This window comes from Calonectris borealis, chromosome 7 (genome assembly GCF_964195595.1).
Source record: "Calonectris borealis chromosome 7, bCalBor7.hap1.2, whole genome shotgun sequence".
Lineage (NCBI taxonomy): Eukaryota > Metazoa > Chordata > Aves > Procellariiformes > Procellariidae > Calonectris > Calonectris borealis.
In genome coordinates, this window is record NC_134318.1 from 37,936,691 (window position 1) to 38,073,565 (window position 136,875).

Here is a 136,875-nt window from a genome sequence, read left to right on the forward strand (position 1 = left end):
AAACCAAACATTACTATAATTTTACTATAGTCTTACAACTTTCAAAGGACTTTGAGTATGGCTAACAGATCAGCATTTTGCCCAAATATGTTTTCACGTGTATTTAAACAGAAAGTGATCTTTGATATACATTCTATAGATGGGCAAACCTAGCCTCATATGATGTGACATTATAGGCAACAATAGAAAATAAGACTAGATGCCACACTGCAAACTGTATTCTGGCCAGAAAACACACGGCATTTTAATCCATGAGAATACACGCATAAAAATCGTAAGTGTTCAGAGTATCATAGGTTCACTACATAAAACCATGTTTCAAACTTCATGAACGTTCATCTTAGTGTTCACGATGGGTTGGCAACACAGCTTTAAAAGTTTTCCTTCCAAATCAGCCAATGCCAAAATGCACACAGAGTATCATGAACCTAGAGGGACTCAAGTATGTTTTTAAAATCTAAATATTTTAGCTCCTATGTTTTCACAGTTCAAACACAAAGAAATCAGTGGCAGGCTCACTGCTAGAATACACTAGCGTGTGGTTAAGCCTGCTGCTTTTGGAGAAAGCAACATGATTTGACGTTGTTAAGATCCGGGTTTTTTTTTCAGTTCAAAGCCAAGAGTCACTTTTTAGTTATACTAACCTTAAACCAGAAAGCCATTTTTAGTTTCAAACCAAGTTTTGTAAGTCTTAGCTAAATGCATCTACTATCTGAAGATTCACAAATACCAAAGAGCAGATAACAAAACACGTTTTTAATCTTTTAATAAGATACACAAAAAGAAAATATAAACATACCCTTGTAAGGTACACAGCATAAAACAGCTTTGAAGAGAATTCTGGTAGAAAACTATATTCTATTTCAGGCTTGCCTAAATAAATCAGGGGAATTTGTCCAGCACCCTTCACTTTGAACTCGGAGAAAGCTCTGACTCACTCCTTTGTAATACTTCATAGTATAAGGAGGTTCACAGGGTCAACTTTTATCCCTAATCTTGTGGAACATTCCTCAATACCTCCAACTCCAGCAGCTTTAGGCATGCCAAATACAGACTGCAAAACTCTAGCAGTGACATTTAAACATGCAGAAACTGAATTACAGGCTAAGTAATTCCAGTAGCGTTCCTACCTTCTATTAGTTATACCTAAACCTCTTCATAAATTGCACTGAGAAAAAAACAAGACCCAGTGTTTCAAAGCTTGCAATTTAAGTGGCTGAATTTTTTTAAAACAAAGTTTTATGTTCTTCTTTGTATCTGACAGTGAAGAAGTAAAATTGTTTCATTAGGTTAGTAGTAAATGCATATTCAAGTTTGGTAAAAACCTTACGGCTAAACTAATCTCACTTCTCGAGTTTCTTCAACTTTGTTCTATACAGAAGAAAGAATTAAGGTGAAGGAATTTTACTTTCCTTTTACACTTCCTTTTTTTACAACTGCAAAAAACAGGCAAATTATGTCATTTTTTCCTACCCTCCAGGACACCCGCAGGATTTAAAAACAGCTTTCAGAAAATAAAGTAGCACCATGAATTAAAACTTGAGATGAAAAAACATGGTCTTCAATAACCAATTTCACAGCAATAAAAAACTTGACTTGGTAAGACAATATTCACGTATTCAACTAGAAATGAATTAAGAAATCATCATCAAAACCTTAAAAGCATTCTAAGCCCCTCTGGACTATAGGTAATTAGGACTGATGGGGGGGCGCAGTAAAGAAATCTCAGTTTTTGTGAATTATGTCCAGTCTGGTACGAACTGAAGATACAAAAAAAAAAAGGGTACTTAACACATGCTTTCAACGTCCATCTGTAAATATTAAAACATGCATAGAGTACAGAAATCAAAGATTTTTGCAATGCAAGGGAACATTGAAAATGATACCCAAGGTCAGCATGTATTGCTGCTAAGAACCAGATGCAAATGCAACGAACTGGCTCCTTGTGCATGAAAAGCAAGTACAACTCCATTGACTAGAAACATACAGAACTGAAGTGAGAAACACAGCAAAATAGCATACGAAAAATGAGAAATATATAGCCTTAACAATAACTGAATCACAACCCACAATTTAAGTAACCATATGTATTTTCTACAATGAAAATAGTTATGAAGGAATGCCTGTTTCCACAGTCTCAGTAAACTAAGATTTGGACATACTTGGGTACTTCTAATGAGACTGCATCTTGCCTTCCTTTTATTTAGAAGTCATACAGAAACAGAATAGTCTCCGGCAATACCTTCCAGTAAGATTTTGCTGTAGAAGCATTTCAATGAAACGTCAGTTTTCTAACCTATGCAGCTTGTCAGACACTTGTCGCTAGATGCTATGACCTTGTCAAATGTATTTAAAGCATAGTATCACATACCTTGCCAAATTTCCATGTATACATCTTGGAGGACAGGTTCTGTATTGTTTCTTAAAAGGCCATAAAGCAAAGGGATGCTGGAAGGAATGCTCTCAGAAGTCAACGTGAACACAGCATCACCTTGTATGCTGGCCTTGAATCTTCTTCAAAATGCAACATATATTCAGCAATATATGCTGGTCCTCTGACCTCACATATTGACCATTTCAAAACATATTAGCAATACATATGAACAGCTATTACACTTCTAGAACAAGGTCTTATTATATGCATACTGCAAGTTTATAGTCATTTGCTCACTTCTGAAAATGTCCCTTTTAAGCAATTTGAGAGACATTTCATGGACTTCCGTATCTTTATTCCATAGGGTACATAAATCCAAGTAGGAGGCAAGATTCATCTAGGAATAGTATCCTAGAAACATTCACTTTTTTTTTTTCCTTAAAATCTGCCTGAAATCAGCCATGTTTTTAGACGATTAGTCACAAATACAACAGAAATTTCTCCTACAAAACCATAGCATATACTTGTAAAAAGCACTAAGATAGCAACAGTTCAGGAAATGTTGGACCTCAGTCTTCTCTGAATATTTGCAAATATACAGGACAGATTTATTCTTTACAGAACACAAGCTTCGCACTTAGAGCAAGCAGCAAGGCATAAATGTTTCCATCATTTCACTGTACAACGGTGACCCGTTGGTAGCTGTAGCACGTAATGGCAGCTCCATGGTTGATTCCATCTTTACAGTCTAAGGTGTATTCGTGTAGCCTCCTTGTGCTTGCAGGTGCAAGTAAAACTCAAGTAGAAATGGTTCTACGAAGGTATATTGCAAAATTAAATGGTCCTTTTAATAACTAAGAGGGTTCTTTTCCCCGCAGTGAGTACCTGAATTGGAAGATTTGAACTAAGCAATAAATTGTATCAATTGGTCCTTCCCATCATGCTTGATAACCCAACATTAAAGGAAACAAATCATTTGTGGAATGAAAAAGATCTGCTTCATTGAAAGGACCAAAGAAACCATAAAGCATTTTTCAAGGAACAGCACCCCAATAATAATTCTCCATTTATTAAAGTCAAAGAACTAGCTACTTAAATGGAGGATGGCAGCTTTTCATCATCACCTGTGATACTTAAACTTCTACAGAGTTGGCTCTAGTAAGTCCATTTCCATCTAGGAAATGTAAGCATCATTCAGTGTTTCATGTGGTAGACTTGTCATTCTTATTCAATTCCTACCCACCCCTGCTCCAGAAATTATACATTTAAAGAATGGGAACAAGCAGCTGTGCATACCTCAAACTACTTCAATTATACAAACAAAAGGGTCAATATAGGCAAACAATAGAATGCCAAGCTAAGCGGTCTAAATTAAGCAAAGGTCTACAAATCCAGACACTTAACGCAATTTTCTCCTTTAAGTTTTATTTGTGTAGTCAAATTAGGTATTCTAGCTTGGCTGTTTAATGTGCATCTATTTTCTCAGGAACCAAAAAGAAAATGGCCAAAGGTTATGTGTTTTCTATTTATGTAATTTCAAAGCAACATTATTTTAAGTAAGGTGATAAAGCAAGTTTGTGTCTGAATGGTCACAATCCTTTGGATACTGCTGCAGTATCTGCATAAGCCTGTCATGATTTTAAATGTGTTTGACAATATGACTTGGCACTGATGCTGCTGCATCATGCACGCTAGCCTGGCACGCGTACCACCTAGTCTCACCATTTTTCTCTTTCACCCTCCTCCCTTTCCCTGCATGCGGCTGGGAAAGACAGCTGCCGAGTATCTGGGATCAGTGAGAACCTGGGTTCACGCAAAGAAGAGCGACTGATCCCTTGTTTTCAAAAGGGCAATATTTAAATGCTATCACCCATCACTACACAAAAGTCAGCTTACAGTGAATTCCCTGACACGCCTCCATTAAGTGTTTTTCTTCTAAACAAAAAAATACCATCTACGCAACTGTGATGTCTTATTGACAGCTTGAATACTAAGATACAAGGCAAAGCAATGTTTCTTCCCATAGCATATCAGGAATACTTTAATAACCAAGAAGATTCAGATCAGCTTTAAACAAAGCACGAGTGGCTATATATTTAAGCAAGAATAACTTGTATTCAAATAATCATTACTGATGTCAAATTAACTTTCTGAGTCATTACCCTTTTTAAATGTCAGTGAATAAAGTATGTCATTCACATCCATGATCCAGATCAGCAGACATCCCAGAAAGATGACAGAATCAGTGTTCACTCATCAACATAAAATCCTGTTTCTTTTTCAAGTAAAACATTCAGTAAACATTTCAGCATTTTCTTTAATTTGAAGTGATGGTAAAGGTGTGGGAGGGATTTTACCCATGCGATACTGAAAAACACAAGTATCTTTTTAATTTTTTTTTTTTTTTTTAAACAATCAGCTGGATTCACGGAAGTTGGCCGGAATGAAACACAACAAAGACCTTCCCAGCAGTTATTGCCTTGCAGTTGCCTTTTTACAAACAGAAACATTATTACATAGCGAAATCCTTATATCTACTAATGTTGAACAGGCACCACATATGATCAGAACAAATAAATTCTCAGTTTCAAAAGAACAACTTCCTTTTGCTATTACAGCAGCAATTCAGATCCCAAACTGTATCTATACATGAAGATTCAAGTTGGAACAAGGCAGTTCTTTACAAACCCCATCCATTTTTTTTGAAGTATACTGAATAAAAGATTGCCTGTACCTTGCAATGTAACAACAGTGCAACAAAATCTTTTATTGCTGACCAGGAAACAGTTCCACGTGATTAAAAGAGAGACTTGTGCCCTTGTTCAAAAACAGTCAGATAATTAAGAAGTATCAGACACTAATCATGTCCATACAGTTTAAGTCTGCTTCCTTGTGTACAAACACAAGAAAAACAAATCACTAATTTTCTGCAAAACTAAGCCTTATTCACTGACTTTTTTGGCGAGTGGATTGAAGGAAATGGTTCTGATACAGTGAATAGCTGTCTCATGAAGTTACCTTAGTAAGGAAGAAGGTTCTGCAGAAAGAGTATGTCTGAAAACTGTTAACAAATATACACAAGGAGGCAGGACTGATGAAAAGCTACATGTAACCTTAGATTTACAGCCTTACTACTGCAACTCTGCAGAATACAAAATGGTTTTGTATGAAAAATTTTAAATAAAACACCTTTTACATGATTGCAAGTGCATAGTTTACAAGTTCAGCCTTGTATGCCTCTTGTCAGTTTTACAGCAAAGAGGGACAATGTTTTGACAGATGACAATACAGGATAAGCCCTTTATCATGTTTCACTTTTATTGAACATTTTCTGCAAATGCCCGTTACAACCTTGCTTCAGGTTGCACGCATCAACTTAAGCCATGATAAATCAATACTTTTTGAAATCCAAATCCTAGTGGTAAGGGGTTAGGTAGTGGTTGATTTCTGTAGTTAGAGAAATTACAACAGTGTAACAGTTACTCATAAAAGCAGTATGGCGCAAGAGGCTCTTTGGTGCCAAAAAATTGTCAGTGATGCATTTATAAACGCTACTGAGTAGAAAGCAATCCAAATTACAACTCTTCCTCGCAGTGCTACAGAAACATTAAAGGACACTGGAGACTCCCATATCTTGAGCAGTCTGCGAAGAAGTATCACCATTAAAGAAAAGCTGTATAAAAATCAATGACAAAAGACTTAAATGAGAAAGTATATCCTATCTTTCACCCTGAAATACAGGTCAGGTACGGCCCAGCTCTACAGCAGGCATATTAAATAATCAGATTTAAGGTGATCTACACATTGAGACCTAGAAGATCACTGCCTTAATCTTACACCCATTTATATGGGCATTTAATGTGGCAATGTACTTGCATCATCTAAATCTTCAGTAGTGCCTAAAGAACATACTGCTTACATATCAGCATGCATCCAGAACATAGTCATATGTCAAACACCTAGAATTAGGTAGAAACCCCAGATTTCAAGTGAAGTCTAAGAAATCCTAAAGTAACTTGCAATTCATATATCTACTGACTCGTGATTTTTTTTTTTAAACTGGGTAAGTGTAACAAAAATGCAGACTTACTTGTGATTTTTTTTTCCAAACTACAATGTATAGGCCGATCCTCGCGTAGATATACACATATATACAAAATTTATAGAAAAACAAAAGAAATCCTGTAGACAAGATTCTTAACTTGAGCGGAAAAACACTACGTATACCATAAAGGAGAAACAGAGATAAAGGGCCAATTCTGTCATCACAAGCACTTACGGTTCCACACCAACTTCAGTCATTATTGCATGCATTAGATGCCCAGAGTTACAAGTATCTCTTGGTACAGTTGAGCCAACTGACTAAATTGCTCTTCCAGTATATCTCACTTTCAACCTGATCTAAAAGTCAAGGTCCTATTTAGCATGTCAAGTAGAAGAGGAAGGAAAAAACCTCATGTGATTTGCTACAGCACTAAGTGTAGTTATTTGCACAACCTGGCTGGGTTTAACAAAACTGCAAGTTTCCATTTCAAAATCTATTCTAACTTGCAACACCTGCATGGTAAGAAACAGAAAAGATAAAATATGCAGCTTCTCAGACACTCATTTAGAACTATCATCTCTAAAATCAAACATTCCGTTTCTTTTAAAATGCAAGTTTGCCTCACTGAACTATCACTCCAAATCCTACTTTTTTTTTTTTTTAATTGTGCCTGCCTCAGTGTATTTCAGTATACAGCTGAAACATCTGCACCCCCTAGCTGTCACAGGTAAGACACGGTACTTATATCTAACTTACATTCATTTTCAACTTCAAATTTATTGAGGCAGTTTATATCAATGTATCCATAAAATAATTCAGAAATAACCCAAGTATACCATTTAAACATCTTCATGATTTATCCATTTACACACTCAGTACACAAACAACCCAGCCTCTGTACAGGTTCATCACATGCAAACCACCCATAAAGACAAAAACTTTAATTAAAAATAAGTCACAACTCAGTGTACTGTTTCAACTGCATCTCCATTTACCAAATGGCACATTGAATATTCTCTAAAATAAGATGTTTTTAACAATCTTGTTAAAAAATTCTTGGGCAAAATATTTCTAGACTTAAAAAACATCAAGATTTTTCAAAACACTCAAGATACTATACAACTTATAATAACCTTGAAATAGGTTTACAAGGTTGTTAACCAAGGTATTTACATACCAAATAATGTAAAGCAAAAAATTCGTATTTCTAATGACAAAAAGGTGATGCATTAAAGATTTATGAAATTAAAATTAAGGCTCTTTGTTATAGTTCTTTATGTAACTTTACATAGTAGCCAACTTTGGAAATGTCAGTCTTGCACATTCTTGTCAATCTACTGCATTTAAAGCAGTAGAGTATATTAAGTATTACTTTGAATAATTACATTGCTACTTCTATGTTTGAGCATGCTCTTGAAACACTGTACTTATGAAATATTTACAATGTGTAGCCTTCAAACTTTATGTAAAAGCACAAGTATGACTGTCTGATTTGAATACAAACAACATACTTGCAAAAACGTTTTTACTTCTCAAAATTAAATGCAAATTACTACAGTCTTAATAAGCAAACCAGCTCTGAAAAGTTTTAATGTGTGCCTGAATGTGGACAGTAAAAGTTATGTGAAATTACTCAGACAGTACTGTTTTTCATTTTAGACTGAACTACTCCTTGTATCAGACTGTTTTCTTTAAGCATGTAGAAAAATTAAGTATTTTTTAAAAAAATTATTCCAAGACCTACATATACTTTCTGAGCTATGCCCATAGGTTTCTTGAAAAATCAATACTGTCTAGCAGGTTGTAATGATTGGTCCACAGTTTATTTCAGGATGCGTGTTCAACTAAAAGCAACTTGCTGTTTTTCAACGTCATTTCTTTAAAAAGCACAGTGATATAAAACACTGAAGACAGAACAAAAAAATGGAATGGTAACCTAAAGATCAAATTCATTAGCCATTTCTCCTACTATATCAAAATTTGTAGTCAGAATTGTCTTTATTGACTTTATTTTTAATTTTTGTACACAAAGAAAAACATGTCCATATCCATCATGAACAAAAACTTAAAAAGGCAGAACTAGAAGACATTTGTGTCCTTCACCAAAGCAAAGCTGTGCTAAAGGTTCCAAACATTTCCATTTTTAAAATAAATATTTTCTTTTTTCATTGTCTACATTCCAGTCTTCAGAATGTCACTGGAAACTGCAGCCTATCATGAAATACACACTTTTAAACAGAGTCCCAGCTCACTGTGTTTGGTAGCTTGCCATACCATATCCAGCTTGGTTAGGTATTACAGGAGCACCTTGTCCCTGGGCAGGCTGAGCACCAAATCCACCCATCCAGGCAGCAGATGGAGATTGGCTTAAAAAGAAACAGGATGGTTAAAAAAAGGAAAGGAAAAAAAAAAAAGAAAAATAATCATGCAAGGTAGTCAAGTTATTTACAAACCAACAGACTATAAAAAAAGAACATAAAAACATACTTCCTGCACTAGTCTTCATACCAAAATAGAACAATTTCTTCTTCTCTTTAATGAGTAATTCAGGTTAAGTGCTACAACATGTGATTCTTGGAAAGTATCATAAGCTTTTTAAGAACAAAGAAAAAAAAAAGCCCCACAAACCTTGGGTACTAGTTGCATAGGACAACCGCCTCCAAAGGCATGTACATACACAGGTGGCTGTAAGTCAACATCAGTGATGCAGAAATACAAAAAATTCCCAACGCCTAATTGGCATGAATACCAGTGATAGGTTTATCAGGGCTTAATATGTTTCAGTGGCAAGAGATAACGAAGAATTACGTGAGCGAAGAACTTATTTCAGAAGTAGTTAAAACAAAAAATTGTGAAGATTTCAGTGTTCAAGAGATCAAGTATTAAAAGCCCACCCAAATTCTGAAACTGGAGAAGTTAAAATGTCAGTATGTAGTTTCTTCTCTTCAGGGTTATGAACCCTTTAGGTAGATACCTGGGCTCCCTGCTTCAGGCTCTCCAGTATTCACCACTTCAAGTCAGAATCCAGAAAGTTTTTAGATATCAAACAAGACCACCATTTGAAACTCTACCATGTAAGTCGTCTTTGTGCCTTGAGTCTCAAAACACCCATACACATAAAATGTGTGATCGAGTACAAGTCAGAGTGACTCACCCCATTATTTGGTCTATGGTAATCATTAAATGTAAGTTTTAAGCACGTAGGAGTCCACCTAAGGCTTGAAACCTTGTGCAAACCTTGAACCAAATCAGCCTGAAACTCAGATATAACATTCTTGGAATATTCTAAGAAATTAAATACAATTACTCACTCTACTCCAAAACCCTGTTGATTCCATGCTTGGCCATACATTCCATATGATGGTACTTGCCACCCATTAGCCATATATTGCCCGTACTGTTGTGGATTTCCATATACTTGGCTCCATTGCCCCCACTGACTGTAATCCACCTAAGGAGAGAATAATTCATAGTACTTCAGGTTCTAGAGATTGATTATGTTCCTTTTGTGCTGCTAAAGGCAAAACTTTTGGCTATATCAATCACAGGGCTAAAACGAGCAATAATGAGATCAGAAAAATAAATAAGACATCACTGTGACTTAATTAGATCCTTGTACTGAAAAACGTGTTTATGTGTGTTTGAAATACCACGGAGTATTTGGTTGGATAGTCACCTAGTCTGCAGTAAGTGAACTAGCAAGAATCAGAATTACCTCGAAGTTTCTCCCTATCTTGAATCATATCCACAGGACAGTAACAGATATTCCATCAAAATCACTAGCCCAATTTGATGAGCAACTGGAACATAACTGAGACAGAACACGGAATTTCATAAGAACACTACCACAAAATTTAGCTATTATAACTGGGAAGGCATTACAGGTATGTACACAATTGCTTTTGTGATATAATGAAAGAGTGCAGTTACCTGTTGGAAGTTTTTAGTCATATCAGGGGATTCTTTACCCCAATAACATTTAACAACATGTCCTTCAATTGTGGTTCCATTAACTGAAACAATAGCATGTGCTGCACTTTCATGGGTTGAAAATCTAAAGAATGTAAAAACAAACTAATGTTATGCTTTATAGTACTTTCACCTGACTGTTAAAAAACAGTGACTCCATACATACAGGAAATCCAGAGAAAAAGATCTGCTTTCACAGATATTCATCTTCTCAGGTAAAAAGATTGGTGGCCACTTTTAAAAGTTCCAAATTTTTCTATGAACGTATGGTGACAGCTTTCAATGTATCAGCAGAAGTTCAATCAAGTGAAATTACAGAAAGATGAAACATTTCTACGTCAACAAAATCACAGATTTTATTTTTCTCTGTCCATACCTGACAAATGAGTAACCTTTTTCTGGAAACACTCTTATTTCCATAATCTGTCCAAATGGTGAAAAAGTCTGTCTCATAAGTTGATCTAAAACATATAATGTTCTTGAATTAGGAACCATCTTGGTGTCCAAAAAGTTTCAGTAATAAAAAAGCAGTAAAACAAATCATACCTGTTAGCCCAGAGGCAATTCCTCCACAGTACACAGTACAATTTTTTGGACTTGACTGATTTACTACATCTTCAAATCTCAATTGTTTTGTATTATCTATAAAGAGAGAAGGCTGTTTTTAAGCAGTAAGCTAACAATAACCACAAACTCCCAGATACTTACCTTGTACACAAGTGTGAATTGTATGTTTAACAAACACATCCATTATTTTATGACAGACCCATAGTGCCATCACTATGTTGATATAATATACCAAAAAAAATCTATTCTTTAAGATCTGGAAGTCAAGCTAGATATGTAATTAAGTGACATAATTTTGGCAACATTATGTTGTATTCCTCCATTGAACAGTGCCATGCAAGAGAGCAAACACAACATAGCATTACATGAAGGTCTTACTTTCTTGTGTACTTTTGGGGGCTGGCGGTTTCCGTGTTGCCCAGTTAGTTCTGATCTGACGGCCTCCCAACCACTGGCCTCCCATGTGTACAATAGCATTTTCTGCATCCTAAAGAGATGAAAATAAAGATTATAACACATCCAAATAAGAAGTATGTACAAGTCTACTTCTAAGAAAGACTCGGTTGTCAGTTAATTCTGTTGACAAAACCAGTAACAGTACTAAAAAGTATATGAAATTCTGAAAAATCACAGCAAGCAGCCAAGAATGAAGTAACAGGAAGAATGAAGTAACATGAAGCCAATCAGTTACTGAAAAGGCCCTCACAAGTGATTTGATAAAACCTTTCTCCCACCCCCATTTTCTACACACAGGTTAGAAGCCAACTACAACCAACATATACTACCTTTACACAACAAGCATCTGTATTAGAATATTTAAAGGCTGCCCAAAAAAGTACAAAGGTCATACAGATGCCAGAAGCAATTACTGAAATAAAACAATTATATATATAAAAAAAAATTATTTTGCCAATTGACTGTATTGAAAATACAATACACAAAAGTATATTTAATAGTAACAGATCAAAAGTCAGGAAAGACTGTTTAATCATCAAAATTCCTCACTGAAAAATTTCTCAGATGTAATCCAAGTAACATTTATACCATGCAGTATGTGTTTGCAAAAGACATTGTATAATATCTTAATACACACTCAACATAATAGGCCAAGTTTAGGTAGAAAAATCCTAAGTTCTTTGAAGACTGCATGGTAGTTACTAAGAAACTGTAATGCTGAGATACAAATTGAGCATGTAGGTTTCCTTTTATTTATTATTTGCACACCCCCCGTCCCATCCTCTCTTCTGTCCTCTGGAGGCATGCAATTTATGTCTGAGCATAGACTGCTTTGTAAGTTCTCTAAATAGTAAAGTCGTTGTATGAACACACACACACACAAGAGTCCATGGCCCACGTGGCTTAACTTCTTATCTTGAGCATGAATTAGAAGACAATCTTTAAGTTCACACTGTAAGCAGAAACATCTGGTAAGCAAGGGGTAAGCAAGGCTAATGCAAGAAGCAATTTTTCCCCCAACTGCTTTTAAAGACGACAGGCAGAGCAAATAGTACATATGTTTGAAATGCTTTTCCAAGGGCACAAAGCTTAAGAAAGAAAACGCTAAGCACAAGGGACAAGAGAACGTATGGACAAGTTAAAGGTGAGCGGCTAGCATTGTCCTGCCTCACACTGAAGGCTTCCAGCTATTACACACTCATCTCAAACTCAAATCACTCCGGACCTTGATCCTCCTAAGTTCAAATTACAGAGTGCTCATTTTGAAGACAATACATAAATACAAAAAAGAAATCATGAGACATGACCAATACGGGGGAGGGGGGAGGAACAAACAAACAAAACACTGGACAACAAAAAACTTATTCAAGCACCTTCGCTCCCAAAACATAATGAATAAGCTACAAACTGACTAGAAAAGGAAACTAGCTCTAGTGAATCTCGCTGCCAGTCTTGAGGATCATAGCTATGACAAAAATGGAATGGAGCCCGTGCCATAACTGTTCCAGTTCAATATAGGAGTTTAATTTTCTCGTAACTGTGGCGTGCATTAAGACCTCAGGCTGGAGCACCTGAAGTCTGGGAACATATCCCACTTCCCCAAATCTAGCAGGATGACAATAAATTCTGAAAAAGAGGCCTTAAACCACCAGCTCAGGATGGTTGTGCTATAACCCTATAGGTGCAGCTGCTGTTTGAATGAACAGCAATCAGGACATAGTATTACATTTAGAATTCATCCATTAATTTTGCAGAATGAATACAGATTTTAAATTGGCGTTTTTATGGCTCAGTCTTAAAAGAACCCAGTAACTTCCATTCCGTACGACTGTTAACAACATTTCCCCTATGGTCACGGAAACCAAACACAACTGTATGATAAGGGAAGAAGGGTACAAGAAATAAGACATCTATTCCTCTTGTCTATTTCAGCTGCAACACAAAATAAATGAAGTGTAAGTGGAAAAATACACTAAATCAAGGCATTCAATTGTAATATGGCAAATTGTAATATGCAAATCTGAAGAAAAGAAATTCCAACTTTTTCTTCTGATTAAGATTCAGCTCGAGATAACTGTTACAGAAGACAGAAAAAGAATCTTGACATGTAGGACTTCTGACCACACAAACAGGCTTATGTGCCTAAAATCCTTAACTGTGTGTGTTTTTCCTACGCAAAATATTTAAGGAAAATGTTTACATAGTTTCTCCATGTTGTTCTAAATGTACCTCTAAATACGTACAGCTCAGTTTTCCAAATAATTTTCACAAATTTCTTACGCTGTCAAACATATCTAATTTCCAAATTACCAAGAATTATCTGTTGAGTCAATTGTATTGCTATAAATGATAGGGAATAGCATTATTTTTATCAGTACTATACTGATTAAATTCTACAAATAACATCTTTAATATCTCTATCAGAAAGAGATACTAGTCACTTGTCAGAAGCATTTTTTCCTAAGCATACATGACATTATCCATTATATAACACCATCCAACAGAAAACCAAGAACAACCTTCAGTTTTACAATACACATAAGCAAAATGCTTTAAAAGTACAGTATCAACTCTTAGCTGCAAATTAATTACTCAATACAGAGAACCATCTTAGATTTCAAAATGTTCTAACAACTCAAGCCAAGGACCAACCAAGAGCTTTACTGAGATGCAGAGCTCAAGCAAAAAAACCCAGCCATACTTCAGTGCATGACACATTTGGTTGCATTAGGTCCCCAGAAAGATTGAGCTTTGGCACGAACCTAAACCTGGCAAACACCAAACTCTGCTGTGTCGCGTGGCACTGCGCTCCTTAGGGCTGAGGGCTCCAGGACGTCATTTTGCAGGGGCTCCTACCTTACACAGGGAACCACACTGACCTGGCGCAGTGCCTCAGCTAAGAGACCCAAAGCACTACTGATCCGACCAGGGACCCATCTCACTGTAGGGGAGATCACAGAATCACAGAATCATTAAGGTCGGAAAAGACCTCTAAGATCATCGAGTCCAAACGTCAACCCAACACCACCATGCCCACTACACCATGTCCCTAAGCGCCTCATCTACACGTCTTTTAAATACCTCCAGGGATGGTGACTCCACCACTTCCCTGGGCAGCCTGTTCCAAGGCCTGACCTCTCTTTCAGTAAAGAAATTTCTCCTAATGTTCAATCTAAACCTCCCCTGGCGCAACTTGAGGCCATTTCCTCTCGTCCTATCGCTTGTTACTTGGGAGAAGAGACCAACACCCACCTCACTACAACCTCCTTCCAGGTAATTGTAGAGCGCGATGAGGTCTCCCCTCAGTCTCCTCTCCTCCAGACAAAAACCACCCCAGTTCCCTCAGCCCCTCCTCATCAGACTTGTGCTCCAGGCCCTTCACCAGCTTCGTTGCCCTTCTCTGGACACGCTCCAGCACCTCCATGTCCTTCTTGTCATGAGGGGCCCAGAACTGAACACAGGATTCGAGGTGCGGCCTCACCAGTGCCCAGTACAGGGGCACGATCACCTCCCTATTCCTGCTGGCCACATTATTTCTGATACAGGCCAGGATGCCGTTGGCCATCTTGGCCACCTGGGCACACTGCCAGCTCATGTTCAACCGGCTCTCGACCAACAACCCCAGGTCCTGGGGGAACCAGATGGTTCCACAGACTAAGCTGAACTACCCTAACACACCCAAACAAGCTTTCTATGTTCAGGAATCTTCTTCCACAATGTTCTCAAATCTTCTTTGACAACGTTCTCATAGCATCGCCGTCATCTGAATTGTTTCAACCCTTAACCATAAATAACAGAAGTTTTTGACTAAAGTAAATTTGTCCCGTACACGCAAATTTATTTCCCTTGGGAAAGCCTGATACATAGCGAATATATAAACAGAGAGGCAAAACTAGAAGTGGAAAACAGGCAATTATTTTAAATCTACATTGTGATTACTCACCAGTTTGTTATAAAAAGATACAAAACCATAGCCTTTTGACTTTCCAGTTGCCATATCTTTAACTACCCGTGCATCCCTGTGAAAAGAAGCACAGCTATATGAGGGTAATATTAATAACCTGCAAAATAAAAACTAAAAGGAACCACACACACTGTATTGTGAGCATAATTTTTTCTTATAAATTCAGTTAGCCCTAAAACTACAATCATTCCTGAACTCTCCCTATTGCTTCTTTACCTGTTAGAAAAAAGCAGTAGGACAAAAAAAATAACATGTAATAAACATGCAACCTATCCACATAACCTATACTGGCTAAAACTAGAATGTTCAAATTTGAAGTATAAGAGAAACAAAGTTTCCTTTTCTAATATTCTATTGGCTAGGGTCGTCTAAGGTTTACTGTTCTATAAATTACTGTAACAATTCTATCTAATTTACCATGCATTTTCTAAATAGTTAAATGTCTTCTGCCTAGTGATACAAAATATATGAAATATTAAAAAATCGAAAAAGAGGAAAAAATAGGAATTAAAAGGCATACATGGCCTGTTAACAGATTTCTTTATTTTTCTTGGTCAATTCTCTACCATCATTTTGGAGTTTGGGTAGCTGTAAATTTTGAAAAATTGACATTTTCAGAAATTTAAGAAAGGAGAATAAAACTAACAACAATGCTAAGCACACCAGTACGAAAACAACAAATTTACACAGAAATTTTAGTGAGTAAGTTAAAATGATTGGAAATATAGAACTGCACTGAATATAGAATGTTAAAATGTAAATACTAAAATATGTATATATAAATAATGTATAATAAGAATAAATAGAAATGAGAAAAAATCTACAACTGAGTTCCAGTGTGCACAGTTCCTTGCAGTTAGCCTTCAAGATCCTGTCCATTCTTATGAGCAATTCTGCAAAATAACCAGAATGCTATTACTTTTAATTGTGACTTGGACTTTAGAAAAACTGCAGGTCTCAGGTATAAATATAGATTGAGAAACAAGAAACCTGAATTATTCTCTTTAAATTGATTTTTAAAACAATACTACTTACCACATTAAGAGACAAAAAGCAAAGTAAACAAAATAGCAGAGGTAAGAAATAAGATTTATGATTCATTTAAAAATATGCGTACAGAACAAGAGAAAAATAAGAATTTTGTTCTTAGAAATATATTCCTGTAAAGTAGTACAAAAATGTTCATGTGCAACTTTGAACGATTTTTATAACGATAAACTGACAGAAGATTAACAGACTTTTTTGTAGCAGTAATCTTAAGGACATACATACTTTAGCACTCACAAGGATTCTTGTAATGTTAAATATGTTCAATTAAAACACCAGGTGATTTAGTATCACCTGAATTATCTACGAGAAGTTTAAAGAAACATTCTCTTAACCAGCAGAAATGTGCACATAATGTAAATCCACCATTCTTTCATTTAAATATTATAATCTTAATTCATCCCCTGTTATCATCCAAAAAAGTAGATTTTATTCTCGTAAGTATAAGCTTTTTTCAAAATGTTCACAAGTTATTCAACTAGCTGCTTCATATATTATATTCCAATTGCCCAGTTTTCTATACTGCCTATGAAACGCAGCATGAATGCATGCAAAATACACGGAGGATGCAACATATACCAGTTGTCAAGTCACTACTCTGTACACATTCTGAACAACAAAAAGTCACACTTAGGAACAGTAATTAAATTTTAATAAAAAGTTGAAGGACATTAGCATATAAATTAGGTTAAAAGCACACTGCTTTCAGCAAAACCAGAGCACAATTACATTACTGTATTTACAATCATAATAGATACCGAGATGAAACAATGACCCCTCTTTACTGCCCACCCAACATAAGGAAATTAACATCAGAAACATTATCTAAAAAGATAAGAAATAACATTTCAACTCAAACAAATTTTCACTGTCATATTTTCTAACTGATATTGGAAATGTTTATTATGATACTTACGATATTTTACCAAAAGGAGCAAATGCTGACTTGATGTCTTCTGTTGTTATTTCTGGACTTAAATCCCCAACGAACACATGGAAGTGATCTGAAAATAAATGATTTACTTATCAAATATTTAACTGCTATCTAAAATTTCAGCTCCTGAGAAAGTGATGCTCTGCACACAGCATTGGGAACCACGAACGCCCAGGATTCCATTTGATGAGCAGCAGCAATTTAATCTGTCCACTCCAGTTTCCCCAGTTGTAAAGCAGAAACAGAAGAATTAGTTTGCAAAATTCTATTAAACACAAGATGGGAAGGAGAAAAGTTATGTTTAAATGCATTTATGACAAATTATTACCACATTGTGAAGTATTTATGGTGATACTGTGGCATTACTTTACTTACTGGATGTATCTTTTTTCTGGCTACTTGGTGTTGTTGCCCAGTTTACTTTGACCTCCTGAAAATAAGTATAAGATTTAGTATAAATTCACAAAATTCTTACATTTCATAAGTTCATTCAAGGGTAGGTTAGAACTGTCAATGTTTACAAATTATCATTCAATATAAAACACTGTAGTAATTAGAACATCACAAACGATATGTTTCCAGAACAAGAGTTACTTTTTTAAATCAGTATTTTAAAAATATTATTCTAACAATATTTAACCTTGGTAAACATCTTCAACAAAATGAATGCCCCACAGTTGTATTAACATTTTTACACAAACCTATGCCCCTTAAATCTAAGATTACAATGTAAGCAACTTACCTTTCCCAAAATTTTTCTCCCATTCATAGCAGCTAATGCAGCAGCTGCATCTCTGTGTTCATAAAATTCCACAAAGCAATAAGGGTCATTGCTTGTATGCTGCAAAACAGAAAATCCAACAGAAGAGTTGACCCTTCTGCTATCGGGTTGCTGAGAAGAAAATCCAGGAAAATATATTACTTATAGCTAGAAACTTTAAGAATGATTTGCATTAGATTTATGAAATAGCCTTTGACATTACACTTAAATGCAAGAATTATTAAGATGGACTTTTTATTAAAGGTCTAGCAATTTCTGAAGTATAGTTTACTTTGTATGGGGGCTCAGTACTCTAAGTTTACTAAACTAAAAATAATTCAACTACCAGAAAAGTGATCTGCAGACTGGATGGAAGGAGGGAAAAAAGGAGAAGAATGGAGAGAAGAACAAAAATGGTCTTCTGCCTCACATATATACTCAAAGCTTGAAAGGTTTGTTCCCCAGGTACATTTTTGCCAATTTTCTCTCTCCTGCTTCTTAAGAAGTTTTTCCTTTTATTTGCCTGAAAATCACTAGCAGACAGTAACCTAGAAGTTGCATATTCTCACTCTCAGGTGAAAAATGTTATAGCCAGCAACTGGGAAATGTCCCTTTAAAAGGACTCAAAATAGTTTGACTGAGGGAAAAAGATATTAATCAATTGATTGTTACTCTGTTAAATCCTGGGTATAACCTGTTTTTGTAGGATGGCCTATCGAATCACCTTTAAAAATACTAACTGACAAACAAAGCTCACTGAAGTATTAAATGTACCAGAGTATTAAGTGCAAAGAATGTAAAAGTTTTCAGAAAAGTTGATCAAGTGGAAATGATGATTAGAATGCCAACTTTAACACTGGATTTAATCTGCCTAAAAGATGTAAGGAGTACAAAAACTAGAGCCTTACACCAAAGTATCCACATTAACTACTCTGCATGTACATGGACTAAAAGATGATAAACACCAATATTAAACTAAACAAATTACTTCTTGCATGAACAGGGAAGGGTCTAGCATGTAAAGAAACTGCTTTGGCATCAGTATTCTTGCATATCGACCTCCCCCAGTGTCAGGTAGAGCATAGCTCTAACACAAGTTAAGAGTAGGCCTTTACCAGTTTTACTATTTAACTTCTGAAAATTCATACACGCTTATATGAACAAAGAAATTCTAATTCTGCCCCATAAAACTGGATTGTACATCTTCAAACATAGTTCTGTCTACACCTGAACAGGGGAAGCTATTAAGATCTAATAGCTGAGCTGATCACAAGGCCTTTATATACCTAAAATGATCAAGTCATTTGAAGTCTTCCTTTTAAATACTGTCAGTACTAGGAGTCTCTAACTGATGCAAAATGAACAGACAAGAGAAAAATATACCTGAGATGATAAAAACAAGAGTTTAAGTCACAACAGCCATGAAGTGCTCTAAAAGCACATTCACTCCAGATGCCCCAAAACTTTAAGCCTTAATTCACCCCTCTTCCCATACTATTTTCCTGCTGCAATGAAAACAAGATTTGGGAAACCCATTTAAGGACTTAGCAGATTTAGTGTAGTTTATGCTTCAACTGAAGCGCAATTTTACTTTTAGATTGCGGGGAGGTCGTCTTTAGCACTAAGAACTTGTCTGAATATGAGAAGACCCTCTTTTGCAGATGCCCAGATCTTTAGGTGTTCAAGATACCTGTAAATGCTACCCACACCACCCCCTGAGTATTATATACCCCCCCAAATAAACACTTGAAATCTCTAAACACTTGACATGTTCATGTCATATTCTACAAATGAAAAAGAGTGAGCAAACAGTTGATGCACCTGGCTAAAGGTGAGGGGGCGGAATCACAAAAGTTTTGAAAACATTCAGGTATAAACTTGACTGATGGTGGCAATAAAAATGGACAGGTAAGAACCACTTAAATGTAACCCAGTGCCTATGAAAAGTTTACAACACACTGATGAGCAGGATGGACAGTATGGACAGGTACTTTGACAGTTAAAAGCGCTGTAGCTGCAGGCCAGTTCCAGTCTAGAATCCATCCTGCACTTGCTGACTGCTTGGTGACAGGTGCTAAGGTCAGCCCAGTGCATTCACCTCCGTATGACTGAATATAGCTGCAAGTAGCTTTTTGTTTATCTACTTATTTCATAAAGGTGTCTCACTGTTATTTCTATGGTTATGTAAAATCTTAAAACCACAAAGCCTAAATCAAGGTAAAATGAATGTTGGAATTTCTCATCTGGTTCTCAAGAAATCTCTGATGCTGACATCTCTCGATCAACGGAAGGTTGGAGCAGCAGTACCTTGTTTCTGAAGAGTGTATGACAGTCAAAAATGCTTCTTCAGAGAAAAACTAACAACTGTCCTGTTATCCTCTTGTTTAGTTATCTTCCTCCAATAAACTTACAGAAAACGTGGCAGAGCTCTTATCTTCACAGAAAAGTTTTAATAAAGTGCCACATGGGAAATTATTAGTCAAGACAAAGATGAGAGTGATTAAACAAGCATCGGGTGGATAATAAGCAGCTAAAACCAAAAAAGCAGTGTGTCACATTGAAAGGAAAAGACCACCACAGAGGAGTTACTAGTATTGTTCCTAAAGAAGTCTGGTCGCAAGACTTGCCTTTTAATACTTTCATTAACAATCCTGACAAAAAAAAAAAGTGACTGTACTCAGGAAATCTGTAATTACAAGTTAATATGAAGCATAAGAAGTAGTAAAAAGTAGGAAGACCATACAGAAAAGCAGAGTTGAAGAACCAAAGATTAAACCTCGCAAAAGTTCCAATTAGTCCCTGCCTGTTTGAAGTTTATCAGTTATAAATGCAGAAGGAAGGAAAAATATTAGGGAGCGAGAAGTTGCCTAGGATGTGTCAACAAGATCACAGAAATGGCTACAAACCCTAAACATACCAGAGTATTTACAACTGAGAGAAGAAAGTATTAATACTTACCAACACTTTGTACAAAAGACCTTATCTGGAATACTATGGAAATTTTGTCACTTTGTTTCAAGAAAAAATTAATTTAAGAACAGACAAGTGCAGACAAGAGCTATTCACACTGGCACAGAAGCAGCTCAGGAAGATCAAAACCTATTCTGAAGGATTTTTTACTTTTCATCCATAGTGAAGCAGCATTTATTTGAGAGGGAAAAGAATTACTGAGGCTCGTATTCAAATAAAGTGAAAAATGTACAAAATAGCCATGAGTAACACTTGAAATAATAAGGTTTCTGATCATCGGAACAACGTGGTTCTGAAAAGAGGGGGTAACAATCTTTTAAATAAAGTGGAATCTCATCATCAGCTGGTAAAAGGTATGTCAGGGCTACAGGCAAAAGTACAGGACTGTACACAACAACCGGTCTCTTCTGCAAAAAGTTATGCCCAAAGACAAACACAATCAATTTAAAAAAACCCACTACATTAATGCCAAAAGAAGCCCCCAACTCCATTTATTTTGCACAACTTTATCCTAAGTTACATTATATTTGCTACTCCCCTGGATGTGGAAGGCCTTACCTCTGTTATCATTTTACAGCTTTTGCATGGTCCAATCTGGCTGAATAACTGAAGTATAAGAACTTCAGTCACATCTCTGGAGAGGTTTCCTACATAGCTACACAAGGAAACAAAAAACCAACATTTTAAACCAGAAATGTTCATCTTTTCAAATATAATTACGATTTTAAAATCCTAAATGACTATGAAAAATCTCCCTTTAAATATCCCCGGTATCTTAAAGATAGTATTTACAAATTAGTTCATGATATAGTTTTAGCACAGCATTCATGTGGTTTCTAAATTATAAAGTTGGACACAGACATTGAGAACATGAAGCTGGATTCAGACATAATACTGGATACGGGTACCTAGTGCCAATCGTTTCTTTGGCAGAGAACTGTCAAAAGCAGGAGGAATATTGCTCAAGAATGTTGGGTAGTACGAGCAACCAACTGGGCAAAGATGTTTTAAGTTTCACTTCCCACTGAGCATCTAATCAAGACTATTTCTGAATTTGGGTACGAACCCACATCTAACTCCTATTAGTTCAGTAGTAGCTATCAGACATAAATTCTGCTGCCTTGCAAGCGACCAACTGAATTTTTCTGTTTTCCGGGACATTTGGAAAACCAGCCCGCTCACCGATAGGCAAAGCAATTTATGCAGCATTATGCCATAGGAATGCTCCGCACAGCATCTATCTCAACAGCTACCACCTCTGTAAAACTCTCCAAAGTTTTGGCAGTGTTATTTTAATATCATCCCTACTTACTGATTTTTTTATTTATAAAAACCTTAGAAATAATTCCAAGTTTTGAAATACCTATCAGGTTTAGATAGAGTCTTAGATTTACCCTAGATAGCCAAAAATCCAATAGCAGAGTTTTAGAACTACTTCTAGGTACTCTGCTACATTTTACATTCACAAAAAGCAAAACCAGGTCACAGAGATGGCTGAGAAAAAAATCATGTGTGCAAAACTGAATTCTTAAAAAAAAAAGTGACTAATTTGTAATCAAATTGTAAACAAAGCGATCAGTTAAGAGAACAGCTTGTCACAGCAACAGAACTCAAAAGTCATCAGCACAGGGCCATTCATTATCTTTACAAATAAGCCTGTCAAGACATAAAGTATTCAAATGCAACCAACAACATGAGCAGAACTTTTGTGATTTAGCTGTTGAAACAATATACATTTTATCCATTTTACTCTGATCTCTTATAGTATGTCATAATACAGTAAACTAAAGTCAGTCTGAGCTGTTAATACACTTCAGTGAACATAAATGTGAACCAGCATTTCTTAGCCTATGCATAAGCCAAATTCTTTTGAGTACAGCAATTTAAGTGCACACTTCTTTTGCTTAATGGACATCCCTTTAAAAATTTTGAAAAGCAATTTCTGTGTTTGACCACTGGACTTTCATCTAGCTTCAGCAAAATTAAAATGGACACTATTTGTTTTCATCCAAACACCACACAATGATATCAACAGATTTTTGTTCATGTTGTTATTCTTTCAACAACTACGAAACAGTTCTGCACTTTCTCAGTCAGGACTTAAATGCTACATCCAGAGTGAGTTTCTTACATATCACATCACCTGAATATAGAAACATCCATTCAAAGCTTTCATGTACTCATTACTTTCTTATTAAATATGTATGAATTAATGGAAGTCATTAATAGAAGCTACATTTGCAGCCTGTATTGTTATGAAGCATTTTGGTAAAAAAGTTAAAACCTGCAGAATTCTGTAAGACCCATGACAGGAAAAATTGCCCATCTCATTGACTTCTCAATTCTCTATTCCGAAAACTTTGCAGTTAAACATTTATCCATACCTTCTTTCTGAAACCTTAACTAAATTTTTGTTAATCATTCCCCAAGATTAAATTGTAAGTCACTAATAGTTTTAAATGGAAATATTAACTGTTGTAGATACTACTAAAATCAGATAGAAAATACAATTACCAGTAGGAATTCCTACATAAAGAGTCAGTACCGCTGTGAACTTATTACTAGTACTTGTTTCCTTTGTATATGTTGTAGAAGTACTAGTTAATACCATGCCTTAACAGCATACGGATATAAGCACCTGTACGGTAGCACTGACATGAAATGAAATACAGTGAAGTCCTATTAACATTATTTCTACTGCAAAATCAGATACAGTAGGGAGTACAATTAACACTATAGAAAACAAAATATCAGCCTCTTCTGCATAATATTAATATGGATTTTGGAAATGCAAGAACTCTGAAAAGCAATCTGAAGAATTTCTCTTGGTCTGACAAAAAAGCCAGGCAAAGCTATTCCTTAGAAATCTATTCAATTAACGTAAGCTAAATTACACTAACTGCTAGAAGAGACACTAGGTGATTTTCCAATACCACTACGTCTTCATTAAGATAGTTGTGACTGAGAATGTTGCATCATAAACTTTAGCTATGAAACAGGTTGCCTCTTCATAAAAATCAGCAGTGTAATTCTGGACCACTTGATTGCTAGATTCAAATGGGATGTAAAGTCCTAATGGTCCATTAATTCTCTAAATGTGTATAATAAATACTGCCTTGGTGTTTAATAGTCAGAAGGCATTAATACCTTTCACAAGTTGCTAACACCTTGAAACCTGAATAATACACACGCTGAGAATACTTCACAATAAAAGACTCCTGTAACAAGGACCACATCCGCAGAGACCCAAATCTCTTCAACAGCATGTAAAATATGGGAATACAAACTTCTACAAATTTGAAATAATACACTAGAAAATAAGACTTGATGGTTACTTTCATGTCTTTACGTAAAGTAGGTTGCAGTAACATTACCTCCTTCAGTACAGTTAAAGGCGACTTAAAAAAAAACACCATACAAGCAAACATCTTCAGTGTACAATGTTTGAATACTATATAACTAAGGAAAAGAAATATATTCAACACATTAGGAACAGAAACCTTACCTTTCTGGAAACACAAAACTTTCCTCAGCTGATGCTAATCTCCCGCCACACATCGCCAGCCCCTATTGGTGCACCCAGTTTTCCCCTTTCTAGCTCGATTTGTACATGATATAACATAACATAGTATTTTCTAGTCTACTTTATGAAATCAAAATAAGCAGAACAACACCTAAAGAAAACATACGGCTTTTAACATGCTATTGCATGGTATTTCAATCTTATTGTTTTGTTACATTCTAAAGGATATATTATTCAAACTTTTTAAAAATTATAAAACCCAACAGAGAAGAAGCACTTACTATCCTTTTATAGGCTGTTGTCTTGGTTAATGTGACAGGGCAGCAAAAGTTGTGGCTTTTTGCATACAGGCAATAGTGTTTGTTCCCTTCTGCAAGTTTGAAGCACTTAAATACCAATTAATAAGCACATACAAAAAAAACCCCAAACCATATATCTCTCTCTGTGTATATATATCTCCTGATATAAATTTCAATATATTACACTTTTGAATGCTGCTGACAACACAAAGAATAAGCAACTGTATTTGAAATTCAGAGATCTTGTAAAATTATCTAAAGAATAAAAGAAGCACATATCAGCAAGTAATGAGTTTTAGAATTAAACTCTCTGGCTTGAACAGAAAAATCCTCTTTGTGAAAGTAAACAGGTTTTCACTGTATCCTAGATAGGTCAGGAAGAAAGGGAGATTTGCAGCCACTACTTTTAGGTCCACAAAACTCCCCTACATACTGCTTGGAGGAAAGATAGTAAATATGTTTTCACACTCACACAGACAACATGCAAGAAATGGCAGATTCCGTATTTGAATGAAGAAAGTATGATAACCAATAAGGTAACTGATGTGGTTAAAAGCCCATAGATATTCTAGTAGCATCTCTGCCTAGTGCTAGTGAGCTGCTGGAAATAAAATGATACCAAGAAAAATCCACTCTGTAGACTCCACTAGCAGACAATATTCCTCTACAAGAGAAGTGAACTGAAAGGAAGTATAACAGAAGTGAATCCAGCTCCCGGTTCACAGCTGAAGTCTTACTTATGCACCCTATCCAAATTCCATGACACTAAGAATATAACACGACAAAGCTAATGATATAACAACTTGTAGGTATTCAGTGACTGTTCATGAAGTTTTTTCTAAAACCATTAATAAGAACATACAAAGCTGGAACTTTTCTTCCAGTTACCAGCGACAGCTGAGAACATGAGCAACACATTAGGTTTCTGATAGTTTAGTTTCCACCTTAAAGTAGAAACAAGACTTTGATACAGCTTGTGATGGAAGGAGATATGACAGTACTCACAGAAAACAGAGCTTTCAAGTGTTCTATTAAAAAAAAAAAAACACAAAACAAAACAGAAGCCCACAGCTCATTTTAGACCAGCTACAATATTACACATTGTGAATTTTCTATATCACACTTGAATTGAGTGGTGTGACAAATCCTACAAAAAGGCCCCCCCTTCCTCAAATTGTTTAGAGCAGCAAGGAAAACTTTTTGGCAGAAAATATTGAATGTTATTCTTCACATTTCTATAAAGGCCTAGTTATGAAATGCAAGAAATAAAAATGCAAATGGTGTCTATTTTCTATATTAAGCCTCAGAAAATATTTTGAATTCTTAGAGGTTCATGACTGACCTATCATGACTGAAAACAACATAACAGCCCTGCAAGTACTGCAAATGGAAACAATTAATATTCCTAAGACATTTAAGATGGGCATAAATGTTAGGTGAACAGTGGTTAAGTGGGTTTTTATTTTTATAGTTAAAAAAATTGCTTGCAAGTGTTAAAAAAGAAAACTCCTTCCTAACCTACAGGTTTAGTTTTTCTTTCCTGAAGGAATAAATGAAATACTGAAGACATTCATAAAGTATCACTTAAACTATCAACCAAGTGCTTATGCACATGGTCAAACAACTACAGAAATAATTTGTTCTTCACTTACTTCCCCCCCTCCCCATAAAAACAAACAAACAAAACCAAGGAGTTCAACTTACAGTATCATTAGTTGTTCTTGGGGGCCAGTGAGTTTTATTTATATGAGAGATCATAACTGCTATACATGAAAAGTATTACCCAGGATAATAATCTTTAAAACACAACTTGCAATTCTGAATTTAAAGATACTTCAGAAAAAAGTAGGGACAAGAGGGAGATGTAAGAAATGCTACAGCAGAATTTTTGTGTTCTATGAAAAAAGCCCTCAAATAATTACAGGAAAGTAACCCTACATGACTGTGATTACTACAAAACTACTAGAAAATGAATGTATATGCTGTTTATTAGTTTGAAAAATTAAACAGTCACATGCGTGAAATAAAACATCTTGGGCAGCTGTAGAGATGCTATTTCAGACATCTTAGTACAAATGTAATTTTTTCCTTGTCAGTGACCAGGGGCTAAGTCAGGTCATTGATGGATGTTAGTGAGAAAAACCCATTCCCGATGTAGTACCAAAACTTGTTAGCAGTAAAAGAATGTTTTAAAACTTAGTCTAGATATAGCACTTATTTAAAAAAAGAGGAGCCAATCAGGAAGAGAGAGGAACCTTGAAAACAAAACTGAGTAAAACACCGTGTACCTTTGCCCTTTTCCCTCCTCTCACTCTAAAGCAACACTGAAAACTACGTCCACTATCAGGGCCAAGCAAACTCAGACCATTTGGGTAGACAACACAAAAAGCATTTATGATATGCTTATTTAAACTATTTATCTCAGGGAGCAAGGACTAAGTAAGTACTTACACTACACTATACAAGTTAAAAGAACTTTTGCAGACATAGGAAGGAGAAAAAAGACAAATTGCCTTGAAAAGCCTTAAATGCCAAGTCATCATTTTGGTAATGGAAACAAACTAAAGCAACTCAGAGATATTTTACTCTGTTTCAGTAGTTTCTTTAAAGTGGCTTTCAATCCAAATTATCTTTGAAAGACTTTCTGAAGGCTACTGTCCCAAAAACTAAATAGACAAAGATTTCATTTGCACTGTCTTGAGCTGTGTTTCTCATATGGTCAGCCCGAACGTTGTACTGTTGAGGCTGCCTTTCTCATATGGACAGCCTGGACATTGTACTGTTCATACAGCATGTAACACCCTTTAGCAACTGGAAACTGAAAATCTATGAACTAGTTAAAGTAATCAACAACAGAATTATGTGCTCTCAAGTGCCTAACCATAAGAGCCCCCCTCATATACGTCAACAGGACAAAGAAAACCCATCAAAACCATACCTGCAGAGTTGAAAAGAACTCAACAGCAACTAAAAAAGCTCAGATTTATATTTTTAAACAGAAAACAGGTGACAGCCACCAACTGATTAAACACTGCCTAGAGAGACACGGCCAACACATAGTTATTTCTCTTGCCAGGGCCCAAGAGACTGTTACTGAACCACACTGTAAAACACCGGAGGGAAAAGCAATTTTTCCTATCTGCACGCTATGGAGAGACTCGTTTTACGGCGTTCCCCATCCCACCCATCGCAGGGAGAACACAAAGAACTTTCCTAACGCCGGGACCGCTGTGCAGGGGGGACCCGAGGACGGGCGACCCGACCCGCTCCTCCCAGCGCCGGCCCCTGGAGAAGGCTTGTGCCCGCAGGCCGGGCAGGGGGGCTCCCCCCCGCCTACACCCCCCGAGCACTGGATACAGACCTAGTTAAAGCCCGCGTCCCCCCGCCGCCACCACGGCGGCAGCTCCGCTTTCCTCCGTTTTCGCCCTGAATCGGTGCAAGGCGTTCTGCGCCCTCCCTGCCTCCGCCGCCGGCAGCTGTGCTCTCCCGCGCCGCCCGGTCTCCTCTCCCTCCGCTCCTCGGCCGACACCCGCTCCCCCACCCCGCGGCCGGCTCCGGACCCCGCTCCCCATCCTCCCTCGCGCGCTCTCTCCTCAAGCACCCTCCGCCCCGCTCCTCTCCCGCCCCCCGCCGCCCTCTGCTCCCCCGGGACCCCTGCGCCCCCCCGGCCCCCCCAGCCCCGCTCTCCAAGCACCCGCCCGGCCCGCGCCTCCCCGCCCCCACCGCGGCCCGGCCACGCACGCCTCCGGGAGTGCATCCCCCTCCCCGCCTCGCCCCGCCGCCGGCCCGGCCCTCTCCGCCCCTCTCCGCCCAGGGCCCGCTGGGGCTCACTCCCCACCCCCGCAGCCCCCCCGGCCCCGCGGCTCCACCGCGGTCCCCTCCCCACTCACAGGGTCCTGGGCTGCCCGTCGTCTTCCATAATGGTGGGCGAGCGCCGCTCTCAGCTGCACCCGGGGGCAGCGCCGGAGGGGGGCTCCGCCGCGCAGGGAGGCGAAGGGAAGGTGAGGGTGAGGGCCCCGGCTCCCCCCGCTCCGTCTCGCCCCCTCGCCAGGTCCCGACACCGCAGCCCGAACAGGAGAGGGAAGAAGCACCACAAAATGGCCGCCGCCACCAGACACTCAGGAAGCCGCGCTCTGCGCAGCCGCGCCCCGCCGGCCCGCTCCCTCTCGGACCGGATTCTCCTTCCCGGTCCCCGCCGCCGCGCCGCGCAGCGCGCTGGGGATCGTAGGCGCTGACGGGGAGAGCGCGGCGGGACGGCGAGCGGAGCCCACCGGCCTGCTGGGTGTTGTAGTCCCCCGGCCGCGCTCCGCGCCGCGGGCCCTCGGGGTGCGAGGCTGGGAAGAAACTACCGCTCCCAGCATGCCTGGCGGGAGCGGGTCAGCGGGCGTGCCGGGCCGCGCGGCGGCCCGCGTCCCTCCCCGCCGCGGGGGGCGAGCCCGGGCGGCGCGGATTGGCTGCGAGCAGCCCGGGAAGATTCGCTTCTCTGCGCCGCCAGCGGCCCGCCGGCGCCGGGGCCCAGCGGCCCCGGCCCCGGCCCCAGCCCCAGCCCCGGCCCCCGCGGGGTGCCGCCAGCGCCGGCCTTGGGGCGCTGCCCTGGGGAAAGCCCGTGCTGAACCGCAGGCCTCCGGGGGTTTCTGTCCGTGGGGGACTGACGCAGAAGTATGGCGGTAGTATGTGCGTAGATGGCGAATGAAGCGACCCGATACACCTCAGGGGGCTCATCCTGTACATATTTATTGTATTGCCGTGCGCTTGCCTGAGGGGAGTCTGGTTGACACTGCAATACGTTACTGCGCGTCACATTCACAAGCAAAGACCATGGTTTTACGTACTGTCCGCATGCGGTACCACCAGTACAGCCTGGCTGTCTTCAGGTACCACAGTGCGTAAGTACAGCATCAGTTACAAAGATTACGATCGTTACGAGATGTGTAATGCTTAAGGGGCTCACCAAGAGCAGAGACGACGGGGAAAGAGGCCTGTCCGTCTCGTTTCGTTCCATATACACCATAATGAGATGTTTTATAGGAAGGATATTGTAGGGCGTGGTTATTTGGGACGATGAAATCAAGCTCTATCGTAGGCACAGAAGAAAGCACCATTAATCAGCGCTTAGAACCCCAAACAGAGTTGGTATCACAAAGCGGAACTCGGTGCCAGCAACTGGGACTCAGGACAAACGATGACGGAGCGGTGACAATGTCTCAGGGTAGTTTTGAAGGAAGAAGCCTCGTGCGTTACCATCCTTCATCAGCAATTTCAGCAGAGGCATCGAGCAGTGGTCTCGGGAAACTTCTCCTGGAAGTGCTCTCCTTTTTACGTCAAACATAAAAATCCTTGCTAACATCATTAAACTGTTCTCCCTACAAAAAAGGGTTTACTAGAAGGCTTTTTGTGGTAACTTTTATTTTTCTTTAGTTAGCGAGAAGTTAAGTTAGGGATTGTCAATGAGAAAACGGATCAGAATAGCTCTGCAAAGGCGGAGTACGGGTATCCTCACATGCAGTTACCGCAGAATAATCACAGCACTCTTACTCTGGAAGAAATTCAATTTGTATACATATTGAATATTCAAGTATTCATAAATACTCTCCCTCTTCCAAAATAGTAACATCATGAAGAAAACTGCCTATATACTTATCAAACTAGATATTTTCGTGCCTGCTGCTCACACAGTAATGTTTTCCTATCTTTAACTTAAACACGAAAGACTGTTGCCAGGCATATATTTCTGGAAGAAGCTATTCTAGCTCAGAGATGCAGATATAGGTGGCTTAAGTAATTTTTAAAAATTTATTAAAAACACAGAAGGTTGAATACCTAAGGAATTACTGGAATACTCTGATCATGGGTTTTGAATAGCCAAAGATTTGCATATAAAGAATCTGCATATCCCGCAGGGATCAAACACTTTTTTTTCAGATACTGCCACTGGCAACGGCAGTGGAAGGAGGCAGGAACAACAGGGAGAGAGGTGGTGGGTACCTGTGGTGGGGACAAATGCCAGCTGCATGTTACTTTGAAGTGGCCTGCATAGTGCCCTGCATGTGCCCGAGTCTGAGACCTGATAGAAAACACGTATTTCTATAGCACGGACGAAAGTGACTCCTGATGCAAACCATCTGTGTGGCATTCAGGAGTGCCTGCACGGGGAGCTGCAAATTAACCAACAGCACAGCAGGAGTTTGCACTGCTCTGTAGGTCCCATAAAATTCCCTACTGGATCTGTGTGATCCATACCTGGCAGACTGAAGTCTTGGCGCAGTATATGCCGATTAGCAATGCCTCCTGGTAAAGTCTGTGGGCTAAAAAAGTGAATGACACTGGAGTACACATCTATACAAAGAATTTAATTCTGTATACTACTCTGAGAAGAGACACTTGATTTACAGCAGCAATGTAAAACAGTCGTCTTCTCCTTCAGAGACGTGGTTTTGCAAAGATTATGTTACCAAAATTTTTAATATTCTGCCATATGCAAAATGACCAGCTATCTCCAAAAACCAATCAAAACAGCACTAAATGTTATTCCCCTCTTCCCTTAAAAAACTGTTGCACTAGAGCTTTAATAAGGTTTCACACAAACCATCCTCATTTCATGCCCTTTAAACCTTGTTTTTCTCTGCTTTTTTTTCCCCAGCATTGCCTGGGAAACTTTTCAAAATACAGCAAGTGAGAAAGGTCATGTCAGAAGATATACATGTCTGGATAGATAGATTTTTTCAATACATATATCTCCCCAGATCAATAACTGAAATTATTTATATCACGTGTTTGGTTTTTTGGCCTATAAGCAGTAAATCACAGGCGTTCTCTGAGTGTTATGATAGTTTCCAGTGCTTATAGCTGCCAGAGATGGTGCAGCGTGACAGATGAGGTGCTGCGAGACAGAATGGTGCTATGGTGCCCATTACTGACTAGCATCAATAATGTGCATCACTGTCATAACTGCCAAGTCCCTGACAGTGCAAGTATTTTTGTTTAATGCAGCAATAAAAAAAATGTTTTTTTTAAATGCAGGAAAAATCATTTCCTGAGTTCAACTTCCCAGATTGTATTAATCAAAACTGGTGCTTCTGTTTTATTTTGTTAGACATTTGAGAGTGTAGGAACGGTAGGAAGAGCTGATAACGGAGATGATTTGTGCCAAACGAATGACTCCAAAATGAATGACTACAAAAAATGCTTAAGAAGTTTCTTAAACCACATCATGCTATTCCATCCATGAAACCAAAAGGCCTTTGGTAGGAACCCAGCATTGGTTCCTTACACCAGTCCAGGGTGTCGCAGAAAACCTTCACCAAAGCTGAGAACAAGGTCAAGGAAATGGCTGGACAATTTACTAGAAAATGGAACATCCGATGACACAAAAATTGTCTTCTTGACATGAGTTTAAAAAGCAACTAAAGTTCGTTTCAGTTTCAGAGATATGTAAGATTCCTGCAACTTGTAGACAAAAAGTGGGTGTAGATTTAATTACATCAACATCCAAGGATTGAAGCACTTTATAAAGCAATTATACCCTGACTTAGAAATCTTCTCAAAGTACGTACTGAAAGCTAAGTTCTTCTACTAGGTTTAAAGACTGACAGATTTGCAGTATTCAAAGTGTTGCATAGCATCAATCCCAGCAGAACTTCTCTGGAAACACCGCTATGCAATTATGTTTTCTCATTAACAAGTACCTTTTTGAGATTTGTTAATTGGCATATCTTAATCTGTTTGATATGTACCTTGATGCCTTTCTACAGCTCTAATTTGCTAAACAGAATGTCATTTAGTGTTATGGAAAGACAATAATTCATTAAGTACAATGGCCCATTTTACGGCTGCAGATATTTTTATCAACCAAAGCAGCAATTTCCTTAAAACATGCTGTAAGGACTATTGGCTAGGCTTACGTTCCGTACAACCACTTTTTAGGCACCAAATCCTAAGCAGCTGGGAGAAGTCTTATAATCACTAGCCCTTGTTCTCGCAGGGGACTTCAACTTACCAGACGTCTGCTGGAAATACAATACAGCGGAGAGGAAACAGTCCAGAAGGTTCCTGGAGCGTGTGGAAGAGAACTGGTGAGGGAGTCAACTAGGGAAGGGGCCCCGCTGGACCTGTTGTTCATGAACAGAGAAGGACTTGTGGGTGATGTGATGGTTGGAGGCCATCTTGGGCATAGCGATCACAAAATGATAGAGTTTTCGATTCTTGGAGAAGTAAGGAGGGGGGTCAGCAGAACTGCCACCTTGGACTTCTGGAGGGCAGACTTTGGCCTGTTTAGGAGCCTGGCAGAGTCCCTTGGGAGGCAGTCCTGAAGGGCAAAGGAGTCCAGGAAGGCTGGACATTCTTCAAGAAGGAAATCTTAGAGGCTGTCCTGGTTTTGGCTGGGATAGAGTTAATTTTTTTCCTAGTAGCTGGTACAGTGCTGTGTTTTGGATTCAGTCTGAGAATGATGTTGATAACACACTGACGTTTTAGTTGTTGCTAAGTAGTGCTTACACGAAATCAAGGACTTTTCAGCTTTCCATGCTCTGCCAGGTGCACAAGAAGCTGGGAGGGAGCATAGCCAGGACAGCTGACCCAAACTGGCCAATGGGGTATTCCATACCATATGATGTCATGCTCAATATATAAGCTGGGGGGAGTTGGCAGGGGGGCAGCAATCACTGCTCGGGGACCGGCTGGGCATCAGTTGTTGGGTGGTGAGCAATTGCATTGTGCATCCCTTGCTTTGTATATTCTTCTATTATTAGTATTAGTATTAGTGTTATTGTTATTGTTGTTATTATTGTTGTTATTATTGTTATTATTATTACTATTTTACTTTCTTTCAATTATTAAACTATTCTTATCTCAAGCCACAAGTTTTCCTACTTTTACTCTCCCGATTCTCTCCCCCATCCCACTGGAGGTGGGGAGAGTGAGCGAGCGGCTGGGTGGCTGGGTGGTGTTTAGTTGCTGGCTGGGGTTAAACCACGACAAAGGCGCAGGAACAGGCCGTCCTCATGTGCTGAAAGACGAGCCGGTGGGGAAGAAGACCAGCCTGGCTGAACAGAGAGCTTTGGCTGGAACTCAGGAAAGAAAGGAGAGTTTATGACCTTGGGAAGAAGGGGCAGGCAACTTGGGAGGACTACAAGGATGTCGTGAGGTTATGCAGGGAGAAAATTAGAAGGGCCAAAGCCCAATTACAACTTGATCTGGCTACTGCTGTAAAAGACAATAAAAAATGTTTCTATAAATACATTAGCAAAAGGAGGGCTAAGGAGAATCTCCATCCTTTATTGGATGCGGGGGGAAACAGTGACAGAGGATGAGGAAAAGGCTGAAGTAGCTAATGCCTTCTTTGCCCCAGTCTTTACTAGTAAGACCAGTTGTTCTCTGAGTACCCAGCCCCCTGAGCTGGAAGACAGGGATGGGGAGCGGAATGAAGCCCCCATAATCCAAGGGGAAATGGTTAGCGACCTGCTACACCACTTAGACACACACAAGTCTATGGGGCTGGATGACGTCCACCCAAGGGTACTGAGGGAGCTGACGGAAGTGCTCACCAAGCCACTTTCTATCAAGTATCAGCAGTCCTGGTTAACCAGGGAGGTCCCATTGACTGGAGGTTAGCAAATGTGAGGCCCATCTACAAGAAGGGCCAGAAGGAGGATCCAGGGAACTACAGGCCTGTCAGTCTGACCGTGATGCCGGGGAACGTTAAGCAGCTCATCTTGAGTGCCATCATGTGGCACGTACAGGACAACCAGGTGATCAGGCCCAGTCATCATGGGTTTATGAGAGGCAGGTCCTGCTTGACGAATCTGATCTTCTATGACAAGGTGACCCACTTAGTGGATGAGGGAAAGGCTGTGGATGTTGTCTACCTGGACTTCAGTAAAGCCTTTGACACTGTTTCCCATAGCATTCTCCTGGAGAAACTGGCTGCTCATGGTTTGAACGGGCATCCTCTTCACTGGGTAAAAAACTGGCTGGATGGCCGGGCCCAAAGAGTTGTGGTGAATGGAGTTCAATCCAGCTGGTGGCCAGTCAGAAGCGGTGTTCCCCAGGGCTCAGTACTGGGGCCAGTTCTGTTCAATATCTTTATCAATGATCTGGACGAGGGGATCGAGTGCTCCCTCCGTAAGTTTGCAGAGGACACCAAGCTGGGCGGGAGTGTTGATCTGCTGGAGGGTAGGAAGGCTCTGCAGAGGGATCTGGACAGGCTGGATCGATGGGCCGAGGCCAATGTATGAGGTTCAACAAGGCCAAGTGCCGGGTCCTGCACTTGGGTCACAACAACCCCATGCACCGCTACAGGCTTGGGGAAGAGTGGCTGGAAAGCACCGGCAGAAAAGGACCTGGGGGTGCTGGTCGACAGCCGGCTGAACATGAGCCGGCAGTGTGCCCAGGGGGCCAAGAAGGCCAACGGCATCCTGGCCTGTATCAGAACTAGTGTGGCCAGCAGGAGTAGGGAGGTGATCGTGCCCCTGTACTGGGCACTGGTGAGGCCGCACCTCGAATCCTGTGTTCAGTTCTGGGCCCCTCACTACAAGAAGGACATGGAGGTGCTGGAGCGTGTCCAGAGGAGGGCAACAAAGCTGGTGAAGGGCCTGGAGCACAAGTCTGATGAGGAGCGGCTGAGGGAACTGGGGTGGTTTAGCCTGGAGAAGAGGAGGCTGAGGGGAGACCTCATCGCGCTCTACAACTACCTGAAGGGAGGTTGTAGCGAGGTGGGGGTTGGTCTCTTCTCCCAAGTAACAAGCAATAGGACAAGAGGAAACGGCCTCAAGTTGCACCAGGGGAGGTTTAGATTGGATATTGGGAAAAATTTCTTCACCGAAAGTGTTGTCAAGCCTTGGAACAGGCTGCCCAGGGAAGTGGTGGAGTCACCATCCCTGGAAGTATTTAAAAGACGTGTAGATGTGGTGCTTAGGGACATGGTGTAGTGGTGGACTTGGCAGTGGTAGGTTAACAATTGGACTTGATGATCTTAAAGGTCTTTTCCAACCTAAATGATTCTATGGTTCTATGATTCTATATTTTTATCAACAAAAGCAGCAATCTCATTAAAAAATGCCGTAAAGACTATTGACTAGGCTTATGTTCCATGCAACCCAGTTTTTAGGCACTGAATCCTAAGTGGCTTTTCTGTTAATTTATTTAGAGCTAGTTAAAGTTACATGAATAATCTTTTTTTTTCTTTCTTTCTTTTTTGAATTTTGACACAATATTGGTGTTTAATGCATTTTCTGGAATTTCCCTACTATTCCAGAATTTATTGTATTAGTGGGATGAGAAACTTCAGCCCATTCCTTGAAGATCTTTGTGTAAAAATTGTTCAGGCTGACTGATTTTAAAATGTTTCTTTCTAATCAATATCCTACTTGTCCAAAAGATTGCAAATAAATATGTCAGTTGTTTATAACCAGAGCTCCCCACTGATTGAAACATACTGTTCTACTAAAAATCAGTGTCAGAGTATCGACCGCAGGTGCTAGGTGCTCCCACTTGTCAGAGTTAAATTATTATTTTTGCTTAAGCGAGAAGTTTTGACAGTCCATCTGGACAGAGCGTAATGTGAGCTAAATGATACCTTGTAGATGCTTTATTACCTGAGAATGAGGTCAAAATAAGTGGATCTGATTTTCGGACAAACACAATCAAGACAGTTGACCTTGCGCTGTAGTGAAAGGAGCAGCTTTTCAGCTCTACTTGGTTGGTTTTATCTACTGATATAGAGGGGCTTGAGGACACTTCTTGATTGTGCAGGAGACTTTTTCAAACAGCTACATGTATCATTTAATGAGAACTAACACTTAACATTGATGTGGTGTTTTGCCTCTCTAAAGCGCTGCTTTACTGCTTTTTTTATGAAGCATTCCTTAATAACAAGACCCCTCAGCAGAAGCGAAATGACTACCATTAAATTTGTATTATAAATGGAAAAAAGAAACGTAAGTCTATAGAGAAATTTAATGTCTCCCATCTCCTGACAAACCAGTGATATTTTCAAGTAAGATACATCAATTCTCATCTGAAACTGCCAGCAAGCAAAGTCTCTCGATGTTAGCAGCCCTCTGTTTCAACACACCTATGACTGACAAAGAAGGCAGGAAGCATTAGGAATGAAATGAAGAAGTTATCAAATGATAAAGGAGTTAAATGAGAAATTAAGACAACATTTATAATCTGTGGTCACCCAGTTATCTCTGTTTTCCAGCACCACTCTACTTATTCCAGCGGGCAGCTGATGGTACAACAACATTCCCTGCAAACAGTTTTCGTTAACCATGGACTCTAGCAAAGGAATTGTTTTGGACTAGCCTCTTGATTTATCCCTTTGTCAGAGCAGCTTATCTAATAGAATTTGCTAGCTCGCATGCCTTATTTTTAATTACATACAGCAAGTCTGGAAGCTGTACTGTGGCAGTGAAATTTTGCAGAGATGGTTTGCTAACTTGTCTTCACCTCAGCTCTAAAATCAAACCACTTTTTTATTTTTTTTTTTTATTCTACAGAACCTGCATTTTACAGATTTATGGAGGAAATAAAGACACAACAAAGATTCGAGTTCCTAATCATTACCTTAGACCACTGGAGGTCTATCTGGAAGGTAGCGCAAGCTGCCCTAAGAGGGCAATGTGGAATTAGGAACAGGGATACCTCGGGAGGCAGAAGACGGTGCAGCCTCTGGCACCGCTGCTTTCCCAGAAGCGAGAAGGAAGCTGCAGGGCAGGAGGGGAGAAATTTGGGGTGCAGCACACTTTTGTGAGTTCGGTTTATGATAGCGTCTTCGAGGGGCTATTCTCATCCAGCACAACGCAGAGCAGCAGCGATGCTGTAAGATGCAGGACCGCTGGGTCAGAGCCTTGCTGAGAAGCAGGGGGAAGGAAACAAGACTTAATACAATTTTTTCTTGCTCTCTGTCATCCTTACTTCAACAGCAAGAGGGTTAGTCTTGATATCCAACCTCTTTTAAATAGAATTACTTTAATTTGTCTTCCTTTATAGATCAAATTTTTCTTCCAAAGAACAGCAGGTGCAGTGAGACTTAAAATAACTCTTCAAGTCTGGAAGCTCTCAGATGTGTCATAGAAACACCTGGGGCAAAATTTGGAGGTCTCCTCATGACTGTTACCCAGCCCTTGGTCAGACTGGTCAGACTCCTGTGAGCTAGCTGGGATTTAGCACAGAATTATGGAGTCCAACCAGGAAAGGAGTCTGATCTTAAGTCATGTCTTGAGAACAGGCTTTCCACTCCTGACCTTGTTTGTTTGGTCTTTTTTTCCCCAAAAAACCTAATGGTTCACCTAAATGAAATGTATTTGTGTTTTATCTGACTTAGCTTAAAGGCTGACGTTTACAAGGATACAGGGCTAATAGTCTGAGCTATTTGAATTTTGCAACTGCTAAGCACACACATGCAGACGTACCCAAGCCTCCTTCCTCACAGCAGACAGGTAGGAGGCCAGAGCTAGGCCAGGATGGGAGCTGAGCAATGCAAGCTAATTAACAGTAATGCATAAGTAAATGGAAAAGGAACAGTCAAAGGATTTAAAATCTAAAAAATGAGAAAACACAAAGAAGCCTTCGTTTGCTGCATTGAAATGCTCTTTTATTTTAGCTGCACTGAAATGTTCTTTTATTTTAACATCAATTACCTTCTTCTAAGAGGAAGAAATCTTACCTACAGGTCAAAACCAGAAGAGTCAGTTCTGTTTTTTCATGTAGCTCATTGACCCCATCAATTCTTCTAAAACATCTGGTTGTAATGACAGATAGCACTAGAAACTGCAAGTAAGTAAAAACAAATTGCATTTCAGCTTTATGTTTCACGTAAACGTTCCCCCCCACCCCAGTTATCTTAGTTTGAGCATGAGGCTGTGAGAAAGCCAAAGATATCTTCATCAATTGTTCCCACATAATTCCTCTGAGCTGAAAGTGTTTCTCACATGGAAGTATAGCTTCATCAGGAAGCATCTAGGGCCTTTACACATCAAAAGGTCATTCCACCAAAAATAAACATAAAGACACTGCCAGCTTAATGAAAGTTTACTTCAAATGCCATCCAGAATTTGTCATCTATTTGTCAACTCTTAGTTTGCAACAAGAAAACACACACGTATCCTAAAATAAAACAAACCCTTCTGTTATGCCACACTGTTCCTATTTGATCATAGTCTAAACTCTGAAAAAACATTGGATGTGATCCCGCAGGGCTAACAGGAGCAAAATGTGATCTGACAAAATCAGTGAGCTAAATACACAAATAGACTGATGCAGTTTTGCTTTCCTGAAGCTAACAAAAAGACACTTTGAAGACCGTATCTCTGTCTTAACTGGAGTTGCTTTCAAATGCTTGGATGTTCACAGCATCTTCATTTCTGTCGTTAAACTGAGCAAAAATAATCCGAGATAATATGATTCCCTGGACATCTTAACAGAAGACATCTGCTTGATGTGCAGTGAATGGAAGATGGACCAGGTCCCAATGTCCCTTTTGTTCATCTGCAGCTCTGGTAATCTTAATAAAAGGAGCCAATTCCGATACTCTTTTTTACTCAGGACTTCACTGAACATGAAGTTACAGGACTTAAGTTTCAAGAAATTCTTGCCAGATGTAGTGACAACTGTTATATTCTTTTTCCAAGTCAAACTGTAAAACACAATAGCTGCTGCAACTTCAATCTGTTGAAAATTTCCCACCACCTGGACCACATAATGATTTTCTTAAATCTGCTTATCACCATTACCCCAACCTTTGATTCTTGCAGTTCAAGCATTTACTGTACCAAAACCATGATGCAGAACTATGTAAGATACGCCTTTATTTACCTGTTCAGAACCAAAAGAGATGTTATTCCAAACTACTGACATAAGACTTAATTTTTTAAAAAATGTATTTGTGTCCATTATGCATAATTCATAATCACTCAATATTTTTATGATAAATGATGATAATTATGATAAACGATGATGAACAAGAATATTGTACGAGGTTCCTGTGTCTTCTTTACACTCTCATTGATCGTGCAGTTAAAACACAATTTCCTGTCCCATGAAATCACCGTGCTATGAATGTACAACCTTGCATCGAGAACTCTTACAAAGATTTTGTTTCTAAGACTTTAGTCCTGGAACAGGCAAAAAGAGGAACTGTGTGCACAGACAACTGTGTATTATAAAAACAGGATAGGGATTCTGTGCAAAATTCACCTGGATATTCTTTGACTAGTGAGTGTGTAAACCCGCAACCTGAAATTCTCTTAATGTATTTTCTTTTGGGAAATCTAGCTGCATTCATGTTAGAGAAGAAAGAAAACTATATAAGATATGTTTGTCTAGACACTACTAGATTACAGTATCCCACACTTAAGTGTGTATTCAGTACGAGGGCTCAGTCATGCACGAGTCTATCTTTTCAACTGTTTATTACTCTACTGAGCCTTGCTGCCTGCTTGATATTGCTGCACACTTGGTGTGCTCAGTTCCCTCTCTTGCAAGTTCTTCCTGGATGTTCAGACTTGGCATTGCTCCCAGTGAAGATGTGGAGCTAAAAAGCATAGTGAAACATGCAGAATTTCAGCCTCGGAACTTGGTTCTGCTCCCATTGATTAAAGCAGTGGAGGGTAAAGGCTTAATACATAATTTTCAAAGCAAAAATTTGTACCTAATCAGTATGGACTTCAGCAAACACAGATATGGAGCTAGCTTTTTGCATATATTTCCATGGTTTGATGTCTTGAAAAGAAACTCATCAAACACATACACATGGAGCATACTCACCTTCTTACAGGAGATAACCTTTACAAACACCATTAACATTAAAAATATGGCTGTGCTTGAGTTTATCATAGAAGGATTATTTGGTCATTTCTCATCTCTCTTCCTCTCCCAAGCTCCCGTTAACATCTCCACTGAGCAAAAATACCATATTGCGTGGCGGGGCTATGCCCATGCTGATTAGCCAGCGACCAGCTGGCATCTTTCCTTTGCAGGAGATGCTCATCTGGGTTTCTCTCCTCTACCCAGCTGTTGATTTCCCTGGAGTGTATTGGGATGCAATTGCTTTTGAAACATTCTTCCAGCTCAAATTTACGGGAAAGTGGCCATGGGTTCAAAGGAGTGACTGGCAGACAGGCAGCAGGATTGCATAAACACCTTTTTGTTGGGAGCAGGCTAAAAAAGAAAAAGCAGCTATTCAAAAGAGTCCAAGGAATTAAAAACAAAACAAACAAACAACTTTCTCATCAGAATCTGCTGCCTTCTTAAACCCAAACTTTTCTCAGGACTATGAGCTTTGATAGTAAAATTTTCAGACAAGAGAAAAGACAGAAAAAACACCTGCAATGATCTCGTAGTATAGAGCTCAACTGGGCTGTAAGAAATAAAGGTTAAAGACTCTGATCGAAGCACAATCCAGCGACTGCCCTAAGCATGGGATTATTCTGGGATGATATTCTAATTTTTCTACACAAAGATAAAAAAGTAAAGATTTCCTTCTCAGGGAAGACCACGGACAACTAAGAAATCTCAAAAGGGTTTGTGGGATGGAAGCGGAAGACCAGGGCAGCAGATACGTTCTCTGGCTCGCGCACCTTGCCAAGGCAGACTATTTTGGCAACTCAGGATTTGCTGAAAACTGGAAGTGATCTACTCCAGCTAACTGCCAGGCCACATTCCCAGCACCAGGGAACAAAAGGAGTGCTGTGCTGTCCTAAAGCTTAGCAAGGATCTTCCCATGCCAGCATAACCCTCTGGAAATCAGATCCACTGGTTTTGTATTTTGCACCGTCTGTCATTTTTTTTAATAGAGGTGATATTTAAACCGCAGAAGAATACAGAATAGATGATGTTCAGCCAAAAATAAAATAAAATAAAATATGAGAATGTAGAAAGATGTGAGGAAATTTGCAATATGCACTTAGAAACAAAAATCTAGTTTTCCAGTGCCCTGGACTATTTAGAAATATAAACACTGGGAAAGGAAAACAGCCTTGTTCTGATTAAAAGGAGCTAAAGATTGGAAACAATCTTTTTAGCTACTATAGACCAGAATTTAGGGGGGGGGGAAGATTGTTATCACCATTTATAATAACAGCAGTTCTGCAAACTAACATAAGCATCACCTAATCTTCTGTTTCAGAAAATTGATGAAGTTTGGAAAGTATTCCCCTACTGCTGCAATGAACTACAGGTTTGATGCATTATCCAGGTTTCAGTCTTCCTCAGTTCTGACTCAGGCAGTTGAGCAGAAGCGGAATCCCAGGTTTCCTACCTCTCTGCCCTATCAGGCATTACTGACCCTTGAGCAGGGATGGTAGAAGAAGCTATGTGATCAAGAGCTAGATTACAGTCCTCTGTTCTAATTTAAGAAGGAAATTAGTGACAGTTCAGATTAATCTGCAGGATGTGGACTGCAGCGTAGGGGAGATGTTTCATTCTGTGTCCCTGTTGCAGGGGTAGGATGCTGCAGGAGACAAAGCTGGTCCGTATGAGCAATAATCACTGAGCCATCCTATCCAAATTCACATGCGAACATGAGTCAAAGTCACTGCTAGAGATGGGATGTTTACCCAACTCCATTAGCAAGGAAATTAGAGGAAAATGATTATAATGAGTAGGATTCACTCCTCTGATCAGGAGAATTTTACAAATGCCTCCTCTGAATGTTGTTTTGTTTTTTTGAGGAGTATGCAGACTAAGATTTTCTGCTTGGATTTCCTTACTGCTGAAGACTCTCTGTTAAAATTCACCATGGCAAAACTCACTTTTTCATAAGTATACCTATAAGCATGGTTTTGTATATAACTTCTGAAAGTTATTGTGCAAGTGAAGATTTGTCCTGACTTCTCGGCTAGTTCAAAGCTCAGCACAGACAAGGCAATCTTCTCCGTTAAAATAACATGTACGTTCTGTGCCACCCAGGAGTTTTAGTTTTGCCTGCTCGTTTGCAGCATTGAATAGATGTGTAAATGTCTACATTGATCAGATAGCTGATGCAACTAGTAACGCTGTCCAGAAACTCTCCACCTCACATCTGCCCATCCTGCTGATACAACTGTCGAACCCCTGAATGATGGACTTCCTACGTAGGTAAATAGCAATAATGGTAGTGCAGCCGCGGTGTAGCTTTGGTGGGGGCTTGGAGCGAGAGCTCAGCTGGAAGCAGCTCCCAAGAGAGAGAGGGGAGAGGCACTGGTGCTTCTTCCAACTCTTCTCAGCTGCTCTTATCAGTAAGCCAGCTTTGAGCAGCCAACTACACTCCTAGAAGTGGAGGGGTTGCATTCCTGGCATGGACCCAAAGAGCTCTTTGTATGGCTAGGAAATGCTAGCACTTCCAAAGCTGAATTCCCAGGCAGACGCTGCTCGAAGAAGGAGAGCCAGAAGGAGCAGAGACTAAAGGACATGCATTTGTTTCTCTTTCCCTCTTAGTCTGCTGCCGCCTTTGAGACTCCAGTGTGCCAGGGAGAAAGACAGAGATGCTATCAGCTGTGCATCTGCTTCTTCAATTGAAGGGAATAAAAATATTTTGAAGGGATGATTAGGGACAGAGCACCGATGTCATTAAATCTGTTGCAGTACCCACAGAAACTGGAGAAATACTTCTGTCTCCATATGTGCCATATTCCGCGACTGCTTATAAAAGGATCAATTGACTCATGGAAGAGGGTTTTCAAGTTCTCTTTTCAGTTGTTTTTCCCAGCCTCTGTACCGTGCCTGCTATTGGGCACACTCAGCTCTGGAAAAGGTTCTTTTTTGGACGGAGATTTGCTAGTAAACCTTGAAAAAGTAACCCAGATGTCCCAACGCACGTTTGGGTCCTCGCGGCCCTGAGCACAGACGAGCAGTTTATCCACTAGGTGGAGGCCTGTAAGTACCGATGGATGATGACCGCTGCAGCAATTAAAAAAGCCGGCTGAGATTGACTCTAATTCATTCTCCCGATTTCTAACGAAGTAACCCTGCTTCCTGGGTAGACCCAGACACTTCTTGCACCAAAGAGCTGTCTCCTTAGGCTTCTGTCTGACTGACTCAAGAAGAACAGGGAATGGTCAACCAAAAATGACTATTTTGTAAATATTAATTTAGCTTTCATATGCCACTCATAACATATTAGGAAAATGAGGAACTCTAAAAATCCATGTTGTCTTCTGCTGCCTATGTTCTGGATTGAATTTTGCTTTGTCTGCATACAGATCACAGAAATTAAAGCTGGTTGTGCTGTGTCCACAGCCAGATTCACTCCCTGATTTAAGGCAGGTTGCATTCCAGGTGGAAATAAAAAGGCAAAAGAAAAAAAAAAATTGTATTGGAATTAGCTTCTGGAGTTTTTTTCAGTTTCAAAAAATCTGAAATTTGGAAATCTGAGTATGTGCTTTGTGAAAGCGCAGATTTAGTGTAGTTGCACTGTGATTGCAACAGGTATGTTTAAAAAGCTTTTCTCCATTTAGACAGTACACTTAGCCTCTATTTTCTCATTAAGGTTTTGCATTTTCTATTAAAGTTCATACAGTTCAGGAACTATATTTATCTATCAAATAATTTGCATACTATTACTGTAACTCCAATAAGCAGATGACATGATCAACCTATATGAACCATACAATGTCTGCACCAGTACAGCAGTCAGCGTGAGATCAGATGGGTATCTGCCTACTTCATCAGCAGTTACACTAAATTCTGTGCCAAACATTGAAAATCAAGTCAAAGGCAGTCTGTAGCGTAAGTGGCAGATTAGTACAAGATTATCAATCACTGTGCATCTTTCATTTTCTGAAATACGAGGCCCAATTGTATCAGTGGCTCTTTTTTTATACTGTCGATACAAACAAGTCCACAACTCTGAACAAACTGTGAAGCCAAACATCTCCACTTCTCTGGTAATAGCTAGCAGAAACTCCATAGTTGAGACTTTCTTGCTTTTAGCTGAAATGATTCGTACATCTGGAGTAGGATATTCAAAATGCAACCAGTGAAGTTCTGGGCTATTCATTATTGATGCTCTGGATTTGGATGAAACATCAGGCTGGTAGATTCATCATGTCTCTTGAATCTGAAGATTGAGAAACTCTGTATGCTTGCTGCATTTATTAACAGAGCTTTCATATGACTCAGTCTTAAATGCATCCAGCAGAGAACTTGGACTGACGCCTGCTTAGAAATACAGCACTAGACGCGTGCCATATGCATCACTTACCCACAGGTTAATCGATAACAGCTTTCTACAATACCTGATCTAGAACAAACATTTCAACTCACGGTCTTGATTAATACTGCCTTTTCTGTTCAGGTGACCTGCTAAATTGCCACGGGTACGCAGGAGGTAGAAAGCCAATTTAGACCTTACCGCAAGACATGTTGTTTCCTGACACACCAGAGATACCTACTTGTTTATAGAACGAATAACAATTATATTGTTACAACGGTGCTGCTTTGTACAACCTGAGCTAGAGCTGGAGTGCATCTAGGAGGGAGGTCTCTGCAGCAGGACAGTCCACGCAAACATGCCCGACCATCTCGGACAGATCTGTAACCAGAGACCTCGTGTGAACCGTAGATGAAGCAGATCACCTCTGCAGACATTGACTGATCCATCCACCGAGGGAGATGCGGCAGCAGCATGCAGTGAAGAATCTCCCCAGGGTGGTCCATACTCTGTCTAGCTAAATCGCTGTCCTGAGGTTTCTGGAAAGTAGCCGTACCTACAGGCTCAAGTAACCACAGGCCATTGTGTAACTCAGAAGCTGAGGCCAATTCTCTCCACGGTTCTAAGGTCAAAGTTGAGAAATGATGCGATTGATGGCTTGAGGAAGGAATGGCTTTGCTTTGATTTGGGGTCCTGGGTTATTCCTTGGAAATCCAGTTGTGCATACAAGCGTAATAATTTTCTAGCTGGTTTAGCTAGAATCAGCCCATTTTCAAGACAAAGAAACACGTGAAGACCCTGTAGAGTTTATTAACTCTGGGTAACTACAATTACACAGTTTCTAGTTGTATTGGAACACCCTGGAGCAAATGCTGAGACTGGTACTCCTGGGTGTGCAAAGCACTGCACAGATAGGCACCTGGAGAAGCCAGGAGCGCTGTGTTTGCACCTATATGAAGAAGACAAAAAACAGCAAATGTTTCTTGATTGTTTTCCCTTCTGAAATGGAATATATAGACCTTGAGCCTGGAGTCTCATCCGAGATTAGCCAGACACTACAGAGACTTACTTATCTTAATAACAAATTTTCCTGAACCCAAGATTTTTGCTTGGCAGTATTCCCTGCATGAGCATTTCCATAAATCATTCTGATCTGAAATATGGCTAATGCCAATATAAACTAGAAACCATATTGCCTCAGGGTTGCAGTTATGGCCCAGCGACAGCACAGTACAAGAGAACAAAAAGTGAATCCCTGTACTGCTGTCCCATATAACCTACCCAGCTGTGAGTCCTTTCACCTTCACAAGAAACCAGGCTAAAACCTACCTGTCAAGGAAGACAATTTAATTAACAGAAAAAGTATGAGGTCTAGCCAACTAAATTCAATCACTAAAATGCTTTTCCTTCTCAGCCCAGACTGCTCTCTCTCCAGCTGGATGCTTGTCCACCCATGGGTTTCTTTCCTGCAGCAGCTCAAGTGAATCCTGAGCTACTAGCCCATGCTAATTTCTGTGCAATATAATCCCCTCTGTTTCTTAGCAGGGCGTGCCCTCACAAAAATAGCTATCTTAAGCCTGTTAGATAGCCCTTTGAATTTCCCTTTTATTATTTTTTCACCTACTTGCTGACCTTATTCATTACCTCTGCTGAGTATATGGTTAGCCGTCAGCTGCAGCAAAACAAAGGAACCCCATTCTTCATGTCTCTGTTTACACTCTACCAGCTACAAACCCCATCTGTACCACTTCCTCAACTTACAAGAGTAATTTTCCTGCACGACCTTTTAACATCTGTGTCCCCTGTGCCTGAATCAGCTGCTTTTGTTGATTTGGCAAAGACTCTGGCATATGCTACAGAGAACATATGGTGTAAGCATGTCTTTCTGTGATGAGACAGAGAGTGAAATTCCTCTGCAGATCTCTACAGATTGGAAGCAGAACAAATCTCTGATGTTACGTTTTTTGAGGCAACTGCTGACATTAGTGAGGCTGAGCAGAGGTCTTATGTCACCGAGAGAGCATGAGAGGTAGCAGAGGTAGGAGATACGTCCAGGATAGGCACCACAGTCCAGGACTGATTGTGAGATGCGCAAAGTGCTTGCTGTTTGTCGCTGCAGGAAACAGGTAAATCAGTAACGGTGATGATAATACAGACATCTGAAAGTAAATGCTCTGGGAAAAAAATGATCTGTTTACAAGACTTATGAGTCAAAGGCACACAACGAGAACAGAAAACCAGGTCCGTGATGGACCACAGCGTGGTTCTGAAGGTGAGGGATGTGCAGGATGGAAGAGCTGCAGGAATGAAGGAGCAAGTTTGAGCAATTATTAGGTTTGTCAGCATGATAAACAAAACACAGTCTGTCAAAAGATGAATGACTATCAGCACCAAGCAGTATCGAGAGATCTTTGATCCTGCCCCAAGCAGGAAGAGATCCTGACTGTCCCCAGGGGTGTGAACAGGCAGGTTTTTCTGAAATAAGAGATACTTCTGTAATGAGCATCTATCTCCGAGGAATGCATACCTTGAATTCCTTGAAGCTTTGCAGCAGGTAACGTCTGCACTTGAGGGACACTGTGCATTCAGTCTTCTACTTAAAGTAACTCTCAATAGGCATCTGTGGCTGCTCGTGTGACTGTCAGATGACTACGAGTGGTGTAATTGTGAAGTACAGTTACCTCAAACTAAACACAGAGTGCATGACACGCCGATACAGCACCCGTGGAGAAAGGGATTATTTTAAAGCTCACAGACACATTCTTTGCCTTTAGATGTGTCTCTAAGTGAAACAGACACATATTTGCAAAGAGCTGAGAAAGTTCAAACCAGCTGAATCTGAAGAACAATGCCTGCCCACACCCTTATTTGGGAAGAAACACTATTTATTTGTCCATTATAACCTCGAATTATCAGCCACAGGGCAAGGAGCTTTTGGGGAGGAGCTTCATGCTTTTGCTCACTGCACGGGGCAGCAGGAATGAGTCAAGAGCGGTCGTGCCCCCGCCGAAGGACGCGTTAAGTCTGTGGGAGCGCTGTGGCCTCCCCACGGACGCGGCTTACCCGACGTGCCGGCACCAGACTTACAGCTGCAGCAGGGACTGGGCAGAGCAGAGTTCCCGGAGCCTGCACCGAGCGCTGCCCCGGTGACCGACCCTGCAGAGCGAACCGGGGACGCCCGGCCCGGTCCGTGCCCGGTGCCGCCCGCAGGGCCGGGCTGCAGCTCTCGGGGCGGCACGACCCGGCCCCGGGGAGACGCGTCCGGTAACCCGAGGGTCGGCCGAGCCGCGCTGGAGACAACCAGAAGTTTCCAGCCGGCCAGCTCCTCCGCCTCCCTCCTCCCCCGCGTCCCTCCCCCCGTCCCGCGTCCCTCCCCCGCCGCCGCCCCCCGCGCCGCCGTTTCCAGACACTTCCAGCCCCGCGCCTCCGCCCCCCCGGCCCCGCGGCGGATAAAGCCGCCGGTCCGGCGCCCCGCCCGGGACTGGGCACTCGGCACGGAACGGCTCCGGCCCGCCATGAGCGCCGCCGCCGCGCACACCCCCCCGCCGCCGCCGCCGCAGATGGAGGGCAGCGCCGAGCCGCTGCCCCCCGGCTGGGAGATCAAGATCGACCCGCAGACAGGCTGGCCCTTCTTCGTGGATCACAACAGCCGCACCACCACTTGGAGCGACCCGCGCCTGCGGGCGGCGGCACAGGTACGGCGGGCGGCACCCCTCCCGTGTCCGTGTCCGTGTCCCGTCCCGGAGGGGGGGCGGCCCGGGGTGGGGGGGTCCGGGCGCTCCCCGCGGCGCATGGCAATGCAGTGAGGGCAGGAGCTGCCTTTTGTCTCTGACGCACTGCAGTCCCTTTTTTGTGCATTAAATCATTTGATACCTCGGCCCTGTCATGTTTATTTAAAGTTGGTTGAGTCCACCCGGCCTGCCAGGGAAGACGGGAACCTTGATTTATTTTTCAGCTGTGAACAGCCGAAACAATGAATGCTCTTACAAAAATAAGAAACCCTGCCCGGACTTTGACTTGTCAAGTTTTGTTTTCCTTCTTTTTTCCTATTTTTTTTTTTTTCCCTGGTCGCAAACTATCTCAGTAGCTGTCTGATCTGGTTTTGTTCTTAAGCATGCTCAGAGAAAAGCCGTATCTTAGTCCAAATATGTCCATGGAAGGAGAGGCGCGGAGGGAGAGCGGCGCTGACTTTGTCGGGACCCGCAGGCACGGCCCTTTGGGGTCAAACTCTCTCCGTTTTGAGGAACGCAGCCCATTTTGGGGGTACAGCCTTTGACCCGCGCTGCTATTTTCGCAACGCAATGGCTGTAGGCAGAAAGTGCTCGAAGCTTGAGCCGGAGTAGAAGTTGCCTGGTGGGAAAACGATTCCGCCGGGGTTTCCGTGCACTGCTCTGCGAGCGGCATCGCCTCACCCCGGGCTCCCCGGAACGGGGCGTGTTGGCTTTGGCCGCCCGCAGTCCGCGCCTGGCGGGGGGCTCCGCCACCTACCCGGGCGCGCAGCTCCGTGGCCGGCGCCGGGAGAGGTGGGGGCGGCCGGCGCGGAGCCGTGCGGCTGGCCGGGAGCCGGGAGCCCGAGGCCGGCCGCCGCCGGGGAGGGACCGGGCCCGCCCCGCTGGAGCGGCCCTGCGCGGGGCCCGGGAGCCGGCGGCGGCTGCGGGGCCGCAGCGCTCGGGCTGGCTGGAGCAGCGCCCGCCTGGAGCGGGCCGGGGAGAGCCAGGGGGCTGGAAGGAAAGTGCTGCTGGTGCCGCTTTAAGCGGGAGCCCCCCAGACTGTACTTTACCGTGTGCTAAACGTATAAAAAATACAGCGGTTGGGAGATACCTGCTGCCCTCGGAATGTATCTTCGACATACCTGTTGCAGTTTTTTCTCCTGTAGCCTTAAAACGTGAGAATCAAAGCGCTCAGTGAGTGTTGTCATTTTAAGAACTTAATGTTTCTTAAAATAGTAATTGCCCACTTCGTGAGTGCAGACCGTGACTCGCTGTGAGAGCAGCCTGGTGTTGAAAAGAAAGGGAAGGGACGTACTTTTCTATCGCACTGCGACTAAATCCAGGTAACCTGCTGGAGTTGCATTCACAAAGTGTTTTAATGAATCATAATTGACAAAACATATCCTTTCACCCCTTTTTTAACTTTTTAAGGGCTAGTTAATTTGATCTATAAGTAAATGACATAATTCTAGTAATAATACAAAGAGGTCTTAGAAAAATATGATTTGGTAATGCGAATATTGAGACTGGCATAGGAAAAAGTGCTTTAACTGCTTTTTGGAGACACCATCTTCCTGCTATAATGAGGCAGCTGTTAACACTGGCTGTTACGGCAATAAAAATAATAAATAGTATGTTTTTTATAACCATAAAACATGCCTGAGAAGACAAGTGCGCTGCTTACTCAAAGGCTTTTTCAAGTGGAAATACCACTTGAAACTAATCCATTTAACAGAAAAATCACGCTTAGGCTGCTTTTGATAATTGTGCGAAAACTGTTTGAAATACTCTGGTGGATCAGTGCTCTGCTTGAGTGGGTGCCTGAAACAAAACAAATTTTCACCCCTGATGTGAAATGAGAAGTGCTCTTCTTCTGCCAACTTGCAATGGTTATTTCAGATAGAGAAAGTTGCACCTGCTTTTGAAAACGGCTTTTGTGGAATACACATTTTTCCAAACAGAAGAATCTGTTACTGTTCGCTATAAGCAGGAATGTGTGTATGCTTTGGGATCATTCATTGAGAGAGAGAGAGAAGTGCTTCCAGAGATGAATATGGAAAACTGCTGATTTGGGGGAGTTCCAGTCTAAAGTTGCTCAAAGAAAAAAACCTCCAGTTTATAGTGCTAGAAGTTGCGTCTAACTGTGATCTGATACAGCCATTTGTCAGAGTCTTGAGTTAAGAATATCTGCTGGAATTAATGGACAGCTGAAATAATTTGTTGTTAAGTACCAATGTATTTCACAAGAACAGGTACTATTTAGCAAAAGAGTCTCAGAATCAGCCCCAATGAAAGTATTTCTTTTCCTAAATAGTCTTTTCTTAGGTAGACAATGCCAAAGAAGACAGATTACCCACTGACATTGAATTTCAAATCCAACAGTGGTTTTTTTTGAAGGCATTAGACTTTTTTTTTAAACCTAAACAGGTAGGAAGAGAGAAAGAGAGACTAGATATGAACAGCTTTCTGATTTCCCTCATTCTTAGTCTAGCTCAAATGAAAACTTGGGGTTCACTTTTGGAAGTGATGTGAGAATTGCAAAAGCTGACTGTGTGTGTCAGACTTCATGCATTTTTTCAAGGATAATTATACAAAGACCAAACTTGCACTGACTTATCGCTGCCTTGCTTTCATTGAAATCAACCAGCGAAACTAGTGATTTTGTTGATCTCAATTAGCAGTTTTGTTGATGGTCTTTAAGTAACCCTTACACTATATGTATCAATGTTCTCTCTCTGAATATTTGTTCCCTTTCTGAAGAGACCTAGGCAATGAAATGAGGTGTGACACTGCAGGTGGACAATGAACGGAGCACAGGTCTAAAGCTAACTGAGCTTTTTTAGCTAAGTAATATAGTTGAGACAGTATTAATACTGAAGTCCCATTTTTCCCAAGTGGTTGATCTTGGTCTTCTCACTTGCTCTAGGCGTGACATCAGTGTAACTATGCTGACTGCAGTAAACTGCACCAGATATATAATCAGGTAAAGGGAGAAATGGCTCTTTCAAAATTTTATCCGATGACAGAGCTATTTTAAATCAACGGAACCAGACCTTGATTTTGCATTTAACTACGTATTTTAGATGCGTTCATCAATTCAGATGCTCTCTGTTATTTTCTCATTCAGTCTGGCCTTTTTTTACCCACATGAAGGATGGGTGTCCTTCCTCTGCGTGTTTAGCTCTGTCACTTGTATGAAATTATTGCAGTATAAGGCTGGACTAGGGAGACCTTCCTGAGAAAGAACTTACTGTACTCCAGTGAGAAATAAGCCATGACTTTGCAAATGAGTGAAAAACATTTATTAACAAAACCTCTGTTGTGGTAATGATTTTCTTCCAGGTGTCTAATTAGTTAACAGTAAGACATTCAAAGAATAAGGTACAATCAATATAACGAAGCATGGATATGCATACTTTTATTTAAAAAGTGTTTACTAGCAATGCCACTGTTGTTCTTATCTTTTCTTTGGTAGAATTATTGATTTCCTGTGCTTAGCTGTTTTTGGTATTTTCTGTGTTAACTTACGCCATCATAGCTCAGTGTACTTTCTGCAAGATTGTCTTATAATGTTAAATTATTTACTTGGTATTCCCCAAAGTGCTGATAAAAAAAGATTATGTTTAAAGAAGAAAACAGAAACAAGGCTTGTATAAGTCTTTATTAATGCCCCTTCTATATGTTGTTTCCACATGCAGTAAAACCCAATGTGAAATACTGCAGCTAAAAATAGACCAAAGGCATTGACTGTGCTGAGCTTCACTGAACTAATATTACGAAGATCAATAGCTCACTAATGCCTTAGGTTTGAGATAAAAGCTGAACCACATAAAAGCCAGCCACAAAGTCGGGGAGCAGTCATAAAAGTGATACATTTATTGGTTGCAACAACGACTGCACAGGCCTAAACAAAGGAAGAAGCTGCCGTCTTGCCCTCTTACTGATGGCTTCGTTGGTATTTGGGGAACAACTAACTGCACCTAAGTTTCCATCCTCACCCTTCCTGTTACTTCATGACTGTTGCATCTCTTTTCTCTCTGCTTCCCCAAATAAGTCTTAAGTCACTCGATTCCCATCTCTTTAGCAGTGAACTTATTTTTGAGCACTGACTTCTCACGTTCGAGTTGACTGAAAAATTCTTGGTAGACCAAATTAGAAATTGCATCAAAAGTTCAATACAGCCTCTCTGAAACTCTGTGTCTTTTGCAGTCGTTCACATCAGTGGAAGGGAATGTAAGACGAGGTAACAATTTAGGTCTCTTTTACCTGCAGTGTTTTTTACATTACTTATGCTTGTGTGCATTCTGTCACAGTCAGGTGTACAGTTCACCCGTCCTTTAGTAAATTAGTAACTGGATTATAAAGGTACTGTATACAAAATGCATACTATGTAGGACTTGCAAAATGATCAGTAGGGGATTTTTGGAGGGTTGTGTACTGGCTTTGTCCAAGTTCCCTGAAGCTGCTTTGTGTACTTACTTAAAGCCCACTTGATAGAACATGGTAAGCAGGGAGTCAATTTATCGAGATACCAATTAATCTGAAAACAAGGAGTGGATCAAATCAGAAATAAGAAAAGGAACACGAAGAAATGACACTAGAAATAATGCAGCAGTGTCTGGGCAGTCATGCAAGAGGAAAAGCAAGGAAGGTCTTGCATGGTTCTGTGTAACTCTCGACACAGCGTACCTCTTCTCTAAAGGAGAAAGGAAGAATACTTGTGCCAGGTGGTAGCATTCTTACCTAGGAATCATTTTTAACACCTATAATGTATACACAGGCAAGACTTTTCCATAACCACATGGCAAAAATAGAATTGTTCCCACTTGAACGATGATAAGGCAGGTAACAATCCGATACGCTTTGGGGTATATAGACAGTATCACTCTCTAGGTAAGCTCTGTCTCCACCTTCTTCTGTGGCAGCTATGCCCTCTCTTCTTGCCAAGTTAAATATAAATATAAAATAGCAGAAATGGCTTGTTCACACAAATTACATTACTTAATTATAGATGAAAAATGCTGTATCTTCAAATATGTTGCAGAAGCTGTTGGTCTGATTCTTTTTATTTTTTTCTTTGTTTTACAGACAGGAAAATGAGACATGGGGTGGTGAAGCGACTTGTCTAACATCACCCAGTAGGTCAGGTAGCATGAAAGTACGTTTTTATGGCTGATGGCAAAACCTTATAACTGATAAATAGGGTGCAGTGTAGCAAGTGTTTTTATAGTGTTGGAAAATTGCTGGTTAAGCAAGTGAAGTCAGAAGACTGCTGTGTGCGAAATGAAATTTCGATGAAAATGTAGACCCTGACTATAACCTGTGAAATTCACAGCCAGCACTTCAATTGTTAGCTACTTACTCTCTTTCTTTTATGGGGCACTGTTTTGCTAATTCTTGAGGCTTGTACTTTATTCCGTGTTACAAATTTCTGGATCACAGCTAAGAGCAGGAGGGTAACAGGTTGACCACCTGCTTCTTAGGTAAGCAGGCAGCGAACAGAAATAACTGAATAAACTATGTCATTCTCATCACCCTTAACAAGGATATTTCTGTTAGCGCTCTAAAGGGCTTTTCTTTAACCCCATCCATTAAAGCTGACAGGATGGGTGGTGATACCAGCTCTCTCCTAAGAGCACTCTGCTCTTCATAGCAGTCGTTGCTTCTTTCTCTGAACATGTTCAGTTTGGCCCATCGGATGCTTCCTGTGCATGGCCAACTTCCACTTGTGTGCAAGTGTCATCATGTCTGTGCCAAGCCATTTTAGCCTAAGAAAGAATCATCTTAGTGATCAAAAAAGAACAGTTTTAGTTCCTGAAACAAGATTGGTCTGCAAGATAGCCAACATATTTCCTCCAGTAAGGCGCTCTGTTCTGGAAAGCTTAGGATTAGATTTCTCCTTCAATTTTCAATAGTGTTCATTTATTTCTAATGACATCATTGCGCTTCATCAGTTGGAGCATATGTTAATGTAATACTCGTATAATACAACATGATAATTACAAGAGAGAACAAAAGGCCTATTTGCCTACACATGCGTATGTTAGGAAATAAAACTCAGCATTCAACAAGCAAAACATCAAAAGCAGCTTGGTGTATAAATGGGTTACATGATGTGACCGACACGAAGTTCTACTGAGACAGCTCATGCTTATTCATGGTTTCCTTCAGTCATTAGCTAATGATATCTTGCTCAAATGCCTATGTGCTCAGTGTATATATTTAAGCACAAATTGTGAGCAAAAGAGCGAGAATGTAAAAATCTTCAGCGGTTGAAGCACAGCAGCAGGAAGTTAGGGGTTGGTGCTGAGAGCAAATCACTCTCCACCTTCCTGCTTGTGTAATTCTCCGGGAAGTATTAATGAAATGTACTTTATGGTAATGTTGTACTATTAATATGCTTAAACACAAAGCACTCTTGAGAAACTTTTTAGTACTTTAATCAAGTTACAAGGAATACTTGGATATGCTGATTTCTATCGGTAGGAAAGCTAGTGGAGTAGTTTTGATTTGTCTAGTTAGTGTAACAGAAAAGGAAAAAAAAAGGTCTGGCCAAAAGTAAAATACAAGCAGGTATGGAATCCAATTCTAATGGTGAAAGTTTTGCCTTTCCATGACATAAAATGGTGTGGGGTTTTTTTGGTTTTGTTTTGGTTTTTTTTAATAAGTAGAATTGGTACATCATTCTTAGATTTGAGTATTGGGTGCTACTGGCTTTTTTGGTTATTCATGGCAGTTTCTGATAAAAAACAGATTTGAGTATACGTGCAAAGAAAACTACTTGTCATTATTTCAGTCACTCAGTTATATTGTTGTTTTCTGTTGTGAAAAAACAGAATCATACTATCCCTTCTTCGTAAATATATAGGATGCAGGCTTAAAATCATGGCAAGTGAGCTCTCCAGTCAGATTTTGTCGGATACTGGCATTTTCTCAGTCTTTGAGCAACCAGAATACTCTTTACAGCAGCAGCTTAAAAGTTCAGAACCATACTGAAGTCAGAAGACCTTCTGTTTGCATACAGAAAGAGGTATTTCATCTCATGGTAATGTCTGTAAAACCTGTGTTCCTTTGTTAGATAATATTTACAAAACAAGTACAATTTAAATATTTGCACTGCTGCTCTGCAAGAGTTACATGTGTGTATAATTCATACTTGCTTTAGAGAACTGAATTTATTGTACTACACATAACACCAGTACAGGTCAAGAAAAATGCAAGAGTGTGATGGCAGCAAAACTTGCTTTTTAACTTCTTTTTCTGTAGACCATTTTAGTATACGAGGAATGAAAAATGTATTATGCAAGCAGTCTCAAAAGGGAGATTCCAAGTTCAATACAACTACTCAAGTAATCTAGTATGCATACAGAATATTTTGACAAGTTTCATTCTATTGGTACAGCAATCTGGATGACTTCAGTGGCAATTTGCTAGCATCAGCAGTGACTGAATTTGCAGGTTTCCATGTTTCAATCTGGAATAACACTTGAGCAGTCACTGGGGCACATTATGCCATTATCCACTCCGGATAGATAGTACAGCTGTACCAGGAGTTTTGTTGCAAGGTTATGTTTTTCTCTTGCTGTCACTTTTTTCATTCCAGTGGCACACAGTGTCAGAACTCACTTAAAATCTGAGCAAGTTTGAGGATTTTAGCGTCACTCTTGACCATGCCCTTCCCATGGGAAGCCAAGAGTAGGATGTGGGGGTATGAAGTGTTTTTTCCAGTTGCACAACTTGTGCTGGCTGCACCTTTATTTATCATGGTGATGGCCTCACAACAGAAATGCATGTCCTCGTCCCGAGAGGAGGGAGCGCTGTCATTCCTCCTGAGCAGATCTCCCAGCATGGCTCAGCTGTCCCGCTCGCAGCTTGTTCAAAACACAGCGATGCTTTTTTCCTCTCGTTTGACTGGCGATGACTCCTTTATATTTGCTCGGCGCCTCCTGAAATGCTGGATCGGGTCTGAGTTTCTGGTGATGGTTCAGGCTACCTGAAGTGTAGGCCAGGACTGCTGTCAAAATTTCTGAGCTGCTTGATGGAGTTTTTTGCATTTTTGTGCTCCCTCCTTTTTGGGGATTCTGTCTCTTAGATGTAAAATAAGCCTGTGATCACAGCCAGGATTCTTGCAGTGCTGATTGTCAGTCCTGCTACTTATGGGAAAATTCATTCTGTTGCTTATAATTTTATTGTCACAGAACTTCCTGTTTCCTTGGATGAGGGCAGGAAAAATTTACTTCAGTTTTTTAAAGCGAAAATCTGAGTTGGGTTCCTGTTTTTTATACTTAAACTGGGAAGGATGATGGACTAAGGCTTGTCATTCATTTATTGGTCATATCTCTTGTGCAGATTTGTGTTAAATGTGAGCTCTGGGCTTTTTCAGATAACATGTTTGTTAATATAATGAGCAAGAACTGTATCTAATAGAAGGCAAATAAAACCAAAAAATGGCCATTTTTGGTCTCCTGGCTGGCTATCCTGTGAAACAGGAATTAAAGCATTCAGAGGGAATCCATGAATCTCTTCTCTGTAGAGTTATGACAGGAGTTTTACAGAGCTCGATTCTGTTCCTGCCCCTTGCCACAGTGTCCCCAGGCACACCTGAGCTTCTCCTGAAGTCTTCCAGAACCAGTTTGTCCAGGCTGGAAACGCAGACTCCCTTGCACAAAACAGAACTGCTTTGGCCGAAAGCCTGGCTATGGGAGTATTGGGATCCATGTGCACTCGCTGTTGTGCTGGATCCTCACTAAAAACGATCCTGAACCGCTTGCAGCCGTCTGCCTGACCCCAAGGCCTCTATTGTCTTTGGTCATGGTGCTGCGGTGTCATGCCTCAGTGCAGGGCGTCTCAAAGCACGCAGATTGTGTATGTTCATGGACATATGAAACGGTGGGGAGAAAGGGAACAGGAAAGAAGAAGGAATGTTGAGGATGCGGTGATACAAACTGGCTAACATAGGAAACTGTTTATAGAGTTAAATATTAATTAAGTGTTGAAGAGAACAATGTGGATCAGGAAGAGCAGTTGTGATGAGAGCACCTTTCCTAAATCTGTGATCTGTCTGCCTCAAAGCTACTGACAGTGGGGAAAAAAAGGGTTGCTGCATTTGTTCCTTTACTGAGGACTGCTGCAATATGACTGCGCTTTTGAGACACGTACACACAAAAAGTCCTCTGAGGTTAGCAGACCTGACTACAGGGGAGGGAAAAAAAGCCTGGAGCAAAGGACCAACTCAAAATGCTAACTTTCCATAGGAGCAGCACAGGTTGTCTGAAGCTGTAAGAATAAATAACAAATTATGAGAGTATAGTTTACGCTGTGGTACTTAAAGAGGGGCCAGTGTCTCCATTAAAAAAAAGAAGTATTAAACTTGCCAAAAGTTTCACTTCAGATATAAACTGAATGGTTTGAAAAAGCAGTCCAACCTGATTTTTCTTTGGTTTTGGGCTGCTTCTTTTGTATTTCTTACCAGGGCTTAAGTTGCAGAAGCAGATTTCTCAGGTTGCTAAGGCGGTTCAAAACAAGGGCAGCCTCAAGGGTCTGAAAACACAGACAAGGGAGGGTAAGCCCATGGTCAGACTCCTAGGAGGGGGTTCATGGAGGGTGGGGGGAGCAGGACACTGTCCGTGTTGAAGCCTTGGCAAGGATTTATCATTGTGGATTACTCCAGGAGGTCGAAGGGCTTATCCCCAAATGGAGCAGTTCAAAACGTTGCAGACCCCTAAAATGCCAAGAGAGAGGAGCTGACAACTAATCCCTTAGGGCAGATTTGTTGTACATCCAGGTGGAGTGGAGCAAGTGTGGCCAAGAGCCTTCTCATGTCAGGGCATCTGTAGGTGCTGCTGGCCCACCCTTCCCAGCACCGACCCTTCCCGCGGGAAGTCTGACAATGCTGGAAGTGAGTGAATCTCCTTTTTATAGCCGTGGGAGCTGTGCCTGTAGTTGGGATGGCTGGCTGTGAACTCTCGGGTTAGACCCGCAGCCTGCCGCCTGCTCCCTCCGTCAGGGAGACTGTGGAGCAGCTGGTGCACGCCGGGCACAGAATGCATCGAGTCAGCGCGGAGCGGCAAGGTGCTTCTTCCGACTGTCGAATCATCAGTTCCCCTCCCTGCTCGGCAGCCTGCTCGGCTCCGCTCGCCTGGCAGACATTTGGCTCTGACGCGGCCTCGCATTGTTGCTAGCTGAGCGCACCTCAGATTTATTTTCCGGCAAATGCAGTTTGCTGGCGTAACTGTGCGTTCCTCCAGATCTCAGGAGAGGTGGCTGCCGGGAGTGCTGCGGATTCGGCGTTATGCTGGTAGAAGGTGAACACTGGCAAATACTTGTTGGTCCTCGGGGTCCCGAAGCCCCTGGACAGCCTGTGTTCAGCAGAGGAATGTGGTTTCCTGGTAGGGTGAATTTAAAATGACTCATCTGTCGGCGGTGGATCCCGATGCAGACCTTGGCATGAGATCATCCTTGTTCTGCAACTGGAAAAGCCAACTTCAAATTACTTCTCTGTGCGAACTTTCTAGGCCTGGCTCTCCTCTATGCCTCTTTTGGAATTTTTCCTTTGTTTGTGGAGGGTTTTAATAGAAATGCAACATCAGGGCTCTGATTTTAAAATTCTTCCTTTCAGTACTTGTCATCTTTATTTTATTAGCTTACCTAAATAATAGCCTTTATTCTCTGCAGTTTCATTGCTTACAGGAATTCTCAGAAATTACTTTTTAAGGGGATACTGTCATATAGGAAGAACACTCAAAATCTGGTTGGTAAAATAGTTAATTCTTAATGAATTAGTATATTAATGTGTACAGAAGCGACATTAAATATTTTTGCAGCTTAAACACCTCTTTAAAAATAGGGTTTCCAACACTTGCACCATATGTCCCTTATTACATTCTCCTCTTACTGAATAATGACATTACCCTCTGAATGACAGAGGTGCTTGTTACATGATCTGTCTTAGAGATACATCTGGAACTTGGCCCTAGCAGGGCCTCAAAATAGAATGACCGATGCAGGAAGAACTTACTAGAGGACTTGTGAGGGCTCTTAGTACAAACCACTTCCACCCTTTCCAGAGCTTTGACATTGTCCAGTGAGCATACTCAGACAGTGCAGGGGTTTATTTTATCTTGCTTTTCAGTGTTTTCCTCTTTGTTATGCTATCCTGTCTTCCCCTCTCCCTCAGTATTTACTGAACTGGATCCTCCCGTAGCTGAAAGTGAATATATCCTTCAGTGTGCGGCACTCAGATAGCCAGTGGGCAGAACACCACCAGCAAACATTGCGCTTTTGATGGGATTAGGCTTCCTTGAAAGTTTCTTGTCAGATGTTATCTGTAGCACTGGGTGGGTTCTGAGAGGTGCTAAGCAAATGTCGCTGGTCCCATAGGCACTTGTTTGGAGGAGCTCTGTCTGAAGGGGGTGGGTTGGAGGCTAAATGCAAGTAATGTACGCCAAGTAAAAAATCCTGTTGTAATTAGGCAGGTATTTTAAAGGCGAAGTTGGTATTTATGAGAAGCGGGGGTGAAAGACTTGTACATAAGCAGATTTTTTAGCTTCCTCTCTTCTCTTGCCTGCAGATCTGGAGTGTTAGCACCTGCTGTTAGCTGCCCTGCACGGACCCAAGAGGGTCTGAACTTCTCATACGCAGCTGACACTGCTTTTAGGACAGACCTTCAGGGCAGCTTTTTCTCACCAGGTGTATTGAGCCGAGCTACCAGCAAGTCCTATGTGATGTTTTTAACTTCTAGGAAGGCCAGTCGTCAGCAAATGGTCCATCTCGTGATAGCCCCAAGCAGCCACCAGCAAGAGAAGGAAACATGGGATACCCCAAGCTCCGGGCTGGCTATATTCCTATTCCCGTCATCCACGAGGGCATCGATGGCAGACAGCAGCACCCGTGCTTTTCTGCTCCGCAGCCTGCTGTGCAGCGATACAAGACAGAAGCTGTGCCTACCACAGCGCAGGCACAGCCACCTCTAAGGGGGGCCTATGCTGGGCCTGAGTCCCCTCCAAGGGGACCGACAGAGGCTTCTCAGACAGATAAACAATGTGGACAGACAACGGCAGCTGCAGCAGCCCAAGCGCCGGCCACACACGGACCCGAGGTAACTTGTCAGTATTGCCGGGGTGTGTTTGCATTGGTCTTTGCAGCATTTATGACCTGAATGTCACACGGGTAGTTTATCCTTCAGAAAGCCAAACCTGCCACAGGATTACATTTTCCCAATACTTCCAGAGTATTAGAATGCAAAAGTGCACAGTCATGGCAGCGTAAATATGTAAGGTTTTTCTAGCATCGCCTGCCTTCGTTCTGGAATGATTCTGCAGAAACAAATGCAAGTAAATGGCTTCTGCAAAAAGGGAGCCCCTGAGCCATGCAGGTCCTGCAGCTGGGGAGGATTGCTTTAGGGTTTATACCGGTTCCCCCACAAGCAGAGGGTACAGGCAAGTCTCTTGTGTTCTGCACCATGGGTCAGAAACTAAAGAGAATAAAGTGGGAGAGAAAAAAATAAAGCAGCCAGTTAGCTAACAACCCAGGCCATTTTAGAAGTTGTACTGCTGTAATCTTTGCTTTCCAATTTAATACTTCAGTTGTATTAAGTGTATAGATTTATATAGTTTTAGAAGTGAATTGTAAAGTATTTGTCATTCAGTGGCATGTTAAAATACTTTCAAACTATCAACTTCTTTTAAAAAAAAAGTCACCCTGCTTGCTTTGCGTTTCAGAAGGTAGGATTTTGGTTTGCCTGTTCTCTCTAGAGAATTAGCAGAATTGGAATTCTTGTAATATATGGAAATATCAACCTCATTTTTATTCAAAGTAAGATGAGCAGGAAATTCAGCCTTCACCAAGCTGAAAATATATCATCAGGTCTGTAATTCAGCAGTGGTGGCTCTGAAACCTGTTTGGAGTCTGAACAATGTAATTAAAATTCTGTTAGCAGGTTTCTCAGCTGACTTGACTAACAATGCCTTGGCCACGCAGTGCCAGGACAAGAGGCTCGGCTTTTTCTTCTCCCAACATTGTACAGTTGGGAATACACTTTTATCTTGTATGCAAGGTGGCTTCAGGAACATGTCTTCTGTGCCTCTTACCAAAGTCCTCTGAGATAACTACCGTGGACCTCAGAACTCGCTCTTACAAACTTAGGCAGCGCAGTGTGGGTATCAACTGACCAGAGCCTGTGATTGTGCTTTTAAATCCCATGTTGACAAGACCACCAATAGTGGCAGTGATGGGTACCATAATACAAACCAGCATTCATTTATTTATTTAAGGTTGCTGTTTCATGGGCAGCTGAACTGCGCAGTTCACCAGCACCAAAAGAGGGGTCTTATTCCCCTTCTCCTGCCTTGCCTGCCCTTTTCCTGCCTCTGGCTGTGTTGTCCTGCTCCGGTCTGACCTGGCCTTTCACTGAGCTGTGTAACAAAATATAAGGAAATAAGTTCTTTTTCCCTCCTACTTAGTGAGTGAAACTGGTCAAAGAATAGCCTGGCAACTGCTGGAGTTGGTGCAAAGTAGGTGAGGTGATGGATTGGCCTAGCAGAAGGAGGGAGGGAGCTGCGAGCAAATAAGCTGCCTTTCCCCAAACTGCAGCCCCCCAACCTGGAACACGCTAGGAACGGGATTCTGCAGCGAGCCCGGTGCTTGCTCCTGCTAAGAGCAGGTCTAAGCTAGTGCAGCTCTCACGGCTGGTGCCAAGGGGCTAAGGTGTTGGAAGGTCTTAGGGGGGGAAAAGGAGGCATTAGCCATATGTGCATTGCCATAGCCTCCTACCGAATTACATGCTTTAAAAAAAACAAACCAAACCAAACAAAATCTGTTAGTGTGACCGGGATCAGAAGTCTGAATGTTGTGTGCCTCTGTTAGGGGTTTGTTTTTGTCTCCAGCATATAATTTGTTTGCTTAACTTTAGTTTGCCTCAAATTTAACAGGTTTAGACAGGAACTGCCGTGCAAAAGCAGCAAACGTTCTGACTGAGCATCCACTCCCTGCTCATTTGAGGGCTGGGAATGCTGTAGCTCAGGTTTCTACTTGTTACAATGATGCTCTCTCACAACTTCTGTGGTTTGTCGAGTGAGGCCCTTGGCCAAAAAAACAAGGAAGTGGATCCTTTGCGTGCCGGAAACACAAGTTCAGTTTCTATAACTATCTTCTTCTTTTCTCTTTGGAAATGAAAAGTATGTGAGCACAAAACGGTTACAATTTAATAATGCATTTTGTTTTCATGGCAGCCTCAATCTCCTGGAGCTTCTGATTCTCCAACGGTTTCCCCTCAGTCCTCTGGCAGACCCAACGCAGGAAGCCATCAGCTTCCTCGCGGTTATATTCCAATTCCCGTGATCCACGAAAGTATCCAGCGGCAACCAACACAAGTCTACCATCAGGCACAGAAGACACACTATCCTGCCCAGCAGAGCGAATACCAAGCCCACCAACCAGTGTTTCACAAAATTCAATCAGATGAGAGGGAGCCTAAGACAACGCGAGCGCAGTCTCCGTTCAGAGTGTCTCAGAGAGGCTCATCGAGCCGCGAAAGTTCACCGGCCAGAGTTACCACCCAGATACAGCCCCCAGCTCCCATCAAAGTGCAGACAGTTGTAGACAGACCCCAGGTACGTAGGATGGGGAAGGGAATTACATGCCAGGTATTTTGTGCAGTGTGGCTAGAGCTGAAAAATTGGCTCATACTAACAGGTACATGAAAGCATGTAGAGCAGTCTCCATTTCTGTATTTAAACAAATTGGGAGATACTGAGATAATACACTAGCAGCAAGCTGCCTTTCCACCTATCAGGATTGTGGAGTCTTTGGATCACTGAAATATGATTTAACACATGATTTGATTTTCCTCTCGTTGGAGTATAATTTGGTGTAATTACACTGAGGTCACTGATGTTGCATTATGTTTGTGAGAAGAAAATCAGGTCTGTGGGATTTGTGGCATCTATGTAGATACACCTCACTGATGTCTCAGAACCATTTAGGATAGCATCAGATGCACAAAGTAATTTTAGTTATGAAGAAAGAGGATCAGCAAAATCTAGTCTTAGAGCTTTTTATTCTTCCTATATGGCATGCTCTTACTCACAGAACATGTTGCTCGTTGAACATGTTTTCCATGTTAAAATTCTTACTAAAACCACAGTTAAAGACTACTGGAAATTTGACAACTGTGAGTGTGTGGAAGAGGGTATGTATAAAAGCAAGCCTTGATTTCCTCTCTGGAGAGATTCCTCATTGAAAATGACAGGAGCAGAATTAGGTGAATATTTTTGAAAACCCAGGTGCTAGGACAAAACAAGGAAGACTTCAAATCGAATGGCATATTCTAGGTTATAATGCTAATTTATTTTTACGGGTGAGAATTTGAGCTCCCTAATCAAATTTTACATTTAATGGGTAAAGCAGTAACAGATTGTCCGTGCAGGCCATTACTTATTTGGTTTAAATGTAAATGTAGGTACTTTACTTCAGCCATCTAAATCCATGAGAGCTGGATCTAGTACCTTTCCAAAATCACTGTGTATGTGCACAAATAAGTGAAGGGGGTGGCAGGGGAAGGAAAATACAGATCTCACATTCCAGTTTTCTGCTAAGATTTCAAAACTAATCTCAATTGCAAGAGATTTCTGATTTGATGACTCTTAGATCTGTAGTAATCCCAGGGATTGTCTCTAATCGCTACAGTGTAATGGGATTGACATAGTAACCTCTGCATGTAAATACTCTAAAGATACAATCAGTAAAAATAAGCACTAGCAAAATAAGGAATGTCCTGAAAACAGGAATGGGATGAAAATGGCCCAAAATGTGATTAAAACTCAGCAAAGTAGTTAGCTTTTCAAGAAACACCAGCTCTCAGTGACACACTGAGGATGAAATCTTGACTGTGTTGCAGTGAGCTGCAACAAATCTTACTGACAAGTCAGGTGAGGGCTTTGCTGTAAGGTCCTACCTTCTGCTTTTAGGGCTGATTTTAGTGAGCATGGGCAGGATTTGGTGGGTTGAAGTTTAATGTCTTTCAGAGTTGACTGGTGCTTATCATCTGCAATAGCTTGAAAACAGTAACCGAACTCTTCAGCACAGTGCTTTTTTTTTTATTTTAAAACAGTAAAATTCAGCAATGCACAGGGAAGATTAATCATCTGGCATGTGCAAAAATTGCACTTCTTGAAGTACAGAAAATTGGATGTTAGGTTACTTGTTCTTTAGAAGGAGATAAGGAGCATTGTTCATTATATCTCAACACAAACTTGCCTTGATCCCTAGGTTTCTCAGCAGCAAGTCCCACCTCAAGAGCCACCAAGACCATCCCCACTGCCTGAAATCAAACCTGAGAACAAGGCAGTCCCACCACCTGAAACTGAAGCGCCGCCACCATATATCCCAATTCAGGTCACCCACCAAGAACCGGATCCTAAAATACCGCCCCAGAAGCCTCCAGCCATGGCAGAGAAAGCTGATAAAAAGGTTCCCTGCCCAGCTAAGATCGTTCCCCCACAGGAAAGGCCTCCTCCTGAAGAAGTGGCGACACCGAAAACAACGGAAACAGGAGAACCTCAAAAGCATCCTGGTGTTTTGAAAGTGGAGGCAATTCTGGAGAAAGTACAAATGCTTGAGCAGGCAGTCGACTCCTTTGAAGGCAAGAAAACTGACAAAAAATACTTGATGATTGAAGAGTATTTGACCAAAGAGTTGCTAGCCCTAGACTCAGTGGACCCTGAGGGTCGTGCGGATGTGCGCCAGGCCAGGAGAGATGGTGTAAGGAAGGTCCAGACCATTTTGGAAAGACTTGAACAGAAAGCAGAAGATGTCCCAGAACCAGTTCAAGTTGATGGACTTCAGCCAAATTTGCCAGAGCCTAAGCCACCACAGGAAATCATGGAGATTGAACCTGTGGTAGTCAAGAGCAAAGGAGGTACCAGTAATAAAGATGCTGAAGAGGAAACCAAAATGGAAAGACATCAGCCTGAAACTAAGGAAGAAGTGTTTACCAATCTCGCCACCACGACAAACACATCTAATAATCCAACTGAACCGTAGCCCCATGCTGAAATTAAAATCTCTCAGACTTTATAACTTAAAGTGTGTTTAAGTGAATTTTAAGTTGCATGCATTTCCAGAGCTCTTTTCAACCGGTTTTTAATCAACATAGCAGCTTGGGACACAGTAAACACTTCGTGGGGGAAGGAGGGAGTTAGAAAGAAAGTAATGCATTTATCCTTTATTCTTACACTATGTAAAAGACATGTTTCAAAAATAAACCCTGTACATTAATCACTCTTAGATCAACTGAGTGGGGGGGGAAAAAAAACCAAACCAGGGTTAATATTGATGCATGTTGTTTAGGGTGTGTTCTTTTGCAGGTGATTTTTGTAAAATCAGTGGCCTGCATTGTCAGAATACCAGTCCTTCTATAAGTGTAGCCACTCTTAACAGTAATGTTTTTATTTTTAATGTTCACAGTTGGGCACTTTAAATAATGATGGATATAAAGTGTGTAAGAAACTGTAGGGATATTTATATGTGTGCAGGACTTCGATGCTATATTTTAAGAGGGAAATAAAATAATACAGAAGCCTAATTTAGTCTTGTGATTTTATAAGCTGGAAGTGTAAGGGCAGTAATCGGTTTCAAATACACTCTTCTAAACATAGAGATTTCTTTTAGTACACCATTGTTGTTGAAGTCTGACAGCTGCTTTCTCATCAAGACCAAAATGTGCCTTCCTCCATTCACTTGTTGCCTTTTAATGTCATTGCTGTATCACATGTGGATTGAGGAAAGAATTTGGCTTAGCATTTCCTTTTTCTTTTTTTTTTCTTTTCTTTTTTCTGCCTCTGTCCTGGGAGTCACCATTTAACAGAAATGTTTATGACATTAAGAAATCCATATCTACTGCTATTGTCTTACAGAAATTTACTTTACAGCATCTTAACTTATTCTGCGAAGTCATTAGTCTTTTATTAACAACTGCTTCTGAATTTCCAGCCAAACACACTTTGTATTCATAGAGCCAATAAGATTAAGAGGTAGTCCTCTCATTTTGTGAACAGTTTAAGCAATATTTGTGGTTGGTCTAAGTGATTAGCAACTTACACTTAAGCAAGGGACATAAAACATACTTCAGCTACATCCGTGTAAAATGAAAGCAGCAGTCAGACCAGTGCAGAATGAGTGCAAGGGAGGAAGGAGTCCTAACCAAACTCCAGAAGTTACTTTTGACTTGCATTTGTAAAATGAACAAAACTTTTTTTTAGATTGGAAGTTAGGTTTAAACCCATCTGAAAACCTGGTTTTAAGAGGCAGGTTGAGAGTGGTCATCTAGAACTGTCACTCTTTATTTTAAAATAACGATATAACACATAAATTGTAATGGCAACAAGTGTTTTGAAATAACAGTTGGACTGTGAACTGTCTGCTTAGTTGTAGGTAGAAGGTTGATGCTTCTTTTAGTTTCATTTTGATAGTCAACACCACCATGTAAGAATACACAATGTCTTGTAACCATTTGGCTACTCTAGCTTTTGGAGCAGCATTGTAGGCATTCCAGCAGAAGAGGTGTGAAAGTTTATCCGCCTGCATAAGTCTTGTATGAACTCACTTCAGTGACACATTCCTCCTGCAGGATTACATTTCAGTTGAGGACACACGTCTCTGACATCATATAACAAAAATACTTAAGTCGAGGAAAATCAGCTATGGGTTCTTACAATTAAGCTATAAGCAAGGTCTGTGAGAGGTGTGAGGCCCTGTCTCTTTCTGGTTTCTCTTAGTAGCCCACTAAAGTAATTCAGATCAAAAACACCTCATTAGCTGAGATGGCAATGTGGAAATTCAGATTACAGTCATAAAAACGTACCATTTACAGGAAGTTAAACAGGTGCTGTCCTTTTAAAACATGTCATCTGCTGCTAATGGAGCCTGATTCATGTTGTACTATTCAATGTTGGTCACAGTAGGTGGAGTCAAATTTAATTACAACTTGGGTTTTTTTTTTTAAAGAAGCAAAGCTAGAGGTAGAGCTACATTCTGCTAAGATACTTTAAAAGTTGATTATTAAAGTCAGTGATACTGCTGCAGAATTAGGTACCACTCAAAATGAAGCAAGGTTTCATGATCTGGCCTAATAAGGGAAAGTATATTTGGCTGCCCTGGAGCTGCTTAGCTGGAAGACTGTTGCTCTGAGTCATAGCCTCTCTGTTTCCTCTGTTGCTCAAGATAAAACTACACCCAGTCCAGCATATATGTCTTGACACATCAGCATAGCTACAAATTCTGCATATGGGCTGGGAGGAGGGAGTAGCAAAGGAGGAGGCAGACGAAGATTCCCACCCATTCCCTGTAGGCTTTGACTTGCTCTTTGCAGAGCCTGCTTGCTTCCTTGCATTGGTACCAATGATGTGGGTAGCTGGCAGAGGAGAGGAAAAAGATCCTTCGTTAACTAGCATTTCTCCAGTACAGTACTAGCTGGTCTGTGGCTTCACCCTGGGTAACTAACTGTGGAAACCTGGGTTTGAAACTGGTAGAAAGTAATTTGGGTTTTAATACTAGCGATAAGAATGACATTACATCGCACTGCTTTTCAAAAACAGACGTGCAACAAACAGCAAATGCGCTGTGGAATACAAGGTGTTCAAATACGCACACTGCATTTGCAGTAGTCATTTTAAAAAATGAAAATACTCCAAAGATTTTCAATAAGAAAAATAAAGCTGCCTGTTACTCAGTTTGAGTCAATGTCAAGTATTTAATTTATTCAAGAAGCAAATAATCTCCAAGTTAGTGAAAAACACTGTTTCAACTCATTTAAAAGTAGCAAGAGGGATATGAAAAGCCTGTACACAGAATCACAGTAAAGCTTAGGCTATTTTCTGATTGCACTATCTTGTCCAGCTAGTGATATTTTAAATGCCAGTAGTGGCCTGTTCTCTATATTTAAACTATCACAGCAGTGAGGCATTGTGTTTCCTATAAATATAGCATTTTGGCTATTTACACATGGCCAAATCATACCATACCCTGAAGAAGGGGTAGCAGGTAGTTACATTGCCCCCAAGAGCATGCTACGACAGAACTGTGGGAGGTACAAGCCCTTTATCTGGGATATGTGTTGCTTCCAACTTCATGTTAGCTCAGCTGTGTTTGCAGACAGGTTGGGGAAGGAAAGGAGTACAAACGAAACTCCACCCAGAAGGCAGGAAAGCAACACAGCAGTTGGTAGAGGCAGGTCATTCCCCTGCACTCCAGTAGCAATGTAAGCCGCCTAGGAAAGCCCTAGTCTCAGTATCCTCACTGAGGATATCATGTGGCACTTTTTACTTTTTAAAATGATAGTTGAAATACTAAAAAGCTTCTGGTGGCTGGCATATAGCTGCTGAAGAGGACAAAGGTTAATCAAGGTATGCTTATGAGAAGATTTTAATTTGCTAGGTTTTCAATCTCCCTCCTTAGATGTGCATGTATTGTCTTTTTAAATATGCAGGTAACCAAATAAAAGACAGTACTGCATCATGACCTTAAATAAGACATACACAAACATGAGGGTAAAATGGGCTTAGACTAAAGGACTAGTTATGGGCAGTAACTTCTGTGCTTTTGGTCCTGTTGTGTCCAAGTAATGAAATGCAGGTGTCTTATGAAACTAAAATCTAAATCATCAGCTGTAAACATTTAATATCGGATCAATCTTTGGTTTTATTACAAAAGCTAATATTGATCAATAACATGGTTTTTCTAACAGAAACAAATCCAGCTCTTTTGAGCCACTTGGGTAAAGGCCGCCTTTAGAAAAAGCTAATCTGAGCTCAGTAGTGCTGGCTGTAGAATACAGGTTGAAGCCATAAGTTAACCATTCAAAATATGATTTCCTGGAGCCTTAACATAAATATTAAACTCAAAATCCAAATTTCTCTGGATATATGATATTGTCATTAATGAAATATGAACACAATCATTTTAGCAGTAGATGCAATGATCTTATTGGCACTTTCACCTTCTATTTATGTGGGCAGGAGTATCTCATAACGGTACACAGGAGATCCAAATGAACTAGTCTGTTTAAACTATTTTTCTCTTAAGACAAAGCATGGGCTTAAAGATAAATGGATGACACTAAGATACATTAGCCTTGCTGCACAAAGAAAGAGCCTTTTATACGGGATAATTTGGATTTCCTAGCTCTACACAAACAACGCATTCATAGTATTGTATATGGATGGTATCAGTCTACACTCCCGTGAACCACTGCGTGAATGTGAACGGTCCGTCCACTCTTTGTAATACTAGACACAAATGTAATCGTATGCCAGCCAATGTAATCCAAAGCACGAGTTATTTTAAGACAGGCAAGAAGCTGGTTACAAAGCAGTGGAATGTACCAATTCTCAGTCAAATATGTTTCCAAAATTTATAAATAGGCAATTTTAAAAAATAAAGAGGGTAAAAATTAGAGGCTAGTTCAGTTGTTGCCTACCAGAATTTTCACTGCTATCTCCAGAAGCACGAAAGGAAGGAAGAGGTCCAGCCTTCAGTATCCATATGCCTCTGCACTAGCAAACTGTATGGCAAGCAGAAGTAGAGGATCACAGGTTAAATTTCAGATTATAAAAAGAAAAGTCCATTTGCCACACCTATTTCAGAGAAGAATGCCAAAGGGCACCAATCTGTAAAGACACGCTTTACGTTTCAGAGTTAAGCAGGGAATATGGAGTTCTTCATCTCTGGTCCTTTACATTTGACAGCTATACAAGGACTGTGCAGTATTCTGTGGTGTGTTCCACAACAAATACAGAAATCACTGTTAGAATTTGCACTAATTTGTAACATTGTTGGAAGTCTCAGTAAAAAGGCTGGAGACTGAAAAGACATGAAAATAAGTAGCTTCTGCTAATGAGAAATGGTACCTTTTCTAGGAATGAGGTGAGCAGGCAAGAAAATGTAACAAACTTCGAAGTGTTACTACTTCGATTATATCTACTTGGTGGATATAGGATCTGTCTGCAGGGCTGTTCAGCTGCCTTCACAAATATAAAATTAATTAAAAAAACCGGAGGGTTATCTTAGTTTTAAAACAGTAAAAGAAATACACTGAATTTAGCAACAAAGGGGTATGGAACTTTGCCTGGCTTTACTATATTTCTGCGGCACCTGAGAGTGAACAGATCAGATTTGCAAAATCATCTACATGGATTACTTGAAGCCCTGATTTATTGCTTTTCATAATTTGGTGAAATTTGAGTTCCCATCCATTTCTGTCTTGTCAGGAAAGCTCAGCTCCCTCCATTTGCAGACGTAAGCAATGTCTGGAATAATTCTCTTGTGCGTTTCCCACAGGGTTGGCAGGCAGATGATGTATGTTTTCTGCACATCTGTAGATCTATATAGATCTGTGGCAAATAATGAGTCAGTAGTCTCTCTTGCCTCTCCAAGTGCACAGCTCAGAGTGTAAAATCTGTTAGTAAGAGTCATAACATTTGACCCAGTGCGAGTTTTTCCATTTTGTTTAAATAAAATTGAGATTAAACCAAGGAAAACCTAAAGCACTGGGCTTGTTGCCTGGTGGCCAAAATTACGGAGATCTTTACTTCCAAAGGATTGATGAAATGGTAACACATATCCCTAGTTAAGCATTTCAGTAGGTGTTGGTGATTACTTAGTCCCCAGGACCTTCCCTCAGTGTTGTCATTTCTGATGACCTCTTGTCTCATGTCCATTCCTGCTCTCCTCAACTTTCCAACTACCATTAAACCTCTTTCTTCCTCTCGGCTTATTACCTCTTAGGAAAGAGTGAGAGAGAGCAGATTTGCATGTGAAGATTTCTCTTAACAATTTAGAGAGCTTGGTCAAAAAAAGCTGGGAGTTCAACTCTAATTTATCTCTCCAATTAAAGGTGATCTTGATCCTCAGCCATTAAATTCAAAGGTTTATCAAAATTTCTGCATGCCTGCATACCAGGTATAAAGCCAACTCTTAAGATGGAACGTGCCTGGAAGCATCAGGACAAAGATGAAGGTAACTGTAATTCAATCCAAATTGGGCTTCTCTCCACCCAAAACACTGAAATCACATGATTTACTTTAAAACTTTGGAATTTTGTACTTTTGAAACATGTAAGCATCTGCAATAGGTGCTGAAAGTGCACAGAAGCACTACCAACTTTTAAATGGCCTTATTTAAGTATTTTATTCAGTTTTGAAGATTGTACAAAGAAAAAAAATGCTAGCAGTGCATCCTGACAAAGAATAAATCTTCTACATCAGAGATATTTTATCATTCTTAACAGTAGTTACTTCAATGTGCTACTCTGTGAAAAAAAAGTATCAGGACTGAATAGATATATTAGATTACACTGAATAAAGCATATAAGGTAGAAAGGGTTGTATAACAATATCATAAACAAATACTGCTGCCTAGAAACAGCAGGCATAGACACATTAAAATATTTAAGGTACCTTAAATATTAACTACCTAGCAACAAGTCCCTGATTACTTCAAGGAAAATATGCACTACTAGGGAAGGCAGAAATCATACCAATCATTATTATTATACTTTTTTTTTACAGTAACAATTAGACACATCACTCTTGTTACATAACATACAATTACATGCATAGGGAATCCCTGCCTTAAATAGTTCATGCTTGACTACACTAAGAAACAATATGAAATTATAGGATACGTATTTGATAGAGCTGAGGAACTGGCTCACTAAGTTCTAGTTCCTCCTCTGCCTCTGATTTACAGTGTGACCATACCAACTCACTTATGTCCACACATTCCTATTTTGGTGCTTGCAATTACGATGTAGTTGTGCCATAGCACAGGCAAACATAATCTGAAGCATGTTAGATGACGTTGTTTGACAAGAGAACCAGGACAGGCTGCAAGTCTTACTTCCCTTGACGTTGCTCATGTCATTTAATGTTCCTGTATGTTACTCTCATAGTGACCTACGGTGCACTCGCATGAGGAGCTCCCTGGGGCTACAGCTCGGCACTGCTAAGTCTTCCTGCACCATTACACGTTCCAAGCGTATGAGCCCGAAGGCAGAATTTCCTCCTGCAGTATTTGTAAAACAGCTGAAAGGGCTGTGATGGAAAATGGTTTCCAGTAATAGTTAAACAAACTTTCTAATCTTGCATGTGTTCATTACAGCAGTGAGTAAACATGTTGGCAGGATGCTTACATGCTGTGGTGGCAGGCTCTAGTAGATGCCTACATTCCTGATTTTTTTTAAAGCTTATAAAAGGTGTCAGGTTAATGCAGGTTTGCGGGGTGTTGGAGGCCTTGGGTTCCTGCAGTTCTAGTTATAACAAACAATACTGACATATCCAGCATTTTAAAAGCCGGGATACTTTCAGATTTGGCTTCCAAACTGGGTTTTGTAGAATCCCACTTGCACATAACACTCAAGCTTCACATAAAACCAATAAACTGTTTCCAGTCTGGGATCTACCGAAAGACAGTAATCCCCCTAGCAGAGGGACTAGAGTTTATACACCAAAAAAGAAAGCCATTGGCTCATTTCTGCACCTCTTTATTCCATAACCACAACTCTAATCCTCATTCCAAAGCTTAACTCTACCAACAATCCTAATCCTTCAGTCTCTACCTGCTTCAAAAGAAATACAAGCCTGCAGACTCAGGCAGAACAAGCCTTGAATTTGTCCAGCAGCACTTCTAGACTGAACACCAGCAGCAGTTCTTAATTTCCTGCAGGCTTGAAACTGAGCACAACCTAACTGAGGGAAAGGATAGTAAATTAAAGTGGAAAAAACACTGAGCAAAGGTATAGCTTCAAATACCTTATTCTCAGTGATACCTACTTTTGAGATTATTTAACAGGTTAGCATTTATATGGTAGGCTTGGCTTTTCAATAGGAGGGAATGAATCAGCCCATTACAAAACCAGGCCCTATGTAAATGTTCATCCAGAAAAGGTTTACAGCTTTAACTCATTCACTTGACGTACTGCTTTTATTGACTGAGGAATGTGGAATTTAGCCACATCTTTATTATTTGTGAATGTGTATTGAGCTTTCTTCTGATAAACCAGTACTTTATTTCTTTACCATAAGTCATGCTTTCTTGTTTTTTGTCAGTTCTGGAAAAATGCACTAGTGCATAACTTACAGAGGTGTTTTCAGATACATGGCTCAGCTGGGGCAACAGCTGAGAGTACAAACTGCCCCTTTTACGCTTGTGGTTTGTTGGCTTCAGGACACACTGCTTGGGAAGACTCACTGATACCAGTTTAGCAGAGGATCTGTATGTATGCAGAGAAGGGTGATGGAAGCAGAAAACTTCATTATGTTGGTTTGGGTTGCTTAGAGAGTCACGTGTTCCTTATGATCACCACTCCAAGCAAATTACTCTAGATTGTCTTAACGACATTAAAATAAAACATGTGTTCTCAGATCTTTACAGAGAGGCTTAAAGCATTTATTTTTATAAATGATTGATTCAGATTCTGTACCATCCAAGCTTCTTCATCTAGAGGGTGAAATTCTCCCAGTGTCAAATGGTGATATTTTTGGTTTTTGTCCGTAAGTTTTCCACTGGGAACTCTGCATGAGTCTCCAGTAGCTGTTGACAGAGCCTGATCCATCAGTGTAATCCACGCGTGATGCATCCTTCCCTGTAACACTCCTCTCACATAGAGGCAGGAAAGTCAGGGAGCTTTTTGTGCTTACGATTCTCCTTGTTCTCCTTGGTGGATTTTCTGTCTCAAGGATTGCATAACTGAAGCTTCCTTTGTTGCCAGAAGTTGGAACAGAATCTGAGTACATTTATGTAAATGATGGAGGAAGAAAAGACCAATTTTTGTGTTAGTTCATATGGACATTTCAGGTGTGATTCAAGCGGATCATGTGCAGAAGGCACGTCTTGGCAAAACCAAGCTCTGAGAATCTTTCAGATTTAAAATCTGAAAAACTAAAGTCATTTGGGCTTGAGCCAAGAAACATGTTTCTAACTAACTTTATTTGCTACATGGTGCTCTGATAATGGCAAAATCCCAGGAAGAAACTAACAATGTCAGTAAATGGTAGTTTAGCATTCATCACACAGCCAACAGTTACATAAAGAAAATGGGCATTACAGCATTATTATTAAAAACAGCATATACCGCATAATTTTATACCATGACAAAATTCTCTTTCTCAGGGCCACCTGATGCAGTTGCATTACTGCAAGTGGAAAATAGGGCCCAACTGTTCATTCCAGTCGACTGTCGCCGTTATAAGCGCTTCTTAGCTCCATGTATGACGTCAGCAGCAACTTGACGTCGAACCCGGGACGAGAACGGTCCTCAGCGACCAGCAGAGGGCAACGGAGTCCCGCGGATGGTGCCGCCGCCACCGCCGCCTCCCTCCCTGCAGCCGCGCGGCGTCCCCGGGGGAGCACTCGGACAAAACCCGGCGCTACCTCCCGGATCCCTTCCTCGGAAATCAGGGGGCGATGGGGGAATTTAAGGGCTCGGGTCTCCTTCTAAAGGAGCCACTTTAAAATGTGCTTCTAATTAAGCACAGAGGGTTGAGCGTGGAATGATGAGCGGAGAGAAGGTGACACAACCGATTTGTGCCACAGCAGCTCAGGGCTCACGTTGCAGAAATCCACCAGCAGTTCCAGGTTTGACTGTTTTGGTTTTTTACAATACTTACTGTCAATATAGAAAAAATTATATGAAAGAAACGAAACTCCTTAATTTCCTTGATTTTATTCATGTCCGCAACGGCACTAAGAAATACAGGTTCTTGTTCTAACTTAGCAATTTTATATGGACATATGAATATGACATGAAAAAATCCCACCTGAGACCAGCACAAGAAACAGGGACAGTCACTGAGGTAGGCACTTCTGTGCCAGAGGAGGTAATGTTTTTATCAGTCTTATGGCACATAAGCATCATTTTCAGCTCAGTGCAGGTGTTGTTCTTATGAGTGTAGGCTAGCGATAGATGGCTGAAACCCTTCAAACCTCAAAACTACAAAATATGAGCAGGAGTTAAGTAGTTCCAGTACTTTGTATCAGAGTGATTTTTCCTTATAAGGCACTGGGGAGCTGTACTGTGAGGCTTTTGAGGACTAGCAAAATATAAAATTTCAGCTCCGCTTTTTAATAAACTGCTGCTTCAAGTGGAAAGTTGGACTAACGATCTTCAGAGATCTCTTCTGACCAACATTGGTATATCTACACTTTGATTTCTGAAAGACTCATTTTAAAAGAGCAAGACATTAAAATCACAATCAGTTATTCAGTAAACCTTTCTTTTGTCGAGGGTGTTATTTCTCAAAGCCAGGCCAGGCCAGAATTCATATAAGCCACTTTTTCTCTGAGACGGAGTGATTGCATATCCTATTTTAAAGTGACTTACGTCAGCAACAAAAGCTGCCAAGAAGTCACAATCATCTGACTCTAAGGGTTGCTCCAATCTTTTTGATATGATAGCTGATGCAGCCTTTTCTTGAACAAATTGGACTGTAAGAAGAGGACATGTAAAGCATAGAGCAAAAATTGGTCTTTGCATAATGGAGTACTGTCCACATAAATTCATCCTATTATCACAATAGTTGGGGATTATTTTTCACCTGATTTCCATTTCAGGGAACTTTGCATACTTGTATGTGTACTTATCTAATACTTTAGTTATATGATTCCAAAGTGTTTTCCAGTCATAAAATACTCCACGGGGATAGGTCATATGCCTATTATTTGATTGACAAGTGGCCCAGTAAATTATTTGCAGTACCAGTAGTATAACCCAGCAGTGTTGATTCCCAGTCCTTCCTGAATCCTTCTCCCATAGGCATTATGCTGCTGCGGCAGGACATATTTCTTTATTTTATCTTCCATAAGCTGAATCTAAATACATTGACAAAACTGAACGATACATGGCTACTTAAAATGACATACTCCAACCGAGAATAAAATCTGTGACGACAGTTGGTTTTGTTAGTGTTAATTTGCATTTGCCTGTGGATGCTGTGTTTGATTAAGAGTAGGGTAGTAGCATCTATTTTTAAGATTGTTATCAAATTTAAATAGAGAGTCTGTATTTATCTTTTTCACTATAATTAACATTGAGGCTTGAGGCAAATGAAATCAGCCAAACAGAACAATTGCATGCATAATGCACTAGTTGGTCTCAGAAACCTCGTTTCAAACCCTTTTAGTTGAGCAGGAAAGTTATTTGGGGACTTGCTTATGTTTGTTTTCTCTTTTTTGGGGGTTGGGTTTTTTCGGCACATTCAGAGCTACTGCTTCTGTAAAGAAGTAAGCATGGCTGAGTGGGAAAAAATGAAATGCCAGCCTTTTGTCTCTTTTTTCCTGTTCTCTGTGTGAACCTTTTTCTTTACATTGCTTATTCATTGCTTTTTTGGAAAAAATTGAAAAAAATCTCCCTCAAGTTTTAAAGTATGTTTGGACAACAGATGCCTAGAAAGAAAGCATCACTAAACAGCACAGAAAGAAACAACACTCTTGTGAAGGAGGCTTTTTTTCTTAATTAAAACAATAAAGTGGGAAGCTAGGGCCCATACTTTCTGACAAAGTATCTACAGCCTTAAGGAAGTGCTAGAATCCATTGGCCTGAAATTTGAAAATCCTACCGTTTCTCAGGTGGATCTGGATGCCTAAGTTCAATTTGCACAGTATTTATAATAAGGCAGGTTTAAAATAAACAACCTCACAAGACCTCAGCATAGGACATGGCGCTAAGGCCATCATTCTGAAGACTCAGAACCCAACCAGAAGAAAAGCAGCAAGCAAAGAGCGTTAGGTAGGATGAATGTTGCAATTTCTGGTTAGCTAGCAAGTATTTGCAGTTCTGTGGTGTTGCTATGCCTTGACAGGAGCTTCTGCTACTACTTCATAAATATATGCACAAGAGAAGAAAGACTGGGATGGATGAAAAGAAGGTTAAGGAATGTGGAGATGGGCAAAGAGACTGAGATTCAAAAATATAAGGTTGCAACAAATCATCATAGGTTGTGAATACAAAGAGATCACATTACCTCATTCCTGTCTTGCCAAACCTGTTCTTAAAAAACACTAGTGGTGGATATTGCCCAGCTAATTTCAGTGAGCAGTCTATTCCCATGCTTATTTATCCAAATTCTTTGTTTCTGTGTAACTCATTCTTCCTGCAATTATGCTCACTACTTCTTGTCTTATCTGGGGTAAGACCTGGCATTGTTTAGCCACAAAAAGAAAAGGCTCAGGGGGAATCTTATCAATGTATTTATACACGCCTGATGGGAGGAAGAAAAGAAGATGGGGCCAGACTCTTCTCAGTAGTATCCAGTGACAGGACAAGAGGAAATGGGCACAAACTGAAATACAGGAAATTCCACTTAAAGACAAGAAAAAACATTTTCATTGTGAGGGTGGTCAAACACTGGCACAGGTTGCCCAGAGCAGCTGTGGAGTCACCATCTTTGGAAATACTCAAAACCCCACTGGGCATGGTCCTGGGCAACCCGCTCTAGCTGACCCCGCTGTGAGCAGAGCGGTTCGACCACAGGCACTTTTCAACCTCAACCATTCTATGATTCAGTGACAGTGAACAAAGAACCCAGCTATTCTTGTCCTCTTTCCAGCAATTTTTAAATATTTCAAGACTGTTTTCCTGTTTCCCATGAGAAACTAGTCTAAAGAATCCTAATTGTTCAAACCATAGATCACAGCTTCTAAAATTCAGAATATTCCCGATTTCCTTTGACTTGTTTTCAATTGATAATTCTTGAAACGGTTGTATCAAACTGAATATAGTACTCCCACTGAAGTCTTACTCATAGTAGAGTAAAAGCATTACTGCATAGGTCTTATGTATAATGCTCCTGTATATTCATTTTAGTATAACTGGATTTTATTTTACTATTTTGTCACTGGTTAGTTGACCAATTTATGATCTAGGATTACCCCAGAATTCCCGATTAACCAGCTGTTCCTGAGCTTGTATTTATACAGATAATCATTCCTCTTGGAAATTTTTCTCTTGCCAGTCATTTCATTCATTTCAAATAATTTATTCAACTTGCCACAATAATCTCATCATGGAATCCTGACACCCAATGGGCTTTCACACCCTCCTAGCTTCATGATTTACTAAGTACACTTGTTATTCCATTATTTGGGCCATTGGTAAAGACACAGGACAGTACTAAACTCGTGAGTTAACCATTAGTAACACTCTACAAGAGAAAGTTCCCAACTATTTGGAACTGTGGAGGTGTCCTAACTGGACCGTGTTTCCTTAGATTGTTATGGGAAAATCACAAGAGAGAGGATCAAAGGTCATATTAAGTGCAGATATATACTATCACCCAGGACTGCTAGACTATCATAAGAGAAAGAGTATTGATTCAATCTTAAATTTATTATGTTAACTGTTTCTTAACACTTTGTTGTCTTGCAGGTACTTGAAAGTACATACTTTGATTATTTTTTTCTATTCTTTTTTCATTTAAGAAAAGGGTCTGATTGACCTAGAATTCCCTAAGTCTTCCTTCTTTCCCTTTTTTAAGGCTCAGGATGGTGGCACAGATTCATCAATACATATAAACCTATAATCTCCCATTGATTTCGCAGACATTGGAAAACAATAGTAAATTAGAAGCCCAAATACTTCTCCTGCTTTCTGGGGCCTTGCTTATCCTCTGTTAGTTTTCAAAGATTGGTACTTACTTCTCCAAGGTTATCATGCCTCCACCTGGTCCTACCGGATCAATGACATAGTGTAGACTCCTGCAATAACAACACATGCTTGTAATTTTTCCCTTCAATAACTACTCAGAGATAGATCTATTTCCTCCTACATTCTATATGGCGTAATGGTGTATATGGTAGGCCTATGATGCCTTAATAAATGAAATGGTGCCTTGCAATTCTTTGTGTGCCTTTTCCCCCAAAGAGGTAATTCACTATTTATAAGTAGTTTCTAGGACATTTTAAAATTTTATTCAGGAATGGCTTTGACCTTTTCTCAGAAACATCTTCTGGTAAAGCTGAGTCATCTGTGTAGCTATATATCAGTCATGGTGTTACAGCTCTCTGATTTATCACACATAGTCATAGATCTAGGGTATAAAGCTATTATAGATATGCAGTATACATATTGCTCAAATATACACATATATAGAGAGAGAGTAACATAATTAAAATGTCAAACAAAGTGAAAAGCATGTTAGAAATTGCCAAGTGTTACATGTGGCTCTGATTTCACCTTGGCTTCTCACTGGCATTCCTCTTCACAAATGCAAAACCTGGCTGACTCCAATGACAATACAGAACTTCCCTGATTTGTCTAAGGTATAGTCTTACATCAGTTTTTTTCTTTATTATTTCCATAAAATATAGAGCTTGCTTTCATTTATCTGCATATAAATATGATCGTACTCTCTTTCACAGTAGCAGTTTAAAACATTTTACACGTGTCGATATAGTCAGGCTATAATACCTCTGCACATTAGGGAAATACTACCTTTAGTTATATACGTAAAAGTGAGGTAGAGAGAGATTAAGTTATTTATCCAAGGCCAGGCAGATAGGACAAGGATACAGATTTTCAGCCCTCTTTTTCAGTCTCATGTCTATCTTCTTTCCCTAGGTTTTACAATGACCTACATATGATTGCACAAGAAATGCAAAGCCAGCAATAAACACTTTTAGCCTGTATAGAGCAATGATCATCTATCCTAGTTACTCAAGTATAAAACATATAATCTCACAGGACAATAAAGTTATTTTAATCTTCTGGTTTAGCCCTTTGAGAGTCATAAGAATTCTAATTACCGGTACAGTACTTAACTACACATCAAGAGCTTGAGGATTGCAAATTCTATACATGACTTTTTTATCCACAAGCCACAGATGAAGGAAAAGCTGATAGTGTTTTTTGACCTAAATTATTGCCTAGCAGCTAGAGATTCTGCTCTCGAATGGAAAGGATTCAGTGTCACTCTTAGAACTTCATACATCCCTACTCTGCTCTTAAATACTGATGTGTCTATCTGCAGTATAAATGCAGCTTTACGTAGAGGTTGAGGTTCTGTAAACATGAGTTCTATTAGAGAGCAGTGGGTATGTATGTCAATAAGGTTTTATTACGGCTCTATATGTCTGCTAGAATAACTTCACTAGCAGTGTTGAAAATAATCACCTCTTCAGCCAGCATATCTGTGCTGGAGAATCTGGTTGAGATACAGCAAGGCTTACAGAAGACCACCCTTACTGTTCCAGCTCATGTCATCTGGGAAGGTGATGTAAAGGTTTCTGGAAAAGCTCCTTTGGATGGCACCCTCTGTGTCTCATCACAGGGCTCTGCTGCTCTAAGTATGGATGAGCACATGAATTGGATTCCTTACAGTTGAAACAAAACCAGAAGATGCACTCCAGGACTGCATCTGATGTGCTCCAGCTGCTAAGGAGTCTGTAGGACAAAACTAGATCTAGTCTTAAATAAAGCTCCTGGAATGTGCATAGTGCAGAAGCTGGATCCTCAGCACCAGCTGTTCTGTTCTCCAAATCCTTTCCTATTGTACTGCACTGCTTGCTAATGTAGGCATGGTTGGCATAGCATATTTGTAATATAGACATGATCTGATTCTGCATGGCTTGGCAACTCAATGAATTGCCAAGTGAGTGACACTAAGGTAAATCCTGACCCTGAAAAATTAGGCTGCTTCTGTTCAATAAGGGCCAGGTGGGTTTACTGTTACTCTGGTTACTGTTATTTGGAGTCCAGTTTCATAAACAGTATTTTAGTAGGTTACTCTGCATCTGCATTAGTTCCCTGAATTCAGTTCACAATATGCTGAACAAATGCTTGTCACTATACAGTGCAGGCATGGTACAGGAATAGAAACACACAGCTGGGAAAGAGGAAATGATTATTTAAGCTGGCTTTAGCAGTATTGTGGCTGAACGTCACAGCATGGCAAACCTTACCCTGAAAAGTTCCCTCTGGAACATCTTCTGGGGTGAAGGGAGGAGAATTTGACCCCAAATTAATTTATTGCATAGGTTTTTGCTGCAACTATATGAGTACAAATGCTATTTTAAAAGCATGTTAGTCACAATATAGAAAATGAAGTCAACTAGAGTGATAGAATATAAATATTTTGTATTAAAAATGTAATAATTGAAGGGAGTACTAAAGTATGTTTTCCATCACAACTTGGTATGTTGGATGTACCTGGAGTGCTGAGACCAGTGGCTTCGAGGCTGATCAATGATGTCTCATTATCTTATGTTCCATCCCTTAAACATCTCATTCTGTTATTGTTCCTTGTCTTTTGTAATGGTTCTAAATCTCTGGAATCCGAATAGACATTATGCTCTGGCTTTGTGCAGTACCTATCACAGTGGAGGTCCTTATCCATAACTAGAGTTCCCAGGCACGACAGTAATGTAAACAATGCATAATAATAAATATTGTATAAAATAATAAGTGCCATGAGAAAGGGGAGCAAGAGGAAAGCGATTTAAAAAAAAAACAGGGAAGGTTAGACTTTTCCTGCATTTATTTCCATCACATTCAACTGACAGAGATTTTTGCACTGAATAACTAATACATTTCTTTTTCATAGGATAGCCAAAATCAGGGTGAGAAGTGACAAAAAGAAATGTGTAACACTTCAGTACTTGGCAACTATTGCTATTCTTCAGGTGTCATTCGATGCTCAGCCTCAACAGTATTCACAGCACATAAAGTTAGTTATGCAAAGAGTGGAATACATATATTTTGCTATTTTTGCTATTTTACTATCAAATTGCTGCAATACTAAGAAACTGAGTAGTCATATTCATAAATTGAGACAGAAAGTATGATAAATCCCGAGGAAAAGGCTAAATTCAGGGAACCCTAGTAACATTACAAAGATAACTGGATGTTTTTTGTTTCTATAATATTAAAATAGAAAAAAAATCAGGGAAAATAAAGCAACTTCCAAGAAAGCTACTTACAAAATTGATTCAAATAGGCTAAATGGTATCAGAAAAAAATAGACTTTCAAAAATTTTTTTTTCTGAGTGACATATTAAATTCCAGTGATCCTATAATTTTACTTTTCATCCTTTCTAAAAGCAAAAGTCTTGGGTGTTTTTGAAATGTGAACTACTTTGCTCTTAAAAAAAAAAACACCTAAATTAAAAGAAAGGGAGGTAAGCTCTTCCAAAGGGTAATAAAACCATTAACTTGCTCAGACTGTTTTTAAATCTTACTTTGCTGAATATATCTTCAATGAATTGCTAATGGATTTCCATCCCATTTTTTATTAAATTTATTCTGCTCCACTCCCAAGACAGAGTTAAATACTGTTTTGTAGCTAGAACCACCAACAAGACAAAGTTGTCTTTGAAACATTTCCATAGAAGTCCAAATTATGACCTCATGCCACCCTAATAAAGACACATATGGTTGTGCGGAAGCCTGTTTTAGAAACACCTACACTGAAACTTTCTTTGATCAAACAGGTCTAGAAAGCAAAGTCTCTTGTAAGGCAAATGTGCAAAAGCCCACACTTGGGAAAAATGAGTCTGTTGTGTAGATTGCCTTGATGCTTTCTGGCAAATGGGATTAATGCTTAATCAGCCCTTAATCAATGAAAAGACTGAAATGCAGCTGTGGAGCAAAAAAATACAATCTACTTGGTGAAGGACTTTCTGTGTCTGAACTGGTCTACTCTGTACACTTACAAAACCACTGGAAAAGCAGCATGCCTACGTGATAAGATGAGGAAAAGCAAGTAGAATCTGTTTTAAATTAGCTGTGGATTTTATTACAATGGCCATGAAGAGCAGCCTGTCATTTACCTTGGAGAAATTACGAATTAAATATGGCCTTGGTATACTATAAATAGCATTTTAACTGAAGAAGGCAGCCCAACAACATAGTAAGGAATCTTTTCATGTGTGATTGCACTAGCTTGGTAGTCTGCAAAGTGAAATTTGCAATTGTAGAATAAAAGAATCGTAGGCAGTCAAAACATTCTCATTTATTTTTGCAAATGGTCTCATTTGATCTTAACAGTAAGCGCAACAGAGGGAAATCAATACATTACCCATAAGCCATATAGTATATTGCAGATGTTAACCACATACACATTGCTTTGAAGGGAAAATGTTATTGTTTTCCTACGTGCACAGTGAAGCTCGGTGAAGCCAATGGAAATATTCCCATTGGCAAGTAAAAGGTTTTCATGGGAAAAGAGGAAATACCAGAGTCCCTCTTCTTTTAGAGATAACAACTACAGCTGCCGTATGAAAAAGTTATTTCAGTGGAAAGAAAGCTAAAAATAAATTCAGGCAAAAATTCTTATGCTGAATTGCTTTCCCTGTTTTTGAGAAAGTTTTCGTTTTCTTGCCAAAAGCTAATATTCATGCCAATGGTTTTGTATTTTTCTATTATAAAACACAACATACAAGTATTTTTCAGAGTATTTAATATTGAAAATACAGGTACTTCAGAAGTGTTCTGGTGGCAGCTGTTGGTTGTCACAAACAAATCTTTTTATCTGCTATATTGCCAATCAGAACAGCCTACTGTGTTACTTTTGTTCTGAGGAGGTTCCTTCTCAAAGCAGGCTTTTCAGAGTGTTTAATGCATAATATAACCTCGCTAAAAAGCACACAAAAACCTTTTCAAAAAAGTATTTCAGAAGAGGAAAGTAACTCAAGAGCCCTTCTTGCATCATAGTTTATTAACCATCTCACACAGCTGGGGAGCTATCAGGTTACTAAATATGTGATGAAGGTTTAGGTAAATTAAAGAATCTGATTGGAATATTGTAGAAGTCCTGATCCATGGATGTGATTTAAGACAGTAAGGCTATAGCATGATGGATTTATTATTCATATTCCTGTATTAGTAGGAACACATTAGAACCATCTGAGTTACAGAAACAGGCAAACCAGTTTGTCTTGTCTGCAAAAAAACAGCTTGCAAGAAAACCAGCAAGCATAACAGAAGGCCAGTCTGACTGAATGGGGAAAACCTAACTAAGCTCAAATGCAAAAAGGAAGCATATGGAAGGCATAAGTGGGTAGGGACTACCAAGGAGGAATACAGATGCATTGCCTGGGCACACAGGGATGAAAATGGGAAGGACAAAGTGCAGCTAGATGAAAAACCGGCAAGGAGTATGAAGGGTAACAAGAAAGGCTTCTATAGTTACTTTGACATGAAAAAGATGACCAAAGAAGACTTAAGCCCACTGCTGAGTGGGGTGGCAACCCTGTGATGAAGGACATAAAAAAGGCCGAGGCCTTGTTTGTCTCAGACATTACTGGAGGATCTGCTTTCAGGCCTCCCATGCCTCTGTGTCTAATAGCAAAGCTGGACTATAGAAGTCCTACTAGCGGTAGAAGAAGACCGAGTTAGGGACTACTTAAACAAGCTGACATACAAAAAGTCCATGGGACCCGATGGGATGCATCCAGAAGTGCTGAAGGAGCTGGCTGATGTCACTGCAAGACTGCTTTTTATCATCTTTATCATAGCACTTGACAATGCTGTAAACAACTAGACTGAATATACCTTGAATAAATAATAAGGCAACAAAAATTATTTCCACTCGTTGTCAGATAGCTAACTAAGTGATGGCTCAACCTGTCAGTTGAAAGCAAAGCAACAAATGTCCACAATATAAGATTTCCACCAACTGCACCTATGAACTGCTATCTCTAATAGCAAAAGAGGAACGAGCTGACTATAACAAGAACATATAGGCAAATAGGAGTGCTTCAAAGATGTTATAGGTGTATTCACTGCCAAAGACGACTTTTCTGATGTTCGTCTGGAAGCTACCAGGAGCATGAAAGCCGAACAAACAAAAAAATCTCCACAGACATTTAGAAATAAAGATCCTCACGCTCTCTACAGTGTCATTTCCAAAACTGGTATCATTCATCCCAGGAAGAGTTGTATATTTGTCCAATCTATCCAGTCAATCGTACTTCCAAGTATGGAATGTTGCTAAATCATATCACCTCCCATTAATCAACATTTAAACTTGAAATCAAGCTGCGGGCAATCAGGTAATACTGAGAGTGAGAGCGCATAACTAATTGTTAGCCTACGCATTTCCTTACCATCAGCTATTGACAATGAATTGCAAAAATGCAAAATTCCTTTTCCAATTTTTTCCCTATGCTAATTAAAGCTGACAGGCTCATAAAAACACTGCCCATAAAAACACATTGAATGTAAACAGAAAACTACCTAAAGGGAAAAAAACCCTGATCAAAGGGTGAACAAGGGCGAAACAAAGTCTGTCCTTGAAACCCCTGCAAGGAGCTCTGAATTATTTTAATGGCAACCCTATGCGTTGCGCTACAACACTGAACTATTTGGGAAATGCAAGCAGAATAGAGATGATATTGCAAGTGACAGTGATAAATATTTAGCAAATAATAGTGCAGACTGCCCAGAAATAGAGGAAAGAGATGGGAGCAAAAACAAAGGGTTATGTTTTGACCCATTGAGATGTTCAGTTCCTAGTCTTAAACCAGAAAAGTTCTGAAGCACATGCTCATCTTAAAAGATGTTAATGTCTGATCAAACGTATTTAATTTATACATCTAAAGTCATGCATACACTTAAATGCTTTTCTAGACTGGATGCTCAGTACCTTCCAAAATAAAGCTCTTGCCTGTGTCTTGAATGTTAACATTTAATAAGGAGATTTCTCATTTCTTAATGTCCTTTAGTCATGTTTTGTAGCATAACTAAATATATGAGTAATACACTAATGGAGAAACGTTGTCTGAGAGAGAAACTAATCTTTTCAAAGAATGATTTGAAAGTAGTGCTGCTCAATAGTAGTTAGTTTAATAATAGTTGGTAAATCTTTTTATTTGCGAGTTGAAGAGGCTAACCTCCCCAGTAGTCCATCCCCCTCTGTCAGCAGAGGCTTCAGTGCTCCCAGCTAGAGTGTGTCCAAAGGAACTCCTGATTTTGCATGAAGCAGAAACCTCTGGTAGAGGAGGGAAATTCCTAAAATGGATCTGCCACTGACAGAACAGACCCATTCTGGAAATCTCTGCCCTCAGCTGCTAGTGTGTTTGATATGCCTTTGAAAATATGTGACATTGTGATTATGGGAAAATCAAAAAGAAAGTAATTCAAGAGAGATATATTAAAATGCTGAGAAGCCATTTAAACCCTTCTCTTGCCCAGTACCTGCAGGAGTAATCTGAATTACTAGCATTACTAGCATTCTGCCAATGGCATTGACCGCTACATACAAGAATTAGGCTGGACAGTGTTACACTGGAAGCTGTAGGGCATTCACAAAGCATAGCATTTTCAAAATCGGGATCTGTAGCCAAGAAAGAATAGTGTGTCCTTTTGCATATCTGCCCTGGGGAAAATGTTAAGAGATACTAGCATCTATTATCAAATCAAATAGAGTTCAGTTCCATTCATATTGTTCCTATACTATTTAAGTGTACTTAAAAGAAAAAAAGCAACACCACCAGAGGTCGGACCTTATATTTGAAAGAAAAATCTTAAACTGCGTTCAAAATAATACAAAGCCTGTCTAGAGACATTTTAAAAAAATTGATCATTCTTTTAAGAAAGAAGTGTAGATGGAAATGAATAAAAAGATGAGAAAATTGGTTTTCCAGTATTATGTAAAATTACTTACTTGCATGCACCATTAATTTTCAAGATATACTGAAGATGTTCTTTCAACAAACCAAGCTGCTCCCAAATGGCTGTATGCACAATGGGATGCTTTTTGTCCATGTCCATTTCTACTTCAATGTTACAGGGAATGGGACTTCAGTTTCTGTAGACAAACAAAAGCTCTGGAAACCTGTGGACAAGCGGCCAGTAAGGCTGGGAAGGGTCTGCGGCAGTGACGAGTTTGCTGGTACATTTTCCAGTGTTCTCTGGAGAGGAGAGAGAAGGTATAATTACCCTTGTACTGTATAAATATTTAAAATCATAATGAGTCCTGTGCTATGGTGTTGAGATTTCCTTTCAACACTAGTTGATACACTATATCAACTCCTGCCTGCTTCCACCAATTATTAAAGTTGCTCCCTCTTGGAAAAGCTGAAAAAGCTTGCAGGATACAGGCTTAGCTGTTATCACTTTGGCTATGGTGCCTGGCTATAACCTCCTGCGGCTTTGCGGCTTGTGTAGCTGAAGGCTTCCAGGCCTGCGGGGGCCCGGCACTCCTCCAGGCACCAAGGGTCCAGAGACCACGGGCCGGAGACAGCCGGGGCCACCCGGGAGCCAGGCGGGGCTGCTCTCGCCGCCGGCGGGAGACCGTCGAGGCTGGGCAGCGCCGGCGCTGAGGGGAGGGCGCGCGCCCCTCCCTCAGACCCAGCCGCCCCCGGCCCCAGGGGGTTATCGCCGGTTATCCCCGCCGCGGAGGGCAAAGCGTCCCGCTGCCCGTCGGCCCTCCCCGCCGCGGCGCCTCAGCCCGGTCCCCTTCCCGCTTGCTCACTGTCTCTGCGGCCCTCGGGCTGTCTCCCTCCCCGGCGGGTGGCTAAGGGCTCCGGGCTGGGGGGACCGCAAGGGACCGGCGGGCGGGAGCGGGAGCCCCGCCCCTCGCGCTCCGCAAGCCCCGCCCAGCGCCGCGCTGCACCTTTAAGCGCGCGGCGAGATGCTGACGGGCAGCGTCACGTGCGGCGGCGGGGCCGGAACCGCGAGCTCGTGCCCGGCCGGCTGAGGAGGCGCCCCTCGCTGGAGCGGCGGTGCCGGGGCCCGCCGGCCTCCCTGCGGCGGCGCGCGTGCGCGCACCCGCGTGCGGCTCGGGAGCGCGCCCCGTCCCCGCCCTCCCCCTTCCGCCCGGCGTGCGCGCGCGGGAGCCGCGCGGCTGCGGAGCGGCGGGAGCGCCCCGCTCGCCTTCCCTCCCTCCCTCCCGGCGGCGGCGGCAAGGAGGGTGGCGGCGGCGTGCGAGGATGGAGCTCTTCCAAGCCAAGGACCACTACATCCTGCAGAGCGGGGAGCGGGCGCTGTGGTGCAGCCGGAGGGACGGCAGCCTGCAGCTGAGAGCCGGTGAGCCCCCGCCGCGGCGGCGGGGCTGGGGCCGGGGCCGGGGCGCGCCTCCGTGCCCGCTTCCTGTGTGGGGAAGGGCGGGCCGGGAGCCACCCGCCCGGGGTGCCCTCGCCGGGGGGCGGCGGCTGACAATGGCCGGGGAGAGGGTCGCTGAGGGGAAGGGCGGTGGCGGAGCTGCCCTCCGAGGGCGGCCGCCGAGAGCGCCCGGTGGCGGTGCCGAGCCCCGGGTGAAGGCGGGGGGCGGCAGGGCTTGTGCGCCAAGGGTCTCCCCGGAGGTGCCGGGGTCGGCCCTGCGGGGCTCAGCCCTGACCGCCTCTCTCCATCGCCCCGGTTCTCTGAGGGCAAGCCCGGGCTGCCGCCGCCTCCCCCGGTGGTGGCTCCGCGCTGCCGGGGGCAGCTGCCCAGCGCGCTGTACGCGGGGCGAGCCGCGGTGCAGAAGGTCACGCGTGTCCGGGCACCGGTGGCTCAGCGAGAAACGTACCTTCTGTGGGCTGAGGAATTGTTTTTCTTGCACGATGTGTTTGTTTCTCTGCGAAATAAAGTCGGGCTGCCCCTGCCAGCTCCCCGTTCTTAACCTGAATAGTTCGTAATGTTGAAATGCATCTGGTCACCCTTACTGGAGCATCATTAAATGAGAAAGGGCCATCTTGTGTTGGTGTCAGCCTTATGTAAGTGATGCTTGCCACAGTTTCTGATAAACGGTGATTGCGTCTTTGGACATATGTATTCCCTGGTCTCTTCTTTCACGAGGTGTCTGTACTTGTAAATTGCCCTCAAATTTTTTTAGTGACTATAGGCAGTGTAAGTGACAATTACAGAGAGGGACTACATGTATTAATATCAGGCGACAGAGAAGGTAGTGGGAACAAAAATTGTAGATAGAGTGAGTTGTGTTAACAGAAGTTTTGAAACAATGGTAATTAGAATATCCTGTCTGGGAGGTAAGTCAGTAAAGGTGTCTATAAAATGAAATACCATCCTTAGAAATTAGCTTGCTTTGAGTAATATATGTAGCTTAGATGTAAAGGACTACAGTGTACCTGCTTATAATTTAAAAATACTCTAAATATCTGGATGTTTCACCACAGGTGTGGCAGATTGCACAGATGTTACAGCTTCCGAAGACTGGGATCCATGTTATGCCAAAAAAGCCAGTTAAGCATGTATATGGCCAGGTTGGCGATCTGAGTACAGTACACTTCGTGAGCTTTTTTTAAAAGGCTGGAAAAACTTTATAAGTAAACATCAAATACCATTGTTATCTGTGTTTATCCAAAGAACTGTTTTTTTTCATACTGGTCTTTCTTGTGTTATGTTTTCATACTTGAGTCATGTCTTGTCAGTGCAATTTGTTTACATCTCTCAGATAAAATTACAGTCTGTCTCAAGTTGACATGACCTATTCTTGTCCAGCAGCTTCACTTATGGTTGAAAGTCCAGTAATACTTTGGTTTATAAATCGCCTTACAAAATAGTTGATGTTAAGCTAGCAAGCAATACTGCTAGTCAATAAAATGCATGTTTTCACAAGGGGGGGAAAAAAAACCCCTCCGTTTTATATTTGCAATAGTTGTAATAATCTGCGTAGGCATAAAAGCTCTTACTTGACCCAGAGTAATAAAAGCACAAACTAGTGAACTATAGTTCTGGAGATTGATGTTTGAAAGCTTTAATTTTTAAAGCATCAATTGCTTGTTTTCATGCAGCCATTGCTGTGATTTTTTTTTTTCTTTTTTTTTTTCCCTTGAAGTCCATTAACTTCATGGAGGCTTTGCTGGTGCCCAGCAGTTTGTCTGCATGCTGATGGCATTTTGTCCATAGCCTACCTTTAAATTTTCAGCCAGTGATCCCTATTGTGTGTGACCTACAGATTAATGAAAGGTAATATGATATTGAAGTCTCTTAGTCTGTTTGAAACTCTTGATTGTTAGTCACGCTTTGCCATTTCAATGTATTTGTAGTTTTGTTTTTCCAGTTCTGTCTGTGAATCATCTTATTGAAAGTGGGCTATAGGGCTGTGAAATGAAATACCTTAGTATGTTGAAAGTAAGCCCAAGAAAGAAACAGTTCTTTCAAGAAGTATTTCTTGGATCAATAGCTCTTGCTGGTATTAAGACAAAGCTGGATATCCTCAAGTTTACAATTTTATTATATTTGACCATTTATAATCAAGGCCACTGACCGGAAGTGAGTAAATAGATTACTGTGTGATGAGTCACCGCTGTATTAAAAAAAACAGTCATAACTTGTGTTCATTGACATGTTTAATAGTCGTCAAAAGGCTATAATCTAACTATGTGTCTTTACTTGTTTTTGAAGGCCTTGGTTTTATTCTGTCCCACAAAGGCGGCTCTGAATTAATCTTTACACATTCATGGATTGAAATAGAGAAAACTGGCAAACCGTGCAAAGTTTTGCTTTTATATGATAGGTCTGAATCTAAAGAGCTGATGCTAAGCTTTATAATACTCTCCTCCCTCAACTATAAAGGCATGTTCAGAAATTTGCTAGTCTTGAAAGCTGTATTTCTGACCTCTTTGAATCATGGAGAGAACATCTTGAATTAAAAAAAAGCAAAAAAACCTTAGTAAATATTTGCTATAAGCAAAGTCTGAGGTTGGCCCTAGTTTGAAGGATGTCTGCCTATGTTTACAAGATGTTTCTGGTGTTTTTTTTCTCTGAAGTGAAAGCACTAATGAGTCACCTGCAGGAAATCCATGAATCACTTTGGCATCATAGATTTTATTAGGAATTTAGCTGTCTACAGTGTACCTTTTTCAGCGTAGTGAAAAAACATGTGTTGTTCAACCATGCTTTAAATACCTTACATCAGGTCTTGATCAGGATTTCAGTCTTGGTTTACTCATGTTTATGCTCTGCTTGGCTGCTCCTGAGTGGTAGTTCTACACAGATTACATTTTATTCATGTTGTTGGTATAAGTTATGTATTTATATATGCATGTGTATACATATATAGAAAAGAGCAGAAATATTGAAGATACGGAATTCTCACAATTTTCTTATCAGCAGAAAAAGGAATGAGACTATTTTATGGGGTGAAAACTTCTATTATCATTGTGTTGGCCTTGATAATACTCCAGGCAGTAATGCCAGACTAAATAAGATTGGGAATAGTTGCTGCCAGAACTATTATTAGTAGCAATGCTTGTTCCCACCACCCTGGAGGAAAAAACTGAAATATTTTGAATGATACACAGATTGCAATTATTCTAACGCAACTTTTGGGGACGTCATGCTCAAAGACTCCATTGCTTCTGTCTGTAAGAGTGAAGTGGTGTTAAGATGTCTTACTTCTGGAGCTATAACTAGAAGTAAATGAGCACTTGTTTGTTTTAAACACTTCAGGAAATTAGTGTTACAGTGCTGATTTTCATCTGTTGGAAATGGTTGTGAATCAGCAACTGGAGCAATGCCTCTTAAGTATTTTTCTTTTAATGAGAGACGTGTTACCAGCAGTATTTTCAGAGTATCAGGGGACAGATTTCAGGTTAGGTTTCTTAGTCTGATAGTGCGAAATCTTCTCTGAATCACAAATCATAAGGCCATCTAATATTCTAGCTATGTGTGCTTGCCTTACTCCTCAAAGACGTTACAGGAGTCATGTAGAAATTCCTTGTCAGAATTCCTGAGCTGTTCTTCATGACTGTAGACTGGAGGTGAGGAGTAGTTCTTTTGTTTGAAGCTGAATGCCTGTAAATGCTCAAGTGAAGGCCTTGATCTAATGAACGGTGGAAGGAGCAATGACACCGACACTGATAGATGTATCAGTAGGTTTAAGGCTACAGAGTAGTCCTAAGCGTGGCTCTGAGGGATGATGGTTCCTGTGTTAACTCATGCTACTAAGTATTGCATACAAAACTGACTTCCTGAATTTCAGAAGTATGTCTTGGAAACTGCCTATCTATTCTTGAAAATGAATTCTGGAGGAGGTAGTTGTAGCTTTAGAAAAAGTCTCTGCATATTTCAAGTTACTTTGTAAGGAACCTCAAGCTGTTTTTTGACACTTTTTTAGCTGCAATGGTTACTGAACTGTTTCTCACCCTTGCCTGCTCATTCTGTTCCCTCTTTTCTGTACCCTTTCTTAGGTGTCAGCACAACATACTTGTGGCATATGTGACAAACCAGATGTCAGAACTGATCTGTATTAGCTGCAACCCAGCAAGAATGTATGCTTTAAAAAATCTTGAGCAGTTGGTTCCCTGTTGCTGCTTGCTCCTTCCCGCAAAAGAGAAGAGAGGACTAGGGGAGAAGAGTGGGCTGCTGTATATCCTTCATCTGATTGAATATTACGTACATTAGTCAATTCTGACTGTGAGGCGAGATCTTCAAATGTATTTACCAGAGATAAATTATTTTCTAATTTCATTAAGTAAGATCTACTTTGCAATTCTATCCATGATTCTTTTTATGGAGCATAGTAAACCTAAAACTGAGACTTAAATGGGTTGATAATATGCTACATCCTACCACGGTGAGAATTAAATAAATCTTGAGGTGAGATGTTGTTTAGTTTCCTGTTGAGTCTTGGTAGCAGATGACAAGTTGAATATAACAAGAGTGTCCCTGTCTCTTTTTTCTTCCCCTTTTCCTTATATGAAGAGGTCTGGAAATGCCAAACTTGTCCCAACTCAGATGCATAGGTGTCTTGGAATTCTTGCCCATACAGAAATGATTTTAAGTTTTAAATAAATACATGAAAAACCTCTTAAGCTTGATACGGTGTTGCTTTTTTTTTTGTGTGTGATCTGAAAGTTGCTTGCTTTGTGAAGAAAAAAGCTTTTTTTTTCTTTTCTTGCCAGGATGAATCTGTAATTCAGGTGGATTTTTGTGGCTTGTATTTTGCTAGCAGAGGTTAGACTCATCTTTGATCTCATGGATTAGTATTAACTAAATAGTGAATAGGAAATTTCAGGCTAACTGCACCTAAAATATTTAGAACAGAAGGCACTGACAGGTAGCAGCCTTTCAATTAAGAAGGGTCTGCATCTGTGTCAAAGGCTTGTGTTTTTTCGATCTGTAAATACTGTTGTTCGTAGTAGGTTCTTTCACAGTTTAACAGTGTGGGTGATATTTCAGCTCTATGTGTAAGGAAATATTAAAACTTTAAGTGACTTAAGTTTTAAACTGTCTGAACTGTAGTAGAATACGACAATTTGATATGCCACTTAAGTTCTTTCAAAACAACTATTGTAGATTGGAATGTGATTTTTCTTTTTTTTTTTTAAATGGTCTTTAATTGATACTCTTAAGCATACAGGAGAGACCTTATGTTGCTGAAGTTATGCCCCAGAAAGAATGGTTAATGCTGTAGCTTCTTAAGCTGAGAGTTTTTTGAAGACAATTCCTGAAGGTTTTGGGGGACTTCAGGAAGTGATTTGGAGGGCAGCGGGGCATTTGCTGGTAATGAAAGAGTGAGACTGACAACAAGAAAACATTTTCTGCTGCTTCTCTTCCAAACTGCTGTGTTGCATGGCAGCTGCAGCAGGAGCCCTGAGATGTCAAGGGGCTGCAATAACTTCTGCTAAATACTTCCCTCGAACTGTGAGACTTCTCAGACGGTGGTTTAGAATTTTCTTTTAGAGGCAAATTCTTCAGTGCAATATCAAACAGATCTCAAATATAGATTAATTAGATGTTGAATGTGTGTTTCAGAAACTCATTCTGATAGGGTTGCCTATAGAGACTCAGGGCCCAGAGTTTGGCAGATTGTACTTTTTTTCCCCTCAAATGTCTCAAAGATTTGAGACTACTGGTAAAGCTTTTTCATCAATGTTTAGAGGTTTCATGATTCAGAATGTTTAATGTTATAAAGTACATGAATTTTTAATATATGTAGAGGTTTTTAGAGAATAAAATACAAATTTGGTAACTCAAAATTTGCTATAAACTTGTGATTTAAAAAAGTAGTTTTGTTCATTGAATGTTCTGGATTTATTACAAAAATGCATATGGTTATTCTAGTTGAGAAATTCGCATGTGCAACTAAATCTGTATTTCTTGAAAACCCGCTATCCTGCTATGGTAATCTAACTTGATCTAGAATGATTTAACTTTTCTTTTTATTTAAACAAAAAACAACAACAGAAACTTTTCCCAGTTTATTTTCAGTTGTGATTTAGCCATATCACTTACTCTTGCAAGTATCATTTGCAAAAATCTTAACCAGGAAATAATACTTCTTGTAAGATAAGAGTGTGAAAACAGAGTCCACTGAGGAGGGGTGTGCTTATGGGTATGTGCAGGTTTTTCTTCACACTCCATCTGTTTAAACCTTTTGTGAAGTGCTCTAATTCCTGTTTGTGGAGTTAACACTTCCAGCTGATGGTCATCAGTCCTATCAGCTGATCATGTTCTAACTATATCCGTATTTGTTAAAATCATTGCACTTCACATGTCTTCATAGGAAACAAAGTAATAGGAACAAGTATCGTGAAGAGAAGAAATTGTTGGGTGATTTCTAGAGGAGAAATTTGGAAGTAATGCAAGAGCGTTTTTTATGAAAGCTCTGCATCAGTAAACAGGAATATTAATTATCAATGATCAGTTGTATATTCTTGTTCCAAATACCACTAATTCCTCTCCCAATAAAAACTGGGAGAGGATATTTTCTTGAAAAGCTGAACTGAAATGGATGGAATTTCACTTGAACACTTAGGTTCTTCCTTTTAAGGAAGAAATCTTAGTTGATTAGAAGCCTTGAAACAGTGTTCATTGTATCTTTGAAAAACTGAAAACAAGCCACTTGAACATACTTTGAGCTCGAAAATGTATGCTCTATTTTGAGTAATGTACTAAGTCTTCATCTTTGATAACGTGATAGGGGATAGTAGGCAAGATCCTACTGAGATGCTGAAGTAAATCACGTAAAATGCCAGCATTGTGCAAAACAGAATTCTGAACCAAATTTAGAAGTATATGACCTTGCCCAAGAGGTAGTTGCAAAATGTAAATGGAAAATGTGCTGGTCTGTCATTAATTGTTAACCTTCAGTTTGTTTTCTCTTCTTCTGTTTCTCAGTTTAGGAAAAACAGCAATCTTCCCACATATGGCTGATGCTTAAATTTTTCCCTATACTGAAATATCTTCCAGTAATGTTTAAATGCTTGTTGTCATTTGATTAAATAGGCAATTTGTTCCCAACAGTTTAAAAAAACAAAAGGGGGCATATGTGGTATGTGTGGCATGAAATCCTTTACTTTCTGTTCCTGAGACACATGTGCCAAGTTTTTGAGTGTAACTCCCTTATTTAGTGTTTGAAATGGTTGTTCTTTTTTTCTTTTTCTGCTTTTTGTTTAGTTGGGCAGTCTGAGAGGAAAGTTAATTATGGAGTGAGAACAAAAGGTGACAGTGAGGGAAAACCTTACCTTGCTTAGACTTGGCTCACCACAGTTATACCAGTATTTCTCTCATGGCTCTTAAGAAGCATTAACATAAGTCAGTTCAGTGATAAATAAAACAAACTATTCTTCAGAATTTTGAAATCCTTCTGCTCAATTAATGTTTATATTTAAATCTTTTGAGGATGGGATAGCTTTCTTGCATTCTCTTTTGAGTATAGCTGTAACTGTTAAGCAAACTTTTTAGAACAGCATATCTTCAGAACGAGTGAACGTAGTGTCTAAACTGTCAGTGTTGTAAGTAGGTTTGAATAAAATCTTCCTCCTGCCTTTCTGATAATTTCCCTCTTACAAAGTAAATAGGATTAAAAAAAATTGCAGACAACCTACTGCTTTCCTAGCTGGAAGAATATACCCACGAACAACTTGAGCTTTGTTGAAATACCAGCTGAAAATGGGAATGTGTGTTGGTCTGTAATAATATTAATTAGTACAGTGTTCTTACTTTTGGAAGGATAAAAGATTATTTCCTTACCTGTATCACTTCTGAGAACGCATGTGTTTACTAGCAGAGTTCAGCAGTGTAGCAGAATAAAGGGAAATTCTAAAGTAAAAAAAAAAAAACCACCCACTGGGCCTCAGTGGTTTAGCGCCTATTCGCATTTTAAGAGAGTCACTGCTGGTCACTTATCTGAATGGTATTTACAGGTTGTGGAAGGGGTGAGGAGGGGATTCTAATTTCAAGCGGTTGAAATGCATCTAACAGCTTGTTGCACACATTTAGCCACCTATAGCAGTGGTCTCAAAAGTGGGGTGCACACACCTCGAGGGTGCACAAGACAATCCATTGGGGTGTGGGAAGAAAATCTCTTGTACCATTAATAAAGATAAAATAACTTTTTAATACTGTTTATTTATCTCATCCATTTAAAACTTCTGTTTTTGTGTATGTTTTATAATGTATTACTACAGTAGAACATGTATATAATTTATAAATAAATATACATGTATTTGGGGTGGATGCTAAAATATTTTTTACTGATGTGGTACGTGATCAAAAATGTTTGGAGACCACTGATCTACAGGGTCAAATTCTGTTTGGAGGGAAGATGTTTCATCTGGTAACAACAACTGGTACAGGAGTTGCTTGTGTAATTGTTTGTAATACTGGATACTCTCCAGACAACTGAACACTTTCCGTATGTTTTTAAGCTTCCTGAGCAATGCCCGGTGACTCAGGGGATTTTATAACTGCAACTGAATACAAAGAGGTGTTCTTTATCAAAATGATTAGTAAGGATTCTTTTTTTATTAGGTACTTTCTCTGGTACTTGCATCCTGCTTTTGCAGCAATAATACAAACTTGCATTGTATACTCAGATCCCCACTGCTTTAAATCTGTCACTATACAACCTGAATTGTACTTGAACTGTTCCTGTTCATCTAGTCTCACTTTGAGATACTGAAGGGAAGTGTCCAAAGAAACGAAATCACTGTTTCATTTTCCTAGACACAAGCGGGTAGATGGGTACTTTGTAGTGTGCTGTGTTTCTACAGTTGAGACAGGCACTCTGTGAGAAACTTGCATGGAACTGCTGCTTGGAAAACATGGTTCTCGTCATTGGAGACTGGAGGATAAGGAGGCTTTCTAGCAAGGCTGTAAGGTGTAGTAGCAATGAGAAGACTAACTGTGATTTTTCTGAAATCCTCCTAGTGTAGCCTAGCTGTAGGCTTCTTAAGGTGGGGGTGTGTGTGGGGACAGACTGGGGAGTAGTGGAGATTTCACTTCTCTTATTATAAAGCAAAGCATTTCATTTCTAAGTGATTGAGGGCTCTCAAGACTATAACTTACAGGTGGTGCAAGCTGTGTAAATGACAAATTAAAGATAATTAAAACAGGTGAAGGAATAACTTGTTTAAAGTTTGGTGGAGAATATATGAGTAAAAGTTAGCACTTCATGACAATTAAGAGCTTGTACTTGTAATACTAAATGTCTTAATACTCCTCTATCTTTCTGCAATTCTAGTAGCTTAAATATAAATTTAGAAATCTGTGCTGAACGGAAAACTTAATTAGCCTAAGTTTGTTTGCGTAAGTAGTGCTTTATTTCCTACAAGAGAAAGAAGTTCAAGTTTATACTCTTAAGACTTCCCAGTTAACTTGTAATCTTTTAATCCTGGCTAATATTTCAGAACACTATTCAAAGATGAACTGGAACTTGGAAGCAGACTTTCTTTTGAAAAGCCACAAGAGGTCATAAGGGTCAAATAGTGCTAATAATAAAGTCCTGTAGTTGTCCTTGATCTAAAGCGGACACAATTTAAAGAAAAAAATTTCAAATCTATTTAAAAATAGTATTGAAGTTTTTTGCCTGAAAGTTAACACTTCAGGTGTCAAATGCTACATTAGCAGAGCTGAAAGATTTACTTTGGCTATTTACAGTGAGTTACTCAGCTTTTACTTTATATAAAAATGTCTATTGCTTGTATTGAATGGTGAGAATGATTGTGAGAATTGCGACTCTCTCGGGCTATGGAAAGAATTTTTGAGAAATAACATGCATTTATGTCTGTGTCTATACACTTACTTATAAACTGAGCTTGAAATTCAGTGATGTTTTGTATGTTTTTATACTGAGTGCACTGACAGGAAATACTTTCCAGCAGAGGTCCATTCCTGAAAGGCAACAAAGTTTGAGGAGGATAAGAGGAGTATACTCCCTGAACTACAGCAAGATTGGAAGATAAATAGTTATAGCTGTTTGATGGATTGAACCAGGCAGTGGCTCAGTAGTAAGGGCTGGATTCAAGTGATTACAAGTAAAATCTTTTTTTCTTCCTGCCTTCTCCCCAAAGAAAGCCGATAGCCTGCCTCCTTAAACTCTTCAGAGTTGCCTAGAGTCATTCAGTGTTGAGCAAGTGGCTTATCCCAAAGCAGCGGTTTGTTTTCTTATCAGAATTTGTGCCTGACAAATCAGGATCAACTGTTGGATCAACTCTGCTGGTGGTAGACTGGAGAAAGGGCTAGAAAGCAGTTTCGGCTTTTGATGCTCTTCCAAGTTACTTTTGTATCGCCTTTTTCAGCGTTATGTTTCTGTAAACACAAAGAATTAAAGAGACACTGTCTGGCATTGCATGGCCCTGCATCGCTGCTGGAAAGCTCTGAGGGGTGGTGGTGGAAGTAATCACATCAAAGCTGGTTTTGTTCCGAATCTGTGACGGAAGTTCTATTGTGCTGTGACTACAATGCTGATACAATCATTGTGAATGGTAAATGTATCGGCAGTGATTGTTAATCTCTGACAGGAATCAGCAAAAAGAGGCAACGCTTATTGCAATAGCTTGAATTTAGTTAGCAGGATAAGGGAAAGAATGAGCAATTTTGTACTTCGGGATGGAAACTTGGTAAGCAGGTACATACCTCAGAGTATTAAGGGCATGTGTAAGGCCTATCGAACCCTGGCAATTCTCTCAAAATACACTGAGGACACCAGAGAACTCCCCGAGTCAGGGAAGATCTTCCATGGGGCTTGGCTCGCTGCTTGTAGTGACTCTGTACACAGCTTCCTACTTTCTGCTTTGAAGGACAATGACTATTTTGACAGTACTCATTATCACCAGCACAATACTGTAAGAAGTCTGTTTCAACAACATTGCGTTGCAGTTTCAGGTTGGTAAGTCTTTATTCCTGGCTGGCTGAGTTTTAAGAGATCACTAGACGACTAGTATGACATCTATAGGAAGATAAGTTTGTGTGGGGAAACAAGAGTAACTGTATTGATAAATTGTATTTCGCATTATATCTCAAAGCATTCAGTCTGTTTTGGGTGTAGAGGGATGTCCAGTGTTTCCTTTGATAGAGCCTTGTGGTAGTTAATTCTTATTGATAAGGCATTTCTTTAAAAAAACAACAAAAAAAAATTCAAACTTGCCATGTGTTGTTTCAGCAGTCAGAAACATGGCCACATCTCTTATGTATGCTATCAAAAAACTTTTAACTGAGGACTTTCAGTTTTGTTTTGTATGGTTACTTTCCCCTGGGTTTTAAAAAGATGTCAATACCTTCTGTAACCTGTATCACTGTCTACCAACTTATGCTGCCTCTTAAATTCTGCTGTGTTTTACAGTTAAAGACTAATGTCCTACAGGCTTGCAGTTAACTTTCTTGGAGCTCTGTACATTTTAAATCATTACATAAGCAAAGATTAAGTGGTTATAATTTTCAAAGATACAAGATGGTAGCTGAAGATAGCTACTGTCAGAATTGCCAGACAGACTAAATGACTGCAATTGAACAATCTTGAACGATTTTACAGTATTAGACGAAAGTTGGAGACAGCTTCTTCCAAAACAGAGTAAATAGGACTGCATTCAACATGAAAGCCCATATTCTTTGGGGGTGGGTGGGGGAACGATAGTTAAACGTTTTAATCTGGCTCATCCATCTTGCATTTCCAGAGTGTACTCTTCAAGAGCAAGAGGTTCGTATTGGTATTTACTGCAGTGATATTTATTCAGCACGATTGGGTGAGATATGGCTGTCACGCAGGAAATTGAGCTAAAACCAGAAACAAAGTTCTAATCAGAAGGTCAGAACCAGATGTGTTTTATTTAGTTAAAACAACTTGCTTGCTTTTATGCTGTCACACATACTTTCCTATAGAAAGTTCTCTAGAAATAGTTTAAGGAAAAAAAAAAATCTTGTGATACTGTCACCAAAGAAAGTTACTGTGATTCCACAATTGGTATTTTTTCACAGCCTACAGGCATTTCTCCGGTAAGACTTCTTTGCGTCTAGGTTTTCCTGAACACTGAAAAAAACATGTTAGTCTCCTTAAATGTTGCTAAATATGTGTCCTTTTTTTCCTATGCCCTGCCTTCCCCCTGGAAAATTTTCTTGAAACAGTGAGCCTTCACTGTTAGGAGCTTGATAATCACACTTATCTCAAGAGCCAGCGCTGCCCAGCTGGTGGATCCATAGTTGCTGTCTTTAAACTCTTAAACTGTAATGTGCGTTTAACTCCAAATGCATTCTCTTTTTTTTTTTCCCAAAGCTCATCTATACTTTAAGTGAACACAGGAGTCAGAGTTTAGAGCCAGTTTCATTGTGCCTTTTTACTACTAGGGAGAAGTATTCCTGTAGAAGTCTTGGACATTGCGTCTGATTATGTCTAGGGTGACATATGTCAGAGTAACCCACAAAACTAGTAGAACAGCTACATAAGACTCACTTGTCGTACGGTCCCTGATACCATTTTCCTTATGACCTTTTGCAGGCAAGTCTAAACTATCATTTCCTTATATCTGTGATTAAAACAAAATCTTGTTTTCTCATTTTTTTTCCTCTTGTAAGCTACTAGAAGAAAACCTCACTTACTATCCAGAGCTTTCCTACTAATATCTCTTGTCATAGCAAGAAATCAGTGGTTTAAAAAGACTTAGATGGTATTCTAGATTACTAGGTTTGTAGTAGCTATGGTAAACCCTCAGTGGTTTGGTTCTTGAAATTCCTCCTGTGCCTAGCTTTTTTTGGCTGCTTGATGTATCTCGCTGGTTTCTAGCGCTCATAATGAATATGAATATGGAAGTCAATTGCAAAGATAGCAAAAAGTAGACGAAGTGTGAGACAATAGCTCTAGAAAATTTGCAGGGGTGAAGACAAGACTGGGATTGTGTGGGTGAACTGGGAAAGAAGGTGGAAGATTTGGGAGTGAGGAAAGCTGCCTCTGTTCCTCTTCCCTGTAAGTGTGATAGTGCAGATTTTCCACTCAGCATGCAGATGCTCTTGCCTGTTATTTGGACTGAAACTCTGAGCTCAGGCTGTCCTAGAACTTGTTTGGTATGAGCACAAGTCTTTGGCATACAGATACAAGATGAGTTTAGGTACTTCAGCAAGGTTTGAGGGTAAATCAAACTGTTCACGCGGTCGTAGCCACTGTCACTTATTTCCTGGTGCTCATCTATCTGTATTAGTCTCCATAAAAACTTCATTTAATTATGGCAAGATTCATACTAGGTTCTGTACAGACCAAGTAACTGTCTGTAGCACTCTTACAGTGAAACAGGAAGAACCAGGAGTTTCATTGCAGATATAGTCCATTAAATGGTACAGCCTGGTTACATGTTAATTGTAGCTCCGTACTGCCTCCTGCAAACATTACTTTAAATTCTGCTACCATGTGCTCTTAGTTCTTGCTTTTCTGTGTACAAGCACATGTGATATATCCCATTTAAATGAGTTCAATTTAGATCTATCCTGACTTACACCATTTCTATTGTATCTCATGTAAATGCTTATATTTAATGATGAAATCAGCTGAGTCTGGTTTACTATTAAATGTTATGCTGAAAGATAGAATAAATGTGTGTTCTTGGAATAGCAAAGTCTCAATTACAAATGTTTCAAGGAGTATACAGTGTTTGAAAGTAAGTATGGAAAAAGTATCAAACTGACTATCAGTCGTCACCTGCAGATCTCAGACTTCCAAGAAGAAACAAAGGTCTTGTAAATAAAGTGTGTGTAGGTGGATGATTTGTACTCTCCTGTGTCTTAAGATATTGTGTGAGTTTGTTCTTTCAAATGTTCATCTACTTACACCGGGAGCTAAGATACTTAATCTGTCTGGATGTTAAAACTGGAGAAACTCTTCCACCTTGGAACAAGTGAGTTTTAGTAGATTATAACAAGCTGCTTGTCCTTCTTGGTATAGAAAAACCTTCTCTTCTCCTTTGGCTTTGTGAGTTTGTTCTCTCCTACACAGATATCAATTGCGTTTAAGGATTTGTTTTCACTTAAAAGATTTGACTTGGGAAATTTATTCTTTCCCGCAGGCTTGAACTCTTGAACAGGTACTACACCACTATTAGAAACTCTTACTGAGTATCAACAATGTGTGTCTGTAACCACAGGATATTCTTCACGTTTATACTATCTTACTGACTTGCATCAAGTGATGGCTTGAATGCATGCTGAGAGGAGTACCTTCCACAGATTAGAAAGTTGGCGGTGTTGCCTTCCTGCTTTCTCTTCCGCTTCCTATGTGGTTCACTGGAATTTCTTAGCAGTAGGAGAACTAGAAACCTAAAAACTTAACTTTCTCTACTTTGGTATTCCATGTAGTTGTTGAGAGTGTTTTAAAAACAAAAGAGGAAGTGTGTGTGTTGTGTGTGTATGTAGAAAGAGGATGTGAAACTAGTAGTAATTGGATAGGTATGGGAGAGAGCTGGGGCTGAAAGGTAACATCTGCTGGGTTTTTGAGGCTGTATTATTAACTTAATGACCTGTATTCAATTTCACTTTAGCCATGTAAAACTTCAGTTAAGTTACAAATTCTAATGGATATTAGAAGAATTAAGCCTCCATGAAACTGAATTAACGTAGCCCAAAACAATTATGTTTTTTTTTTCTGAAATATCTGGGGTAGGGCTTTAAATTGGAAATTTAGTAATTTGGTCATAGTTACTTGGTAATAAGCAAAAATTGAACAGCATATGGATCTTACTCTTATTGCAGGAATTGTGGTCTATTTTCTATCCTCTTAGATGGGGAAGTGGAGAGAATGACCATCACTGGATTAATTGTCCTGTTGAGTTTACTTTAAAAAAACAGGAGCTTTCTTCTTTTTTGCAGCCACTGATCTTCTTTTGGCTTGGAATCCCATTTGTCTCGGCCTGGTAGAGGGAGTCATTGGTAAAGTTCAGCTTCATACAGGTATGTGGTTGTTTTTTTTGTTTGTTTGTTGGTGTGGGTTTGTTTTTTTTTTTACTGCTACTGCACTTTGTTTTAAAGTCAGTGATACTATAAATAATACTGCGTGGCTCAAATGGAATTATGTAGTGTTCTTTGCAATGGAGGAGTACTCCCCAACTATGTGAACTTGTCAAAGTGATTATATTATAGCTGCAGATGCAAATTCCCTCTACTTCCCAGTGTATGTATTTTGGTTTGTCACTGTCATGTGAAAATGGAGAACTGCATTCAGTTCTATGAAGTTCTGTTCAGTTCTGTGAAGTTCTATCTGAGGCTCCATGTGCAAATTCTTGCACCTTTTTGAATAATCCTTTCAAGCAGTTTTTTATTGTTCTCCTATGGTACAGTGCAAAAACTAATGATGGAAGTTTTCACAAAAATGTAAGACTTGAATTGTCAATACCATATGAAAACCTGAATAATAATTACTACCTTGGTAGATGACTATTTGAAAGTATAAGGAACACTTAAACTTATTTGTAGTTAAATGTAAGATATAGCTATAAAATGAAAGCAGGCATAAAATGCATTGTGATTTAATGTTAAGCCTGTCTCTAACTGATGCTAGTAACTTTTTTCTGTAAAATAAGATCAATGATCTTCTAGCTTTAGTGAGCTGCAAATTGCTTTAGCCATAATAAATATTTATTTTGATTATACTAGCTTTGCCTAGAAAGATTCTTCTGCCAGTAGAGCTCTGGATATCTATTTACTGACAGGTAGGAAAGCTGCTTCACTTACTGTATGCTGTTCTTTTTGTGAATGCTTAGACCCTGCATTTAAAGTAGTGCCTGGCAATATGATCAATACAGGTAAAGTTTCAAGTGTGTTCCAGGATAGCAGGGTGGATTAAGTGCTGAAATGGATCAGATGTTTGTGGTCCGTTGAATAGAAGCAGATTACTCAAGATGGCAGTGGCATACTAGCAACAGGGGAGGAAGGAAAACAGGGACTGGTACACCACTGCATGAGTGTATGGCAGATCTAGTTCTAGGAAATGATGCTTGGCTCCATAGTTACTGTAACCCCTAGGTCTTGTTTCTGAGAGTAATAGTTCAGAGCCCACCTCTCCATGAAATTTATGATCATGTCCTCTTTCCAATTGCATCACTTCATCATCTTTGAATTTCACCTGATATTTTTGTCTGTGCTCATTCTACAGATCTATTCAGGCATCCTTTTTCAAATTTGATGATATGAAGTGGTTCAGACTCTGCCATCTCACTTTCTCTTCTCATTCAGGTTGTCTGTACTGTTCAGCATGTGCTGTTCATGATGAATGATGGCTAAACCTCAGTAATGACCTCTTTCTGCTATGGGAAAATGCTCAATGATTGTTTTTAGCATGGTTTTTTGTGTGTTGTGGTGCATGGGGGTTTTGGTTGGTTTTTTTTTTAAACCAAGCACTTAGGTACACAAAGGCCTTCCCTCCCCTCTCTCTAGGGAGTCTAGTATAAAAGCCTTTGAAGGGGGAGACCTTGCTTTCTGGAAGGTCTAGTATGTTATGGCAACTGAATATCCTTGCATGTGTGCTTATTGTGAGGCACTTCCTTTGCTTATGAAAGCTGAGTTGAAACTTTCCCCAGCATGTAACCTGTTAACAGGTGCCAGCTTGCTGTTTTCAAGTAAATTAAGATTATCAGGTAATAAGCCTGATATCTGGTCTTCTTTCCATGTGTCCTATAGAGCTACTGAATCAATTATGCTCATCCAGGCACTCCATTCAGTTGCTGCTTAGGCAGTGGAAGCATTTTGTTTCCTCTCTGCCTTGTTCAGGTGACACCATCACAAACTGTTTATAGTCTATCCCTGTTGTCGATATACTAGTACTCAGTAATGCAACTGTCCTGTAAACAGACATTCATTTTCTACCTTTAAATGTCTGCAGAAAGATACAATCTCCAGCTATTTATCCTTACTCTTGTGCTGAGAACTACTGCTCCCTCGAATCTGCTGACAGTTGCTGATGAGTGTCCTCCATCAGGCTGCAGTCAAAACGAGAGGGCTGACTGAGATGTCTTGCATAGGTCTCTTGAAACCTGTTATTGTCAATGAACTCTCACTTGATCATATTCAAGTGTAGTTTTATGTAATCCTCTAGCTGAATCATCTAGCACTCTGTAACAGTAACCTGTCTTCATTACTTATTCTTGTATCAGTCTTTGTCACCTGGAAACTTTATCAGCAGAAGTTGTATAAATATTTAACATTGCTGGACCATTATCTCCAGACTTAGTAAGAGTACTGTGCCGCGGAAGCTCGGCGAAATGCTTTTCTCCCAGAGCTGATCTGGAACAGGAGGACTTGTTGCTCTGATTTCTTCTCCCCTGCCCCCAGACTGTAAGGATCAGAAAACTTAATTTGGAGCTCTTCTGGCTAGCTAGAATGCTGTATGAGCTTGTCCTGCTCAGAGCCTTGTTATTAGCTATTGTTGGAAAGAAGTACTCATGTGTTTTTAAAATGCTTACCGCATACTGAGTAATACTGGAAACTTCAAATACCTTTTTAAGTATTGAAGTTGCTACCAGTGCACTCTAAAGCTGTCACTGAGCCTATATGCGCTTTAATGTCTTGGGCATAGATCCTTATATGTTCTTGAAAGATTTGCTGGAGTAGTCCTAAGATGTCCTTGAAATGTCCCTGTAGTCAGTCTTGGGCTGTCCTTAATTTAGCCTTGAAATACCCTTGCCAAATTGCTGTAACTAGGAATGGGATTTAATTTACTCTTAATCTTGCTGGTTTTATTGCTGGCCTAGTACAGGAGAATTTGTAGAAAAGCTTCTGTGGCAGGGAAGCAGTCTTGTAGAAACAAGCTAACCAATATTATAGGGTTTATTTTTTAATTCTTTAAGGAATTTTTGCCATGAGAGGGTCAATTGTACATCTGGACATAACTGTACACTCACATCAGAGATGAAAGTCTACTTAAAGTATCATTTGGTTCTTCCCTAATACTGAATTTTCTTAAACATTAAGATGCTTTTAGGGGAAAAAAAACAACCCCAAACAACAAAACCTTAATTGAATATCAGAATGCAAGGATATGGTCTCTTACCTTTTTCTGGCCTGTCCTATGATGACTTGTAAGAAAATGTGTAGTAGAAATGGGAACAGAAGGAAAAGGATTTTAAGGTGTGTTATGGAGATAAATTACTGAAACATTTTCTTGGTACAGATGCACAATGAAAATTGTCTCTGCATGATCTTCCCATATAGAGGCAAGCACATCTCTTGCATAAACAATATCCTTTATAGAATATTAATTTTGTTTTGTGGTCCAGTTAGTGTGCATACATACAAAATGAAGTGTAGCCACTCAATTTCCTTTCATTGAGTGGAAATCCCAATACAGAACTAGAAAGAGGTTGTGTGTTGTTTTTTTTTTGTTAGAATAAGAAGTAGATACTTTAACCCACTAAAATGGTAATGGTCGCCTGAAATTGAATTACTTTTGATCAGAGACTACTTAGCAACTTGATCAAACATTGTAGTGCTAAAATATGCTCCGAGTTAATACTGTATATCTAACTATAACCAAAACTGGATTTCTTAATCAGTTCCAGCAATTTCATTCATTGCCACCACATGTTTTTCTGTGTCTTGGTCAAAGCACACTCCTACGCAGTTTAATGTCTGTACTTGTATCAATTTGGTGTGCTCTTCCAGTGATGGTTAATCAAGACCCAAATGAAATGCTGCTGGCAAGGTTCCACAGACTCAGTAAACAGAAGGGAAGTGGAGTTCCTCCTTCCCTATCCCCAGGAAGGGAAAGCTTTTTTGTTAGCATGCCTCTGAATCTTGATAGAAACAATGAGTGGTTCAGCATCTGAAATCTCTTCAATGAGATGTAACTGCTGCCATTTCTAACTTCATCCAGTCAACAACTTAAAACATTCTTTTTGCATGCAACTAATTTTTAAGTTATTCAAGTAACAAAAAAATAAGAAAATGGTAGCATAGAATTTCTTGGCTAAAATGAAAATACTTGCAAAAAGCAGCATTTATAGTAAACTTATGCACAGTTTAAGAAAAGTTACTGCAAAAGCATTTGGGGAAACGAAATGCTAGGTTGTTTGGGAGGTGTTAGAGGAAATAAACAGCAGTGGTGTGCTGACAGAGGACCTAAATTCCTGTTTTAGCGAGGAATGGAAGGTAATAGCTTACTTTAGATATAGTATTTTAAATTAGTAGTTGCCCTCTGCTCTGCCATAGTTCATAAAATACTAAAAATGAACATTAGGTCTTAAGATGTTTTAAAACATGCACTTTTCTGGAATGACATCTAGCTGTAGTGTTCTTCTCCTGTACACACCATACCTCCCACATTGAGTAGACAATAACTAATCTTTTTTTTTAAAGCTATTCTATGGAACTACTTTTTTAACTGCAGAAGCACAAACTCTATTTAGGAATTCAGTTATTTAGATATTGCTGGCGATTATAATATGCTGCTTCTGTGGCTATTGTTGAAGCTTTTACTTTAGGGCATACTTTATTTGCATAATTACTTCCTGACTGTTTTCTTTTGATCTGCTGGGGAGTTCCTGTTTTCTTTCAATGTTCTGTGGCTCTGGCTGTAATACAAATAGAGTTTTGAAATGTACACCAAGATGACTTTGAGTGCCTTTTTAAAAATGATAAAAGACTTGGCTGTATTAAGCTTTTAAGTTCTTGTTTACTGCTACCAGGGTTTGTTAATATGAGGTAAACTGAAGGGTAGCCAGAGATTTTTTTCTTTTCCAGTTTTCACTGAGGTGTATCTGCTTAGATATGCCTTTACTTCTTTCCAGTGGAATTATATTGATTATTTCACTGGAGCTCTAGATGGTATCCTTTCTTAAAAGTGTATCTGTTCCGTTTGTTGACATGATCTCCTCGTAGGAGTGAGTTGTGTGGCTAACCTTCTGTAGGTGGGAATAGATGAGATTATAGGACTGCCCAACAGGAATATCTGTCTGCGTGCCCTATTGTACTACCCTTCTGTTAAGCTTGGATTGCCCTGGGTTTCCAGAGACTATATTGTTTTTGCCTACTGGACAGCAATATAGAAAATAGTAGATTTTCTTTTTAGATGAAGCGGTAGACATCATCTGTTGCTAGTGTTTTTGGCAGCATTTCAATTTCTCCCTTTTAAAATGATTTTCTTACCTATTCATTGGTCTTCTCACTGTTGCATAGAATCTGTCCTGTTTTTCTCAGCTTCCCTTTTCTTACTTCCACCTTACCCCCATGGTTGCTAGGTGGAATGCTGGAGACAAAGGCAGGTGTTCTCCAAGTCGTGTTGCCTGTACCTGTACAGAAAAGCTGTTCCAGCACCTACCGTCAGTGAGGATAACTGTCTTGCTGGTATTTGCTGTCGCTCTTGTCCTTATTTGTTATCCTTTGACCAGTTTTTAGGAGACTATGCTTATGTCACGGCTTTGAGTAACCTGGTCCAACCTCAGAGCTGACCCTGCTTGAGCAGGGTGACATCCTGAGATCCCTTCCGACCTGACTTGTCTCTGATCCTGTAGAGATTATGATTCTGATGCTGCTTTCAGGAAGTAGTGCAGGACTCCCTTTAAAAGATAACATACATTAAGTAAGTGGTGCATGTCTTCACTCCCTTTCCCCTCCTCCCTTTTTGGGGGGCAGCCTCTGGTTCTCACAGCGCATTTGTAATTATGAGGATCTGTAATTTTTAAAGGCTTCTTAGTACCCAACATAAGCACATCTCTTTTCTAAAGATAGTAATATAGAATCAAAGTAAGAGGTGGAGTGTCATAATGCACAGTAGTCTATTTACAGTGATTATTCCTCTTATTTAGATAGAAGAAACTGCTGCTTATACATATCTTGTCAGATTTGGGTTGAAGTGTTCAAGGTTTTTAAATTACAGTTATTGGAAAGATGCTCACAACTTTGATAGAGCTTTAATTATATGCTGAGAGTATATTGGAAAATCTGGGAAAGGGAGAACAATTCTGGGTGTCCTGTGACTTTAAACATGTTATCCTGGGTTTTTCTTAAGCACTGAGAGGATAAAATACTGTTTAGAATTTACTGAGCAAGGAAAACACTTTGTATTTGCTATAAAGCCTCTAAATAGATTTTTTCAAAGGCTCTATATTCTATTCAAAGGCATAATACATGACACAATCTACTGTCACAAGTGCGAAAGCATGTTTAAGTCTACCATAGCAGGCTTTTAATGTCTGTATATGACCTCTTCAGTTAAACTCAGCTGGTTGCTTCTCAGTTGGGAGAAATAGTGAGTGTATGTGTGTGTCTCTAAGACTTTCTGTGCCTCTTCTTTCTCTCTTAACAGAACTTTCACTTTTGACTTATAAAAGCCCAGCATACTACTAGCATGCTACTGATCTAACCAAGGGATTAAAATCTAGGAAGCTAATGTCCAGGCACTATTCAGCAGTCAGTGGGAATGTTTGTTGTTCTGTTTCCCTGTCTCTTTAAAGTGTTGAAGCTATAATTGCAAATGTTGTAGATTGAATGAGTGTACGGAATGCACTTGTTACCAATATCTTCATTAATCTTTGGCTGGTTAATTTCTACACCACTTAGATGCATATACTTCAGGAATGATGTTGTGAAGCTTTAAACGTACATGAGCTGCTTTACGATGCAGTCAATGTTTGCTCACCAGCTTTCTTAACTCATGAATCTTGTAATCGCGTTACCTGTGTTTGTCCTGTTTGCTGTTTTATACGCGACAGAAGGTACAAAGGGAAAATCTTAGCTTGCTGTCTGTTGAGTTCCAGCTATTCTTTTCAAATTGTAATGCTATTAGTGACATTGGTGGGAATATGCATCATCCTAGAGATTGCCTAATTGCTATAGATGAAGCAGTGGTAACTTTACCTCTAATAGGTAAGTCTATGAAATAGTTCATCTCCTTATTCAGTCTCTAATATAATAAGTATTGTGTTTTTAGAGTGCTTTTTTTTCTTATAGTGTTTTTTTTTTAATTGCAATGTATAACAACACTTAGCAGTAACAAATTGTCATTCACTGGAGTCTTCTAGTCAAATGGTTCCTGGCAGGGGTTTTACACTGGGGAGAAGAAGCTTCTGGCAGACTAATCAAAGTAAATGCCTGACAGACAAATCAAAGCATCTACTAATCTTTTTTCCAGATTTACCGTGGTGGCTACTTTTAATTCGTCAGAAAGCATTGATTGGCAAACTTCCAGGAGACCATGGGGTTTGCAAAATAACAAAGATTGCAGTGATTCCACTTTCTGAAACAGAACCTCAGGATCTGGAATTAGAGGTATGGCTATCTTTAGTGAATTCTGACTTCCTCCTTCTGCTTCAGTGAAATTTAAATGTGAAATATAATAGTTAAACACATGCCTCTTATCTCTTTTTCCTGGTGTATGCAGACATATTGAACACTTTGTGCTTTTTAAATACCAGTTATTGATTAAAAGTTCTTATTTTTTAAATAGAAATTGCAAGTTCTGCTAGGGCGGGAAATTACAATAAAACTATACCCAGATTTCATAAGGACCCTTGAAAATGCCACACAAGAACAAAATTTTATTAGTGTAATTGAGCAACAGATCATTTGAGAACAGAACTGAATCCACTGGCATCATCTGAAGGGACAAAGCAGTAGACTAGGACAGGAACCTTGTTTTTTTGCTTAAAAAAAAGCTCTTCTGACTACCTCTTAATGACTAGAATGGTGAGCCTTTCAGTAAATCCTAGTACTCTAAGATGATGTACACTGTGGTTAGTAGACTGTTGAGAGAACAATTGTCTTCAGGCTTCGGGCTTCTTTGAGTGTGTGGCGGTGGGGGGTGATGATGGGGGGACAGGATGGCTTGTGATAGTCTCTGCCTGTATGACAGCATGAGAATCCTTCCCTGAAGAGGGAAAGAGTAACATGGAATATCCAAAGCTTTGGTGGAACTCTAGGAGCATGAAGAGCTGCTGAAGCACTGCTTCAGATTCTGGGCATTAGAAACTCCCAATACAAGATATTGGTCTTGTAGATACAAGGGTCTGAGATACAAGAATATGACCTGAAATCTAGATGTAATACCTTCCTGTTCTTAGTCGTGTAGGCAAGAACATACCGCATCCACTAGGTGCTTCTGTGCCTCGAAACTGTACAAAAACTCAGATTTGCAGTGCCCTCTCCCAAGTACTTCAACTCGCTTACTCCTGAGGTTATCCCCGAATATTTCTAAGATGGAGCTTCACGTGTGAGTGTTTTGGGGGAAGAACGTGTCATATCTTTGCCCTCTGAATCAGGAGAGAGTATATATGGTTTTTTAAGGAATGCTCTTGGTTCCATCCTGTTTTGGAATCTTAATTCTGTAACTTGGCTTCAAGGGAAACCCTTACTTTAAATGTTGCAGAATCTTTTCCAAAAGAGAATGGGTAAAGGAAAAACAATACAAGAGAGTAATACTAATTTACACTGTAATTTGGGTGGGAAGCTGAGGTGGGTCTAGATACTCAAGTTATGTCAAATTGAGGCAGACATTCTCACAATCACAGGAGAAAATGCCTTTTATAAAAAAGAGGGAGAAATATGTTATAGATAGAAACCTGTATGTTCCCCCTGTACTTCAGAGTGTCTCCCGTAGGCTTGTGGACACTGTAGTCTTTCTTTTGTAGACTTTAATTAAAATTTCCTTGAACTTGTTAAAGAGTATTTAAGTATTTAAGTATTGACTTTAATTCAATATCATTATTTAGCTTTGTAAAAAGCACCATTTTGGGATAAACAAGCCAGAGAAGATTACACAGTCCCCAGATGACACAAAATTTCTGCTGAAGACTCTTACTCAAATTAAATCAAATGTCTCTGCTCCAAATAAAAAGAAGGTAAAGCTTTCTACTGTTTTCTTATTTTTTCAAAATGTTTAGTTGATAAGATTGTGGTGGATGATCAAATGGAGTACTAAGACCTAAAAAGAGAACTAGTGAAAAACTGCAGAATGTGCGACTATTCTGTCTTGAAGTTCAATTTAATTTTTGATTATTTAGCTGTTGCTCTTCTATGATATTTCATTTTGTAATTATATAATTTCAGCAGAATTACTAATATAGTGCCTTCTTACCAGGATTTGCTTCTAGTGGGATTCTAAACTTCTACAAATTACTCTGCAAAAGTGTCTCTTACCATGCAGAATTGGAGACAAACTTTGGTGCACAGTTGCTCAGAGAACACCATGCAATCTTATCAAAATGCTTTTTACACAGTAATGGCTTGGATTGAAAGTCCAAACAACGTTAAAATTGGAACAGGTAGATGCAGTATTTCACAGAAACTCTTGAGACTGAACCTTCTGGAGCTTATGTTCAGGTAGTATGTTTCAGGGTCTGACTGCTCTGAATGCCCTTACTGCTAAAAGTATTAGCATGATATTTCTGAAGATGCTGGCCCTTGTTCATCTCTGCTAGGAATTTTAAGATCCTGCTCCTCAATGAGAAAATGTTTGTCCTACAGGGTTAGAAATGGCATTTAGCAAATATGGCCGGAGTCTTTTTCAACCAAAGAGAAAGGCATAAGAAAACCATTACTTTTCTTTCAGATTAAAGAAAGCAAAGAAAAAGAGAAGCTGGAGAAGAGATTATTGGAGGAGTTGTTCAAAATGTTCATGGATTCAGACTCCTTTTACTACAGCCTGACCTATGACCTAACAAATTCTGTGCAGAGGCAGAGCGCGTGTGAGAAAACTAACTTACCACTGTGGAGAAAAGTAAGTGTGTGTGTGTGGTTTTTGTTTGGTTGTGGTTCCGCCCCCCTCCCCCCCTTTGGGAGATGTGCTGTGGTCCAAATTTGACTGGTCACATTCTCTGCTGGTATAATCTACAGCAACTGAAGATCTTGCCTTGTAACCAGCTTCAGTGCAAAGAAATGAGACAAAAGTCTCCAGCAGCATGTCTTTAACTGAGCTGTTTATATTCAAAAGTAGTGAACACTAGACTTGCATGTACAATTGTAGTGAATAACACTGGTGTCTTTACCAAAGATATTGCCAAACCTTACTTAAAATATTGCAAGAACTGCCCTTTTTTTTTTTAAATAGGTTGATGACAGATTCTTTTGGAACAAGCACATGATTGAAGATCTCATCAGCGTTGATGTGAGTCTTATTTCTAAAAATAACGTGTATTATGAGAACCATTCTTTAGTTTTAGTTGAAATGTTTACTTAAGGCCTCATAGAAGTTTACTTAAAAACCTGCTTTGCAGACAGGTCAGGATTAGGGCTATGCCTTCTGAAGCCGAGGAGCTGGCATTACCTTCTTCCCGCAGCTGGCCTTCCAGTAGGCTTCTAGTTAGCTTGTGATCATTGCTAATGAATGCACATCAACTGAATTTAAAATTTTATTACAATAAAGCAATGCAGACTAACTTGATGTGTCATATGTTTGTGCTGATTTCTGAAGGTAATCTTAAGATGTCGTGGGTTAACCCCAGCCAGCAACTCAGCCCCACCCAGCTGCTCGCTCACTTTCCCCCAGTGGGATGGGGAAGAGAATCGGAAGGGTAAAAGTGAGAAAACTCGTAGTTGAGATAAAGACAGTTTAATAGGGAAAGCAAAAGCCGCACGCAAGCAAAGCAAAGCAAGGAATTCATTCACTACTTCCTATTGGCAGGCAGGTGTTCAGCCATCTCTAGGAAAGCAGGGCCCCATCACAATAACGGTTGCTTGGGAAGACAAACGCTGTCACTCCAAACATCCCCCTTTCCTTCTTTCCCCAGCTTTCTATACTGAGCACGATGTCATATGGTATGGAATACCCCATTGGTCAGTTGGGTTGGCTGTCCTGACTATGCTCCCTCCCAGCTTCTTGTGCACCTGGCAGAGCATGGGAAGCTGAAAAGTCCTTGACGAGCATAAACACAACTTAGCAACAACTAAAACATCAGTGTGTTATCAATGTTATTCTCATACTAAATCCAAAACATAGCACTGTACCAGCTACTAGGAAGAAAATTAACTCTGTCGCAGCCCAAACCAGGACACTGTGAAATGGATTATCCCTGGACAGAGCTGATGGTTTGGTAAGAAGGAGGAGCCAGAAAAGAAAGAAACTCTGAATTCCAAAATTTTCTTGAGACAATATTTTTGTCTTCCTAAGTGGAGAATACTGTTTTTCTCCTTGAACAGAGCAGCTGATCAATGTAATGGTAGTGCAGAACAAGTTAGTCTGAACAGCTATTCAGAGTAGTAGATAAAGCATTTTCCTAGCTAATGGGCACAAACAAACAAACATAGAAGAACCCCTCTTTTTTAATATATAATCTCACTTCATTTTAAATTAACCTCCTAGATAAAGGACTGAGTTACTAACTACTATATGCCAGTTTAGGTCAAGTCTTAGGCTCTTTTAAAGACAACAGTGGACATCTTACCTTATGCCCTGCATCTCTCTCTCATTAATAATTTTATATACACTAATGCTTATGGAGTCAGAGCAGGGTAAACCTAGATGCTCTATGAAAGGTTGTGCAGGAGTTTAACTAGTTGTATTTTTTTCATGTTACAAGATATAAATGAATAACCTTGAATTAGTATGGAACTTGGATCTAAAAACTGTTTAAGAAATTGAGGTTTTAGGGTGACAAAGCACTAATGCACAGAGCCCTGAACCAGTTACCTTGGGTACTAAGTTGGCCCATATAAAGCTTATACTAGTATGTTTTGCTGAAAACAGGCTAACAACATTACACTTTTAAATTTTTATCTATCTATACAAATGTAATATGCTGTATCTCCACATAGAGGTTGTAAAACTGCCTTAATGCAGAAACTAGATAATAAATTACCAATATCTGCTGCTCTGTCTGAAATGACTGTGTTTGTCTTTGACGTGAGAAGTTACTACTTTAAGCTTTTAATGTGTTTAAACATCAGATGTAACATTGTATGAAAACTCCCTTTGGGGAAAGGGCGGGAAAAAAGCTTTTAAATATTATAGGGTTCTCTTCTATCCCTAGATAGCTGGGAGTAGAAGAGGGCTTTTTGCCTTGCCTTGATTCAGCTTGCTTCATCTCCACAGAAGAGTTGCTTTCTCTTTCTTCCTCCTGATTTAAAAGCCCTACGACTAATGGAGGAAAAATGCTGGTACAGAAGTAAGACAAGAATATGGCAAAAATTTCTTAAAACATGAAAAGCATGTGAAGCAATTGTTTATAAACATGAGAAAGGCAGAAATAGTTGTAGGTAATGTAGAACCAACAAGAATGTAAATGTTTTTTGTAATCTTTAGAATGCTGAAGTGGATTTCTGGATTATACCCATCATACAAGGATTTGTGCAAATTGAAGATCTTGTAGTAAACTATAGTGAATCTTCTGATGATGATAAGAGCAGTCCTGAAACTCCTCCCCAGGAATCAACTTGTGTAGATGACATTCATCCAACATTTCTGGTGGCACTTATTTCACGTCGGAGTCGGCACAGAGCTGGTAGGCAAACATAGTTCAAGGTATTGGGATTGTTCCTGAACGTTGGAGAGGGATGCGGAAGATAAAACTTGGAAGAATGCTGTGTTGTTCAGCAGATGGTCAGCTCTTGTCAAAGTATGTGCTACAGCCTTTCCTGCTTACAGGAGGAAAAGAAAAGGCTGTAGCGCATACAGCACTACACAGCCGTTACTTAGAGTGGCTACTAAGTGAGTTTCACTAGCCTCCTCTTAGGCACTGAATGTATGAGAGTGTATCAGTTCTGAGATAAAGTTCCATCTTTGCAAAGAACTCCTTGATTAGGACCTTGCATACAGCTCTGTCTTGATATATTTTGGTAGGCCTGGGCGGGAGTTAAATTTTCAAAGGTCTTCCTTTGAGGACTTGACAGCAGCTGAATAGAGACTTGAAAAGGCATGTGTGTCTGCGCCTGCCTGCATCCCAAGAGATGTTTATGTAGAGCCAAGGTGTGAAATAAGAACCATGCTTTGGTCTTGCACCGTATTTGACTTATTCTAATAACAGCAAGGCAAACAGAAATTATTCCCTGTCCTTAGGAGCACAGAAAGAATGATTGAATCACTTCACACTTTAGTAGGTCCTGTTCAACTCTAAAGCCATTTCCGTCTATCACGTTTTTTTAAGATATTCTCCACTGTGTCCAACTCCTTTCCTACACAGTTAGGGTTTTAACATGTCAAAACAAGAAAAAAACCTGGTGAGCTTACCCTGATATGGGACTGGCCTTTGTACCACAGCTCACTTCAATGCATTTAATTCAGTTCCCGGGAAAATTATTTGTCAGAACAACTCGGAGTAAATATTTGAGGGTTTCATGGTAGTGTCTAGTTTGCAGTATGCCTTATTTATACTAAATTGTTTTACAGATACAGAAACTGAATCGCAGAGGGCAAATTGCTTATTGATTCCCTCTTACTATTCATGACACTATGCTCATCTGATTGGTAGTCCAGAGCACAAACTGTGTAGAACTTTCTCCCTTGACACAAAAAGATTGTTTCAGTAAATGGATCAAATGTTTTGATGAATAATTATAGGATTAAGTTGTGTGTTTTATTCATTCTGTAATACATAATTTTAGCCAAGAGTTCAAAGTGTTTTCATTTCTGAAATATTTTATTTAAAAAAACCCAAAACAAACACACCCCAAAAAACAGAGGAAACGCTGATTTGAAAGCCTAAGATAATTCTATGTTAAATACACTGATTCTTTATTTGTCAGGCAGCTTGTTTGTGATTTAGAAAAAAATAACCACTGCACTTAAATTATCAACAAACCCAAGGCCTTAAGGAGAGATATCCTGAGATAAAGGAAGACAGCTGCTCTTAAGCTTAAGAGAGCAAGAGCCTAGTGTCTGCAAAAGTTGAGGTATCAAAAGTAAGGGAGCTGCAGTTTCCTGTGCAATGATTTAGTTTGGGTCTTGGTGTAACAGCCACTATTGGTGGCAGCACATAAGTAAAGGGTATCTGATGCTTTAGTCTAAAAGCCCCCTTCTGATTAAAGGCTGTAAAACTGCTTTGACATTTTGTGACCCTATAAAGGCCCCTATCATAGGTATTTTACAGTCCTTTCACTTCCCTATTTCTAACCTCTTCCCTTCTTTCCCATAGTCCTTAACTAGTGCTGTTGGGGTTCAGTTCAGAAGTTTGGTCCAGTGCTATTTCAGGACTTGGAACAGAGTTGTTCTGATTCCGTGAAACTGAATTTCCATGCTATAAACCATGGCTTTGAACCTTTCTCCCACCCTTTTTACTTATTCCTTCCCCATCCCTTGCTACCACCTGCATCCTTTCTGAAATAGTGATGTACTCCCCTTTGAGTAAAGGGTGTGCAAACCTCCATATGCAAACACTTTTCTGATCTGTTTAATGATCAGATCAGAGATGGCTCGGCAAAAAATTATGTAGTCAGAAGAGCAGTATCTGTTCTTAATGTGCAGAATTAGTTACACAGGTTAAAACAAGCGGGGGAAGTCTTCTGTTCTGTGGAATGTGCAAATCTTCTTGGACTGCTTGTGGGATCTCTTATTCTAAGAAGTGGAGCATCTGTCAGTAAAAGTGGCCTTTAGGTTCACGGAAAATACCAAGCACTAAAGTAAAACTTTCTGCTAAACTTGACAGAACAGGAAGTAATGTATCCTTTAGGGTGTACTAGATATATCTGGGACTCTATAGTGCCAGCAGACTGCCTTGCCCTGTCAACTTGCTTTCAGCTGCCTGTAGTATATCAGTAAATAAATTTTTATCCATATAGCCAACATAACTTTTGGGGGTTAGACTAGGATAGGAGTGACTTTTACCATTGATCATGGATTTTGGCTAGAAGTCTCTTCTTGTGTTACTGTTGTCAAAAACAGTAAGATAAGTTATTAATGTTTAACACTAATACTTAAATATGAATTGATCATTCTCATTCCTCCTAGGAATGCGGTATAAGCGAAGAGGCGTTGATAAAAATGGAAATGTGGCAAACTATGTTGAGACAGAACAACTGATTCATGTTCATAATCATACTCTTTCATTTATACAAACAAGAGGCTCTGTGCCTGTTTTCTGGAGCCAAGTTGGATATAGATACAACCCACGGCCCCGACTGGACAAGAGTAAGTATTTGAGTAGGATACCTAAAGATCAGAGTTCTGTAGAAATAGGTTCATTGGAGTGTTGCTTGACCCCTAGTCTTTCAGTGGCACTTTCTATAAGCCAGGAACAACAGTAATGACTTGACTCCGGTTAACTCCTACTCTAATTGCAACTATGTAGAGCTCTGACTTCTTGCCCATTGTAAATTCCAACACGTCTTGAATTTCAATATTTGATGAAGTACCTGTTTTATGTATAGTCTTATTTGTTGCAGTGTTTTCTGGGTTGGGAAGGGAGACAATTTGGCTTTCTTTTTTGAGAACCTGCTTAGACATTGACGTCTTACAACTATCTTTGTCCATGAAGTTAACTTATGCTGAGGTTCCTTCTGCATTAAGAACTGCTATTTCAATGTGGGAAAACATAGACATTTCATGTAGCACCAGTTTTGTAGCGTGCTTTTGTTTTCTCTGAAATTAAGTACTATCTAGTGGGGTTTGTCAGACCTAAATTGCTTCCTTTTCCACTCAAAGGTAACACAAAAGCCAAAACATTTAAGAATGTTGACAAGACTGTGGCAAATCTGTATGCTTGTATGAACTAGGTATTCATAGCTTGAACTTTCTTAAAAGATAGAGGTCAACAAAATCTTCTCTAGGTTTAGCTTTGTAAAGGAGAAACTCTTCTTGGAAGGAAGCTAGTATGTTCATGATCTTGTATAATCAGAATCCTACTGCATTGGGTTGACTGGCATCCTAGACCATAAGTTTGTACTTCTGCAAGTCCAACTTGTGTGTTGGATTCACATTCACCTCTAGCGTTAGCAGCTCTGGTCTTCTGCCATAGAAGACTATTTTTAGGACTGAAAATAAAAAAAAAAAATCTGGTCTTTCAGAAGGGACTGTGATGTTGGAAAGTTAAAGGACTGGTTTTCCCTGTGTCTTGAGTAAGACCTAGTAAAATGGGCCTTTGAGCTTGCTTAGGAATTTGGGCAAAGCACATAATTTTAAGTTGACAAGTGATTACTATCATTGCAAACTTAAGGAAGATGCATCAACAGATTTGGGTTTCTTGTGATTTTTATATCAAATAACCTGGAGATTACTGGAGAGGGATGACTTGTTGCCACATCATGGAAGTGGAAATTCAAATAAATTCATAAAGTGAGGAAATCAAAATAAAACACCTCCCAATCCCACCCCCAGATATTTGGAAGCAATGGTTGATTAGTTCCAACTTAAAGCTTGTGCTGTGACATCTATTTATAGAGCTGAGCAGTTCTTTTTTTTTCTGGTTCATCTCTTTTTTTTTTTCTTTCCTTCTTTTCTAATAGGATTAGTTTCAAAAAAATATTGAGGAATTGCATTTAATTTGATAGATTTACAGGTAGGAATTGAGACTTTGAGGAATCAGTGGTGCCTTGAAGCAACTGGATAGCATTTTTGGTTTTTATTTACAAGTAGTTTTCTCCTCTAGGAGAACTGGATAACACTTTCAGTATTATCCCCTGTCTTGCATGTCCCCCTTTGCAATTTGCAAACCTTTTTTGTACTTCAGTTTGCTTTTTCAAAAGATGCAAAACAAATATAAGCACTCTTCTTTTGGAAGAGATGTTTATGTGGGGGTGTGGTGTATATGTGGAAGGATTAAACAGGCTTATTAAAAGTTAAATTTTTGTCCAATCTGCTCTGCAGAAAAAGCAAAATAAAGCAAAATTTAAGAATGGTGTTTCCTGTACGCTATAGTAGTAGAACAACAATGTTGAAGTTGAGCAAATTGATGGAAGACCCTTAAAAGTAATTCTGTACAATGTCTTATGTTGTGTGTCTAAGTATTTTAAGCAAGGCTATCTTGGTTTTTTAGAGTATAGATTTGGGCATGATTTAATACTTCAAATGGGACTTGTTGCTGAACAGGCTGTTTCTGTCTAACACTGCTTTGCCTTGTAGGTGAAAATGAAACAGTATCCTGTTTTCGTGCACATTTTGAAGAACAGCTGAAAAATTACAAAAAGCAGGTGAGTGCTACATGATAAAATAGTCATCTTATGAAAATGCAGGGGCTGAAAGTTAATGTTTTTAGTTTGTTTTTCTTGTTGGCGATATGGGTTGTGGTTTTTTAGAAGCTCGTTGACAATTGGAAGCGTGGTACATAAATAGAGTTTTTCTAAGTTTTTCAAGTATCTGTGTAAGTAATCTCTAAAAAACAGCAATAACTTACAGAAATGTGTAAGCCCCGCTTCTGTGTACCTGTCCTGTGAATTCATAGCTTCTCTGTATGAAAATTCAGGTAGGCAGGTAACTGTTGGAGCTTATTTGATCTTGGGCGCAATCTAGCAAAGATTGCAACTTCAGCAAGATTACCTACAAATCTTTTAACTCTTGAGCTATTTGTTATTCCATGGTATATATCTAAGCAATTTGTGTGGCAGATGACAAATGTTAAATAATTAAACTTTTGAACAGGTTATTATTAATTTGGTGGATCAGACAGGCAGAGAGAAGATCATTGGAGATGCTTACCTCAAACAAGTTCTTCTATACAACAATGCAAATCTGACTTATGTTTCATTTGACTTCCATGAGCACTGGTAAGAAACCTTTTAAAAATGTCACTTTGCATCTTTTTTTATTAGCATGAAAGGACTTTTCTGCATGAAACACTTTTCCTTCAAATAGGAAGACTACGTTTTGTAAACTAAAGCACTATAAAAGTTCAAATTTGGGTAACCAAGCACTGTTGTTTGTTGATCTTGTGTCCCTGACCTGTTAAATATGCAGTTATTTATTAGGCAAAGCTTAGAAGTTGTTACGCATTTTAAGCAAGAGAGTTTCCTTAAACATGCTATGAATGTAAAGCTGTGGCTGACCTGCTTTTCAAACTATGTAGCATTCTGCTCTTAATTCTTTCCTACAATCCATTCTTCTGTTTCTCTTGCTTGTTCCTGTAAACATACGATGGGTTCTTTCAGGACCCTGATGTTGTTTTTCCGTTATAAAATACACTGGATTTCATTTTAATCCAGTATAAGTAGTTGCTGGTTTTGACTCCACTCTGATGTTGGCATGGTCTAGTACCATGTTCGCATGCCCAAGCATGTGATCTGTCACACAGGCATGTATTTCTCATGCTTCCCTCAAGCAGACTGCATTTGTGTATGAATACGGGGTCTAAAAACTGTTTTAATCTTCATTTCCTAACTTAATCTAGGGATTGCATCTAGCCTGGGAAAGCATTAATGACTGAATAAGTATGTCATTAGTAGATACGGTCTGAGAGGGGAAGGGAAAAGGGAAAAACTCCTCAAAAAATAGTAATGGCTTTTGAGACTTCTTTTCTATAGGACTGTTGACATCCTGAATTGATTTGATACTTACTCTTTTGTTTAAACGAGCTTTCATTTTTGTTTGTTTGCTTTTCACCTAAGAACTGCTGTAGTGACCAGGGCTGTTTCTTTTTGCACTGTGAGCATGAGTGAATAGAGAAAAATACTGAAAACAACCTGGTGGGGTGGGAGGAGGAGGGGATGATGTGTCTGTAGGTGTTTTTTCTGTAGAGTCACTGGTAAAGCAGGGCAGGCCATCCCAATTTCAAATTTATAGTGGTTATTTTTGTTAAGACTATGCCTAAAATGAGAACAGAATGTTGCACATGCCTGAACAGCTGCACACTTATTCTTCCTTATGGAAGCAGCATTCAAGAACGCAAATTCTTGAGAATTTGAAGATCGGAATCTCTTGCCTTGGATTGAGATATTGAACTGTACTTTAAAATAGTTCTGAATATTGGCTGCTATTTAAAGTTTATTGCAGGAGAGAATGTCTGTCTCTCCCACTTACCCAAAACACTATCTTTGTTAACATTACAAATAATATAAAATAATTAAGTAAAGAAAAATCACTACTCTACTTCAAACTAACTTCTGTGGAATTCTGTATTTTAGCCGAGGAATGAAGTTTGAAAATGTTCAAACACTGACTGATGCCATTCATGATATTATTCTTGACATGAAGTGGTGCTGGTAGGTACTTAACTGTTTTTAGACTAGTATGAAATATTTGTAGAAAAAAATAAAACAGTACCTATTCAGAGGCCTTGATTTTGTCACAACTGTATGTTTTATATTCCTCTCTTGGTGCCCAGCTTGTGCATCAGAGATTTTGTGTTCTGAAGTATTGGTGTTCTACACACGTAACAGCAAAATTTCTCAGACGCTGTTTCCTGCCTGAGGCTTAATGCATTTAACATTTTTAGTTTCTTATATTTAATGTGAAACACTTGGTATTTGACCCAGAAACCCTAGAACGCCAACCTTACTATTGAAAACAGTAGGCATGTTTGACCTTTAGTTTGTACTGATTAAAGTTCATGCATTTTGGTAATGAGTATGGCTGCAGTCTTCAATCAATTACTGTATCTTGTTCAATGTATTTTGTGAGTGAGATGTTGCTGTTGTTATTGTTGGCTTCTATGTTTTTGAAATTAAATGTCTTTTCTCTTGAAAGCTGGTATTATATATGTATTAATTGAATTCAACATCTGATTAGATACTGAGTTTATGGCCCCAATAAGGATGTATGTTGGATATCTGGCCTAGCCTAAAGAGGAGGATAGGTGGGAGCAAGAGTAGTTAATTCTGAGTGGGGTGGGGCTGGGGTGATGAATGCAGCTGTAAACAGTACTCAATGTGTAAAATTTTCCATTGTTTGTAGAAGCTGATAAATTACACTGGGTTTTAAGTGTCTCAGTATGCTTTTGCTCTATTTTTCTGTTTAAAGGGTTGACCCAGCTGGTGTGATTTGTAAACAGGAAGGAATTTTTCGAGTTAACTGCATGGACTGCCTGGATCGTACCAATGTTGTGCAGGCTGCTATTGCAAGAGTGGTCATGGAACAGCAGGCATGTATAACTAATGTACTTTTCAAGTATTGAGTACCTCAGAGCTTAATTGTTATTCACAAGGAAATCTGTGTGTTTGAAAATTGCTAAACTAACCTCTACTGAAAAGGATCTTTGCAAGCTACTTGGAGAGCTATGAAGCTGAAAGTAATATGTACAACTACAATAACTTGAAATCATTCTAAAACAGTGATGCCTAGTGTCTTCCTTTAGAGAAAAAATGACTGTCTGTCACATCTTGGAGAGGATTCTCTTGTTTTGGTTTAGTCATTTTAATTTAAGTTATGCAGTAATACAAAGTTTAAAAACAAAACACCTCCCCCCCCCATAAATCCCTCCCCCAAATGAGATGTTAAAGGACTAAAATCTAACTAGAAGTTGGATGCTATTTTAGCTGCTTTGAAGTGAAGTACTGTGGTGCAGCAGGTAGGGAGATTAGCGCTCTCTTCTGTGTGTGAAGGAATAACTAATTCATGATGTCGGTATCCCAGATGGCTGACTACTAGGCTCTGGAATAGTTCTCCCTGTATGGAGAAGGCGTTCCGAAGCAGACTCAGAGTCCTTCCTTTAGTCTTCCTTCTCTTTACCCCCCATCTGCTTTTTGATATAGAAGCTCAGTGATGATTGTCTTCCCTTGTGAAGACTTAGTAGTACTGTAACTGAAACTTCGAAGCCTCAGTTACAGCCCAGCCCAAAATGAACAAACCTTGACTATGCTTAGAGTGAAGGGTAAAGGATGAAGCGGGTCCTTCATTAGGATGAAGAATGAATGGCTCTAACCATTGTGTCAGGCAGTTCCTGTTTGTTATCTGCTTTTGTGAACTCCTGACATAAAAAGTGTATTGGGGACGAGGGGTGGGATTCCCACAGTCTTTATTTTAGAATAGGATTTCTGTATATGTTAACCGTGTGAGTTCAAAGGCGATCTTTCAAAATCAAGGGTTATATAGATTGTTGTGAAGAGGACTTCAGTAATCAATGCTATAGTATTAGCCTGTGATGTGCTACATCATTCTCCTATTATAGCTGAAGTACTTCAGAATCAATTCATAACTGAGAAATGTCCTAAGCATTGGAAGGTGACTGACATGAAGTGGAAGATTGGGAGTTGTATACCTTACCCTCGCACTACCCTGGAACCATAGGACTTGTTTTCTCTCAGCTGGAAACTTGATAGGGCTTTCAGAGTCAATGAACAGACTTGTACCAATTTTCATCTAACTTGCAAAGAGTGCCTGAGCATTTTTTTATTGGTTGTAAATTGAGGTTTGCCTATGATTTAGTCCAAGTTATCCCTGCAGTTGGCCTAACATTTAGAGACTACATTGCAGTTACGTATGTGCTGCTTTACCAATTTAGTGTGTGTAAGAAGACTAAAGTTTGTATTGTACCTGAGGCTTACCTTGGGGAAAGTTAAGTACTGGTTGTTCTGAAGAGTAAGATATCTTACTTTCAGTATCAGTGTTAAACAGTAACTATCCAAAATGCACAAGCATTAATAATAAACCCAACATATGAAGTTGTTTTAAGGTTTTATTTTGGCAGAGGAGTAGGTTTGAAGATGGAGCTGCTACATGTGCTTTACTGTTTAGAAGCAAAAGATTAAGAATCACGTGTGCTTTTTCTTGTAACTGGAGATTCCATTTCTTTATTTTCAGACTTTTGAGGTCACGAATGCCTTTGCAATAGAAAACATTAACTTATTTATCTATGTTAAAGTTCTGTGATGTCTGTCTTTTGATAGTTCTCTATAGAAAATAGAAACATTTCCTATATCTTGAGTAATCTAGAGTAATTTGTTTTCCTTCAGCTAATTTTTTTGAAGACTGACTCCTACATCCATAATTAATATATTACTGCTGCACCCAGTGATATGATGTTTAAATTAGTGATTCATTGCTTACAATGAATTTAAATTGGCAAGTTGGCAGAATGGGTTCCTTTTTCAGATCATGTAAAATGTAACGATTAAATGCTTGGCAAGTGTTCCTATTTTCTTTATCAAGCTCTGATATTGACAATGATTTTTATCTTGAACCTTATATTAATGTGTATGTCAAATTCCAGCTCAAAAAACTGGGTGTGATGCCGCCAGAACAGCCTTTGCCAGTTAAATGCAATAGAATCTACCAGATAATATGGGCGAACAACGGAGATGCCATAAGCCGGCAGTATGCTGGCACAGCAGCCTTAAAGGTAAAGGGTGAAGAGCGTTACCTGTTCTGATAATGAGTAGTATGTTATGTTACAGGTTTTATGTCCAGTGGAGAACTCTTGTATACATAGCAAAGTTAGCCAAACATTCTGCATGTTTTTGTTTTGAAGAGATACGAGGCCTTTCAATAGAAGAATATTTTGTATCACACTTAGTGTGAATTGGAGAAGACTTGAGTATCCAGGTGTGCTGTGGCAGTGCTGGCTGTAGTTTAGCTTCATTCTGTTAGTTTCATGTCTAGATACAAAGCATAGTTGAGCTAAGACTTTAAGATCTATATTAAGCATTACTTCTATTTAAATTTAAGCACAGTTACAGTACTTTTAAACAGTTACAGTACTTAAAAAAACAAACTCTGAAGGACTGAAGATCAGGGTATGTAGGTAGTAGGGCGATATTAATTAGTTATATTTTTCTAAAGACTTTTCTTAACTTGTTGTAATGCAGTCTGTCTACCAAGATCAGAAATTGGTCATGAAACTCCTTACTGTTCACTCCTGCTGCTTTGAAAAGTCATAGAGTTTGAGCTGCTTCCTGTGTGTATAGTCACTGGTGGAACAATTTTTAGTATTCCTGGTATTTGGCATTGGAAGAACTGTTACAGTGGAAATCCTTAACACTTAAATCTCTCTTTAAATCTCTCTACTAAACTTTGATTACTCTATTACATTAATCTTAAAAAAAAAAAAAAAAAACAACAAAAAAAAAACCAAAAAAACCAAAAAAAAACCAAACAAACAAACCCAAACAAAAAAACCCCACCAACGGCCTGACACTCTTCTCTTGATTATAAATATTTTTAACTGTAAAGCTGAAGCACAGAACTCGATTCATAGATCTAAATTTTCAGCCATTCTGCTTGAAGATTTCTCTACTTGCTATTGAGGTTCATGGATAAAATTTATTTGCAGTTTAATTGTGATATTTCTTTTAATTTGAAAGTGAAATGCACTTGAAACGTTCTTCATAGTAGTTGGCATGACTTTTAGGACTGCTCTGTGCCAATGTTCAGAGTGTCTCTGCAAATTGAATCCTCTAACTACCAAAACTACTTTTTATTCAAATTCTAAGCCTTCTGTGGCCTAGAAACTTGCTTTTGTTTCTGAGCTTGTGAGGATATGTACTGTTTTCCTTCAGTATGTTATGCTTGTCTTGTTTTGGTGGCAGAAGCAGAGAAGATGAAAACCATTTTTCAGTAAGTTCCAGTCTTCTCCATTGTTCCAGCAGTGTTCCTTTTACATTAAAGGTCAAACAATAAGGGTGGGTTTTTTTGGTTTTTTTTTTGTTTTGTTTTTTTGAGGTATCCAAGCATCCCAGTGACTGATGTCTTGAAAGTTCTGCTTTAATGTTAGCTGGCATATATGTCCAGATTACTGTTTTCCATTAGGACTTTATATAGAATCATAGGTCTGTCAAAAGCATAAGATTCTCTGCAGAGTCAAACAGTGCTATGAGAAGTAGATGCTCTTTGAAAATCAATATTTTCAACTTCTATATGAAATAGTTACTTGAACATGACTTCTGAGTTGTCATCTATTCAGTTCTGAGTTTCAGGATGCCAAAGCTTTTGAGCTGAGACTGCTACTTCAAAGTTGCGTATGTGCATGATTCGCGTGTTCTGTATAACAGGGTGACTTCACAAGGACTGGTGAAAGAAAGCTGGCAGGGGTAATGAAGGATGGAGTTAATTCTGCAAACAGATACTACTTGAATCGTTTCAGGGATGCTTATAGGCAAGCAGTCATAGGTAAGAATACACTTTCAACTAAGCTGAACTCTGGTATTTAGAAAAGTTTATTGAAATCATCTTGGCTTTATCTTTTTGACTGATTTTTTTTCTGAAGCTTAAAAACATCTTGAGTGTATATAATGTTCATGTCTATGTAGCTGACACCATATGGAACAGTCAGTCTCCATTTGGAGATTAAACAACATTAAATTCGGAGGGTTTACATGCAGTGTAACTCATTGTAGAATTTGCTCCTAACTTCACTTTAGCATTAACGGTCTTGTAACATCTCTCTATTAGACAAGTTAAATTTATGTAGCAAGTGTTTCTTAAAATGGTGAGTTAACTCTTGCTTTTCACTGAGAGAAAATAGTGTTACACTTACTGAGTTTTCAGTTTCGGGCAACATTCTATTCAGAAAAAATAACTAACCATTTTTCCAGAGTATCTTCAAATATGAAACATTTGGAAGGAATTTACAAAGTAATAACAGACTATTGCTGTATATCACTTTTAACTGTTGGTTCGTTGTTTGATATTTTGTGTGTTTTATTTAGATTTGATGCAGGGTATCCCGGTAACAGAGGATCTTTACTCCATATTTACAAAAGAGAAAGAGCATGAAGCCCTGCACAAGGAGAACCTGAGAAGCCATCAGGAATTGATCAGCCAGCTGTTGCAGAGCTACATGAAACTGCTCTTACCAGATGATGAAAAATTCCATGGAGGATGGGCACTTATTGACTGTGATCCAAGGTTTGTTGAATAAAGTCATAATTGATCAGCTGCTACTATGACTCTTCTGTTAATTACTACTGCCGCTGTTAATTACCTCTGATGTTAAATGATTTTGATAGCTGATGTGTTAACAGAATACAAGTGGACAGTTCTGTAGGATGACAAGAGTTCTTGAAGGGATTGAATACTTGCAATTGTAAAAAGAAAGGTCCTCTAAACATGTGCTTTTCCCTAAGTGCCATAAAAATCTTGCATGCTGGAGTTACTTTGAGATATCACATGGAAATGCATGCATTCGGTTAATATTGCCAAAATGTGGTAGGCACCACGAAGAGAGCTTCTAACCACCCTTAGTTCTAGAAGGGGCTGTTTGAGGAGCTGTTGTTCCTTACTGCTTTACAGGGAAAGTGTAACTTGACTTCAAAGCTGTATCTGATCAGATTAAATTCTTGTGTAATGAGTCAGTAGTAGGAAAGCCTAGATTTCTCTTCATGAAAAGTAGTGAACATAAACGCTAACTTCACTGATAAGTCTCCTTACCAAGTTCAGAGTTCACTAACTGGTAAAAGAAAAATAGTGGTTAGATCTTCTGCGGGTTAAACTTCAGCATCTAAAAATAGCAAAGCAGGACGTTATGATAGCTATTCAAAGCACAGACTCATCACCTTAACTGAGTCTGGGATATTTTTCCATTTCTCTGTTAGCATTTTTAATAGCTTGTGGGTTTTCTATTTATTTTTGGACCTGCTGTTGACCTATTTGAGCTATTAGGTAACTCCAGGTTTAAGAGAGAGTGTTGCTTACATGGATCCACTTTTTGTATGGTACATCTAATGACACATCACGTTTTGCCTTGTGAAGTGTCTCACCTAACTTGGTTTTTCAGGGCTGTGAAGAGGTAGCAGCATTACGCAAGATAACATACCATAATTGAAACCTCTTGTTGTAATGTGCCTTCAGTTGTAAAAGAGTGTCCCTAAAATACACTGGGGATGGGTTACAACTGTGCAAATAAAACCTTCTTCCCTGTATTCATTTTTCTTCTTCCCCTTCGTTAGTCTCATTGATGCCACTCATAAGGACGTGGATGTTCTGCTGTTACTTTCTAATTCTGCCTACTACGTGGCCTAGTAAGTTACCCCTTTCTCTTACTATGCGTGGTTTATGTCTAGTAGCTTTGTTTTAGATTAGTAGGAAGCATTAAATTCTGATTCTTTTTTTCTAGTTATGATGATGAAATCGACAAGGTGAATCAGTACCAAAGGTTAAGTCTTGAAGCTCTGGAAAAAATAGAAATAGGTAAGAATGTAGTCGCCATATATCTTTCTTGAATGCTCTTAGCAATAGCTTGAGCACTTATCAAAGCACTTACCCTTCAAATATATTGAAACAGCAAGCCTCAATATATTGCATATATCCTGTGTAGTCCACCATAGCTAGAAATGTGCTTTCTTGCTGATAACAGATGCCAGAGTTGTGTGTTCTCTCACAGTACTGTCTTTTGCTACTGCTTGAAATGGAAACTTTGATCACTGGTAGGGTTCTAAAATTTTCCCTCTTTCAAACTCTTAAAAAAACTCCATGGATTCATCAAAACAAATTTCATTATTTATCAATTGGCAGTAACAATTTGATCAACTTCTGTAATGAATCACAGGTTTGTGCATTCAGTGCACTTTCTCTGATCCAAATACAGCAGCTGGTTCTGAATTGTACTTTAGATCTGTTTCATAGCTTCAAAACTCTTCTTATCAGACCTTGAGAAAGAAACATGCTATTATGAAATCACCTTGTTATGCTGATTAACTTACTGACTAAAGAATGTAATATCTGCAGGCTAAATCCAGCACTTTCAGCTGAAAATACTAAAGATGTGACATCTCTGACTTTACATGATGAAAAAGGTGTTCCAGTTGGAGAGAAGGGAAGGAAATTTTTGTGGCCCCAGTAGAGTTTAATCCTCCATTATACAATGCATAGTGATTTCATCATCTCCTTACTGTAACTTTCACTACCTATGTGCAATTTCCAAGAGTTCAATGGAAAAGTCTCTCTCACTTCTGTATTGTGGAGGCCCATAATACATCCTGATGTACAGAATATAGTTGAAACATCTAGACAAAATACCTTCATAAAAACAAAAATAACCCTGTTTAATGACACAGATACGATGCAATGCATGGAGCAGTTGAAGTACTTGGTCTAAATCTTGAAACTTGCATTGCTTCCACTTGGTAAAAATATATTAGCTTTCCCTTTAATCCTTGCAGGAGCATACCCTAAAACACAGGATGTAATAAGTGTAGAATTTTTTTTCTTCTATTTCAAAGGGTGATCTGTAATAAAAAATCAGGCTGGATTATAATAGACATACACAGAGAGTCTAATTGCTTTTTGTAAGTAATTGATTGTTTAGTTATTGTGAAAATCTTTCATTTAAAATGTCTATCCTACTCCAAAGAAAACATGAAGCTTTTTATGCTGAAAAAGACTGTCAGCTCTTACGTATGTTTAGGTGCAGTCTTTGCAGTATCTCTCAGATTTCTAATCTCCTGGTTTATTTCTCAGGGCCTGAGCCTACTCTCTTTGGCAAACCCAAGTTCTCTTGCATGAGGCTGCATTACAAATACAAAGAAATGAGTGGGTATTTTCACACTCTTAGAGCTGTGGTACGCAACCCAGAAGAAGATGGAAAAGGTTTGTTTCATTTGTAAAAAATTTTATACATAAAAGTGCATTCAGTGTTTATCTAAGAAACACTTTCTCCATTGCTTTTCCAATAGCTTCTGAAGGATAAATTTTAATATAATTCAGTTATGTGGGGTGGGAAACCAAAAAAAACCCCTCTATGTGACTTCCAGTGTGAATAACAGAATGGTACTGTTTTAATACAGAGAAAAATAAGTTTCAGATATGGCTTTAAAGCAACATGTCTCTCTAGAATTGAGACATGTCCATGCTCAGATCTTTACTGCGCCAAAAACCGATAAAATGAACTTAAAATTAGCTCCTAAAGAGTGGAAGAAATTGATTTATTTAGTGAAATCAATGTCTAGAATGTCTTGCTTATTGTTTAACTAAATTAAATGAACACTAATAAGGGAAAAATATACTTTCTTACGTGGAGCACTGAGTTTTGTCAACATGGATTAGAATAAATATAATTACTTCTCTTCTTTCCACAAATGATGAATTGTGGCAGTGATTCACTTATACCCAGTATTTAGGGCTTAAGGAGAGTCTATTCTTTAAGCTTATTTTGTAAGCTTAAAATCAGAATTGCAACTTGTAGGGTGCAACTATTCTGTAGGGTGAAAGAAAAAAAAAACCACCACCAAGAAAACCAAACTAACTTAATTACATTACAAAAATAAGTCTAATTTTAGGTTTTGGAATAATGGGATTTTAAGGGGTTTTTTAAGGATCTGACAGGCTGCTAATTGGATTTCAGACACTCTTCAGTGCATTGCAGAAATGCTGAGAATCACAAAGCAAGCAATGGGATTAGATGTGCCCATAATTGAGAAAAAGCTAGAGAGGTGAGTACTTAAATGATGTGAATCTTCTGTGTCCCACTTTTGTTCTCTTCCAGTGTCTAACAGTACATGGTACCAGTCATATATACGATGCCTAAAAGAAACATCTATAGCTACTGTGCTAGGAATTAATTTGTCCGTATGCTGCTTCAATAATAACTGTCTGCAGGTGCTTATCTAAAAGTATAGAATACTATTTTATACCTGTGTGCATATAGACAATATACACTACCAAATGTAAATAACATACTGCAAATCGGATGGTTCATGATTAGTTTGTCAAATTTAATTTTTCATATTTGAACTTAATGTCTGCTTCTGTAGTAAGAAGACAACCTGTGAAGTGTAAATCTGGCTTGGATTCCACTGCAGTTGAGTATTTAACAAATCCAGGTTACATTACAGGTCTTGTGTGAAGAAATGGCTGAAGTTAAACTTCTGAACTCCTAAGTGTTAGTCAGAATGGCACAGAAGTTTTTGTTTTGCAAACCCACTAAAAGAAAAGGGCACATGAAAGCATAGTTAATAATTAAAAGTACTTACTAGAATTTTTTAGATAGTTTTCTCTAATAAGTCAATTGTCTACAATTAAACAGAAGTAACCTTTATCTACAGATATTGGTGAGGTGTTAACAGTGAGGAAATAATTTACAAAGGACAATGGAGTAGAAATAAGAGGATGGCTAGCTGAAGTTCAGCACGTTTTACCAGTTCAAGTGCGATCTGTTGCATTATTTTGGGACCCTTCCAATTCAGACTGTATGAGCTACTAGAAAATGTGTTGTGTAGCACAATTGTAAATTGTCAAGCGAAAACTATTAGGGCACATATTCCAATAACTTTTTTCTGCATTTGATTATTGGGCTACTATTTCAGCTGCTTTTCCCAGCTGAGTCGGAAGGGTAGCAAGAAAATCTTGCTCTTTTTTCCAGGTACTGAAGACTGAATATTTGCTAAATCTGGCTACTGAGTACAGCATACACAAAGTCAGAGTTACAAATACAGAAAATTCAAATCCAGCTTCATCTAAAACTGAAAATGCCTGCAGAACTTGCTTTTCCCCTTGTTTGGCTACCATTCTGTAGCAGCCCTCCTTTTTTTTGTTGTTTTGAATTTGACTAGCTTATCCTTTCCTTACATAATTGTACCCATATAATGGAGTTACTAAAATGCCCATCTGTGTTATGGACGTAGACTGGAAGATGGTAAATACTTGGTGTTTATAAATGAGACTGTCTTGATTGTACATTAGAGATTTTTTCTTTGTCTTCCAGGAAGAGCAGTAAACCTCATGAAGACATCATTGGCATTCGGTCTCAGAACAGAGGGTCCCTGGCCCAAGGCAAGAATTATTTATTGAGCAAGTTCTCATCTCTTAATCAAAAAGTGAAACAAACCAAATCCAATGTAAACATTAGCAATCTTCGGAAGTTAGGCAGCTTTACCAAACCTGAAGTGAAAGTCAATTTTTTAAAACCCAATTTGAAAGTGAATCTTTGGAAATCAGATAGTAGCCTTGAAACTTTAGAGAATCCAGTGGTAGATACTAAAGTCCATACTGAATCCGATACAGAAGTATCAGATAATGATTCATTCCACTCAGATGACTTCCTGACTAATTCTAAATCCGATGAGGACAACCAGCTCACCGACTCTCTAGAGAACATAGGGCAGACAGACTACCTGCTGCCTAGCTGTGGTATCATTGCCTCAGCTCCACGGTTGGGCAGTCGGTCCCAGTCTATAAGCAGCACTGACATGAACATTAGCATTCACGTTCCATCCGAGATCCCTGTCTCTCAGGCCAGCCGGTCTGACTGTGAAGACATACCCACGCCTTCTGCTGACAACGTGGAGATGGAATTTGCTAAACCTATTGATGTGTACTGCCAGAGGTTTGTGCATGATGCTCAAAACAAGACGTCAGATGTTTTGGAGGCTGAGGCTGGTTCTCAAGAGCCCCATCACATAATAAATCAAACCAGCAATAATACATCTAAGAAAGCAGAAACCACGGCTGAAGCTATTGGAGACATTCCTTCCAGGCCATCTAAGTTGGATGTACAGTCTTCTGAGCCAAATCCTCAGCTCTTAGCTGTTGCTGGGACTGACTGCACTAAGTCTCATAAAAGCCCAGGATCTGTATCTGGCAACCTTGAGGCGGGACTCCACATGACTCCTTCTCCAGCTGACAGTAGCAGCAGCAGAGCTGTTTCTCCTTTTGCTAAAATTCGCAGTTCCATGGTCCAGGTTGCTAACATCACACAAGCAGGATTGACTCAAGGGATTAATTTTGCTGTGGCAAAGGTCCAGAAGAGCCCTGCAGAACCAGAAGCTATAAATGAAATCAAGCAAAAAGAACTGAAAGAAATGTTTACGCAATGCCAGACACGAATAATTCAAATCTAGTTGCTAATTTAGGAAGTGTTCTTCTAGTTGTGGCTTTTAATACAATACTAAAAAAATTGCATCAGGACTCATTGTGGCATGAACTGCCACTGAACACTGGGATCAATAATAAAGACAACTTGTTTACAGGAAGTGAGAGATGCAAATGAATTTGGTTCTGACCAAGCTTCAGAATTCCCTCAGGCAGCTGAGACAAAAGAACGGTAAACCATATTTAAACAGGTAGCTTAGACACTGGGATTTAATAAGCATGCTGTCTGTCTTAAATGTGTTGCACAGTTATTTTTGGAGACTAATTTTGTAGCTCTTCTGACTTATGTAGAAAGTATTTATACTAAAAAGGTGATACTGCACTTCTGTGACCTTACTTACTTTGCACTGCACCAGCAAAATAACTTACCAGTAAATTACATTTTATTTATTTTTGGACTAGTATTTTTACTTGTTTCCATTGAAGTTTTAGATGCAGCTTTCTATGAATTGTGCCTCTACAACGGGAATTGATGCATTTTTGTTGAATTTAATTATGTTAATCAGAAATTAAGATTTCTTTTTGCTGTCCTTTTCTTTCCCCACATCCTGGGACACTTTCAGTAAAGATAAAGCATATAGATCCAATCTGAAATATCCACGATCCTGCAGTGCAAATTTAGTTTGTAGATTTTTTTTTTTTTTTTCTCCTCACTTGTTCTGAGGTGAGGGGAGGTGGAGCAAATGTTCTCTAATTGTCTTGCCTATGCTAAAGCTATTCCTATTTCCTTTTTTCCGCATTCCAAACACTGGCAATTTGCTCTAATTTTTTTATCTCTCTATAAAGCAAGACAAGCCAGATACCTGACCTTCAGGCATTGTGTCCCTCTGTGCTATGATTTTTTTTTTTTAAACTATATTCTAACTGTCCAGATGCAAAAGTTCCAAATAACTTCTAAACCCGAAGGCAAGTGTACTGTTTCATAAAATCCGTGTTGCATTAGAGCATAGTTGTCAGCACCTAATCAAAACCAAATTCATTACCAACTCAAGCTTTGCATACATGCTGGGAACTGGATAAAAAAAAACCCTTATCTATGTGTGTCAAAAGATTAAATCTAAATTACTTCTTCCCAGAAATGCCTTGCCATGCCATTCTAGTATAGGACATTATCCAAAAGCTACTGTAAAGCAGGATCTTACTATGCTGTGGTTTATAACTATAACCACCATTATAGACCCCGTGCCTCTGTGTTCTAGTCCACGTACTGTAGATAGGTTGCACGTGGTGTTCTGAGAAAATAGTGTCATATGGGTAGGGTAGTAGTGTCTTAGGACTTCTAGTGTGTCCGAAATGATTATCGTCTAATCCTGATGGGCTGAAACTTTGATAAACAAATCTGATTTATTTATTTGTTTTATTAAAGTGATGTGGGTTTGGGTTTTTTGAGTGTCTATTCTTGTGGCTATATTTAAAATTAAACTACTGCTGTATTTTAATGTGAGCAATATACCTGAGATATTTTAATAAAAAAAGTGGAATCAAAAGATGGTTTTTGGCACATGGTGTTAAGGCATATGGTACTCCAGGGTTCTGGGGTGTTAAGTTTTGAAGATGGGGGGGTTGTCTTGACTTTTTCTGACTGAAGAGGCACAGAATCACAGAATGGTTGAAGTTGGAAGGGACTGCTGGAGGTCACCTAGTCCACCCCCCCTGCTCAAGCAGGGCCACCTGGAGCTGGGTGTCTGGGGTGGTGGCCAGGTGGCTTTTGAACATCTCCAAGGATGGAGACTCCACTGCTACTCTGGGCAACCTGTGCCAGCGCTCAGCTACCCTCACAGTGATGTCCAGAGGGAACCTCCTGTGTTTCAGTATGTGCCCATGGCCACTTGTGCATCGCTGGGCACCAGTGGAAAGAGCCTGGCTCCATCCTCTTGGCAGCCTCCCTTCAGGCAGTTACAGACGTTAGTAACCTCCCCCGCCAGTCAGGGGACGCGTACATGACTGAATCCCTTATCCTTTCCTTCTAGCACTGCCCTGTACAGCCCTGGCCTCAGGGGAGGGGGGAAAAAACCTCATAGATGCATTTATGAGGACATCCTTAAAAACTGGCTAAGCCTGGTGGGAGGGAGAGGAAATTCCAAATACTTTGCCATTATTTTGGTAGGAGAAAGAGAAACCAATCTGTACAAATACAGAGTCCTGTAGGGCAAGGGTACTAGTAGCTATAATGTCACTCCTGTATTTAAAAAAAAAAAAGTGGCTTAGTTGACAGTCTGGGGCGTATCTCCCTGGAAGCTAATTCCTGATCGGTATTGGTTCATTGCTTTCTGCTTGGTGATCCAAAAGTATCGTGTCCTGCCAGCTTGTGCGTTGTCCAATGCTTGTGAAATAGTGGAGACAGTCTCAAATAATCCATGGCAATGTGCATAAAACCATCCTCCAAGCAGCACTGAAAGAAAAATGGTACAAACCAA

General features: G+C 39.8%; 3 protein-coding genes across 12 annotated transcripts; 2 read left to right on the top strand and 1 right to left on the bottom strand.

Moving 5' to 3' along the window:
- Positions 1-749: 749 nt before the first annotated feature.
- TIAL1 (TIA1 cytotoxic granule associated RNA binding protein like 1) lies at positions 750-29,105 on the bottom strand. Of its 7 annotated transcripts, XM_075155175.1 has the most exons (13): positions 28,799-29,102; positions 24,891-24,979; positions 21,645-21,741; positions 18,099-18,248; positions 17,732-17,786; positions 17,339-17,426; positions 15,355-15,430; positions 11,334-11,442; positions 10,935-11,030; positions 10,765-10,849; positions 10,350-10,473; positions 9,731-9,870; positions 750-8,785 (listed from the first exon to the last, which is right to left on the bottom strand). In XM_075155175.1, the coding sequence occupies exons 3-13, from the start codon at positions 21,654-21,656 to the stop codon at positions 8,668-8,670; spliced, it is 1,053 nt and encodes a 350-aa protein (XP_075011276.1). In that variant the 5' UTR covers positions 21,657-21,741; positions 24,891-24,979; positions 28,799-29,102; the 3' UTR covers positions 750-8,667. The 7 variants fall into 7 exon arrangements, with proteins under 7 accessions (XP_075011276.1, XP_075011274.1, XP_075011275.1 ...); XM_075155173.1 differs by lacking the exon at positions 24,891-24,979 and having other exon boundaries at positions 28,799-29,105; XM_075155174.1 differs by lacking the exon at positions 24,891-24,979 and having other exon boundaries at positions 18,099-18,197; positions 28,799-29,101.
- Positions 29,106-48,477: 19,372 nt separating this feature from the next.
- BAG3 (BAG cochaperone 3) lies at positions 48,478-66,327 on the top strand. Of its 2 annotated transcripts, none has more exons than XM_075155180.1 (4): positions 48,478-48,731; positions 60,487-60,843; positions 62,975-63,355; positions 65,013-66,327. In XM_075155180.1, exons 1-4 carry the CDS (start codon positions 48,552-48,554, stop codon positions 65,784-65,786), a joined length of 1,692 nt encoding a protein of 563 aa, XP_075011281.1. In that variant the 5' UTR covers positions 48,478-48,551; the 3' UTR covers positions 65,787-66,327. The 2 variants fall into 2 exon arrangements, with proteins under 2 accessions (XP_075011281.1, XP_075011283.1); XM_075155182.1 differs by lacking the exon at positions 48,478-48,731 and adding an exon at positions 49,942-50,089.
- A 22,220-nt stretch (positions 66,328-88,547) lies between these two features.
- On the top strand, positions 88,548-135,848 carry INPP5F (inositol polyphosphate-5-phosphatase F). 3 transcript variants are annotated; one of them, XM_075155183.1, is made up of 20 exons: positions 88,548-88,758; positions 103,747-103,827; positions 110,999-111,135; positions 112,575-112,703; positions 113,414-113,581; positions 113,912-113,968; positions 116,102-116,300; positions 118,742-118,921; positions 120,851-120,918; positions 121,367-121,491; positions 122,845-122,922; positions 123,680-123,800; positions 125,868-125,996; positions 127,645-127,762; positions 128,302-128,500; positions 129,541-129,612; positions 129,708-129,781; positions 131,051-131,179; positions 131,934-132,021; positions 133,293-135,848. In XM_075155183.1, exons 1-20 carry the CDS (start codon positions 88,662-88,664, stop codon positions 134,425-134,427), a joined length of 3,384 nt encoding a protein of 1,127 aa, XP_075011284.1. In that variant the 5' UTR covers positions 88,548-88,661; the 3' UTR covers positions 134,428-135,848. The 3 variants fall into 3 exon arrangements, with proteins under 3 accessions (XP_075011284.1, XP_075011286.1, XP_075011285.1); XM_075155185.1 differs by lacking the exon at positions 131,934-132,021 and having other exon boundaries at positions 133,293-133,635; XM_075155184.1 differs by lacking the exon at positions 113,912-113,968 and having other exon boundaries at positions 88,560-88,758.
- Positions 135,849-136,875: the final 1,027 nt, after the last annotated feature.

Excerpts from the sequence above, each read along its gene's own strand:
- TIAL1 (XM_075155173.1), bottom strand. The coding sequence starts at position 28,827 with ATGGAAGACGACGGGCAGCCCAGGACCCT. Across the intron at positions 21,742-28,798 it reads GACGGGCAGCCCAGGACCCT|CTATGTAGGAAACCTCTCCA; the intron begins GTGAGTGGGGAG and ends TTCCTTGTGTAG. Across the intron at positions 8,786-9,730 it reads CAACAGGGTTTTGGAGTAGA|CCAATCTCCATCTGCTGCCT; the intron begins GTGAGTAATTGT and ends TTTCTTTTTAAG.
- INPP5F (XM_075155183.1), top strand. The coding sequence starts at position 88,662 with ATGGAGCTCTTCCAAGCCAAGGACCACTACATCCTGCAGAGCGGGGAG. Across the intron at positions 112,704-113,413 it reads CTGCTCCAAATAAAAAGAAG|ATTAAAGAAAGCAAAGAAAA; the intron begins GTAAAGCTTTCT and ends CTTTTCTTTCAG. Across the intron at positions 129,613-129,707 it reads TCTGCCTACTACGTGGCCTA|TTATGATGATGAAATCGACA; the intron begins GTAAGTTACCCC and ends CTTTTTTTCTAG.
- BAG3 (XM_075155180.1), top strand. The coding sequence starts at position 48,552 with ATGAGCGCCGCCGCCGCGCACACCCCCCCGCCGCCGCCGCCGCAGATG. Across the intron at positions 48,732-60,486 it reads GCCTGCGGGCGGCGGCACAG|GAAGGCCAGTCGTCAGCAAA; the intron begins GTACGGCGGGCG and ends TTTAACTTCTAG. Across the intron at positions 63,356-65,012 it reads CAGTTGTAGACAGACCCCAG|GTTTCTCAGCAGCAAGTCCC; the intron begins GTACGTAGGATG and ends CTTGATCCCTAG.